We start from the raw sequence: 144,179 nt of genomic DNA, 5'->3' as shown, positions 1-144,179 counted from the left end.
TGCAACTTTCAATGAGTTTGTCAGTGATGCTCTCACTCAAGAGAACTATAACACTATGTACACTGCGACCAAGACTCGCAAGAGGGCTTTTGAGGCCGGGGTAGGGTCATCTCAGTCCAAGGCTCCAGTGGCAGCTAAGCCACCGTTCCGTGCTCCAACGCCTAACCAGCGGTACCGCCCTCCAATGAAGAAGAATCAGGCGAAGACGGGTTTTCGCAAAGGGTACTCTATTGCTCTTCCTAGGGGCAACACGGGTCCCAACTATGCCAAGACTCCGCCTGCCAACCGTCCGTGCTAGAACTGCAATCAGACCGGGCATGGGCAGAGCAACTGTCCTTACCCACCAAAGAAGGGCAACCAAGGGAACGTCCGTCAGGGGCGTGTTCACTACACAACCGTGGAGGCAATCCCTGCTGTTGAGGTAGTCACGGCAGGTAAGTTTCTGGTCAACCAATGTGACGCACTTGTGCTTTTTGATTCAGGAGCATCACATTCTTTTGTGAGTTCTGAATTTGTGTCTAAGCATAATATCAAGGCAATTACACTTGATAAGGCCAGTTATTGTATTAGTGCTGCGGGAAATGATATTTCCACCAATCAAGTGGTTTTGGGGGCAACTCTGGAAATAGGAGGCCGTCAGTTTCTTGCTGATTTGGTTGTTCTACCCGGTGTGGGCATAGATGTAATTCTTGGGATGAAGTGGATGAGTGGCAATGGAGTTCTTATCGACACCACCACTCGTGTAGTGATGTTGAAAGACCCAAATACCAAGGAGGCATTTCTAGTGCAACTCCCTCTGATATTCAAATCCGTAGCACTGTGAATGCAGTTACATCTAAGGCTATTCATGACATTCCGGTGGTGTGTGAGTTCCCGGATGTATTTCCTGATGATTTACCCGGGCTTCCTCCGGATCAGGATGTGGAGTTCAAAATTGAGTTGATTCTAGGTACCGCTCCTATCTCTAGAAGACCATATAGAATGCCACCCAATGAACTAGTGGAGCTTAAGACCCAACTAAATGAATTGTTGAAGAAGGGTGTTATCCGTCCCAGTTCTTCTCCTTGGGGTTGTTCGGCTATCTTTGTGAAGAAGAAGGATCAATCTTTGTGCATGTGTGTGGACTATCGTCCCTTAAATGCGGTAACCATCAAGAACAAATACCCTCTTCCTCGCATTGATATATTGTTTGATCAGTTGTCTAAAGCTAAGGTATTCTCCAAGATTGATTTGCGATCTGGGTATCATCAGATCAAGATCCGTCCTGAAGATGTACCTAAGACAGCTTTCTCGACGAGGTATGGGTTGTATAAGTATTTCGTCATGTCCTTTGGTCTTACAAATGCACCTACTCACTTCATGTATCGCATGAATTCGGTGTTCATGCCCGAATTGGACAAGTTTGTGGTGGTCTTCATTGATGATATCTTGGTATATTCCTGCAATGAAGAGGAGCATGCAGAGCATCTGCGTATAGTGTTGTCGCGTTTGCGCGAACATCAGCTTTATGCCAAGTTTAGCAAATGTGAGTTTTGGCTAAAGAAAGTACCTTTCTTGGGCCATGTATTATCTGAAGAAGGCATATCAGTGGACCCAGCCAAGGTGCAAGAAGTGCTGGATTGGAAAGTTCCAACTTCGGTACACGAGGTTCGGAGTTTTGTTGGTCTGGCTGGATATTATCGTCGATTCATTCCCGAATTCTCAAAAATATCCAAGCATATGACTCGGCTACTTCAGAAAGATGAGAAGTTTGTGTGGACCCCTGAATGTGAAGAGGCATTCCACAAGTTGAGGACATTGCTGACATCAGCTCCTGTCCTAGCTCAACATGATATCGAAAAGCCCTTCGATGTCTTTTGTGATGCGTCAGGCATCGGTCTAGGCTGCGTGTTGATGCAGGAAGGTCACGTTATCGTGTATGCCTCACGCCAACTTCGAAAGCATGAGGTCAATTACCCTACTCAGGACTTAGAATTGGCAGCAGTTGTTCATGCTTTGAAAATCTGGAGGCATTATTTGCTAGGTAATCTGTGTAATATCTACACCGATCATAAGAGCCTCAAGTATATCTTCACTCAACCTGAACTGAACATGCGGCAGCGAAGGTGGCTTGAGTTGATTAAAGATTATAATCTACAAGTGCACTATCATCCGGGCAAGGCGAACGTGGTGGCGGATCCCTTGAGTCGGAAAGCGCACTGTCACTCAATCTAAGTGGAAGATCCGTTGTTGTCACATCTTATGCATCCACTTGTGCTCAACTAGATTTCTCTGGAGAGTACTCTTCGCAATCAAGTCATCGAATTGCAGCAAACAGATGTACGCATCCACCATATAAAGAGGAAAATGAAGGAAGAAGAAACCAAGCATTTCCGGGTCGATGAGAACGGAATTCTTTGGTTCAAAGATCGACTAGTGGTCCCAAAAGACCGTGAGCTGTGAAATCAGATCTTGTCTGAAGCTCATTCATCTAAATTGTCTATTCATCCTGGTACTGGCAAGATGTATCAGGATCTGAAACCTTTGTTTTGGTGGACAAAGATGAAAAAGGAGATTGCTGCTTTTGTCGCTCGTTGTGACAATTGTTGTCGTGTAAAGGCTGTTCACATGAAAGCTGGTTTGCTTCAACCCTTGTCAATTCCTGGTTGGAAATGGGAAGAAGTCAGCATGGATTTCATCGTTGGACTCCCAACTTCTGTTAGGGGTTACGACTCCATCTGGGTGATTGTAGATCGTTTGACCAAGGTTGCTCGATTTATTCAAGTTCGAGCTGACTATCGTCCACATCAATATGCAGAATTGTATTTCGAGCACATTGTTTGTCAGTATGGTGTGCCTCAAACTATTGTATCAGATCGTGGACCACAGTTCACTGCTCGTTTTTGGGAATGTCTGCATGAGTGTTGATATTTGGGAACGCAATAAGGAATTGATCCGCAAGCGCACGGATATCGGTGAGCACTTCACCCGGGAAATTATCCAGAGTATCGTATTTATTTTTTTTACCACTAGGAGAAAGAGTGCATCTGACTAACCAGTCTATTACTACTAACCTTTAGGCACAAAGAATGTCTTTCGATGTGAGTGATAAATAGAGAAGACTGCAACCGTAGTCTCCTTCTAACCTTGGTAAGGATGATCTACTGTTCTAATGGGGAGGCTAACGGAATCTAGACACCACAAAGGATGTTCGACCCGCACCTATAAACCCTATCCTTCCTGCTAACGAGATGTGATCTACAAAGGTAGCTCGGAATTGTCACGTTCCTCGCTACGACCACGGTCCAGCTAGTCAGGGAATATCTATGAGTACCCCAGCCTAAACACCAGGTTTATGCCAGCAATGATTACTCTAAACTCTACGCGAAGAGATTAAAGTAAACTCATAAACCATAAGAACAATAAAACAAGAACTTACTAGAATTTAGAAGTCGAATTACTGAAGAATCCTAGGAGCAAGCTTCGGGTTAGGAGAACTTGATCCCGCAGGTACAAGCTTGGAGTAGACACCGACAGGCCGGGCTTCCTCCACTCTACACCTCCACTCTATCTCTCTCAATCTAGTAGAAACTAGAAGATCTATTTCTACCTTACATTGATTGCTAAGCCTAAAAAGAAATATTAATTAGAGAAGAGGTTTTCCTTCGAGGGCACCCCTCAGTCTCTACGATAATTTCTTCATGTCTTCTCTAGGGGCCAGGGGCCTTGCTTATATAGTCCTCCCCTTCTATGCGTTTTTGGGTCGATAGGCGAGGTGGTACTATGTTTTTCTTGATCCAATAGGTCGGTGGAATATCCCGAACGAAAGAGTCCTGATTTGGCTCCAGCAGGGGGCGGGCGCCCAGGCTTCCAGGGCGGGCGCCCTGGGCCTGGCCCAGTTTTGCCTCCGCTTCGGTCTCGTGGCTTCTGGAGTCTTCTAGATGATGTAAAATTGCGCGGTGCGTTGATATCTCTATGTAATCCTGACATGTGGGCCTTTCTTCCTTATTTCCTGATAACCCCCTGCAGAAACAGATAAACAACAAAACTCGTGGAATTCTGTCAGATCAAACCCTAATTCTAGGTGATGGTTGCATATTGGTCCTTTCTCATGTTTATTTGATAATTAAAATTGATACTTAAGAACCGTCAACAAATACCCCCATACTTAGGCTTTTACTCGTCCTCGAGAAAAGGATGGTTAAGAAAAATATCTGGGGTAAACATTTAAAACATTCTCTTTATATAATTGCAGGGTGTTAAAATTCCACTGTGTACCATAGTCAGGGATGTTTATGGTTAAGAGTAAAGATCCTTTCTTCTCAATCCTGTCACTTGGAGTTTTTGTTATATTTTTGAAAGAAAGTTAGCATACCTTTTTATCCTCATAGGTTCTCTCAGATCACTCATTATCTTTTATATATATATATCTCACTGAGGTTGTTTTATTTTGCAAAAATTCTCAAGCATACTTACTTTGCATTTATTGCCTGATCAAAACGGGATCCGATGAGGGGAATGTCATACTCTTAGATCAAAGGCCTTGGAAATTAAAATCTTTGTCAACTCTTGCTGGCATATTGCTTATTAGAGGGACCATGGGCTATTATTTTCATTTCATTTTTTTTAAGTGGATACCGAGGTACCCCTAATTCTACTGCCGGACACTTGTCCATTTTTTCTGCGAGGTTGTCGAGCACTTGCTCCTTTTTATTTCCTCGAAATATTTTTATTTTTGCATAGTCCATGCCTCTAATACAATAATACTTCGGAAGAGTGAATCTTTCCGAAATAATGTCTTGATCTTAGGAGCATGATAAATCTCTCAACAAGGGTCTAACTCATTTTGAACAAACTCAATACAGAGTAGATAGCTTTATAATTATCATTAATATTTTTATTTTTATCAGGCATATAAAACACTGAGGATGGTAGCTAGAATTTTGAATATTTTAAAATAAATTCTCCAAGCAACAATGATATCAAGAATAAGAAACTCATACTCTACCATCACATATTCCATATTGACTTAAGTAACACAGGGTTTTAAAATGATTTTATAATAATTGCAAGTTTTCAGGAAATATCACAGATTGAGATTAATTATGATTAGAAATATTTTAATCTTTTTATTTTATCATGTCGGAAACAGTAATCTGCATAATCCAAAATAAATGTATGTATGAAGTAAAGTGTGCAGAGTGTGTACCTGAATCGTGGAGTAGTGTAGTCGGAGTGTGTTTGGCATGTTGAGGGATCTCCCCCATACTTGTTTTCTGCTTTCTTGCACAAAAATAAAGTAGAGACACACAAGACATAATAATAGTAATACTCTTTATTGATCTTGAGGCATTTATTACAAAAGACTGATAGCAAACTGATAACAAACTGATGATAATAGCAAACTGATGATAATAGCAAACCTAAACCGAATTTAAAGATAGATAACTAAGATGCATTGCCTCAAGGTCTAATCTAGATAACTTAGCGGCGCTCTAATTCCTAGATCTTCTTGTTGGCACTGGCAAGATCCTACCTAAGGCCTAATATAACGGTGTTGTGGTTAGAGAGCTGCCTAGTGTGGGAATTAATCGAGGACTGGAGGTCTATGATAACTCTATCTAGCCTGCGAACTTCCTCATCAATATCCATTATAGTCTTGCGACGCTTGGGAGGTGTCTCAAAAGCATTGAGAGCGTGCTTCGGGGCTGCCTTTGGAGGGATGAAACGGACTTTGGATGCTCTAATCCCTTCAAAGTAAGGCCTTTCCTCCTCCGTAGTGTAGCGAACGCTGCTGATCTCGCCGCTCCGGTTGGTCTTGACTCCAACGACCCTCTCATTGGGTCTAGGTGGAAGGATCCTTGTGCTGATTGGTACCTTGATAGTGGTCTTCGTCTTGGATGATGGTCCTTTGAGGAGTAGGGGTTGTGGTGGTGCGGTGAGAACTGGTTGAGCATGGTAAGATTGGGCGGAGCTGCGTTGGCGTAATGGCATGGCTTCTAGCTGACGCTCTGTGTTGGCCGGGACGAGAGCACGGGCATCGGGGTCTTCCACTGGCTCCATGTTGAGGTTGAAGGGGATGACTTCCCAATCATCGTGGTACTTCTCGGCCATTGGAGCAACAAGGAACTAATAAAATTTTAATTGAAGTAGAGCTAATTAAGCTCTAATTGAAGGAGAGAAAGCTTGGTGGCTTGGTGTTTGAAAACTGAGGTCAGGGGTCTGTTTATATAGGGGTCAAAAGGGTGCCTCTATGGGTTGTTCGGGTTGCTCCCGTCGATGTGCGTGCGAAACTTTCCATCCGAGGGATTATTCGGATCACCCTAAGTGCATTTTCCATAACAGAGAAAGTTGGGACCGAGGGGGAACAGGGGCTAGGCGCCCACCCACTTGACCTGGGCGCCCGCCCTCTCTCTGGCCCCTATGTGGGCCCACTTTTCCGAGCGCGTTTCTAGATGCGAAATTATTTAGAAAAATATATATATATGACCCAAAACCATCAGACCAAAAGTGTCGGGCTCTAATTTTCTATGGGAAGGTAAAAATGGACTACGTCTATTTCTTCAAATTCCTCATTGGGCTCTAAAAATAATTTAAGACGTTGACCATTTACCTTGAATAACGTACCTTCGCTATTTTGAAGTGTGATAGCTCCGTGGGATGATGAATTGATTACCTTGAATGGTCCTTCCCATTTGCTCCGGAGTTTTCCATGCCCGAAAAGCTTTACCCTGGAATTAAAAAGTAATACCTTATCTCCGGGTGTGAACTCCTTCTTCTTGATTCTCTTGTCATGCCACCTCTTGACTCTTTCTTTGTAGATTTTTGAATTGTGATATGCTTTCTCTCGCCATTCTTCCAATTCTGATAGTTGCATTCTTCTATAATCTCCAGCAACATCTAGGTCCATATTCCATCTCTTTATGGCCCAGTGTGCTTTGAACTCTAGTTCAACAGGTAGATGGCAAGTCTTCCCGTACACCAATTGGTATGGAGACATTCCAATTGGGGTCTTGTATGCTGTCCGGTATGCCCAGAGTGCATCGGGTAACTTGTCTTTCCATGCCGTTCCCATTTCATTTACTGTCTTCTGAAGAATATTCTTGATTTGTTTGTTGGAAGTCTCTGCTTGGCCACTTGTCTGAGGATGATAGGGGGTAGCGACGTTGTGACGGATTCCATGTCTTGATAGATATTGCTTGAAGCGTTTGTCGATGAAGTGTGCTCCTCCATCACTTATCACTACTCTGGGGACTCCAAATCTTGGAAATATAATTTCTTCAAACATCCTCTTTGAACTGACGTTGTCGGCATGCTTGCAAGGTAATGCCTCTACCCACTTGGAGACATAGTCAACCGCCACCAAGATGTACTCGCACTTCTTTGATGGAGGAAATGGACCCATGTAGTCTATTCCCCAGACATCAAAGAGGTCAATCTGAAGGTTGTTGGTGAGTGGCATTGCATCCCTTGTATTTATGTTTCCGTGCCTTTGACATGGCCCACATCTCCTGATATATTGCTTCGTGTCTTCATACATTGTAGGCCAGTAGAATCCACACTGCCAGATCTTTGAATGTGTACGGAATGCTCCATAGTGACCTCCATATGGTGATGAATGACATCTGTCAATGATCTTCCATCCTTCCTCAGTGGTCACACATCTCCTGAGTAAGCCATCAGAGCATACTCGGAAGAGGTATGGCTCATCCCATATATGTGAACGACTTTCTTGAATAAGCTTCTTCTTGTTTGCTCCTGGTGGTACATACCCTGAAACCATAAAATTAACAATATCTGCATACCAGGGGTCAGACCTGTTAATCCCGTAGAGCATGTCGTCCCGGAGTGAATCATTGATTGGGGTTTCCTGTGGACTCTTAAAATACATTCTATACAGGTGATCTGCAACAGAATTTTCTACTCCCTTTTTATCTTTTATTTCTAAGTCAAATCCTTGGAGTAATAAAATCCATCTAATCAGGCGAGGTTTAGCGTCTTTTTTAGTGAGCAAATATTTTAGTGCAGCATGATCAGTGTAAACAATTATTTTAGCTCCAACTAAATAAGATCTAAATTTATCAATGGCAAAGACAACAGCCAGAAGCTCTTTTTCAGTGGTTGCATAATTGAGTTGAGCTCCTGTCAAAGTTTTACTGGCATAAGCAATTGCATGATGCTTCTTATCTTTAGTTTGTCCCAATACTGCCCCCACAGCATAATCACTAGCATCACACATAATTTCAAAAGGTAACGACCCACATGCATCATCAAATTCGAAAGGAGCATCCTTGGCTAGCAAAAGAGTAAGTGGTCTAGCAATGAATGAAAAATCTTTTATGAATCTATGATAAAAACCAGCATGGCCAAGAAAGCTTCGAATTCCTTTTATATTCACAGGTGGAGGTAGTTGTTCAATTACTTCAATTTTAGCTTTGTCTACCTCAATACCTCTTTCAGACACTAAGTGTCCCAGCACTATTCCTTCCCTAACCATAAAATGACATTTTTCCCAATTAAGGATTAAGTGCTTTTCTTCACATCTTTGCAAAACCTTATCTAAGTTTTCAAGACAACTATCAAAAGTTTTTCCATAAATAGAGAAATCATCCATGAAAACTTCCATAATCTCTTCAATCATATCAGAAAATATAGACATCATGCATCTTTGAAAAGAAGCTGGTGCATTACATAACCCAAAAGACATTCTACGGTAAGCATAAGTTCCATAAGGGCATGTAAAAGTGGTTTTGCTTTGATCATCAGGATGGATCGGGATTTGGTGATATCCTGAGTATCCATCTAAGAAACAGAAGAACGAATGGTTTGCTAATCGCTCTAACATCTCATCTATGAAAGGTAAAGGAAAGTGATCCTTTCTCGTGGCTTTGTTTAGTTTTCTATAGTCTATGCACATCCGCCATCCTGTGACGGTGCGTTGCGGAATTAGCTCGTTCTTTTCATTCATAATAATTGTCATGCCTCCCTTTTTGGGCACAACTAGGACTGGGCTCACCCACTCACTGTGCGGCACAGGATATATAATCCCTGCATGCAGCAACTTTATAACTTCCTTTTTAACTACCTCTCTCATAGTGTTGTTAAGTCTACGTTGGGGTTCTTGAGAGGGTGTAACAGAAGGATCTGTTGGAATACGATGGGTACAAATCATAGGACTGATTCCTGTAAGATCTTGAAGTGAGTAGCCAAAAACCGAGTGATGTTTCTCAAGAATGGTCATTAATCGCAGAGTTTGATCGTGAGTGAGTTTATCGCTAATGATCACAGGGAACTCTGGATTATTGTTTAGGAAAGCATAGGTAAGACCGGGTGGTAAAGTTTTAAGCTCTATGGGAGGTCTAGGTGTTTCTGCAAACTCATCTAAGGGTTCAGGCTCGGAAGGTTCGTCTTCTTCTTCTGTGAAGAGAGGAGTTTCGTCTTCTAAGTCTGGTTCATCTAAAAGCTCTAGAGATGCAGCCTTTACTTCCTCCATAGGATCAGGCAAAAGATATGACTCGGCCTTATTATTTAAGGACTGTGAAATTATCATTGGGAATTGAAAAGTTTTTCCAAAAGAAATGTGTTCCAGTATGACCTTCATAAAGGAGTCTTCTAAAAGGATGTCCTATCAATAGGTCAAAGTCCCATGTATCAAAGATATAAAAGTTCAAATGAACCATGGAGCCTTCTACCGTAAGAGGTAGGACATTAATAATTCCAAGACTGGGGACTAATCGTCCCGAAGATTCCTTTATGACCTTTGTTGTGGGGGTTAAGACAAGATTTGTAAATAGTTTAAGTGCAAAGGATTCAGACATGATGTTGATCCCCACAACAGGATTACAAAGAGCATTAAATCGATCAGAATTATAAGCACAGCGTATAGTTATAGAGGGTGTGTCCAAACGGATCACATCAGAGGAAAGCTCTGATTCCTCCAACCATTCACTACTCATTACTGAGATAAGCTCTCTCAATTGATATTCACTTGGTAAATAAATGCTAAATTGGCCGTTTTGGGGTTTGTCAATAGAATGGTAGTTTGAAATATTTCCAAAATCGGCAAAAAGATCAGATTCTATATCCAGCATGAAGTCCGGTAGTGGAATTTCTTCCTCTTGAGGCTCAGAACTTGGGATAGCTAAAGTAGATGAAGAATTTGGCAGAGTGTCTACTTCGGCTTTGTAGGTTTCATCATGAAGGGTATTATCCATCTCAGCTTCTAGGATTCTATCTAGGATCACTCTTGCTTCATTAGCAGGGATGCGAAAGAAAGAACCTCTAGACATTGTGTGTAGCATTTGTTTGTGATTTTTATGAAGACCTCGAAAAAAGTGAAATAAAAGAACAGGGTCTTCAAGATTAAGGTTTGGACCAGATTCTAAAAGATCAGAAAAATGTTTCCAGGATTTTCCCAAAGTTTCATTATCTTTTTGTTTAAAAGATAGGACTTCGAGTCTAAGGTCGGCTATACGGTCAAGGGAATAGAAATCTAGACAAAAGTTGGCTCGTAAAACTCCCCATTCACCTTGTTGTTGACTTACCTTCTGAGTGTACCATTGTCTAGCTTCTCCCCTTAGAGAAAAAGGAAAAAGCTTCCAACGTAAAGTTTTATCAGAAATGCCTTCAATGCGAAGACAATCACATGTTTGCTCAAAATCTCTAATATGAAGGTAAGGGTTTTCGTCTTCCTTTCCCGAAAAAGATAGGTTTTGAATCATAGCAATCAACCTAGAACTTAACTTATACTGGGGTGTTTGGATAGGCTGTGATGATTCCCATGGTAAAAGGTCAGTTGCTAAAGGGATTGCAGACTCATGGATCGATTTAGAATTTTGGTTTTCCATAAGGTAACAATAAAGAAAATAAATAAAGAATACAAAAGATAAGAAAAGATAAAAGTATAGATACAAGCTAATAGCAAGACACAGGTTATCTCAGCAACCGTCTTTCTCCCCGGCAACGGCGCCAGAAATGCTTGTTGATATTTGGGAACGCAATAAGGAATTGATCCGCAAGTGCACGGATATCGGTGAGCACTTCACCCGGGAAATTATCCAGAGTATCGTATTTATTTTTTTTACCACTAGGAGAAAGAGTGCATCTGACTAACCGGTCTATTACTACTAACCTTTAGGCACAAAGAATGTCTTTCGATGTGAGTGATAAATAGAGAAGACTGCAACCGTAGTCTCCTTCTAACCTTGGTAAGGATGATCTACTATTCTAATGGGGAGGCTAACGGAATCTAGACACCACAAAGGATGTTCGACCCGCACCTATAAACCCTATCCTTCCTGCTACCGAGATGTGATCTACAAAGGTAGCTCGGAATTGTCACGTTCCTCGCTACTACCACGGTCCAGCTAGTCAGGGAATATCTATGAGTACCCCAGCCTAAACACCACGTTTATGCCAGCAATGATTACTCTAAACTCTACGCGAAGAGATTAAAGTAAACTCATAAACCATAAGAACAATAAAACAAGAACTTACTAGAATTTAGAAGTCGAATTACTGAAGAATCCTAGGAGCAAGCTTCGGGTTAGGAGAACTTGATCCCGCAGGTACAAGCTTGGAGTAGACACCGACAGGCCGGGCTTCCTCCACTCTACACCTCCACTCTATCTCTCTCAATCTAGTAGAAACTAGAAGATCTATTTCTACCTTACATTGATTGCTAAGCCTAAAAATAAATATTAATTAGAGAAGAGGTTTTCCTTCGAGGGCACCCCTCAGTCTCTATGATAATTTCTTCATGTCTTCTCCAGGGGCCAGGGGCCTTTCTTATATAGTCCTCCCCTTCTATGCGTTTTTGGGTCGATAGGCGAGGTGGTACTATGTTTTTCTTGATCCAATAGGTCGGTGGAATATCCCGAACGAAAGAGTCCTGATTTGGCTCCAGCAGGGGGCGGGCGCCCAGGCTTCCAGGGCGGGCGCCCTGGGCCTGGCCCAGTTTTGCCTCTGCTTCGGTCTCGTGGCTTCTGGAGTCTTCTAGATGATGTAAAATTGCGCGGTGCGTTGATATCTCTATGTAATCCTGACATGTGGGCCTTTCTTCCTTATTTCCTGATAACCCCCTGCAGAAACAGATAAACAACAAAACTCGTGGAATTCTGTCAGATCAAACCCTAATTCTAGGTGATGGTTGCATATTGGTCCTTTCTCATGTTTATTTGATAATTAAAATTGATACTTAAGAACCGTCAACAATGAGCAGATTGGTACTCATTTAGTCCGTAGCTCTGCTTATCATCCCCAAACGGTAGGTCAAACTGAACGGGTTAACCAAATCCTAGAAGACATGTTGAGGGCATGTGCTCTCTCTTCAAAAGGTTCTTGGGTTAAGTGGTTGCCATTAGCTGAGTTCTCCTACAACAATAGTTATCAGGAGAGCATCAAGATGGCTCCATTTGAAGCCCTGTACGGTCGAAAGTGTCGAACTCCGTTGAATTGGGTAGAAGCTAGAGAGCGAAGGTATTATGGCATCGACTTCGTGAATGAAGCAGAGCAGAAGGTCCGTACCATCCAACAACATCTGGAAGATGCTCAAGCTCGTCAGAAAAGTTATGCCGATAAAAGAAGGAAGCCAATTGAGTTTTCAGTTGGTGACCATGTGTATATCAAGGTGTCTCCGATGAAGGGTGTACAAAGGTTCGGAGTCAAGCGAAAGCTTGCACCTCGTTATGTGGGACCTTATCAGATTCTCGAAAAGAAAGGGAATGTGGCGTACAAAGTTCAACTCCCAGTTGCGCTTCGAGCTATTTTCTCTGTCTTCCACGTATCATAATTAAAGAAGTGCCTTCGTGTACCGGAGGAACGAGTGGAATTTCGAGATATCAAGTTGAAGTCAGACTTGGTGTATGAAGAAAAACCCGTTGCGGTTCTTGATCGCAAGGAACGGGGGACTCATAATCGTGTGGTTAAGCTCTACAAGGTGTTGTGGAGTAACCACGGGGAGGAAGATGCCACTTGGGAAATGGAGGATTATTTAAAAGAAGTTTACAAAACATTCTTCAAAAATTAGTAAGCTTTCAAATCTCGGGACGAGATTTTTGTAAGGGGGGAGGGCTGTAACACCCCAGTGTTATGGTTGCATTAATCATGTGCATAGCATGAGCATCATCATCTACTCAAAGCATATCATGATCATCATCTATCTTGAGCCTTGTCATTCTATGTAAATATGTGATCTAAATTGCTTAAGTAGGCTTCCTATGCTGATGTTTGAGTGAACCATGCTTGTGTTTGTGCTTTATGCCTTGGTAATTAGTTTATCTATGTTTAACTTAACCTTGGGAACAATGTTCTTGTTGATCACTTCTCCAAAATAATCACTTAAGTCATACTTATACAAATAGGCCCTAGAAACCTCTTTTGCTTAGGCTTTTAAAAAGTGTTTCATAAAATGTTTGCATGTCAAAACTTTATACAGAAAATTTGTAGAAAATTTGATAAGGAACAAAAGTTGTTTTATGGCCATCTCATGAAAATGATCACAAATAGCTCAAAATTGACCGACAAGGCAGATTTGGGGCTGTTTCCAACACTTAGGAAATTTTCTAAGTCCGGGAGCGAAAACAGTTTGCTTGATCGGTTTTGCAAACTCTATATCTCTCAATCCAGGCCGATCTGGATTTTGCTCTAGTTGACAATGTTGTAGAACTCGATTGGAACTCCAACTTTGTCAACTGCATCATCTCCTAATTCGTTTTGGTTGGGGAGATAATCATCGTCAAAGTCGCTTTGTCAGACTGTCATCGTTTTCTCTGAATCAAAGCCGAGCTCGCCGGCGTGGATGTCCAGAGCGACACCTGTCCGCCAGATGGCGCCCGTACGCCGGCGATTGCCCCGCTCATCAGCTCCCAGCGTGCGCATGACCTCCACGGCGACGCCCCGGACGTAGTGGACGCGTCCACTCTCTCCTTCCACGCCCCCTCTCGCCTGTAACCCGCCCGCAGCGAGCTCACCGTCGCGAGCTCACTCCGGTGAGCTCGTGCGCGTCCCTTGCTGCGCCATTGCCCACCAAACTTCACCCAAAGCTTCGCCGCGAACCACTCTCCATTCTCCACCCATCATCTCGCCGTGAAATCCACCGGTGAGCCGCCATTTCTTTCTCTCCCCAAATCGGGTCGCCGTGACCTTCTTTTCCGGCGAACTCAATGCCGAGCCCTGTGAAGCCGTCCGTCTTCTTTGGTTAGGTCCTAGAGGTAGCTTAGGTCCTTAGCGAGCGTTTGCGCCACTTGGTGGACGCTCTACCGAACTCACCGTCGACGGACACGACGCGCAGCGCCGCCGTGTTTCCGCCAGAGAGGGGCGCTCTCGTGGCCAGCATGTTCCACGATGTTTCAAGCCAAGCCGCGTAACTAGGATGCTTCGCCGTAGTCCCCTGGTGCTGTAGGAAACCCTAGGTCACGCTCTACCGGCCTGAGGACTCCGGCGTAACGCCGAGCACCTCCGCCGAGCCGCCATGGTCGACGGCGAGTCCCTTCCGGTGGCTCTGCCGTGGGAAAAAGGGGATCAATCGAGTCGCTAGAGTCTGGGGATCACGTTGGTGCCCTTGGTTTGGCCGGAGACCTCGCCGTCGCGGAGAAATCGCCGGCGAGAGTCACCTCGGCCGTGAGGGAGAAGAACCTGACAGGCGGGGTCCACTGTGAGTGTCACCCCCTTCCCTCCTTTTCTTTTATTCAAAATCCTGATTTTTGGCTTTCTTGCAAAAATCATATCTCCTGTTTCTAAGATCCAAAAATTGGGAAACCAATTTTGTGGTGTTCCCTGAGATGGCTAGTTTTTAATAAAAATATAAAATGAACCATGTTTTCTGGGAAAATATTTATTAAGGATTTAATCATGTTATTCATGGATAAATTCATATCTCTGGTTATACTGTTTAGTTTGCCATGACAATTTTATGGTAGTCTCTGTGTGATACTAGAATGCTATGATAAATATTTCATGATTTTTGTAGTAATGCAGCTTTGTTATTTAATTTATGATTGAAATTCGGCTTGTTTCCTTGATTAAATCATATAAAATAATTGGTGCTTATGCTGGTGTTCTACTTTGGTGGTAAACTTGTTTATGACATTCATAATATGTAAATAATCTGAAATCTATTGTTTGACATCATATAAGTCATGTTCCTGAATTTATGAAATAAACACCTTGTCATATGTTAAATGCATATCTTTAATTTGGTATGTGCAATTGCTCTGAAATTTTTATGGTGATACTTTGATACCCTACTTGTGCTTCTGTTATTTTTGTAGATTTTTCTGAGCACTTTGACTAGTATCTTGTAATTATGCTCCTTTCTAGAATTAATTAATAAATGTCTTGTTAAGTAAATGTTTGAGGGTTATCATCTGATGTTCTGGTTGTCTTATGATATGCTTGTGCTCATAAGCCCTGTGGTTGGCATGGTTTATGTTTTGGTTATGTCATCAAATAATTAATTAAAGGGTTAAAGGCTGTCCTGGACAGCAAGGGAGTAATTTAACTTTTGCTTAATGATAACTTGGCTTTCTGGGAAACTTATCTAAATCAAAGTTGTTGTAAACTTATTGAACTAGGTTTGGTTTAAATTTGGGATCATTTGGTCCAGTAGTTTTGAAGTTATGATCTTTCCAAGTTGGGTTCCAGAAATAGGTGTTCTCTGTTTTTCTGGGACAGAACCTGGAACTTTGTTTAAATGACTTGTTTAATATATGAATCTTGCTGTGATGTTCAAAGATGATTTGTAGACCATTTCATAAGCTTTCCAGAATGTCCTCACTTAAGTTTGTTGGATCTTTGTGGCATTAGTTATTCTCTATTTACTGAGCTAATCCTGCTGTTTGATGCTTGCTGTTATAAGCTATCATGATAGGTTTTGGGCTAAGTTAACTTGTTAACTTGTGTGAACTTGTTATAACTATTGGTCCGTAAATGAGTGTCCAGTGGGTCACTTATGTTATCAATCATTTATTCTTTTTATGCACAACTTCTCATTCACCGAGCATGCAATAGGTGCATCGGACGTGGCAGCCTCCTTCGACCTGGAAGTAAACCCCGAAGGCCAGGACGGCAGCCAGGAGGTGGAGGTCCAGCAAGTCGGACTCGAGGAGCCCGAAGAAGAAGTTGAGTGCCCGAATCACGAGCCAGACTCGTTTGTGAAAGGTAAGCCCCGGAGCATTCTAAGCCTCCCTTTACTTTCAAAAGTTTATTTGATATGTTATATCTATTGATGCATTAAGTATAGGAGTTGTGATGAAACCTTTGCTGCATTTTACTCAATCCTTGTCCAGATATCTTACCACTACCTGGTTATAGTGGTTATAGAGTTAGGATCGAGTAGCAGCTTAGCCATGCTTTAAGCGGTAGAAGTCGGGTGATTTCCTGTCACCTACGCGATATAGGGTTGTGTCAGATCCCGATGGTCTATATGTGCTATCGTGGATGGAACCTGATTAATTTGACTTAAGCCGGGCGGAGTTTTGCAAGGTTGTAGTAACTCCGTATGTGGCAGCTAAGGACCGATCGTTGTACGTCCTCTTGTCATGTTAAACGCATGCCTAACACTTAGTTGGCCGGATAACTCGTTCCGACCACGAAGCCGAGTAGTATGACTCAGGCCGGAAGACCGGCAAGTATAAAGTGCGCACTACCGGAGGAAGTGCGGTGTGCGGGGGACCATTGGCGTAAGCCCAAAGGCAGGTGAGTTAAAATTCCTGACCTCCCTGGCAGAGTGGTAGCCCTGGGAGTGCGGCGCTGATCGGAGCCGCGATTCCTGAGTTGTACCAAAGGTGACCCGTTGGCTCTCCGACGGGGGATGCTTGGGTGAGTGCTAGGAATAACCCTCCAGCTGGATAGGAATTCGATTCGAATCGCCGTCTCTCCCGGTTATTGAGAACTTGACAGAGCAGCGGCAAACGTAGCATTCACTAATGAACTTAGTTCATGATAATGATGATAGCAAGGAAGAACATATGATGAACTTGATATGGTTATTATTGCTTGTAATAATCAAGTGAAGTGCTTTAGTTCAGGTGCTAATCTAGTGGTAGGCTGATGATAAATAAATATGATGCTCTTACAATGGGTTAGTCATAATAAAGGCTTTTGGCAAAATGTTGATTCATCCAGCTCTACTTTTATATATTAGCCTTGCATAATCCTTGGTGTCTTTTATGTTTTACTAGACGGGTAAGTCTACCTGAGTACATTCTCGTACTCACGGTTTATTCCCACCTGTTGCAGATGACATCTTTTATGACGGCTTCTGCAAGACCTGTCTCCATCCCGCTGGGGATGAGGACTAACCGTTGGGCACGGTTCTCTAACAAACTCGTACATGTTGCTTTTGGAAGGATGGTGTAGACTCTGGCAATAACAAAAACTTGTGAACTGAACTTTGAACAAGTGTGTGTAATTATTTTGCTTCCGGTACTTCGAACTTGGGTTGTAATAACTTAATACTCCGATGTGGTGCCGCTTCGACGACAATGAATGACTATGTAACATTCGCTGTGTTGTGCTGAATTATTACGATCTTGGTTTGTGCAAGTTGGTTTGAAGTCCTTCGTGATTTCAATTGACTACCGGGATTATATGGGCTCAAGTTTGGAAACTTGATTGCTTGTCGATCGTTTCTACACTTGAACTCTTATAATTTGGTCGGTTCTGTGACAAGGATGTTCGACCCGCACCTATAAACCCTATCGATCCTGCTAACGTGATATGGGCTACAAAGGTAACTCGGAAATTTTACGTTCCTCGCTACTAGCACGGTCCAGCTAGTCAGGGGATATCTATTAGTATCCTAGCCCAAACACCACGTTTACGCTAGAGATGATTACTCTAAGCTCTACACGAAGAGATCAAAGTAAACTCATAAACAAAAGAATAATAAAACAAGCAATTACTACAATTTAGAAGTCGAAATAGTGAAGAATCCTAGGAGCAAGCCTCGGGTTAGGAGAACTTGATCCCGCAGGTACAACCTCAGAGTAGACACCGACAAGCCGGGCTTCCTCCGATCTACACCTCCACTCTATCTCTCTCAATCTAGTATAACTAGTCTACTCTCACATTGGATGCTAAGCCCTAAGTCTATGTAGAGGAAAGGTCATCCTTCGAGGGCACCTCTCAACTCTATAATGATCTTGTTCTCCTCCAGGGGCCAGGGGGTCTGCTTATATAGTCCCCTCAGGTGAAAGTGGGCCGTCGGATCAAATCGACATTGATTGAATGGTTATCCTTGATCCTTTAGGTCGGTGGAGCATAATCCGCGAGATTGAACGTGATTGGGCACAACACCTGGTGGGCGCCCAAGGGGGGAGGGCGGGCGCACTGCCCCCGAGCCCGATCGCCTTCCCGTTCGTTCCCGTGGCTTCTGGAGTCTTCTAGATGATAGAAAATTGAGCGGCATGTTAATATCTCTATGTAAACCTGACATGTGGGCCTTTCTTCCGTATTTCCTGATAACCCCCTGCAGAAATAGACAAACACCAAAACTCGTGGAATTCTGTTAGATAAAACCCTAAGTCTAGGTGTTGGATGTATTTGGATCCTTTTCTTTATTTATTTGATGATTATATTTGGTACTTAAGGACCGTCAACAACTCCCCCAAGCTTACCTCTACCTCGTCCCTGAGCAAGGATGGACTCAAGAGTCTCTACAATGGTTTCATGCCTTAAAAGTATACATGCGTTCAAGCAAGATCTCATCTCTGAGTTAGATTAAACTGTTAAGACTTAAAACTTACTCATTTTACCTTTCACCATGGGGCTTGCAACCGTCACTTGTGTCTTGAGCAGTTAAAAGATAGAACGGTCAAGTCAAGCGCCATGTCTCTTGTTCTTTGATCAGCTATAGCTCTGGAGTTTTTGCAGATTTTCAAATAAAACTCAGAGATTCCTTGTATGACTCTCTCAAATCTCTCTTTTGTGGTATTTCTGGATCCTTACCAAGGCAGTAATGGTATATGCCTTCTCTCAAAGTATGTGGTATTTTTGGTATGAGGCATAGTGACATTGCCTTCTCTCTCATCCTACTATAATAAGGCATTAATATCTGGAGCTCATAGGTGGGAGATAAAGTATACATACTTACAAGACATTTATTGCATAGTCAAACCATGGATCCAGAGAAACAAGTCAATAAGTCAAATCAAGATGTGCATGTCTGGCAAATGAATGGTGTATGGTGATGATGGTGATATCAATGGTGAAAGTCTAATTCTACTTTAGCTCTTTTAAGGGGATACATACCTTTCTTGCACTTTGAAGCTTTTTTTACGAGAATGAGATGCTCTCTATTTTCTTTTTTTCTTTTCCCTCAGGTGGGTAACTTGTACCCCTAGTTTTACTGTCGGACACTTGTCCATTTTTACCTCTCGTCTCACTTTTTCTTTTTTCGAGGTTCCGGGTACTTGCCCCTTTTTATTTCCTCGTATTCACTTTTTCTTTTCTTTGAGGTTCCAGGCACTTGCCCCTTTTTATTTCCTCGTATTCTTTCTCTCTCTCTATTTTTTCTCTTTTTTTACTAGAGCACTCATCTCCTGAAATAATATAGCAAGTGGTACTAACCAAGATAACTCGAGCATTTATTTCATAGGGAAAAACAGAAATAGGAGAATGTTTTTGGCTATTCTCTCCCGGATAGGAGTAGAATAATTTTGGGTGAATCTATAGATGGAAATGAGTGGATGTATATGGATTCGTACTTCCGGAGTAGAAGCAGCATGTATGAGTGAACGTGCAAGTGAATCTTGATTTTAACCGCATGACAAGCTCCTAAGGGTCTACACCGCTTGACCACACTCAATGCTCATAAGCAGCAAAAAGTAAATGTATGGTCCATAGTCTAATAAGCATGTCTATATGGCTGTGGTAGGATTTTAAACTCTCATCGTACAGGAACTCATCATGTGTTATTTTAAAAATTTCAAAGATAAAATTCTCCAAAATTCTAGCATCTCTAGGAACAGATAAATAGCAGCTCAACCTTCCCATATCATATCCATTAACGACTTAGACTTTTGATCAAGTACTCTTCCCACAAGTTCAGGTTTAGAGCAAATCTTAATTCATAACAGTCATGCCTAAACTTGAGAGCGATTTCAATTTTGAGAACTAGTCATGGCAGAGCAACTATTCATCATTTCAATGTGAGAGCTTATCATGAGGGTTCATAGTAAACTTTATTTATTTATTTATTTATTTAGAAAACTAAGAAAAGATATATATAAAAGCACAAAATCTTTATTTGAGTTTTTATGATTCTGCATCTTTTTTATTATTTGAGCAAAGTATAAACGCGAGTAGAAACACTTAGCTGGATAAATGGGGGTGCTCTCCCCCAAGCTGGATTTTGACGTAATTTCTTCTGATGTAGCTAGCAGGTGGTGGAGGTGTATTTGAATGTCGGCAGCACCTTGACAGTGATTAGGATGTCCTCCGTCTGCTAGTCTTCTTTGATCCTTGAATTTCTGTGGAGCTCAAATAGACAACAAAGCTTTGTGGAACTGGTTAAGTGTTAGCATAAAATCTCTTAGCCTTTATCATATTGAGATTCGTCCTAATAAATGTTACTCTCTTTAGTAGGATCATAAATTTATTTTTATATTTTTATTTTTATAGGACAGGAATATATTTATTTTATTTTTACGCCACCACAGTGAATGTACTTATGGGTTTTACACCATGCGCATACTCACATGGGGCTTACTATTTTTAACATTTTTATTTTCTTTTCGAGATGATATGAACCTGATTAACTAAGCAAACTATTTTATGTAAACTCATAAACCAAAGAACAATAAAACAAGAACTTGATCCCGCAGGTACAACCTTGGAGTAGACACCGACAAGCCAGGCTTCCTCCGATCCACACCTCCACTCTATCTCTCTCAATCTAGTAGAACTAGTCTACTCTCACATTGGATGCTAAGCCCTAAGTCTATGTAGAGGAAAGGTTATCCTTCGAGGCCACCTCTCAACTCTATAATGAACTTGTTCTCCTCCAGGGGCCAGGGGGTCTGCTTATATAGTCCCCTCAGGTGAACGTTGGGTCGTCGGATCAAACAAACATTGATTGAACGGTTATCCTTGATCCTTTAGGTCGGTGGAGCATAATCCGCGAGATTGAACGTGATTGGGCACAACACCTAGGCGGGCACCCAAGGGGGGAGGGCGGGCGCCCTACCCCCGGGCCCGATCGCCTTCCTGTTCGTTCCTGTGGCTTCTGGAGTCTTCTAGATGATAGAAAATTGCACGGCACGTTAATATCTCTATGTAAACCTGACATGTAGGCCTTTCTTCCATATTTCCTGATAACCCCCTGCAGAAATAGACAAACACCAAAACTCATAGAATTCTGTCAGATAAAACCCTAAGTCTGGGTGTTGGTTGTATTTGGATCCTTTTCTTTATTTATTTGATGATTATATTTGGTACTTAAGGACCGTCAACAAGTACTTCGACAATAATGATGAAAGGAACTTAGATGCACCATTAAGTAATAGCAAAAGCCAGAGAGTGTTCAAAATAGTGAGCAACATCAAATTTGTGTTTGGAAAGAAGACAAAGGATGGAAAACCAAGAAAGGATGTCAATCCAACTCCAGTGGCAACATTCAAGAAGAAGTCCATTTTCTTTGTGTATTTGCTGTACTGAAAAGACTTCGATGTACGACACGCGATCGATGGTATGCATGTCTAGAAGAACGTGTTCGAAAGCCTAATTGGCACATTGCTAGACATCAGGATGAAGACAAAGGAAGGACTCAATTCAAGCTTCGACATGGTACAATTAGGTATAAAAAATTGCTTCATCCTGTTCTTCCGGCAGCAAGCTACAACCTCAACATAGATGAGAAACATGTGATGTGTGAGTGGTTGAAGAATTTGAAAGTCCCATCTGGATTATTCTCTAGTATATAGAGTATTATGTCAATGAAAGACCTTACACTCACCAACTACAACTCACATGATTGTCATGTAATGCTGACAACTTTCCTTCCTACTGCAATAAGGGCTATAAATCCAGTGTCCTTGAAGATGGCAGTCACACGATTGTGCTACTTTTTCAATAAGGTCACACAAAAGGTAATTGACCGTGATGAGTTAGAAACCCTTTAGGAATTTGCAATGGAGATAGTGTCACAGTTTGAGATGTGTTTCCCCCATCATTCTTTGATATCATGGTGCACCTTGTGGTGCACTTGGTTCCACAAATACAGGCATTGGGTCCTAGGTACCTGCATGAATTGTGGACGTACGAGCATTTCATGGCAATACTAAATGGCTATGTATCAACTCGTGCCTGTCCAGAGGCGTCCATGATAGAGGGGTACTGTACTGAAGAGGCGATTGAGTTTGGAGGACCATTCTGCAATAGTGTCCTAAAAGACCAGGTCACAATAGGTTTGCCTCCGTTAAGGCATGAGGGAAGGCTTCATGGAAGTGGGAGGATTGGACGGAAATTTGAGTGGTCCAAACCTTCTCAGATGAAAAGTTGACCATTACACCAAATGTGTATCTTGATAAGGTGGACAATCTTTGTATTCATGACTTTTATAGTTGAGACCTTCTCGAGTCCAGTCAAAGTGTCTTTTTAGAAAAATCCAAGATTTGACTTGGTCAAACTAGGTCAAACGAGGCAATAAAAGACCTCAAATGAAAAAAATTTGGAATACAAAGGAGTTAGGGCTCATCAAGGTCTACCTTTGATATATAGTCCATTTTTGCATTTGGAAAAAATTCGGTAAACTCTATTCACATGTTTTAAAAATCATGGCTTGACTTGGTCATACCTTGTCAAACAAGGCACTAAATGACCTCAAATAAAAAAACTTTTGAATACAAGGGTGTTAGAGCTCGTCAAGATACACATTCCATATATAGGACATTTTTGTGTTTGAGAAAGGGTTGGTAAACTGTGGTCAAAAAGTCTTGAATCTCACACAAACTCTATGAAACTATATGTAAGACGTGTGGATTTAGAACTACACTTTCATAACACTTTGTCAATTGCAAAAATGTCAAATGTATGAAATGTAGATCTTGATGAGTGCAACAAACTTTCTATGCATGACTTTTCGAGTTGGAAGCGTCTAGGGTCCCGAAAACGTGCTTGTAGCTGTGAAAATTTGAAATTTCAAAATTTGAGTGGTCCAAACCCTCTAAGATGAAAATTTGAGTGGTAAATATAGAAATAGTATATAAACAATATAATTATGTTAAAAATAAATAATATAGAAATAATTGTGTTACAAAAAATGTAGAAACAATATAATTATATTATAATATCAATACACAAATAATATATAAACAATATAATTATGTTACAAATAAAGAATATAGAAAAATTATGTAGAAACAATTTAATCATATTATATTAACAATATACAAATAAGATATAATATTAAAATAAAGAAAATATTTTGTAGAAGTGGTTGGCATTGACCACCGCATGTATAATTCTATTTATACACGCAGTGGTCAATGCTAACCGCCTGAACAAAAACATCTCTACAGGTGGTTGACATTGAGAACCGCCTGTAGAAATGATTTCTACACGTGGTTCTCAATGCTAACCGCCTGTAGATATGGAGCCCATATAAAGGCCGTGCCTAGCCCCTAGAAAATTTCTAATTCTGAGGCGTCACGAAGTTCAAATCGACGCCGTTAGGTTGCCAATTTTCTGCCACCGCTGCCACCAGTCTCGCCACCGCTCCGCCACCGGTATTCACCGCCGTTCCTCCGCGCTTGACTCCCACGCAACATGTCCTCCCCGCCACTACTCCGCCCGCCCCCACCTCCCCCTCCCCTCCTCTCCCCTCCCCCGTGCACCACCGAAGGCCCCCCACCCTCCCCTACGCACGGGCACAGAGCAATGTTGGCTAAGCTTGAGGTTGAAGAAAATGCTAACGTGTGGAGCCCACACGACAGTTAGTATACAGGGGCTAGTTGAAAATTTGTTATGCAATAATTGACACAATATATTTATATATATTTATATAAATAAATAAATAATAAATAATAGATATTTATTTTTAATTTAAGTGTCTATGTATATACATGATGCATATGTTAAGTAATTACTATTTCTTTTTTATAATGCAAGATTTACAATGCAATTATTTATATATATTTATTTAAATAAATAAATAATTAATAAATAATATTTACTTTTAATTTAAGTGTTTATGTATATACATGATGCATATGTTAAGTAGTTATTATTTCTTTTTTATAATGCAAGATTTATAATACAATTATTTATATATATTTATATAAATAAGAAATAATTAATATTTAGTTTTAATTTGAGTGTCTATGTGTATACATAGAGCATATGTTAAGTAATTATTATTTCTTTTTTATAATGCCATTATTTATATATATTTGTAAATAATAAATAATTAATACTTACTTTTAATTTAAGTGTCTATGTATATACATGATGCATATGTTAAGTAATTATTATTTATTTTTTATAATGCAAGATTTATAATGCAATTACTTATATATATTTATATAAATAATTAATATTTACTTTTAATTTAAGCGTCTACGTGTATACATGATGGATATGTTAAGTAATTATTATTTCTTTTTTATAATACAATTATTTACATATATTTATATTAATAATTAATAATTAATATTTACTTTTAGTTTAAGTGTTTATGTATAAACATGAAGCATATGCTAAGTAATTATTATTATTTTTATAATGCAATTATTTATATATATAAATAATAAATAATTAATTTTTACTTTTAATTTAAGTGTCTATGTATATACATGATGCATATGCTAAGTAATTATTATTTCTTCTTTATAATGTAATTATTTATAATACAATTATTTATATATCTCTATAACTAAAAATTATAGAGAGGACCTATTTACCACATCTATGGTGAAACCACAACTCCCCTTTTTACTATGTCATGATAGGTTACATCAACTTAGGCCCCACTCACCCATGCATGCAAAATTGTTTTAGCGAATTAAAAAAGTCATAACTCTTAAACCGAAGATATAAATTAAATTTCAATTTCACCATTAAATTTCTTATAACAAATCCTTTAAAATAAGATAACACATGGATATATTTAGATAAAATTTTATTAATGAATATTTATGTCTACAACTAAAAATTTTGAAGATGACCCATCCACAACTCTGGTTCCTTTGGTAGTCTTTTTTACTGCGCGATTACACGCTATCCCATCAACCTAGGCCCTACTCACCAATGCATGCAAAATTGTTTTAGCGAATTAAAAAAAGTCATAACTCATAAACTAAAGATATAAATTAAATTCCGATTGCACCATTAAATTTCTTATAACAAATCCTTGAAAACAAGATCACACATGGATATATTTAGATAAAATTTTATTAATGGATATTTATCTTATAAAGATAAAATATTTTCTTTTATTAAGTAGAGACAATATTCTAGGTTCAACAGCTGTGTTTGTAAAAAATGTTATCGATTTAGAAGAATAGTATTTTGGGTTTAGGTTTACGAAATTGATATTACAATATACATAAAAATACATAAATACATGACATAGATAATAATAATAATAATAATAATAATAATAATAATAATAATAATAATAATAATAATAATAATAATAAAATCTAGAGTAAAGAGCATAAGAAAAAAAATAAAAACACAAAATAGAGAAAATTTCAAATAATGTCAAAGGGTTACTTTTCAAATATTGTAAATATATTTATACAACATTAACATCACTAAATACATCATAGAACATCATTAAATATATTATAGAAGATCACATCTATTATAGATTACATGTATACTAAGTGAACATCATAAGAAATATCATAGAACATCACATGTATACTACGTAAACATGACATAATACAACATAGAACACTAAATATATACTACATAAACATCGCATATATATAGAAAATAAAAATAAAATTACTAAGAAAAAAATATAAAAACAAACATGCAAATGATAAAAAGTGGATAGAGAAAATAAAATAAATGAATAATTTATATAAGGATAAAAAGAAGATTAAAAGGAATTAAAATATAAAATAAGAATGAAGAAACATAGAAAATCTCTACAGCTAAAAATTATGGAGAGGACCCATTTATGACATCTATGGTGATGCTACAACTCCCATTTTTACTATATCATGATAGGCTATCCCGTCAACTTAGGCCCCACTCACCCATGCATGCAAAATTGTTTTAGTGAATTAAAAAAAGTCATAACTCTTAAATCGAAGATATAAATTAAATTTTGATTGCACCATTAAATTTCTTATAACAAATCCTTCAAAAAACGATCACACATGGATATATTTAGATAAAAATTTATTAATGAATATTTATCTCTACAACTTAAAATTATGAAGAGGACTCATCCACAACTTTCATTCCTGCGCGATGACACGCTATCCCATCAACCTAGGCTCCACTCACCAATGCATGCAAAATTGTTTTATCGTACTAAAAAAAGTCATAACTCATAAACCAAAAATATAAATTAAATTCCGATTACATCATTAAATTTCTTATAACAAATCCTTCAAAACAAGATCACACATGGATATATTTAGATAAAATTTTACTAATGAATATTTATCTTATAAAGATAAAATATTTTCTTTTATTAAGTAGAGACAATATTCTAGGTTCAACAGACAATGTTCTATCTTTGTAAAAAAAATATTATCGATTTAGAAGAATAGTATTTTAGGTTTAGGTTTATGAAATTGATATTACAATATACGTAAAAATACATAAATACATGACATAGATAATAATAATAATAATAATAATAATAATAATAATAATAATAATAATAATAATAATAATAATAAAATCTAGAGTAAAAAGCATAAGAAAGAAAATAAAAACACAAAATGGAGAAAAAATTCAAATGATGCCAAAGGGTTACTTTTCAAATATCGTAAATATATTTATAGAACATTAACATCACTAAATACATCTTAGAATATCATTAAGTATATTATAGAACATAATATCTATTATAGATTACATGTATACTAAGTGAAAACCATAAGAAACATCATAGAACATCACATGTATACTACGTAAACATGACATAACACAACATAGAACACTAAATATATACTACATAAACATTGCATATATATAGAAAATAAAAATAAAATTACTAACAAGAACAATATAAAAACAAACATGATTAACAAATGATAAAATGTGCATAGAGCAAATAAAATAAATGAATAATTTAAATAAGGTAATGATGAAGAAACATAGAGTATGTGGATTTTAAAACCCGTAACAACGTACGGGCATTAACCTAGTATAAATAATAAATATTTACTTTTAATTTAAGTGTCTATGTATATACATGATGCTTATGCAAGGTTTATGATGCAATTGTTTATAAGTCAACTATTTATAAGTCAACGGTTGACTTATTAGCTTTAGGGTTTATGCTTTAGGGTTTAGCATTTAAAGTTTTATCTTCATTGTTCATACTATACTATATAGCATTTCTGATAACATATATGCTTTAGAATCTCACAATGATGACTGCTCCAAGTGAAAACACAGAGCAGGCACAAGGGTCCGGCCCCACAGAGCAAGCACTAGGGTCCAGCCCCATGATGAAAGGAAAAGGGTCCGACCACACCGAGAAGGCAGCAGGGTCTGGCCCCACAGTGCAAGAAAAAGGGTCCGACCGCACGGAGCAAGAAAAAGGGCTCGAGCACATGGAGAAGGAACAAGGGTCCCACAACACGGAGCAGGCAGAAGGGTCACATGAGTAATCTCCTTCGTACGAGACCTCGGTAAGCGACATTTCTGATCCTTGTATAGAGAGGGACGCCTGTCGTGAGTACGCACGTGACCTCTATTACAACCCAGAGGGAGAAGAGGTGAATTACTTATCCATAATTATATGTTTCTATACTATTATGCCCCTTGGTATATGTGAAGAATAATACATGTGAATAATAGGAGGTGTTATCTCGATTGAAAGAAATGTGGACATCCTATCCCAAGAAGAAGTTGCACAGGAAGGTGCACCTGAGACGATGATGGAGATGACCAGCGAGATTGAGAACAAAATGAAACAAGGTGAAAGAGGATCGAATCAGTTTCAAAAAGTAACCTATAGAGTTACAGATGTTAGCGCGATAGGACAGCCCCTAGCTCTAGAGGAGACCTTACCTAATTGGCGTAACACACTTGGTTTCTTAGTTAGGGACCATCTTGACATCACAGTCAGGGAGTGGTAAAATGTGGACAAAGATGAGATCGCAAGAATGTGGAATAGGCTGCTTACGAGGTTTGTTTTACCCTAGGGTTCAGAAAACCTCGTAAAAGAGCACACATTGAAGCAATGGGTGATCATGTTTAGAAATTACAAGTTTGGGTTGAAATCGAAGTGGCCAAAGAAAGGATTGTACCCGACACAGAGGTATAAAATCCTGGCTAGTCAGTGGGCTGTGTTTCTAAAGTAGAGGAGTTCCGATGACTTCAATGCTTTGAGCGAAGCCAAATCCAAACTCGCAAAAAGGAACAAGTACCACCACCACCTAGGCTCAACTGGTTACCAACACAAGCTTGCCCAATGGGAGCAAGAGGATGAAGCGTAGAGGGCTAAGGGTTTGCCGATACTCCCTGACCAACTTGGTCGCAGGGGCTCATGGTGGCTTCGTGCTCAGCAAAGAAAGCCATGTCCGGCTTACCATTTCCTGACCCAATGGTCGAAGAGGCTGCGAGGAATATTTTTAAGGTGGTAGCTAAGCAGCAAGCAAGCGAATTTGAGCCACAAAGCGAGAAGGATGTTCTTACTGTTGCTCTAGGTAACCCAAAGCATCCTAGTCATGTACGAGGCATCTCATCCAAGGAAGGATGGAAAGAAGGATTCAGACCAGAGTGGGAAGGAATGTATAGGAAACACGATCGCTACAATAAAGAATTGTCTAATTTTTTTAACGAGTGGGCTGAGAAAGAAGTCAAACAGGTGATGAATAAAATGCTCTCTGATCATCCTCCTAAGTTGATGCAGTGATTGGTGTCTATGATATCTAGCCAATTGAGTGGTCAGCCTCATCAGATGCAGCTAGTCGTCGCCATGACAACATCACAACAAGCTCCGGTTGTCCCAAGCAGTGTTACGTCTAACGGAAACAAGGTTCGCTATCCAGTTTACAAGATCAAAAGTCCTGTTCCTTGCTCCCTAGTCATAAGGTACGTTCTTAACAATAATCGTACAAGGGAAGTAGCCACAGGACTTGCGATCCCGGGGTGCTAGTTTCATGGTAGTGAAATTCTAGAGGACTACTGCAGGGTGGAAGAACTAACAGTTGTCCAAGGATACGAGGATGACATGCTAGACATTCCCGGTCCTGAGGGTATTGAGAAGCTGGGACAAGCTATCAAGAATTTCATTCTTTGGCCTCGACGGGACGTCCTGTTGTCTGAGCTACCATAACTGCCGCCCTAAGAAGTACCACTGACTCAGGAGTCGTCCCTTGCAGATGTCGGTGGTACCACATCTCTTTAGAGTCCACCACCCTCTCCGATCTTCCCTCCACCATCCTCACCTTTAATGCCTCACCCACCATCCCCACCACCATCACCTAAACCACAACCTTCGCCAGCACCACCAGAATCTTCCACACCACCACAACCCAAAAATGCCGATACACCACCACAACCAACCAAAGATGACGAGCCAACACCACCGCCGCCAAAAAAGTTTAAATTTTTTGTGCCAAAATTGAGTTCCTCGTACGAGCCAAAGAAGAGGAAGTCTGCTTGTAAGGCCCTATTTTTGTCAGGAATTGCAAAGAGCCGCACAGCAAAACTAGTTGACTTGGCTAAGCATGAGAAGGAAGCAAAGAAGTGTGAACCACCTTCTGTAAATATCAGGCCACCCATTAAAGATGATTATAAATATGTCCCTAGGAAATATGAGTTGGGCAGGCCTCTACTCACTTGGGATAAACTTAGAAAGGTCCTAGCTAGTATAAAAAGGTTCCATGACTGCTATATAAGAGCATCTTTTGCTTCCATCGACACGATCATTGTAGATATACGAGCAGAGATATTTAATAATGATCGTACAATAGCAATTGTGACCTTGAAGGACATGTGGTTGATGATGAACCTCCAAAGACTCGACGTGCAGCTCATAACTGTGTTTGCATTAACAGATGCGGTACGGTCCAGATCCGAGTACTAATGCTAGTAAAGGGTCGCATATATGAGCCCCATGAGAAAATGTGAGGACGAGCACACATTCTGGATCAGAAAAAATCGCGACCCCTTAAAGGTTTGTATCCAAAATAGCATGTGGACGAAATACAAAAAAAGGAAAAGAACCAACTAGCTGGTTACGGCCTCTACCTAGCCATGACAATGCTACATTTTTGAGACAAGGAATTAATATTCGTACCATACTACTTTTGGTAAGTGTCATTCTACATGCATCATATTAATAATTAAAATGCACACTTTGATCACAAAGTTGATTCTCTCAGGGACCACTGGATCTGCTTAATGATTAATCCTAGGCTTGGACGTGTGCATGTCCTAGTCTCCGGAGACTATGATCCAACAACTTATGCACCATTCATTACTATCTTAGAATGGTAAGCCGAGTAAAATATGCATATAGAATTTTATAAGAGTTTGACAATAACTTGCAGAATGTTTTTGTTATCATATGGCCTATAGGTATTATAAGATTAAAGGGGGAAGGTGCGAGTCACGAATACAGGGGCAGCCTTTGAGATTCTTTTATAAGTGGCTGGTACGTATGAAAGTTTACCAAGTTATTCTCGTTATATACACAGAATACACATAGGACGATGTTACAACTAACAAATATGCACTTTCTCTTTATATAGTGCCACAAGCAACCACCCGGATCGGTCCACTATGGATTCTATGTCTGTGAGTTTATGAGAGTGAGCAGAAGATATGTCACTAACCCTTATAAGGTAATTAATGCTCTAAGTAATTAAGGTTGTGTGATTAAAGTTGTTAACTATGTATTATGAACTTTAAATATAATATGTTTTCTAACTTCCTATGTAGCAAAAAGACTTTGAAAAAAGAGCATGAGTGAAGCCACTTTATACAACATAGTTGAGGACCTCTGCTCATTCATCTTGAGAGAAGTCATTCCCAGCGAAGAGAAATATCATGATCGAACAAGCACCTTAGCAAAGCCTAAATACGGAGCACTAAGGGAGATTAGTAGGCTAAAGCTAACTCGATCCGGTTATTAGAGCAGAGGTTTTAGAGGTGAAACCTCTGATCTATGTAAATAGAAAAAACATGATGTGTGATCATGTTTGTAATTAATGTAACTTTATGTATAAAGTAATGGTATATATATAAATGAGTTGCATGTTGCAATGGTTGACATGACCTCTAGGCTTTAGTAGTTTCAATATTCTGTGTATATATATGTATGTTGTATGTATATATTAAAATATAAAATAAAAAATAGGGTCTGGTGGGAAAATTTGAAAATTGGTGGGATATTTAAAAATGTTAACACAGGCGGTTTTGTAATGACAACCGCCTGTAGAAAATACATTTCTACATGCGGCTGGCATAATTGAACCGCCTATAGAAATGAATTTTTACATGCGGTTTCATATAACCCCCCTGTGGAAATAATTATTTCCACAGACACCTAGTGCAGGCGGTTCTCCAATCCGCCTATGGAAAGGGTTTGGGAACCACCTGTGTAGTAGTTCTGTGTACTAGTGGTTGTAGCTGATGGACTGCTTGTAAGTCACCAAAATTAATTATATCCGATCTCTCATGCAAGGGTTTAGGCTCTCTTTGGTAGGCTTGGGCTCTCCAAAAAATGTTGAAGCTAGTAGTAGGCGAGTTTTGGTGATTACAACTTGTGGCCCAAACTATGGCTTCAGATTCACTGTTTTTACTTGGTTTTAACTTCAAAAGTTGTTCCCATGTGTAGTTGTTTAGAAGTGCTTTTGATTATGCTGGTGAAGAACCCCCTAACAAAAACCATACTAATGTGATCCGCTTCCTCCCATCACTAGCTCGGCATGCAGATGTGGTTAAGTAGGAAGGTCTCCTTTGCTATTAATTAGTGCACCAAAACAATGATATTGAACTACAATAGATAACCAGCATTACCTACGTATTGTAAATTACTTGTAGTACTAATATATGTTATGAGTTGTGTAGACTGACTGATTTTTGGGGGGATGGATGGAGTATGGCAGTTTGTTATTTCATTACCTAATAACTAGCTTAAAGGAAGCATATTTCTTCCAGTTGTTGATTACAGTTATTCCAGTCAAATTCTTCATCTAAATGTGCACAGATGACGCTAATGATCTTCATCTCATGATGTTTGCTATATTAAGTAGTTGCTTAAAAGAACAAAGCAATCAAAATTCATATGTTCATGTTTGGGAAGAGAAAATGTGACCAACATTCCCTATAACATATAGCCCTTACACACTGATGAGAAGTCCAACTTTTTCCCATTTCCTTTTATGAAGGAAATTGGGTTGTCCTTCAGATAGTCAAACGTATGGTAGCATTTATTTGTACTGCCTTTTCCCTGTGTTTTCTCAAATTATGGCGTATATCATACAAAGTATCATAGAGGATCATACATATCAGCCTCTACCTAGACATGTTAATATTTATTTCATATAACTTCTTTGCTTGTAAAAGTAAGTATATGATTTGGATCAGAGCTAGTGCTTCAAAATCATGTGCTTTTATTCAAAAAGGGACAAAGTCAATTTTACTCATCAAATTAAAGTAGTTTCGGTGGTTATCTATAGACAAAGCCAATAAATTAGTTTTCAGTTCACTTTGCATCTTTAATTAGAAAAAATATATACTCCAAGTCTTGACACCAGAGACATTTTTCTTCTATTTTTTGTATTTTTCTAGTGCAATACATTCATATTTGTACATATCATAGCCCATTCTTGGTATTTCATAGCACAATCACCAAGTATGGAGAATTCAAGTGCATCCCACACAACAGTGCTAGAAATGCATGTTGGGATTTCTTAGCTCTATTACCAAGTATAGAGGTTTCAAGTCCATCCTAGGTAATGCCGCAAAAATGTCTGTTGGTATTTCTTAACACCACCACTAAGATTGATTAAACCTTAGTGACGCCGTCCCAAAACACAAAGTACAATAGTTCTTAATTAACGATTACAGAAAATATCCACAATAGCACAGATTTATCGTTGTGGCATTTCATCAAAAAGTATTCAAGGTATCATTGTTTATATTTTTCTAAAGGAGGGCAAGGTATAAATAGTCTAGCATGGATATGAACAAGATTAGCATATCTGCATAGTGAACAAATAGTTCATGCAGGGGTAAAAATGGTATTTCAAGGATAGCGGACACACATCTAGGCCAACCTCAAGGATAAAAGGAAAACAAAGAATAAAATAAGGTGGAGGAGGCATGTTCTCACATAGTCGTGAAAAGAATGATCATCATACAAACTACATGGTTAGAGTTAAATTTAGGCATGGCTTGGGTACTAGTCTACCATGCAACAACCTCATGTGACAATTTGGACTACTACACCCTACCTAACATGGGCGATTATGAAGTATGGATAGGGCTCTCACCACCTACTGCCTACCCCTAACTAGAGAGACGAAAATGTATTCACCTGTCTCTCCATACACAAGGCTTGCGTACATAGAAACAACCAAAATTCCCCTAGGTCTCTGACCCTATGGATCGACAGGTAAAGGACTTGGGCACACCCAAAGGCACGATGAACTACCACATCAACTTAGCTCTAATTCTACTCATATAAGTTATTGAATGATTAAGCAAGAAGTTCTACATGTTAAGCTCATAGCATAGGAACTATATGCTAGTTCATGTCATGAAAATAACATGAAGACTATAGTCTAGTTCATAAGCACTACAATATTGAAAATATGAGAGCAAGACTTTTGAAGAACTCTTCATAGTATTCAAACCCAGATGTCACTCTTCTTCCGAGGAGCCAAGTTCTACTTGATAGCTTTGCTAGCTCACAAAATACTAGAACTAAAAAGAGTACAAGATGTGGAGTGAGGTGTTTGTTAAAAGTGAGCACTACCCTCCTACTTATACTAATCCATGGTATGTTTGGCATGGGTATTTTGGAAACCAATAAAAACTAATGAGCATGCTGCCATGCAACCACTAGAGCAAGGTGGGCTAGAGAGGTGGTGCTAGGGGTGTGGGTGCCCCCCATCGTGGCCACACTAGGGCTAGCCCTGGTGGCCACCGCCATGCTCTCGTGGGCTGTTGGCTAGGCCTAGGTGGCTCCCACATTGGTGCTCAGCCTAGTTTTGGCATGTAGGTAGCATTTTTTCTTGGTTCTATTGCACTTTTCTATTTTACGCTTTCGTGACCGCACCTTATACATTGTTTTCCAATTGTATTCAAATGTTTGTCTTGAGAATCAAGTTTCTTCTAATACAAGTGGAACTAGGTCAATAGTAAATGCATATGTGCTAGAAGTTTGTTTGTTTCTTCCATTTTGGATAGTAATTGCTGGTCGAATATTGTCGTTAAGGACCATAACACCCAAATTTTTATATCTTTTTAAAATAGACAAATTAATTTATACTTTTGCATCTTTGTGACATTCAAACTTAGGGAAATAAATATTTTTTCTTGAAATTAAAATCCAATGTATGGATAGATACATGTGATGCATTCATGGTGTTAAATATTTATTTTTGTGATGATTAGTTTTGTCCACATTTGAAAAGGAAGTCAAAATAACTTGAAAATTTGGAAAATTTAAATGAAAAAATAAAAAATAAAAAATCCATTCTCCCTCCTCCCTTCTTGGTTTTGGCCCATTCAACCTCATTCCTTTTCCCGCTCGACCGGCACCCTCACCCTTTATGTTTTGTCCCGCACGAGCCCATGTCACGTTTGCTTGGGCCGGCCTCGCAGTGCCACCACAATTATGCCTAGGTCAGAACCCGGTGCATGCACGTCTGTCTGCTCTTCCTACATTGTTGAATGCCTAGACCCACTTGTCGGTGCCATCCTCAACCACCTGACAAAATTGGGAGGAGCTCGATGTTATCCAGCCATTGTCGATCCTAGTTTGATGGAGCTTCTCCTGCGAACTAGCTTCTATAAATTGGAAACCCGGATTCCACCACCACTTTCCCTGACTTTTTCTAAAGTACCACTGCACCTTGTGCACCCACACTATAGCAACCTTAGCACCACGGTTGACGGTAGATAACTCCTAATTTTAACCATCAACTAATCATGAAAATGAACATATTTGCAAGCACTTAGTAGATGTAGGGTTATCACTAATAGAATTCCATGATTTTTGGTGAATATCTATTTCTGCAGGGAGTGAGCTGAAAATAACCAAAGATGGTCCACATGTCAGATTTATATAGAGAGAACACGTGAACTTCAACTCAGGAACATCTAGAAGACTCGAGGAGGCACTACCTAAAGCTTGGGGCCTATCTAACAGAGCCTAGGGGCAGGCGCCCCTGATAGGTGGGGCGGCCACCCGAGCCTCTCCACCAATCACCTTCCACGTCGTGGATCATGCATCCACCGCCTTTGAGGAGTAATCTTGAGCGCACATTTAAGTTGGTTTGATCCGAGGGCTGTGGTGCTTCCTATGTGGCTATAAATATGACCCTAACCCCTCTAGAGATCAATTCTGAAACCCTGATTCATATTTTCCAAATATAGTTAGACAGAGAGGGGTGCCTCGAATGGATCTGTCTCTACAGGATTATAGCAACAAGAGAGATTGAGAGAGTATAGGGTGAAGATAGAAGCTGTGGAAGCCTAGCCTGTGGGTGTCTTCTTCTTTGTATCATCGGGATCAAGTCTCCTAACCCGAGGTTTGGATCCAGAATCGTTTGGCAATTTGACTTGTAATACTAGTAAGTTATTGTTCTTATTGTTCGTTGGTTGATGAGTTTACTTTATTTGCTTCGCATAGGCAACAGAGTAATCATTCGTAGCATGAGCGTGGTGCTTGGTCTAGGAATACTCGTAGATACTCCCTGTTTAGCTGGATTTGTGGTAGCATTGGGGGAAGTGACAATCCTCTCATGTCTCTGTAATCCATGTCTTGTCAGGAGGTAAGGTAGGATATATGGTGCTAGGGTTAAGCACTCTCTAAGGTGTCTCTTTTCTCTAGGTTATCCCCTTAGAACAATATCTACACACTTACCATAGGTTAGAGGAACACAGATGAAAAAGTTCTCTCTATATCACTCATATCTCATTATCTTGTATTGCATCCCGTGGGTAGTAGGTAAGACAGGGTTTGTCTTTTGCACGCTTTCTCCTAGTGGTAAAAAATAAATACTATACTCTGGACTTATCTCCCAGGTGAAGTGCTCACCAATATCCATGCACTTGCAGATTATTTATCTCTGATCCTTTCGTGTGCGTAACTAATATCAACAAGAATTTCTGGTGCCGTTGCTGGGGAGAAAGATAGTCTGGTTAGATAACTTAGTCTTACTCTACCCTGTATTATACTTTTATCTTTTTCTGTTATCTCACGTTTTCTTATATCTTACCTTTTTCTTTATGAATACCTTAAATTCCATTGCTATCATTCAGTTCTCTACACCCATGGAGACCAGCCTAGTGCCACATGAGTCATCCCAACCTATCTAAACATGTAGCTATAGGCTAAGTCCGCGGTTGATTGTGTTAGTCCAAAGCCTATCCTTTTTAGGAGAACGAGATGAAAATCCTTACCTATACATTAGAGACTTTCAGCAAACATGTGACTGTCTTCGCACTGAAGGCATATATGAGGAAATTCTCCATTGGAAGCTATTTCCTTTTTCATTAAAGCGAAAAGCTAGATAATGTTACAATAGAGCCATAGGTAAGTGTTGATATTTGTTAACGCCATGAGGAAATGATCCGCAAACGCACGGATATCGGTGAGCACTTCGACCGGGAGGTTATCCAGAGTATCGTATTTATATTTTTACCACTAGGAGAAAGCATGCATCTGACTAACCAAATCTATTGCTACTACCCTTTAGGCTACAAACAATGTGATTCAATGTGAGTGATGTATAGAGAAGACTACAACCGCACTCTCGTTCTAACCTTGGTAAGGATGATCTACTTTTTTATTAGGGAGGCTTACGGAATCTAGACACCACAAAAGATGTTTGACACGCACCTTTAAACCCTATCGATCGTGCTAACTGGATTATGGGCTACAAAGGTAACTCAGAAATGTCACGTTCCTCGCTACTACCACGGTCTGGCTAGACAGGGGATATCTATGAGTATCCTAGCCCAAACACCACGTTTACGCTAGAGATGATTACTCTAAACTCTACGCGAAGAGATCAAAGTACACTCATAAACAAAAGAACAATAAAACAATGAACTTATTAGAATTTAGAAGTCGAAATACTAAAGAATCCTAGGAGCAAGCCTCGGGTTAGGAGACTTTATCCCGCAGGTACAACCTCGGAGTGGACACCGATAGGCCGGGCTTCCTCCGATCTACACCTCCACTCTATCTCTCTCAATCTAGTAGAACTAGTTCTACTCTCACATTAGATGCTAAGCCCTATGAGGTGGGAACCCTAAGGAACCTCTCTCTCTGAATACTCTCTGGAAAATATGCTAATGAATAATGAGGATTGCCTCCTCCAGGGGCCAGGGGGTCTGCTTATATAGCCGCTCCAAATAAACATGGGCCGTCGGATCAAACCGACCTTAATCGCACGGTTTTCCTTGATCCCTTAGGTCGTTGGAGCATAATCCGCGAGGTGGAGCCTGATTGGCTGAGGCACGTGGGTGGGCGCCTTGCCCCCGGGCCCGCTCGGCCTCCAGTTCGTTCCCGTGGCTTTTCTCCATATTTCTTGATAACCCCCTGTAAAAATAGACAAACACCAAAACTCGTGGAATTCTGTCAGATAAAACCCTAAATCTGGGTGTTGGTTGCATTTGGATCCTTTGCTTTATTTATTTGATGATTATATTTGGTACTTAAGGACCATCAACAACTCCCCCAAGCTTATCTCTTGCTCGTCCCTGAGCAAGGATGGACTCAAGAGTTTCTGCAGTGGTTTCATGCCTTAAAAGTACACATGCGTTCAAGCAAGATCTCATCTCTGAGTTAGAGCAAACTGTTAAGACTTAAAACTTACTCATTTTACCTTTCACCATGGGACTTGCAACTGTCACTTGTGTCTTGAGCATTTAAAAGATAGAACGGTCAAGTCAAGCACCATGTCTCTTGTTCTTTGATTGACTATAGCTCTGGAGTTTTTGCAGATTTTCAAGTACAACTCAGAGATTCCTTGTATGATTCTCTCAAATCTCTCTTTTGTGGTATTTCTGGATCCTTACCAATGCAGTAATGGTATATGCCTTCTCTCAAAGGATGTGGTTGTTGGTATTTCTTAGGGATGCAGCCAATTATCCGCAAGCGCACGGAAGTACCGTTGTAGCACTTCACCCGGTGGTATTCAGGGTATCGAGATTTCACAGGGAACGGAGGTGTTTTGAGACTTAAACTAAGTGTACCCTAGAGTAAAGTGAGAGGATGACTTAGGTAGTGAGGTTCTTCTAATGGTAGAAGTTTTGTGCAAGGCAACGTGCTTTTCTAATCTTACTTCGGGCACCGGAGCGTACCTGGTCTGCCAGGTAATACTGGCGTGTAGCTCTACCCCGTATCCGGACGTGGGGGAAACTAAGGACAAACAGGGCTATCACCACCTGCTGCCGACCCCTCAACCGTGGGATACGAGGCAAACGAGGGTAACCTCTAACCTAGACACCACGTCTACGTTATTAGCTACTACTCTAGCGTTGCGTAGGTCCTCCCGCCAGCCAGCAAGAGTCCCTCTACTAGAGTATCTACCGAGAGATAGACAACGAACCTGCAAGATTATAAGAACACGATAACAATTACTCAATAACTTCTTAGAACAAAAGAAGAATACAACCTTTTCTTACCCCAATATGGTATTCCAGGTTGTAGAGGTACAGCTCGGGAAGCGGGCAGCACTTTGGCTCTTCCGCCCAGTGCAACTAGGGGAACGGACCGGGTGCTTGCTACTTCTCTTACTCTACACTCTTACTCACTCTCCTATTCTATTCCTAACTAGAGGCTAAGGATATGAGTGGAAGCTCTGCCTCTCTACTACTACTCTTGTATCTCTCTTTATTCTTGTGGACTTGAAGCTTGAATGGATTGAATGATGATGAATGAGAGGCCCTCTCCCACTCTTTATATAGGTGTGGAAGGTCGGTTTGGGAGGGGGTAAACTGCAAAATGTAGCCGGGAACCGCGCTAAGGCTTCGCATGCACCGCCTCTGCAAAAGGCGGTGGTGAGCTGGGCCAGGCCGGGGTCGGCCGACCCTAGGGGGCAGCCGCCCCCTTGCTGGCTCCGTTGGCCTAGGCCCAAAGCCCAGACGATGCTCCTCGGCCTTCTGAGTTTGAATCCAATTGCATTTCGATGCACTTCTGTATTTGAATTAAATGTGCCTTCAATTCTTTGATTTTGGCGGCTCAAACCCTAGTGTCCTGCATACACATGTGTTCACCAAAACTGTGGAATTTGGTCAGCATAAAAAGCCCTATTTCTAATGTTTGGTGATATTTTATAGAGTTTTTATGCATGTTGGTGGTATGAAAAGTGTATTTTAAGAAACGCCAACAAACTCCCCCACACTTAGCCCTTTGCTCGTCCTCGAGTAAAGCTTATGTTTTTGGGCTGAGATGGTTCCACTTCTCCTGATAATGAACCTGCATACAAACTATTCGAAGCCTCACCTGAACTTATGAGCATTTAGAGTGTCTACCAAAACATCTTGAGTAATTGAAAAATGGAACAGTTAGGATTCAAATCTTCTTACTCAACTTTGCTCAAAACTTGGGTTTTTACCTTTTTGAATAAAAATAGTCTTGCTCTTCAGATGATACTCTCAAATCACTCGAGAATGTTTCTGGTTCCTTACCAAGGTAAAAGTACCTCTTGATTTGTCCTACCTCTATAAGCTGTATTTGGAGTTTTGGGTATGGACCAAGGAGAATGCATACTTACCTTGTATGTATTGTCGAGTCAAATCTCGGATCCAAGAAGAGAAGTGTCATACCCTTAGATCGAGATGTGCAAGTGTGTGGTATATGGTATAAACAACTCCGTTGGTTGATATGATCTCATCAAGTATTTCTAGACATGGCTATCATAACTCTTTTATTTTCATGTGAGCCTTCATGTGCTCATCTTTTTTTTTGTATACTTAGGACCTTCATGTGTCCAATATTTTTTTTTCAGGTGGGTATTTTTATACCCCTAATTCTACGGCGGGCACATGCCCATTTTTTTCTTCTCTTTTTTTTATATATATATTTTTGCATAGCCCATGTCTTTATCTAAGATGCACTAGAGAGATCATTCTTTAAAACATGGAGTGTTTGTATGGTGGACATGTAAGGCATGTTTTTGCGCACTCCCAGTGTAGAAGCGGCATATATATGTATCTGGAGTGTACGTGATCTTGATCTTGAGAGCATGATAAATCCCTTAACAAGGGTCAACAAGACATGACACAACTCAAAACAAATAAGCAGCTATTTGTAGAATTTTTATCAAGAGTAATATATTTGGCCTTGGTAGGTAATTATCTATCATTGAAGAGCAGACTTTTTGCAATTTTAATTTTATCAAATAAATCCCCAAGTTCATTGCATAAGTGAGCAAGTTTCAAATCGTCCTACTATATCGCAAATCTCAAATACTTAGAAGCAATGGGGTCCTTATAAAAAGTTGCTCATAAAAGGTAGGCTTTTGGCGAGGAATAAAGAGTATGCATGTTTAATTTCAAAGGCAGAAAGGAAATGGAGTATTCATTTATTTTATTTTTTTTATCTTGTTATTTTATTAGCAATATTTTTATCATATAAATCAGATTTAAATTGTCATAGGAGGAATAAAAATAATTCTGAAATTTTTTTCTATGTAAGATTACCTTGATGGCGATTCCTCCCTCACACTTGTTTTTGTACCTGTTCTTTGATTTTTCTCAAGTAGACAAAAATAATACAAAAACAAGTGGAGACAAAATAATTCGAACAAAGGACTTCTTTATTATTCTATATAAGCCGAGACATTGATTACAAAGTAAATGAAGGAAATCTGAATAAAAGGGAAAATAAATTACTCAGCTAAGCAAAATTTAACTAGATGCGGTTTGTGTCTAGAACATGCTCTACACCCGCAGCCCGAGCCACCTTGACAAGCCGGTTGGTTACACCGAATTGTACAGCGGCTAAGTCGTCCTTAAGCTCTATATATTTCAGGCGGGTGTTAGCTAGTTCGCCTTTAAGCTCTTCCACTACACCACGTAGTGACCGCACAGAAGTCCTAAGCGCGGCGATAGTGCGCACGCTTTCCCACTTCGACTCATTATCTGAATCGCTAAGAAATCCGTGTGGCTGCCCCCTAAGGATGGGATTTTCGCGCTTGCGTTTTCGGACGCGAGGGGCAGCAGAAGGCAGATTAGAGTCACTTGGCAGCCGGTTTGATCGCCCCCCTGTAGCGGGGTTTGCGCGTTCGATACGCAAGGGGGCGGACGAGGTGGTCGCAGCTGTCTTAGGCGCGGGCACAGGTGCGGGTGGCGCGAGCGGCAGCTTACGCATGAGGCCCTTCCCGCATCCTCCACTGGGTTTTCTAATTCCCACCACGGTGTAGGATGGGTCGGAGCGCGCAGTGGATCCCGAAGACAAGAACCTAGAGTCTAAACTGCCCGAAGGCGTTACAACATATGGATCTACAGGCGCCTTCTTCTTGTTCGCCGTCGTCGGCGGCGCATCGTCGCGCGCCGTCTTCCTCGGTGCCGCCGTCTTGTATGCCGCCACCTTCGTGCGAGCTGTGGAACACAGGCTCGTTCCTTCGCTCGTTATGCTTGACGGGGGCATGATGGCAAGAGGGTATGTCAGCATTTCTCCTTCTTCCACACCGAACGCCTCCCTCATGTTTGCCTCAGAGAATTCTCCTTCGGCGTCTTTATCTAAGGACGATTCGGGTGTTTCAAAAGGTGAAACGGCCATCACCTCCTTGGGCAAAGGTAGGTCGGGTCGAGAGTCAGTCACTGAGTTTTTAGCTCGAGTGATTGGAATGGAAAAAGTGTCTCTTCCCAATTTTACGTTCATTGCCCCTGTAGCTGGCAGTTCATGGGTTAAAAGCTCTATAGGGTGGCCTATAAGGATGTCAAAACTTTTAATGTCAAAGACATAAAAGTCAAGACTCGTTCTGATGTTATCAAGTCGTACATGGGTTTGGTGGAGAATCCCACAACTTTTAAATTCCGTACGTGGGGCTACCCTGAGAGTTTTCTCTGTCGGGGCCAGTGGTTCAGACCCTAGATGGGTGAGCATAAAATATTTCGACATTTAATTGGCCCTGACAAGTGGATTATACAATGCTTCTTGCCAGCTACGCCGAATTTTGCACTGAATGGACGAAGATGGAGTATTAATCTAAAGTGGATCAGAAGATAACTCCGTTTCTTTAGTCCATTCCTGACTCATGATAACTGAGAGTTCATTAATTGAATGTTTTATAAAATCCTCATCTAGCTGATCATTAGCAGTGGCAACTTGCGGCTTTCTTTGACATGAGTACTTCGAGGTGTTTCTGAAATCTTTAAAAAGATCATCGTCGAAGAACGGGAGATCTGAAGGTTGAAAATCTTCCTTCGGGGGTCCCGATATGGTAGGAGATGTCTCTATAGGTGTATTGTCACTGGAGGCTATTGAGACTTCCTCTATTTCAGGTTCGGGCTCTACGCGGAGGGGTTCTAGCAGAGGAGTGTTCTCTAGAATGAGATCTAGTAAGGCTTCTCCTTTTGCTGTGGTCTTGTGGTTAAACGACCCTCCGGCAGCTATGTCGAATTGTAGGGCAGACTCCTTGTGTAGCCCTAGCCAGAAATGTTGTAACAACACGTGGCTAGGGATTGACAAGTCTGGGCCAGAATGGGTAAGAATTAAAAATCTATCCCAGGCTGCACCTATGGTTTCCTTCTCTTGTTGTTGGAAGCTGAGAATCTTGTTGACACCGTTTTTGGACATGTACCCAGGATCGGTAGAGTATAGATCGGCAAGAAGGGGCAATAGTGACTGGTCTGCAGGAGAGTTGCCGATAAGGGTGGTTGCCGATGAGGAGACAGCTGAATGTGACTAAGTCCATGGGTGGTGATGTGTTTATGCCGATGACCAGTATTAATCGTTGCCGATGGGGAGTCTGCCGATGACGTAGAAGGAATACTTGGAGGTTGCCAATTGATCCGTGGTGGTGTCCCAGATTGTCACGGCAGGATAGTTTTATGTTTTTCTTAGTTGTTTAAATTGTTTTGTACACAGATTCTGTTAAATTTGGAATTCGATTTCTAGTCGTGTCTGGTTGTAGCTCTTTGAGTAGGGTATAAATGTAGACCCTAGAGCCTTGTAATTGATGAATCTATCAATCAATCAAACACAAGTTTTTACTCATATTCCAGCATCTACTTCTTCGACGACTTCGTCATATTTTCCATTTACTACGATTTCTTAGGAGTTCGTCGACTTAAGTTCGGCGTATTCTCAAGTTCCACGTGAATACCTCTTGGCCGTGACATCCGGGCGCATCACTGTTGTCGGGACCAAAGTATTCGAGTTATCACCTTTGCCGATAGTAAGGTCAAATCGGCTGGCACGCCATAACGTTTGAATCGGGTATTAGCCCTTTGTGTTTTCAGATCCGTTTTTGCATGAACACGTCTTTTGGCACGCTCGGTGGGACCTGATTCAAGATCAAGATCGACATGTCAACTACCGAATTCGATCAAGAGAACGTCATCCCTGTGACGGAAGCCAATCTCAAGGATGAGCAGAAGCAAACTATTGCAAAGGCTATGGAGGATTACAAGCAGCAATGTTTAAGGTCCTTCAGCATCAACAGGAGCGGCGAAGTAATCCAGAAGGAAGCACTGTCGATGCCTCGGCAGGTCACTTTCGACGCTAATCCTGGTAAACTTCAAGACATGGTTGATAATGCTATTAACCGTGCCTTGATCAATCAAGCTGGTGTGTTGTCCAATACGGTTTTCAATGCCGTGGCTAGAACTTTCAATGAAGGACAATTGCCACCAAATTATGTGGGCCCTGTCTATCATCAGCCAGGAGCACCAGTGGTTACGGCCCCATCGGCTGCTACGGCCGCTGCAGGCACAGAAACTACTGTTCCCCCGAGCACGCTAGGAGTATCTAATGCGCAATCCACGCCGATGCCGTCCAATCCATCGACATCAGATGAGTCGATCAAGCTTGCTACAGATCTATTGGCATCGGCAATGTCGGGATCGGTTCCTCCTAATTGGTGGGGTTATGGTATGCCTCCAGAGTTGACGTTGAAGACACCTGGTATATCTCAGACGACTGATGTGAGAGGCAAGGCTACTATGGCATCGGCACCCCCAAATTTGCCGAAGAATCAGAGTCCCCAGTATACTACAACCACTACTGCAAGGCCTTACACTGGGAATTCTCAAGCTCCAACGTTCCAGATGCCTAACGCGTCGTTAGATTCAATGCTGACGCAACAGAGGTTTACGACTCAGCCAGGGTATGTCAATTCAATGATGATACCCAAATATCAGTCATCGGCAGGGCCTATGCCGATGAACGCTAATAATGGATGGCTTGGGCAGCAAGTTTTCCACAAACGCCCCAACAGAGTCATCAGGTCTACCCTGGGTTCCAGAATCAGGGATTGCCCAGCCAGCCAATGAATATTGGGCAGCAGATCAGCGGACAGCAGATCGGCGGACAACAGATTGGCTGGCAATAGTTTGGCGGTCAGCAGATCAGTGGTCAGCAAGTTGGCAGCCAATTGACCAACCTGATGTTCCATGCAGATCGTGCACCGCACAGACACGTGGAAGCTTACCAGCAGGTGCCAGATCCACAGCCGCCTCATCGGCAAGATGCCGATGCTTATTGGGCCGATAAGATAGCTGAAGTAATGAGACACCAGTTTGGGATAAAACCCAAAGTCAACACTTACTCTTATCGGACGCCGTATCCTCCCGCGTATGATTTAATCCCTCTTCCAAATCGGTACAAAGTGCCAGATTTTACTAAGTTTTCAGGGCAAGATGATACGTCGACCATGGAACATGTCAACAGGTTCATCATCCAATGCGGAGAAGCTGCTAACAGGGATGAGTTAAGGGTTCGCTTGTTCTCGTCATCATTATCTGGATCAGCTTTCACCTGGTTCATATCATTACCTCCCAACTCAGTGATCACTTGGGCCGATCTAGAGAAACAATTCCACAAGTACTTCTTTTCTGGGGTCCATGAGAAGAAGATCACCGATTTGGTCAAATTGAAGCAACGCAATGATGAATCGGTTGAAAGTTTTGTGCAGAGGATACGGGAGGTCAAGAACAAGTGCTATAGCCTGGTTCTGGATGATCGGCAACTAGCCGATTTGGCTTTCCAGGGTTTGTTGCCACACATCAGGGACAAATATGCATCTCAGGAGTTCGAAAGCTTAAGTCATTTGGTGTAGAGAATTTCTGATCAAGATATCAAGCATTTTGAGCCCAAGAGAGCATGGAATAAAAAGGTGTCATTTGTGGATGAGGCAGCAAGCTCGGACTCTAATGAAGAACCAGTCATCGGCTTGGCAGAATGGGTGAAGAATAAGAAACCGATGTCTTGTCCTTTTGGGCATAAAGAGCCAGAGAAGTTTGCATTTGACATCACTAAGGCCTATAGGATATTTGACTTTCTACTTCAAGAGGGTCAGATCAAATTGTCACCTAATCATGTAATCCCATCGGCTGAAGAATTAAAGAGGATGAAGTACTGCAAATGGCACAATGCAACTTCTCACAGCACCAACGAGTGCAAAGTTTTTAGACAACAATTGCAATCGGCTATAGAATCTGGGAGGATTAAATTCGACAGCTCTAAAGCTTAGAAGCCGATGAAGATTGATCAACATCCTTTTCCGACAAACATGCTGGATGCTAAGGGAAAGGCCAAGGTCTTGACATCGAAGGCAGCTGAAAGGAGTGCATCGGTGGATCCTCAGCATCAGATCACCACTGCCGATGCCAAGGGAAAAGGTTTTATCCAGGAAGGGACTAATTCAGGAAGGCCTCTCCGATCTAGTATTGTGATAACTCATAGAAGGCCTCGGGAGACTTGGCAGCAACGTGAGGATAGATATCGGCGCCAGCAAGAGGACTATCATCGGGAAGAAGAAAGACGCCGACAGGAGTGGAATCGGCATAGGGATCACTGGGATTGCCCGTTCTTCATCCATTGTTGGGAGGAAAATATCAAACTTCCTACTGTCAGAGATTGTCCTGAGTGCAACGGTTATGATCGGTATGACAGATCTGATCGACGCTATCACAATGATGATCGGCGATTCAATGGACCGATTAAGGGGAGAGCGTCCGTCGATGATCGGCTTGGGGGCAGGCTTAGTGTGCACGACAAGCTCGGCGATCGTGTTGGATATTTTCCTAGGAACCAGGAAGAACTTGAGGAGATAGCTAATGTACGGGTCCCCGAGGAGTTTATATTCTGCAGGGATGCCAATACTTATCGGGTGGAGTCAAGGGAAAAACATCGCCCATTGGTAAGGCAGCAGCAACTCCCTCCATGGTGTCCAGAGGGGTTGACCAGGACATAAAAGAGAAGGCTGCAGCACGAGAGGCGAGAGGAGTTAAGCAAGGGCGAGAACTCTGGCCAACCTGGGGATCAGCAATCAGATCCTAAGGGGAAAGGGCCATCGGCAGACGTCAACATGGTATTTATGTTGCCGATGGAGTTCCTTGCGCCGTCCAGCGATGATGAGTTGGAGTTTTCCGACCAGATAACTCAGCTGGCTCTAGATCTGATGACGGCTATCTTTGAAAAGTCTACCGATGATGAAAGGCAACATTTTAAGGCTCTGTTTTTCAAAGGAAGAGTGGATGGTCAGCCAATGAATAAGATTTTGATTGATGGTGGAGCTGCTATCAATATCACGCCATACGCAGTGTATCGGAGGCTTGGGAAAGGAGATCAAGATTTAACCAAGACCGATATGATGCTCAAAGACTTTGAAGGGAATGTGTCTCTGGTTAAGGGGTCTATTTGTGTTGAGTTGACCATCGGCAACAAGACCTTGCCGACGACCTTCTTCGTGATCAGTGGAAAGGGTGCTTATAACTTACTGTTGGGAAGAGATTGGATTCATGCCAATTGTTGCATCCCGTCTACAATGCACCAATGCTTGGTCCAGTGGGTAGGTGACAAGATTGAGATTGTCCCGGGGGATTCTTCATATGTTATTGCATCGGCAGAGGCAGACACCTATGAGAGAACTAGGTGTATGTCAGGAGAAGTTTGGGAGAAAGATTTTCTCAAGGTTGCCGATTATGAAATTCCACCGATCCAAGCAGTCGGTTCTGATGAAGGTTTTTGATGGATAGGTTCGCCGATGATGGAAAGTTAGGCCAGGGATTCACATCGGCCGATGATTTGGTAGAAGTAGATATAGGTAGTGGTGATAAACCTAGGTCTACTTTTATTAGTGCTAAATTAAATTCTGAGTGTAAGCAGCAGTTGACTGATTTGTTAAAGGAATATAAAGATTGCTTTGCTTGGGATTATACTGAGATGCCTGGTTTGGACCGATCGATTGTCGAACATCGGTTGCCTATCAAGTCTGGATTTCGGCCACATCAACAGCCAGCTCGCCGATGTAATCCTAATATTCTTCCTGATATTAAGGCCGAAATAACCAAACTCATTGAAGCCAAATTTATTCGGCAGTGTCGGTATGCCGAGTGGATTTCCAATGTTGTTCCGGTTTACAAGAAGAATGGGAAGCTTCGGGTCTGCATTGATTTCAGGAATCTTAACAAAGCTACACCGATGGATGGCTACCCAATGCCAGTTGCCAATCTGCTAGTTGATGCTGTGGCTAGGCATCGGATTATCAGCTTTATGGATGACAATGTAGGATACAATCAAATATTCATGGCAGAAGAAGATATTCCGAAGACTGCATTTAGATGTCCTGGTCATGTTTGGTTGTTTGAATGGATAGTCATGACCTTTGGCTTGAAGAATGCTGGTGCTACTTATCAGAGAGCCATGAATTTTATATTTCATGAGTTCATCGGCAAGCTGGTGGAAATTTATATTGATGATGTGGTGGTTGAGTCTGAAGACTTCACAAAGCATCTTGCCGATTTGCGAAAGCTGTTAGAATGCACGAGGAAGCATGGTTTGAAAATGAATCCCAATAAGTGTGCATTTGGTGTATCGGCAGGGCAGTTTCTTGGTTTCATGGTGCATCAAAGGGGGATTGAAATTAGTCAAATATCCATTGATGCTATCAACAAAATAGTTGCCCCTACCAACAAGACTGAGCTCCAATCCTTGATCGGCAAGGTAAGCTTCATCAGAAGGTTTATATCTAATTTGTCTGGTAAAATTCGTGCTTTCAGTCCTTTGCTTAAGTTGAAAGCCGATCAAGAGTTTGTTTGGGGGAAAGAGCAATAGTTGGCCCTAGATGAAATCAAGAATTATTTGGTAAAACCTCCAGTTCTGATTCCACCGCAGCAAGGGAAACCCTTCAGATTGTATTTATCTACCGATGGGATGGTCATCGGTTCAGCTTTAATTCAAGAATTTGAAGGGAAGGAACGGGTGATTTACTATTTAAGCAGGAGGTTGATTGATGCTGAGACCAGGTATTCGGCTATTGAGAAACTGTGCTTGTGCTTGTACTTCTCCTGTACTAAGTCAAGGCATTATTTGCTATCGGCCGAATGCACGGTTATTTGCAAAGATGATGTGGTCCGATACATGCTGTCTATACCGATCATGAGTGGCAGGATCGGTAAGTGGATTTTGGCGCTGTCAGAATTCGATCTGCGTTACGAATCGGCTAAAGCAGTTAAGGGACAGGTTATGGCCGATTTTGTAACTCAACATTGTGGTGCAGTAGGGGCTTTGGAAATTGTACCTTGGACGCTCTTCTTTGATGCATCCACATGTGACCGGGGGGCAGGAATCGGCATAGTATTAATTTCCCCTCGGGGGAGGAAGTATGAGTTTTCCTTGCCGATTGTTGCCACGTCCACAAATAATCAAGCTGAGTATCGAGCTTTGATAAAGGGTCTGGAATTGCTGAGGGAAGTTCATGCTGATGCCGTGGAAATCTTCGGGGATTCTATGCTAGTTATAAATCAATTGGCTGGAAGCTATGAATGCCGAAGTGAGGTCTTGATAACTTATTGTGAGAGGAGTATGCAACTGTTGAAGGAATTCAAGGATTTCCGGTTAGAGCATGTTCCTCGATTGCATAATGAAGAGGCCAATCGGTTGGCTCAGCATGCCTCAGGATATCAGCCTATGATTAATACAATATCGGCAATTGGTGCCGATGATTGGAGAAAAGAAATCATTGATTATTTGATGGATCCATCCAAGAAGGTTGAGAGACGAATTCGGTTTCAGGCCACCAAGTATGTGCTCCGAAGATGAATTATAGTATCGAACTATTGATGTGGTTCTTCTCAGATGCTTAGGTGGTGATGAAGCTAAGGCTTTGATGAGAGAAATCCATGAAGGGGTATGTGGAGCACATCAGTCGGCTTTTAAGATGATGTGGATGATTAGGAGGATTGGGTATTATTGGCCAACCATACTTGAAGATTGCTTTAAATATTTCAAGGGATGTCAAGGATGTCAAAAATTTGGCAATGTTCAAAGAGCACCCACATCGGCCATGAATCCCATTATTAAACCTTGGTCGTTCCGAGGATGGGCTAATGATTTAATCGGTCAAATTTATCCACCATCCAGCAAGGGGCATAACTTCATCTTGGTTGCCACCGATTATTTTAGTAAGTGGGTTGAAGCCATTCCCTTGAAGAAAGTTACATTGGCCAATATGATTGATTTTGTGAAAGAGCACATCATTTACCGATTTGGAATTCCTCAGACAATTACTATCGATCAGGGCACTGTGTTCACATCAGGGGAGTTTGATGAATTTGCAATCGGTATGGGAATTAAAGTATTAAATTCTTCTCCTTACTATGCTCAAGCTAATGGGCAGGCCGAGGCGTCTAACAGAGGGATCATCAAGCTTATCAAACGAAAGATTGAGGAAAATCCTAGGAAGTGGCATACATTGTTGAACGAAGCTTTATGGTCGTACCGGATGGCTTGTCATGGATCGACTAAGGTTTCACCTTATCAATTGGTTTATGGGCACGATGCAGTGTTACCTTGGGAGATTAAGGCTGGATCTAGGCGACTATCTTTTCAAGATCAATTGGCTGGCAATGATTATGCTACTCTGATGACAGACGAGTTAGATGATTTAGACGGGCATCGGCTAAGGGCTTTGATGAGTATAGAGGAGAATAAAAGGAGGGTTGCCAGATGGTATGATAAGAAAGTAAAGGCTAAGGAGTTTGCCGATGGAGACTTAGTGTGGAAGTTAATCTTACCGATTGGGACTAAAAGTTCAAAATTTGGGAAGTGGTCTCCCAATTGGGAGGGTCCCTATCGGATAAGTCGATCGGCTCCTGGTAATGCCTATATTTTAGAAACTCTCGAAGAAGTTGAATTTCCCAGAGCATTAAATGTAAAATATCTGAAGAAGTACTACCCAAGCATATGGGTCGATGCATAAAAGTTTAAGTGCTGATAACATTCCTATCAGCTGGATCAAAATGTATCTAGGACCTGACTTAATGTTTTGAGAAAAGTGCCGATAACAGTCCTATCGGCTAGACCAACATGTTAAGAGTGTTCAAAAGAAAGAAGCAAGTATGTTGCCGATGAGTGGCTCACATGTTCAGCAGCGTCTAGATCGCTGATATAGCACGCAGGTGAATCAGGTTTGCTTCGTCTATCACCTTTGTGTCATCATCGGCAGATCCTTCCACCGGCTTCAATTTCTTCTTCAACTGCAGCGCTTTAGGCCATGGACGTTTCGCTATTGCTCAAGGAGTCTGATTGCCTCAGGCAGCTGGTTTTCCTCTTGTTGAGCCTGGGACAAGGCCTCTTCCACTTGCTTGAGCTCTGCCAACAGGGCTTCTCTTTTTGCTGACAGATCGGAGATCTTGTGCTTCAGTACATCTCCTGAGGACTTCAAGGTGCTGATGTTCTTATGCTTCTCTTCGGCAAGAAGCTTTACTTTCATCATCTCCTCAGCAAGCTGAGTCTGAGCAGCTCTGTCGGCAAGACGTGGAGCAGCCCTCTGGTACTGCAGCTGACGGCACTCTAGATGTGCGGCTTGAAAAAGAACTTCTTCAGCATCAGCGGGGATTTGACCTCTAAGGGTCTTGAAGAAAGCTTTGGCCAGATCAGATCGACTAGTTGGGCCGTATCTTGATGGAGGAGGGCCGACAATTCTTCCAATTTTGCCCTGATCTCTGCCGATGTAATGCCAACTGCCCTAGAGGAACTTGCTTCTTCACCTTCATCTTCGGAGATGTCGATGGTGAAAGAGAACAAGCTATCGGGAGAGTCCTGCTCCTGAGAAAGAGATAAAATGGGTTATTCTATGGTCAGGTATTGGTAAATAATATAGACAGGGATTGGATAACTTACTTGTTTCAGAGCGGTCTCTCGCCTCTGACTCGAAGATGCCGATGGAACTACAGGTTGATCGGCTGGGGCTGCCGATGGAACTATGTCGGCTGAAAGAATAACAGAAATAATTGTAAGACAGCAGAAATGAGTTCATTGGCAATGATTTCATAGGAAGTGTGTTACCTTGGGGAGGTACAGTGCTTGTTTGGATCGAGGAAACTACCGATGGTATGATTGATCCTGCTGGATCGGTAGTCTGCTCGCCCATATCAGCCGATGTGTCTTCTGGCTGAGGTACTTCTGGCTGGGGCTCTTCTGGTCGAGGTTCTTCCATTTGAGGTGCTTCTTGCGGCTGAGAGGGAGATCGTACTTGCTGTGTCTGTGTTTCTGGAGAAGAGGGAGAAGATTCTACCTGAATTGGAGATACCGGGGGAGGAGGAGGCGTTGCTACTTTCTGGCGCTTTGTTTGTGCTCTGGTACTCTTGGTACCTTTTCTCTTCGGCTGACTGTACTGGGGGGCATCGGCACTTGTGCTTCTGGTCTTTGCCGATGCGCCGGTGTGCTGATATAGAAAGGCAAATTCGTGAGTACAAGTGTGATATATGTAAAGTTGAGATCGGTATGAAAGAGCTCGAATAATTACCATGAAGGCCTCTGCTAAGGTGGAGGCAGCTACCGATGGAGATGTCTTCGTACGCTTGGTGGTGACTTTCTTCAGACGCACGCCTCGATGCATTGTGGCAGCCAAAGTTGGACCATTGTTGCCGATTGAAGAGATTGGACCTGGTGGGAAAAGGTCAATCGGCTTGCCACTCCTGCTGACCGATGGGGGAACGTTGTTGACCTGCAATATAATACAAAGAGTAAGTTACCGATGGAAATAAAACTGAAAGAATTGCTACATCAGTTTGGAAATACTTACAGTGTTGTCGGGAACTTTGTACTGAGGGTCGATCATGCCGCGGTACATAAGAGCCGATCTGCAGAACAAATGCTCCTTCCATTCCTCCCACCATTATTTGTACGCCTGAGTAATGAAAGCGGCTGGGATGCACTCTGATAAATCTGCATCTGTATCGGCACTCGATGGCAGTTGGGATACTCGAATCCACTCAAGGAGGTTAGTGATGGTTTCCCTGGGTTTTATCACATTGGCATAACAAAGTGCAATCGGCAGCTGGCCGAAAGCTAATTGACGGGCTAGTGCCGATGGGTTATAAAACTCATAGGTTTGGTTGGAGGTTTTCCCACTGCCGAAGAAGTTTACTGGTATAGCTCTGGGAGTGATCAGTGTCATCATCACTTCATGATCCTTGTTGAGAGCATCGTTGAACGGATGAAAGACCAGGGGAAACATAGTGTCTGGATCGTCGTAGGGCAACCATGCTCGCTGTTCTCTGGTCAAACCTTCATACAGGGTTTGGAAAAATCGGCTGACCTGGTCTGCGTTGCCCCCTGTACCGGGCAGAACTATGACAGCCTCGCTAAAGTTTAGAGGAGGGCGAGTTGCCGATGCTTCCTCATCCAATTCATAATCCTCGGTTATATCCCTGGGGAAGCGCTGTGCGAAGAGGTCAAACTCGAGACGCTTGTGCATGTGGAGGCTAAGCCACATGTTGATAAACCACCAGGGACCCCCCAAGTTGCCGATGAACTGGCCGAGCAGGAGTTTCCTAGTTACTTGGTGGAGGAGGTGGTAAGCTGCGCCAAGCAAGTATCGGCCAAGGGGAAATCGGCCACCATTAGCTAATATTTCTGCTGCTGCTAGATAGACAGAAGTTGGTCCTGCCGATCGACCACAAAATACAAACTTGTCCAACCACATGTTCAAGAAGCTGGTCTGTTCCTTTATGTTAACAGGACCTGTTCGTTTGTATTTCTGGATGTACCCTGACCAACCGCTGATGGAGCGAGTTTCTACCTTAGCACTGGGTTTGGTATCAAAAAAGTGAGTGCTATCGGCAGAAGATACATCTAGGCCGGTGAGCATAACCACATCGGCAAGTGTAGGAGAAGTAGGGTCGTGACCAAAGACAAAAGCATTAAGGGTGTCCGACCAGAAATAAGATGTAGCTATCAACAGTGATTCATTCCTATGCATATCGGCAATGGACAGCCTGATGCATTGATCCAGTTTTCTTTCACCCCATTGGACTTCGTTTGAGTTGCTAACTCTTAAGAACCAATCCTTCCATCCCACGGTAGGACTGGACCAAGAACGGAAGGTATCATTCCACAGATCCAAATAAAAATTCTCGGATCTAAAAGGGATTATGTTTGTTTCTGCATTAATAAGATCTGTGGGATCTGGATTCCCTAATGGACCAAGACATTGGAGGTGTGGCTGATCGGTAGGGATGACAATTTTGTTGGACAAATCCTAATGGTTTTGAAGAACAGAAAAAGAAAAAGAAAAATGTTCAGTAAAATAAATGTGGATGAAAAGGAATGCAGTAAAAGCACAAGAGGTGGAATGAAGAACTAACCTCAGGAACGGTGAAGTTGATGGCCATCTCCTCACAAAAAGAAGATCGAAGGCCTCGAGGTTGGTGAAGAAGGGACTTTATTGGAGTTCTTGGAGATCCTGAACAGCGCCGCCGCTAGGAAAGTGGAGTTGGGACTGTGGAATGATGCGATGGAGAAGGAGTACCCGAGAAGGAACTATTTATAGGACAAAATGGGCAAGGGTAAAACTGACTTATCACTTCGCCGTATCCGTGAAATCCAAGGGTACTCAGGAAGATATGGTAACTGTTCGCACGGTAATCAAAGTATTGGGCAGGTGATTTGACAGGAAGCGGTCGTGATCTGGAGATATTTTACTGTGCGATATTTTCGGATCGGTCCATCGGCAGCGCCTTGTAACGGTAATATTGCCAATGGGCGGATAAAGTGGGGATATCCGTTTGGGAGGATAAGATACTCTATGAAACAGGACGTCCAGGTCGGTACATCGGCAGGTCTCGGTAACGGTAACATTGCTGATTGGCGACTAAAGTGGAGGTGTCCGTTTGGGAAGTTGAGGGTTTCGAGGAATCTGCGGAAGAATCGAACCAAGGTTGTTTAGATTAAGGTTGTCGGTTACCAAATTGGGAGAATTAATTGTGGAAGGGCATCATTACTGCAGAGAATTTCGGAGCATTAATGATTTCATACTCTGAAATTGGGGGGCATGTGTTGACACCGTTTTTGGACACGTACCCAGGATCGGTAGAGTATAGATCGGCAAGAAGGGGGAATAGTGACTGGTTTGCAGGAGAGTTGCCGATAAGGGTGGTTGTCGATGAGGAGACAGCTGAATGTGACTAAGTCCATGGGTGGTGATGTGTTTATGCCGATGACCAGTATTAATCGTTGCCGATGGGGAGTCTGCCGATGACGTGGAAGGAAGACTTGGAGGTTGCCAATTGATCCGTGGTGGTGTCCCAGATTGTCACGGCAGGATAGTTTTATGTTTTCCTTAGTTGTTTAAATTGTTTTGTACACGAATTCTGTTAAATTTGGAATTCGAATTCTAGTCGTGTCTGGTTGTAGCTCTTTGAGCAGGGTATAAATGTAGACCCTAGGGCCTTGTAATCGATGAATCGATCAATCAATCAAATACAAGTTTTTACTCATATTCCAGCATCTACTTCTTTGACGACTTCGTCATATTTTCCTTTTACTACGAGTTCTTAGGAGTTCGTCGACTTAAGTTCGGCATATTCTCAAGTTCCGCGTGAATACCTCTTGGCCGTGACATCCGGGACATCGCTGTTGTCGGGACCAAAGTATTCGACTTATCACCTTTGCCGATAGTAAGGTCAAATCGGCTGGCACGCGTTAACGTTTGAATCGGGTATTTGCCCTTTGTGTTTTCAGATCCGTTTTTGCATCGACAACTCTCTTGTCGTAGGGCAGTGACACGAGATATAGGGAAGAACGTGAGACATAATCTGTTCCTCAATTCTTCCCAATCTCCTTTCACCTTTCCTACGTTATGGGTGTACCATTGTTTCGCCTTCTCTTCAAGAGAAAAGGGAAACAATTTCCACCTAAGGGTTTCTTGTGACATACCCGAAATTGTCAGGCATGCACAGAGTTGCTCAAACTCCCTTAAATGATGATATGGATTTTCATAATCTAGGCCTGAGAAGGTTTGTTCCCGAACCATGGTTATAAAGCCAGGACGGAGCTCATAACTTGAAGCTGTGATTGGCTTTGATGATTGTGGTGGTTCTACGAGCTCGCCCTTAGGAGCAGAGAGTTGGTAAAGTGTGTTTGGCTCCATAGTATTTTTTTATAATTTATATATATATATATATATATATATATATATATATATATATATATATATATATATAGATAAAAATGGGAGATGATACACGGGCAACTAGGTTCGACTCAAAAACGACAACCGTTCCCCGGCAACGGCGCCAGAAATGCTTGTTGGTATTTCTTAGCGATGCAGCCAATTATCCGCAAGCGCACGGAAGTACCGTTGTAGCACTTCACCCGGTGGTATTCAGGGTATCGAGATTTCACAGGGAACGGAGGTGTTTTGAGACTTAAACTAAGTGTACACTAGAGTAAAGTGAGAGGGATGACTTAGGTAGTGAGGTTCTCCTAATGGTAGAAGTTTTGTGCAAGGAAACGTGCTTTTCTAATCTTACTTCGGGCACCGGAGCGTACCTGGTCTGCCAGGTAATACCGGCGTGTAGCTCTACACCGTATCCGGACATGGGGGAAACTAAGGACAAACAGGGCTGTCACCACCTGCTGCCGACCCCTCAACCGTGGGATACGAGGCAAACGAGGGTAACCTCTAACCTAGACACCACGTCTATATTATTAGCTACTACTCTAGCGTTGCGCAGGTCCTCCCACCAGCCAGCAAGAGTCCCTCTACTAGAGTATCTACCGAGAGATAGACAACAAACCCGCAAGATTATAAGAACACGATAACGATTACTCAATAACTTCTTAGAACAAAAGAAGAATACAACCTTTTCTTACCCCAATATGGTATTCCAGGTTGTAGAGGTACAGCTCGGGAAGCGGGCAGCACTTCGGCTCTTCTGCCCAGTGCAACTAGGGGAACGGACCGGGTGCTTGCTACTTCTCTTACTCTACACTCTAACTCACTCTCCTATTCTATTCCTAACTATAGGCTAAGGATATGAGTGGAAGCTCCGCCTCTCTACTACTACACTTGTATCTCTCTTTATTCTTGTGGACTTGAAGCTTGAATGGATTGAATGATGATGAATGAGAGGCCCTCTCCCCCTCCTTATATAGGTGTGGAAGGTCGGTTTGGGAGGGGGTAAACTGCAAAATGCAGCCGGGAACCACGCTAGGGCTTCGCATGCACCGCCTCTGCAAAAGGCGGTGGGGAGCTGGGCCAGGCCGGGGTCGGCCGACCCTAGCGGGCGGCCGCCCCCTAGCTGGCTCCGTTGGCCCAGGCCCAAAGCCCAGACGATGCTCCTCAGCCTTCTGAGTTTGAATCCAATTGCATTTCGATGCACTTCTGTATTTGAATTAAATGTGCCTTCAATTCTCTGATTTTGGCGGCTCAAACCCTAGTGTCCTGCATACACATGTGTTCACTAAAACTGTGGAATTTGGTCAGCACAAAAAGCCCTATTTCTAATGTTTGGTGATATTTTATAGAGTTTGTATGCATGTTGGCGGTATGAAAAGTGTATTTTAAGAAACGCCAACAGTGGTATTTTTGGTATGGGGCATAGTGATATTGCCTTCTCTCTCACCCTACTCTAATAAGGTTTTGATATCTGGAGCTCATAGGTGGGAGATAAAGCATGCATACTTACAAGACATTTATTGCATAGTCAAACCATGGATCCATAGAAACAAGTAAATAAGTCAAATCAAGATGTGCATGTGTGGCGAATGAATGGTGTATGGTGATAACAATGGTGAAAGTCTAATTCTACTTTTGCTCTTTTTAGGTGATACATACCTCTCTTGCACTTTGAAGCTTTTTTGAGGAGAATGAGATGCTCTACATTTTCTTTTCCTTTCCTCTCAGGTCGGTATCTTGTACCCCTAATTCTACTGTCGGACATTTGTCCATTTTTACCTCTCGTCTCACTTGTTCTTTTCTTCGAGGTTCCGGGCACTCGCCCCTTTTTATTTCCTCATATTCACTTTTTTTCAGAGCACTCACCCTCCTAGAATAATGTAGCAAGTGGTAGTAACCAAAATATCTCGAGCATTTATTTCACGGGGAAAAACAGGGACAGGATAATGTTTTTGGCTATTCTCTCCTGGATAGGAGAAGAATAATTTTGGGTGAATCTAGAGATGGAAATGAGTGGATGTATGTGGATGCGTACTTCCAGAGTAGAAGCAGCATTTATGAGTGAACGTGCAAGTGAATCTTGATTTTAACCGTATGACAAGCTCTTAAGGGTCTACACAGCTTGACCACACTCAATGCTCATAAGCAGTAAAAAGTAAATGTATGGTTCATAGTCTAATAAGCATGTATATATGGCTGTGGTAGGATTTTAAACTCTCATCATACAGGAACCCATCATGCAACATTTTAAAGATTTTCAAAGATAAAATTCTCCAGAATTCTAGTATCTCTAGGAACAGATAAACAACAGCTCAACCTTCCCATATCATATCCGTTAAAGACTTAGACTTTTGATCAGGTACTCTTCCCACAAGTTCAGGTTTAGAGCAAATCTTAATTCATAACAGTCATGCCTAAACTTGAGAGAGATTTCAATTTTGAGAACTAGTCATGGCAGAGCAACTATTCATCATTTTCATGTGAGAGCTTATCATGAGGGTTCATAGCAAACTTTATTTATTTATTTATTTAGCAAACTAAGCAAAGATATATATAAAAGCACAAAATCTTTATTTAGGTTTTTATGATTATGCATCTTTTTTTTGTTATTTGAGTAAAGTATAAACGCGAGTAGAAACACTTAGCTAGATAAATGGGGGTGCTCTCCCCCAAGCTGGATTTTGACGTAATTTCTTCTGATGTAGCTAGGAGGTGACGAAGGTGTATTTGAATGTTGGTAGTACCCTAACAGCGATTAGGATGTCCTCTGTCTGCTAGTCTTCTTTGATCCTTGAATTTTGTGTAGCTCAAATAGACAACAAAGCTTTGTGGAACTGGTTAAGTGTTAGCATAAATATCTAGCCTTTATCATGTTGAGCCTCCTCAATAAATGTTACTCTCTTTGGTAGGATCATAGATTTATTTTTATATTTTCATTTTTATAGGACAGAAATATTTTATTTTTACGCCACCATAGTGAATGTACTTATGGGTTTTATGCCTCGAGCATACTCACATGGGGCTTACTGTTTTTAACATTTTTAAATTCTTTTCAAGATAGGATGATTAACAAACAAACTATTTAAGGAAAGTAAATAATTTAAGGAAAAATGCAGAAAGGATAAATGTGGATAACTACCGATTTTACCTTTCGGCAAGGGTTCAATGTTTTAAGTCTTCTCAACAAGAATTCTCACCTTGTTCATTCTTTAGGTGTGTCATTTGATTCAAGCATGGACCTTGACGTCTGCACCTCTTGATACAGTGTCACCCATGTTCTTTGTTTGCCTAGCAGTTCGAAGTGCGGCGTTGACAATATCCTGCTCAGTGTGTTTGTGCTCGTAGATCCAGGTCCTTCACTTGGTGGAGTCTAGAAGTTGTAAAACTCTTCCATGTTTTGCTCGAAGTGTACCTGCTCATAGAGACAAGGCAGAGATCAAGTGCATGGGCCCTGCTGGTGGAAAACACCAACAGAACCAAAAGTGTGTTTGTTCTTCCCTAAACTTAAGCATAGTGAGCAAGACAGAGTTGATGGATAATAAGATCATGAGTGTAGCATTTAAAACATTTGTCGGATCAGATCGCTCAACCTAATGGAAAGATAATCTATCTATATTTATGTTTTTGTTGTTATATATATATATATATCTTCCAAAGATGGAGTGTGCAACATTTTAGCTCATGTGATTAGGAGTGCGGGATCACAAAGGTGGAAGGACTAAACAAGTTGAATTGATTGGGTTGGTTAATCTAGAGTTGTAAATCATGCATGTTTGTCTCTTTTTTCATATGAACGCCAGAACCAAGAAGAAGCTTATAAAAGTGATAGTCAAGTACCTTAAGATGTTACCTTACTTGAAGAGTGATGGTACACTATCACCTTGTGGAAGCTTTTCTTTCTTAGCGGTTGTGTATCGTGTTTGTGGCACACTCCATGGATCATCTCTTATGAGCTATGTCTTCCTTGTGTAAATTGTTAAACTTCATTTGTCTCTCTCTTCATCTCTAGTCTGAGTTTATCTCAGGACTTCCCAGGTCGATATTGAAAGTTTTCCTGCAAGAGTTAGTCCAACAAAATATCCAATATCTACTATAGCATACTATCGGCTCAAAAATCAACCTAGACACCATGTCTAATTTGATTTAGGAGTTTATTTTAACCTAAGCACCATGCTTAATTTAAAGTCCCTTGGAAGTATGATCATCATTCCTAAACTAAGCACCATGCTTATTTAAGAGATAAATGAAACTACTCCAAACCTAGACTTATACTAAAGCAAATAAAGGTAGCATGAGAGCATTTATAGAGATCTACACAAGTGGAGATGAAGTAGTGTGATTAGTATTTGACAAATTAAGCATGTCTCAAAGGTAGGGACAACCAACATAGCAACATGGCAAATGATGTTTTTATGTAAAGTACTCCCCCAAACTTGAATTTTGCAAAATTCGAGTCTGGATGAATTTAATTCAAAGTTGTATGATGATTGGTTGGACATACCTTGTGCTTGTCATTCACCCGATCTTCTTGCTCCAATCCTGGAAAGGTTAGAGACAAGAATACCCGAAGGAATATTTTTACAATTATCCTTATATGCTCAATACACAAGGTAATGTTGCAAATAATTAAAAGCTCATGTTACGATCTGATCAGTGCTTATTTTAGGATACCAAGCTTGTCCTTGGGAAACCATCAATTTATGTCGGCGAAGTGGTTTCCCCTCCAACGCTGACCTATATCAACATCAACTCAATGAGATCTGCAATATTTATTATAGACATAGGCATCGACAACCGCCCTTTTAAAGTTTTTATAAATAGAACGGAAGAGGGGGTTGGAGATCTCAAATGTGGTGATGTTGGAGAGACCAATAGATATGGAAGATGTTGCATATGAGCATGGAGTAAATGAAGTGGCTATGAAATAAATTCCTTGCTCATTAATGTTATCTTCGTCTCCAATATGAATGTTTGGAGTTTCTCCTAGATTGGTCTCGCCTATGTCCTCTTCTGTAGTTGGATGAATCTTATCTTCAAGGAGAGTCAAGAACTCACCTTTTGAGATTGAGCTAAAGTCAGAATCCATTAAGGCTTCTTCCTTGTCCATCCACTCAATGGTGATAGCACATGGATTTTTAATGCCCTCTAGCCATTGATGTTGCTCTTCTCGATCCTCCTTGTGGTCTTGGTGACTCTTATGCATGGGATGTCTAGAGAGATTAATAGGATCATCAGGAGGTTCAAGAGAAATAGCATAGTAGAAATTATTAGGCTCAAGGATGGGTTTAAAGATAGGTTCCAATGAGTCATCAAAAGTGGGCGTAGAAGGGGAGAAGATGAGATTGTCTTCTAAATGGCTTCGCTCTCCTTCTATTGCATTACTTAAAACGCCATCCTTGAGTCTTTCTAGTTGTCCATCAGAGGGATTGGATTTGAGATGAGATGCTTTCTAAGAGATCCCTTCTTAGGAAGGTTCAGACTATATGCACTCAAAGGTCTCTTATGAAGCAGGAAGTTTAAGCTCATCCCAAAATGAATTTCCAAAGGTAGAATTTCTTCTTCCCTTAGATGATTTTGGAGCACTACTAGTTTGGGTTGGATAGCCGAATCTGTAACAGAACCGTCCAATTTATAAGAATTCAAGTGAATTAGCGACAACAAAAGCAGTCAAGCCAACGGACTTGAACCCATATAAACCCGGTAGTCCGACGAAATCTCAAAAGACCTCGATTCAACCAACATACAACCAAGATCGTACATGATCAAACATCACCATCACAGATTACGTCCATTCATCACAGAACATAATTTTACAACACATCAGAGTTTGAAACAAGGTTATTACAAACCAGATTAGTAGCGGAAACAAAGTAGTTTTAAAACATCACACACTCAGTTTAAATTACATGCCAGCTCCATGGTCAAACCCAACAAAAGCACAACTGAAGATAAAGAAGGTGATCACGCCCATGATCTACTCATCGTCCGCAGCCGGATGATGACAATTAGCACAGTAGCCGTGATAAACCACATCATCTGCAACAAGGGTAAATAAAACCCTAAGTACGAGAATGTACTCAGCTAGACTTACCCGTCATAAACCAAAAATAAGTGACACCAAGGAGTATGCAAGGCTGATCTTTGTGGACTGGTTTGACTCACTCTTTTGCATAAAGAGCTTTACTTGTAAGTGATTCCTTTATAAAAATTTCAGCAACAGGTTCATTAATTAACAACTATCCACTAGATTTGCACCTGTTCTAAACATACACTTGAGTATTTAAGCATCACAATAATAACTGTATCCAGATTATCACTTTGCTATCATCATTCTCATCATAACCACTAAGTTTATTTAGTGAGATCTACGTTGCCGCTGCCCAAGTCAAGTTCTCACTATCCGTGAGAGACGGCGATTCGAATCGATTCCTATCCAGCTGGAGGGGTATTCCTAGCACTCACCCGAGCATACTTCGTGAGGGCAGCTCAGATCACCTTTAGCACAACTCCGGACCAATTCGTGGGTCCGTCCAGCGCCGCACCCTCAGGGACCGCCAATCTGCCAGGGACAGGACTCTATCCTGACTCCTCAGACTTACGCCATTGACTCCCCGCACATACTTTTTACCAACCGGGGTGCGCACTCATACAGAATGGGGTATCCGGCCTGAGTTGCACTCGTAGGCTTCGCGGTCGGAACGACTTATCCGGCCAACTAAATGTTAGGCATGCGTTCAACATGACACGGGGACGTACAGCAATTCGGTCCTCAAACGACACAGACGGGGATAGATTCACACCCAAGACCTCCATGCCTTGTTGCTGCACTATCGTCATCCCACCGGGTCTCAGGTTCATTATTAACACATGGTTAATTCCACGATAGCAAATATAGCCAACCATGATCAGCATCCACCTATCTCTCGCAGGTGACAGGAAATCACCCGGCTTCTACCGAGCTAAGCATGGCTAAGCATTATTTTGACCCTGGACCTACTTAGGTAAGGTAGGAGGTGGACAAGGTAGTTAATTATGCAGCAAGGGTGTCATATCAACGCCTAACACTTAATGCAACAATACATAACCATAGTCAATTAATAGCTGGACATGATATCAAAATAGTAGGAGGCTTATAATGCTCCGGGGCTTGCCTTCAACGTAGGTGGACGGGCGATGGTTGGGGTACTCCAGCAAGTCCTCCTCCTCAGCTCCTCAAGGTGGCTCCTCTTGCTGTTCCTCCGGCTCCGGAAACTCGTATTCCAGTACCGTCACTCCCTTGGGTACACCTATGTATGCATGACAAGGTGATAAACATAGGGAATGCACATAAGATGCAATATGTCATGATGCTGAGCAAAGGAACATATGCCGGGTATAAACATGAGCATAAACTCCCAAAATTAAGTAAACCACAGAAACAAGTAAGTGCATACTTCTTCTCTGGTAGGGAGGTTAACTAGACAAGTTAAACAACCTTAGCTACTCCTACTCAGTCACTGGTTTCATAGACAGACCAACTTGTCCCAAGGTTCAACTATAACTTAAGCATCAGTTGGCCAAACTAAGTAAATAAATACTTTATGGAAAGCTTAGTAAATTGTCTACAATCCACTTTTAGACATCCCAGAATGATTCTCAACCGAAATATGCTAAAACATACAAAGCGTGCTGGCTGTTCTGGAAAATCCAGAGAGCAAGCACTTTGCAGCAGCTATTTGTAATATTCATAACTTTTAAACTACTCAACCAAATGTCATGAAATTTGGACACAGAGTATATAAGCAAGTTATATACAAGTTTGTTATAGGCAAGTTTTCCAGAAAACATCATCTTCAATTAGTTCTTAAGCAATTGCTATCAGCTACTCAGAATTGCTCTAGGAAAGGCATAAATAGCAAAAATAATATTTTGCACATAACAAGAATGTATCAAAGGGCCAATCCAAAAATACCAGTAGACATAACATGTCCAAGAAACACTAGAAAACATCATGGCAAGGTCTAATCTCATTTCTATCATTACCTTTTCCATTTATTTAATTATTAAGGTGATTTAATGAACATGCATCCCAAGTGCTCCAAGAATTCTAAGAAAATCACAGCACGCTACTTATGCTAACACAAGGTTACGGTAAAATTTTCAGGGCATTTGCACATACAGATGGTGAGATACAAAAATAACAAGCTAGCAAAGGCATACATGGCATAAATGTGAAACCTTACCAAAAGGTGTCAAACGACAGATTTAAGATTTTTCCTAGCTTTGTTTACATATGAGTACAACACTCAGCAAGTTTCACTACACAAGGAGTTATAACTTATTTATTAAAAATACCACAAAAAACTCCTATTTAAACAAGAAATATTTATAGCTTCACACTCAGACATCCAAAAATCATGATAAATTTATCAGAGCCTATATATGCCCTAAGCAACCATACCCTAAATTTGCATGGCCATCAGATCAACATATCTCAAGATATAATTACCTCATATATAATGAAGATTAAATCATATCTATTTATTTCTGCAAAAACATGTCATGTTTCATATTTTTAATAAAAACTAGATTAGTACCAGAACCTAGCAAAATTGGAACCACACCATTTGGATCTGTGAAACTCCAGATATGAATTTTACAAAATGAACACAGGATCTGCAAAACAGTAAACCAGAGGTGTGAGGGAGAGAGACTGACAAGGGGACCCACTGGTCAGCGGGACCCGCTTGCCAGCGACACAGAGACAGGGGAGACGCTCGTCGCCGGCGAAACTCGACGACAGCGAGGTCTCGCTCGGATCCAAGGGCATCTACGTGTTCCTCTCACCAAGACGGACTCGCCGAGGTGCGAAACCCTAACTCTACCGAGCTCTAGGGTGCTCGCCGGCGTGAATGGCGGCTTGGCGGCGCTGCGGGCGATACGCAAGCGTGCACAGCCGATGCCGTCCCGGTTGAGGTTCACGCCAAGCATCAGTGAGCCAAGGGAAAGCGATAGGAACAATAATGGGGAGAAATGGTGGAGTAGAGAGGCCTGGCCACGTCGCCGGTGAGCTCGGGCGGAACTCCGGCGAGGTAGAATGGCTCGGAGCTCGGCAATGCCGCCTTACCCATGCTCGACAGTGGCCAAGGAGGTGACGCCGAGGTAGAGAAAGCTCTGGCAAAGCTTTTGGCAGGCTGGCTTGGCCGGAGACGGCGAGGGAAGCTCGGGTGAAGCTGCCGTTCCGCGGCGGAGCTCGCCGAGGCGAAATGGTGAAGGGAGAGAGCGCTGGGGAGGTGAAATGAGGACGGCCGAGGCTCGGGGTGGCGTCGTGGCGTCCAAGTGAAGGCGTCAAGGCTGACAGGCGGGGTCGCCGTCGACGCACGGCCGCCACGGGTCGTCCACGCGTCGGTCGGCCGGTGACTGACGAAACTGAATCACGCGATTCAGTCGTCGCCGACAGTGACTGAAACCCGATGTTCACTGACGTTTTACTCTCCGAGTAGAGCTACACGAGATCTACAAGTTTGCTTACAGGATCAAAGTCTAAATCGGCCTGGATTTCAAACTACAAAGCTCCCAATCACCCTATGTCGAAACTGCCGATTCCCACATTTAGCCAAATTCGGCTAAGTATAGAAACAGCACTGATTTTTGGCTTGTGGGCAAGATTTGAATGTGTTCCAAGTTTTTTCATGAAAAGTCATCAACACAACTTTTGTAGCTTATGAAATTTACTACAAATTTGTTTTAGATGTCATTTACATGCAGGGTTTCTAACACCAGTTTCGTAAAACATCTTTGAAAAGAGGTCTAGGGGGTCAACTAGGTCAATCTAGGTTAACCATGGCTTAGGGGCATTTTTGGTCAAAACTTCCAACATGAACTTTGCTCAAAAAGTTATTCTAAACATGACTAAAGTATTTTGGAAGACCATGTACACTTTCATGCATTTGTCACCCATTACAATCAACCATAGCAAGTCATATAGCAATTCAATCACATAGTGTATGTAACAAATGGCATGTGATCATGGTATGATGCTCATGAGTGATCATGATGATGCTTATGTTGATGCAATGCTCATGGTTAACATGCAAGCTAACATAGAAGTGTTACAGAATCATGGGATTGAAATGTTTGGAAATTGGCTATTGAAACTTCCTTTCCTCGTCTAGGAGATGATTCCTTCTCTATCTCTATGATTTTTTTATGAAGACTAGTGCAAGAAGGATGTCCGCGAATGAAGACATACCTTGCTTTACTAACAGATAAAGAAAGAAAAACTCTACCAAAGGTTATTTGATTAAGACCAATGTGAAAATATCGAGGAAAAACATGGTCTGGTAGGGCTAGGTTTAAACCAGAATTTATAGATAGATTAAAAGATTCCCTAGGTGTAGCTAATAGTTCATTATCTTCTTGATTAAAAGCATGGACCTCAGCTGTAGAAAAGGGTTGGTTTTGACCGATTGCAATTAACTCCGGACACAGATCATAATTAGGGGCAAAGAAAGGACTTGTTGACTCCCACGGTCTATGGCTGGTCTCCGAAGGTGCAAAAAATTCAATAATAGGTGTGGAATTTGAGTTATCCAAAAAGATAGAAAAAATAAAAAGATAAAAGAATAAAAGTATAAAAGTATAATACAAGATAATAGCAAGACTCAAAGTTATCTCAGCAAACCGTCTTTCTCCTCGGCAACGGCGCCAGAAATGCTTTTTGATATTTGTTAACGCCATCAGGAAATGATCCGCAAGCGCACAGATATCGGTGAGCACTTCACCCGGGAGGTTATCCAGAGTATCTTATTTATATTTTTACCACTGGGAGAAAGCGTGCATCTAACTAACCAAATCTATTGCTACTACCCTTTAGGCTACAAACAATGTGATTCGATGTGAGCGATGTATAGAGAAGACTACAACCGCACTATCGTTCGAACCTTGGTAAGGATGATCTACTATTCTATTAGGGAGGCTTACGGAATCTAGATACCACAAAGGATGTTCGACTCGCACCTATAAACCCTATCGATCCTGCTAACGAGATTATGGGCTACAAAGGTAACTCGGAAATGTCACGTTCCTCGCTACTACCATGGTCCGGCTAGACAGGGGATATCTATGAGTATCCTAGCCCAAACACCACATTTATGCTAGAGATGATTACTCAAAACTCTACACGAAGAGATCAAAGTACACTCATAAACCAAAGAACAATAAAACAATGAACTTACTAGAATTTAGAAGTTGAAATACTGAAGAATCCTAGGAGCAAGCCTCGAGTTAAGAGACTTGATCCCGCAGGTACAACCTCAGAGTGGACACCGACAGGCCGGGCTTCCTCTAATCTACACCTCCACTCTATCTCTCTCAATCAAGTAGAACTAGTTCTACTCTCACATTGGATGCTAAGCCCTATGAGGTGCGAACCCTAAGGAACCTCTCTCTCTGAATCCTCTCTGGAAAATATGCTAATGAATAATGAGGATTGCCTCCTCCAGGGGCCAGGGGGCCTGCTTATATGGCCCCTCAAAATAAACGTGGGCCGTCGGATCAAACCGACCTTAATCGCACGATTTTCCTTGATCCCTTAGGTCGGTGGAGCATAATCCGCGAGGTGGAGCCTGATTGGCTAAGGCACCGGGGCAGGGCCCAAGGGGGGAGGGCGGGCGCCCTGCCCCCAGGCCCGCTCGGCCTCCCGTTCGTTCTCGTGGCTTCTGGAGTCTTCTAGATGATAGAAAATTGCGCGGCATGTTAATATCTGTATGTAAACCCGACGTATGGGCCTTTTCTCCATATTTCCTGATAACCCCCTGTAGAAATAGAGAAACACCAAACTCTTGGAATTCTGTCAGATAAAACCCTAAGTCTGGGTGTTGGTTGCATTTGGATCCTTTTCTTTATTTATTTGATGATTATATTTGGTACTTAAGGACCGTCAGTAAGAAACAAGGATATTAGGGATCTTTATGTTCCAACTTTTTCTTAGATTTCTATCCCATCTCCCAAATCATCAACCTTAGAGTCAAGGTTCTCACTATAAAGCAAGAATCTAAAGAATCATTGGCCTCAGCCTGGAATCAATTTACTACACTCTTGGCATCCAGTCTGGACCTTAGTCTACACGACCCTATTCTTTTATAACATTCTTACAAAGGTCTGAGTAGAGAAAGTAGGAAGTTGCTCGACACCCCTTCAAGAGGATCTTTCTTGCATGTCTCTTCTGAGAAAGCAAGATTAATCCTACATCAAATCCTATCCACTGAATTAGATTACCTCTTAGAAGTAGAGCATCAGCCCCAGTTAGTTGAAACCAATTCTTTGCCAGACAAACCATCTACTTGAGCTAACACATGTCTTGAGCAAGAAAAACAAGAAATTATGTTTCTAGATTTTATGCTAGATATTAAACCTGATCTCTTTTTTTGAATTTGGAAACATTTTGAATTATCACTATATGAAAAGGCACAGAGAAACTCTAGAGAGTCTTTTAATCCCCTCAAGGACATTCCCCCTGAAAGAACCTTAGGAGGAATAGTATCTTTCATAAGTAATGAATGTTTAGAAGAGTTAGAGCTCTCCACTGAAATAATCCCTTTAGATTCAACTTATACTCCGGTTCATTGCATATTCAATACAGATCAAATAAATGCTCTCTATAATCCAATTGTGGGGATAAATATCATGTCTATGTCTCTTGCAGAACATTAAATACAAGACATGACATTAATCCCAACAACAAAATTTATGAGAAGTCTCTGAGGACATATTATCGCCAGTTTAGGAATCCTACACATTCTACCCATTCAGGTAGAAGAAACCCCAGTGCATTTAAGCTTTTATATCTTTGACACATGGGACTTCGACCTATTGACAGGACAACCTTTTGGATGGCTTCTCTAGGAAGGACAATCTATGAAGCTAAACATTCACTTAGGCAAGAAACTTCAATTCACATTGTCCATCACGCACTCCTTGAACTCAAAGATGAAACCTTATCCACAATATGACCCATTGGAGGAATTTAGGGCTACATCCTTAGACTTTTTAGCCAAACTAGGATTATAAGATGAACCTAGATTCTTCATAGAAGAAGAAGCTGACCCTTCTCAGGAAGAACCTTTAGATGAGTTTGCAGTACCACCTAAACCATCTATGGAGCTTAAACCTTTACCATCCGGTCTTATATATGCTTTTGTAGGTGACGATCCAGAGTTTCCTGTCACTCTAAGTGATAAACTCACCCAAGAGCGGACTCTTCATCAAATGGTTGTCCTAGAAAAACAACACTCAGCCTTTGGCTACTCACTCCAGGACCTCAAGGGATTTAGTCTTGCTCTTTGCACCCATCACATTCCTACAGATCCTAATATTTCACCATCTAGAGAACCCCAACGTAGACTCAACAATGCGATGAGAGAGGTTGTAAGGAAAGAAGTTTTGAAACTATTGCATGCAGGCATCATTTATGTTGTGCTGCATAGTGAGTGGGTAAGCCCTGTTCAAGTTGTATCTAAAAAGGGAGGTATGACTGTTGTCCAAAATGAGAGGAATGAGTTAATCCCTCAACGAACCATCATAGGACGATGGATGTGCATAGACTATAGAAAGCTTAATAAGACAACTAAGAAAGACCACTTTCTATAGCCATTCATTAATGAGATGCTAGAGCGGTTAGCCAACCATTCCTTCTTTTGATTCTTGGATGGATATTCAGGGTATCACCAAATTCCTATCCATCCTGATGACCAAAGAAAACCCACCTATACAAGTCCCTATAGAACCTATGCCTATCATACAATGTCTTTTGGGTTATGTAATGCACCAGCTTCTTTTCAAAGATGTATGATATCTATATTTTCTGATATGATTGAAAAGATTATGGAACTTTTATGGATGATTTTTCTGTTCATGGAAAAACTTTTGATGAATTGTCAAGACAACTTAGATAAGGTTCTGCAAAGGTGTGAAGAAATACACTTAGTCCTTAATTGGGAAAAATGTCATTTCAAGGTTAGAGAAGGAATAGTGCTAGGGCACTTGGTGTCTTAAAGAGGCATTGAGGCAGATAAAGCTAAAATAGAAGTAATTGAACATTTACCTCCACCTATTAATGTAAAATGAATTAGATGTTTTCTTGGCCATGCTGGTTTTAATTGTAGGTTTATAAAAGATTTTTCATTCATTGCTAGACCTCTTACTCGCTTATTGGGTAAGGACATTCCTTTTGACTTTGATGATGCATGTTTACAAGGTTTTGAAATTCTTAAAAAAACACTCATCTCAGCACCAATCGTTCAACCCCCTGATTGGTCTGTACCTTTTGGAATTATGTGGGATCCTAGTGACTATGCTGTAGGGACACTATTAGGACAAACTAAACATAAAAAGCATCATGCAATAGCTTATGCTAGCAAAACTCTAATAGGACCTCAACTTAATTATGCTACTACTAAAAAAGAGCTCCTAGCTGTTATTTTTGCTATTGATAAGTTTAGATATTACTCAGTAGGAGCGAAAGTAATTATTTATTCTGATCATGCTACTCTCTAAAACATTTGTTCACTAAGAAAGATGCTAAACCCCATTTATGATGGATTTTATTACTCTAAGAATTTGTCTTAGAAATAAAGATGAAAAGGGAGTAGAAAATTCTATCGCCAATCGTTTGTGTAGAATGCAGTTTGAGAATCCACAAGAACTACCCATCGTCGACTCACACTGGGATGACATGCTCTACAGAATCAATAGATCTGAACCCTGGTATGCAGATATTGTTAATTTTATGGTTACATGTTATGTACCACCAGGAGGTAACAAAAGAAGGCCAATCCAGGAGAGTTGTTCCCACATATGGGATGAATGATACCTCTTCCAAGCATGCTCTTATAGTTTACTCACAAGATGTGTACCAGCTGAAGAAGGAATCAAAATAATTGGAAGATGTCATTCATCACCGTATGGAGGGCAGTATGGGTAATTCTGAACACATACAAAGATATGGTAGTGTGGATTCTTCTGGCGAACAATGTATGAAGACACAAGAGAATTTATTCAGAGATGTGGCCCATGTTCAAGGCATAGTAATATCAATTCAAGGGATGCCATGCCACTCATCAACAATCTCCAGATGGAGCTTTTTGATGTCTAGGGCATTGATTACATGGGGCCATTTCCACCATCAAAGAAACATGAGTATATCCTAGTGGCAGTGGATTATGTCTCTATTTGGGTTGAAGCCTTGCCATGCAGGAATGCTGACAGCATACATTCAAAGAAGATGTTCAAATAAATAATATTTCCAAGATTTGGAGTTCCAAAGACAGTGATATGTGATGGAGGTTCTCATTTCATCGACAAGCACTTCGAGTACTACTTGTCGAAGCATGGGATACATCACAATGTTGCTACAACTTACCATCCTCAAACAAGTGGTCAAGCAGAGACATCAAACAAGAAAATTAAGAATATTTTGTAGAAGATAGTAAATGAGATGGGGATAGCTTAGAAGGATAAGCTTCATGATGCACCCTGGGCATACCAGACAGCCTACAAGACACCCATTGGATGTCACTTACCAGTTGAGTTAGAATTCAAGGCTCACTGGGATATCAAAAGATGGAACATGGACCTAGAAGCAACTGGAGACAAGAGGAAGATGCAACTCTCCGCTAGAAGAATAGAGAGAAAAATCATATCACAATTTCAAGATTTATAAAGAGAGAGTAGAAAGATGGCATGACAAAAGGATCATGAAGAAGGAGTTCACCCCAGGTGATAGGGTATTACTTTTTAATTCCAGGATGAAGCTCTTTGAGTATGTAAAGCTTTGAAGCAAATGGAAAGGACCGTTCGAGGTGGTGAGCTCATCGTTGCATGGAGCCGTCACACTTCGCAGCAATGAAGGCACGTTAATCAAGGTAAATGGTCAATGCCTTAAATTATTCTTAGAGCCCAACAATGAATTAGAGGAAGTAGACATAATTACTTTCTTTCTCAAATAGAATAATTGGGCCCCACCATTTTATTTTTAAATTCTCGGGGAAAATCAAATTTTTCCAAATAAAAAAGTAATTAAATAAGTATACAAAAAAGTTGAGGCAGAGGGCGCTCGAAGGGCGGGCGGTTGCCCAAAACCCTAGGGGCGCCCACCCCTCCACCGAGGCCATTCGCTGTCGCCTTTCTCCATTTCCATCCTAAGACCATCCTTATTTATAAAAAGTATATCTTTGGAAAATTTTCCCACCTTTCGTCATTTTACCTTCCAAAAATACTTTTCCACACCCCTATATAAGCAACCCATGCATATGGTCTAATCCAATCCCATCATAAGCTTTTCACCTCCTACTTAGAAGCTACCTAGGCCTCACTCCTTAGCCATGACTAAAGAAAATTCATAGAGGAGAATGATTCCATTTGGGATTGATCTCAACACCATCTCCATAGAAGAATTTGAGTGCAAAGCTATCATTCCTATAGATGAACCTATCCCACTAGCAACCATTCCACCACAACCGTATTGCTATGGATGCTCTTATTATGCTCAACCCATTGGCACCAAGCCTTTCATCTAGGAAGGAGCTCCATCGAAGAGTCCTGTCATCGCTTTACCAGTAGGGACTAACATCCTGCAACCAAAGCACAATAAATAGCTTTTAGGAGTGAAGACCAACATGAAGGGGGAGGTTGTCTGTGCCAAATACAGCATCGGAGACCGTACCTACTTTGAGGGGGTTTGTGCTCATCCGACGAAGGTCAAATTTATCCTTCGAAGAAGCCTCGAAGTCCTCCATGGTTGCATCCGAGACTTTGTGAAAGCACCACAAGACGATGGTAGACTTGGAGAAGGAGCTGGTTGAACAACGTGCAATAATAGCTTCACTAGAAGCCTATCAGCATGTCCAAAGTAGATGCATCACCCAAAATGATAACTGGGTGCTGGCGTTGGAGCATAACTCCACCGCTATGTCTGAGAGAGTGAAAGCTTTAGAACACCTAAAGAAGTAGGGTCGATTCAACTTAGCATCCAATAAGGCAAGTGTGAGTTAGATAAAGTTGGTTTAATTTTAAGTTTGCAATTGTAATAATAAACCCTACATGAGGATGAAGAAAATGATTATTATTAGATATGTCTTGTCTCTTTTGACTCCACCATGTCGTGAATGAAGGATAACATGAAATTAGCATGGGGGAGACACCTGACAATAGAACGAATGAGTTCTCGTGAAATGATGAAGATATTAGAGAAGATGTGACACGAAGACTGCGCTTGGCAAAGCTGACCCTGAGGGGCCACTTGCTAGGGGCGCACGCCCATCACCCTTGGGCGCCCGTCCAAGGGGTGGAGCCCCCCGGTTCCCGCTTCGAACCACGGTGAGGTATGATTTCTTTATGTTATAATTTGTTGTAATTGCTATTGTTTCTATTCGGAATAAAATATCTCTAGTTGACCACCCTATACATAAATATTGAGAAGATATTTTATTCATGACCACAAGATAGAGTCACACCATGATAATTCCTAGAAATTCCTGTTGTTGTTGGGAACTTTAATATAGGGACCCCATGTCACTTAAATTGTTGTGGAAAGAGAGATAGTATAAATATGAGAACTTGATTTCTGATGTCTAGTCATTTGGAGAATTTTCTTTTCAAAACTCTTAAAATTATTAGCTATACTTCTCTTCTGTAGAAAGAATTAATGTCCTACTAAAGCCATGCATGATATATATGAACTAGCTCATAAGCTACTTGCTTAGTATTGAGTTTTGTCAAACCTTGTGAATCTATGTCGAGAGGATTATCATGTTCTCAAGGTCAAGATCATGTACACCCACATATATCTATCGTTCCTACACTAGGAATGCGCACAAACATGCCTTTCTATCAACAAAAATGTTTTACTCCTACACTGGGAGAAGACACAAAAAAACTTGGTAGGAATAATTACTCTAAGTTCTTTAAAAAGTCATTCTCAATATTTCCTGGTCATGGAAGGGAGGTATGTGGCTATGCAAAATAAAAGTAGTGAAAAAATGAGAAAGAGAAAAAGGACAAGTGGCCCAGAAAGAATGAGAAGAATAAAAGAAAAGATAGCCCATACCATCCTTTGCAAAGACCATCAGTGCTTCAGAGAAAGGAAAACATTTTAAAAAGAGCAATGTAGAATTAGGATTAGCCATTATATATATATATATATTCCACACACATGCACTTCTTGATCTAAGAGTACACTATTCCCTCCATGGATCTGAGTTTTGACTTAGCAATATATGCAAGGTAAATGTGCTATTTCTTTGAATTACCATCAACTGCATATAAGCCTGTATAGAGTAGGATTCATATGAGGCATGGATCATACATGCCTTGGTGAGTTCCACAAATACCACTTACAATGGGTGATTTGAGTATTCTACATGACGGAGCAGGGTAAGCTAAGTTTTTCTTTGCAGAAATATTATAAAACTCCAAGTGACAGGGCTAAAGGAAAAGAGAACTCTATTTTGTACTGTTCCACCTTCAACTTTTCAAAGTTTTATGGTAGACACTTTGAATCCCACAGTACAGGTATGACTTGGAATAAATCTATTGGTGATGTCTTGATTTGAGGTTATGTTTAAAGTAAACTATACTTTTTCCTCAAGGATGAGTAAAAGACAAGTGTGGGGGAGTTCGTTGACGGTAGATAACTCCTAATTTTAAGCGTCAACTAAGCTTAAAAATGGACCTATTTGCATGCACTTATTAGATATAGGGTTATCACTAACAGAATTTGATGAGTTTTGGTGAATATCTATTTCTATAGAGAGTCTTCTGAAAATAACCAAAGATGGTCCACATGTTAGATTTACATAGAGAGAACACGTGATCTTCACCTCTGGAACAATCTAGAAGACTCGAGGAGCCACCACCTAAAGCCTTGGGCCCACCTGATAGAGGCCAGGGGCCCCGAATTCATGTTTTTCGGAGAGAATTAGACAGAGAGTGTGCCTGAATGGATCTGTCTCTATAGGGTTATAGCAACAAGAGACATTGGGAGAGTATAGGGTGAACATAGAAGTTGAGGAATCCTTGCCTGTCGGTGTCTTCTGTCACAGAACCGACCAAATTATAAGAGTTCACGTGTAGAAATGATCGACAAGCAATCAAGTTTCCAAACTTGAGCCCATATAATCCCGGTAGTCAATTGAAATCACGAAGGACTTCAAACCAACTTGCAACAAACCAAGATCGTAATAATTCAGCACAACACAGCGAATGTTACATAGTCATTCATTGCCGTCGAAGCGGCACCACATCGGAGTATTAAGTTATTACAACACTTGTTTGAAGTAGCGGAAGCAAAATAGTTACACACACACTTTCCAAAGTTCAGTTCTGAAGTTCGAGTTACTGCCAGAGTCTACATCATCCTTCCAAAAGCACAGGTACGAGGTTGTTAGAGAACCGTGCCCAACGGTTAGTCCTCATCCCCAGCGGGATGGAGACAGGTCTTGCAGAAGCCGTCATAAAAGATGTCATCTGCAACAGGTGGGAATAAACCCTGAGTACGAGAATGTACTCAGCTAGACTTACCCGTCTAGTAAAACATAAAAGACACCAATGATCGTGCAAGGCAAATATCAAGTGGAGCTGGTTGACTCTTTGTTTGCCAAAAGCTTACATTCAAAACTAAATTACTTTGAGAGCATCATATTTATTCATCATCAGCCTACCACTAGATTAGCACCTGTACTACAACACATCACTTGATTATTACAAACAATAATAACCATATCAAATTCATCATATGTTCTTCTTTGCTATCATCATTATCATGAACCAAGTTCATTAGTGAATGCTACGTTTGCCGCTGCTTTGTCAAGTTCTCACTAACCGGGAGAGACGGCGATTCGAATCGAATTCCTATCCAGCTGGAGGGTTATTCCTAGCACTCACCCAAGCATCCCCCGTCGGAGAGCCAACGGGTCACCTTTGGTACAACTCAGGAATCGCGGCTCCGATCAGCGCCGCACTCCCAGGGCTACCACTCTGCCAGGGAGGTCAGGAATTTTAACTCACCTGCCTTTGGGCTTACGCCAATGGTCCCCCACACACCGCACTTCCTCCGGTAGTGCGCACTTTATACTTGCCGGTCTTCCAGCCTGAGTCATACTACTTGGCTTCGCAGTCGGAACGAGTTATCCGGCCAACTAAGTGTTAGGCATGCGTTCAACATGACAAGAGGACGTACAACGGTCGGTCCTTAGCTGCCACAGACGGAGTTACTACAACCTTGCAAAACTCCGCCTGGCTTAAGTCAATTTAATCAGGTTCCATCCACGATAGCACATATAGACCATCGTGATCCGACACAACTCTATATCGCGCAGGTGACAGGAAATCACCCGACTTCTACCGATTAAGCATGGCTAAGCTGCTACCCGATCCTAACTCTACAACCAAGGTAGGGTAAATTATCTGGACAAGGATGGAATAAAGTGCAGCAAAGATTTTCATCACAACTCCTATACTTAATGCATCAATAGATATAACATATTAAATAAATTTTTGAAAGTAAAGGGAGGCTTAGAATGCTCCGGGGCTTGCCTTTCACGAACGAGGCTGGCTCGTGACTCGGGCACTCAACTTCTTCTTCGGGCTCCTCGAGTCCGACTGGCTGGACCTCCACCTCCTGGCTGCCCTCCTGGCCTTCGGGGTTCACTTGCAGATCGAAGGAGGCTGCCACGTCCGATGCACCTATTGCATGCTCGGTGAATGAGAAGGTGTGCATACAAAAGAATGAATGGTTGATAACATAAGTGACCCACTGGACACTCATTTACGGAGCAATAGTTATAACAAGTTCACACAAGTTAACAAGTTAACTTAGCCCAAAACCTATCATGATAGCCTATAACAGCAAGCAACATATAACAGAATTAGCTCAGTAAACAGATCATAACTATTACCACAAAGATCCAACAAATTTAAGTGAGGACATTCTGGAAAGCTTATGAAATTATCTACAAATCATCTTTAAACATCACAGCAATATTCCTACATTAAACAAGTCATTTAAACAAAGTTTCAGGTTCTGTCCCAGAAAAACAAAGAACACCTATTTGTGGAACCTAACTTGGAAAGATCATAACCTCAAAACTACTGGACCAAATGATCCCAAATTTAAACCACAGCTAGTTCAATAAGTTTACAACAACTTTGATTTAGACAAGTTTCCCAGAAAACCAAGTTATCATTAAGCAAAAGTTAAATTACTCCCTTGCTGTCCAGAACAGCTTTTAACCCACCAATTAATTATTTAATGATATTGCCAAAGCATAAACAGTGTCAACCACATGTCTTATAAGCACAAACATAACATAAGGTTACCAGAACTTCACATGATAACCCTCAAACATTTACTTAACAAGGCATTTATTAATTAATTCTAGAAAGGAGCATAATTACAAGATAGTAGTCAAAGTGCTCAGAAAAATCTACAAAAATTACAGAAGCACAAGTAGGGCCTCAAGGCATCACCATAAAAATTTCAGAGCAATTGCACATACCAAATTAAAGATATGCATTTAACATGTGACAAGGTGTTTATTTCATAAATTCAGAAACATGACTTATATGGTGTCAAACAACAGATTTCAGATTATTTACATATTATGAATGCCATAAACAAGTTTACCACCTAAGTAGAACACCAGCATAAGCACAAATTATTTTATATGATTTACTCAAGGAAACAAGCCAAATCTCAAACATAAATTACATATCAAGCTGCAGTACTCCAAAAATCATGAAATATTTATCAAAGCACTCTAGTACCACACAGAGACTACCATAAAATTTTCATGGCAAACTAAACAGTATAACTAGAGATATGAATTTATCCATGAATAACAAGATTAAATCCTTAATAAATATTTTCCCAGAAAACAAGGTTCATTTTATATTTTTATTAAAAACTAGCTATCTCAAGGAATACCACAAAATTTGTTTCACAATTTTTGGATCTCAAAAACAGGAGATATGATTTTTACAAAAACAGCTCAAACCCTAAATTAAACAAAGGAGAAAGAGAGACTGACTGGGGGACCCGCGAGTCAACAGACCCCACATGCCAGCGACCCGAGAGCAGAGGCGCGACTTGACCGCCGGAGATCTCGTCGACGGCGAGGTCTCGGCGACAACCAAGGGCACCGTCGTGCTCACCACATCAGTCCGCATCGAGCGGTACCCAAAACCCTAACTCTACTGGACTCTAGGTACCTCGCCCTCGCGAATGGCGGCACGGCGGTGGTGCGCGGCCGACCGCCGGCGTCTCTGGCCGGAGACAGAGCGGAAGAGAGTGCGAACGAGCAACAGCAAGACCTAGCGGAGCTTTTGGGACAAGAATGAGGAAGAATGGTGGACTACAGAGCCCTGGCCACGACGCCGGTGGCCATGGCGGAGCTCCGGCGAGGTAAGCTCGCGACGAAGAAGGCAATGCGGGCTTACCGAGGCTCGGCAGCCGCAGCCAACTTGACGACAGTGAAGTGGAGAGGCTGGCAGAGCGCTGGGCGGAGTGGCTTGGCTGGAGACACGGAGACACGCGCGCGCGAGAGGGAGGGAACCGGGAGTGGAATGACGCTGTCCATGCGACCGGGGCGCCGTGGCGAGCTGTAGGACGCGCTGAGGACTGACAAGCGGGACCAATGGCGACATACGGACGCCACGGGTCCAGACACGCGGCGTCACCGGCGAGCTCCCCTTGTCTGACGGCGACCTCATTCAGTTCCCAAACCCGACTGAAACTCGATTTTGCACGATGATTAACTCCTAAACCACTCGATAATTTTGCTGGCTAATTGCTCTATGCTGGAGAGCTACATGAGTACTCCAACATTGCTTACAATATCATAGTTTGATTCGGCCTAGAGTTCAAACTGGAAGATGAACAATACCCCCTCGAGGAAACTGCAGTGATTCCAGACTTAGAAAATTTTCTAAGTGTTGGAAACAGCCCCAAATCTGCATTGTGGGTCAACTTTGAGCTAATTGTGATCATTTTCATGGGATGGCCATAAAACAAATTTTGTTCCTTATAAAATTTTCTACAACTTTGCTGTAGAAAGTTTTGACATGCAAACATTTTATGGAGCACTTTTTAAAAGCCTAATCAAAAGAGTTTTCTAGGGCCTATTTGTATAAGTATGACTTAAGTGATTATTTTGGAGAAGTGATCAACATGAACATTGTTGCCAAGGTTAAGTTAAGCATAGATAAACTAATTACCAAGGCATAGCGCACAAACACAAGCATGGTTCACTCAAACAATAGCATAGAAAGCCTATTTAAGCAATTTAGATCACATTTTTGCATAGAATGACATGGCTCAAGATAGATGATGATCAAATATGCTTTGAGTAGATGATGATGCTCATGCTATGCACATGATTAATGCAACCATAACACTGGGGTGTTACAGCCCTCCCCCCTTACAAAAATCTCATCCCGAGATTTGAAAGCTTACTGATTTTCGAAGAATGTTTTGTAAACTTCTTTTAAATAATCCTCCGTCTCCCAAGTGGCATCTTCTTCCCCGTGGTTACTCCACAACACTTTGTAGAACTTAACCACCCGATTACGAGTCTCCCGTTCCTTGCGATCAAGAACCGCTACGGGTTTTTCTTCATACACCAAGTCCGACTTCAACTTGATATCCCGAACCTCCACTCGTTCCTCCGGTACACGAAGGCACTTCTTCAATTGTGATACGTGGAAGACAGGGAAAATAGCTCGAAGCGCAACTGGGAGTTGAACTTTGTACGCCACATTCCCTTTCTTTTCGAGAATCCGATAAGGTCCCACATAACGAGGTGCAAGCTTTCGCTTGACTCGGAACCTTTGTACACCCTTCATCGGAGACACCTCGATATACACATGGTCGCCAACTGAAAACTCAATCGGCTTCCTTCTTTTGTCGGCATAACTTTTCTGACGAGCTTGAGCAGCTTCCAGATGTTGCTGGATGGTACGGACTTTCTGCTCTACTTCGTTCACAAAATCGATGCCATAATACATTCGCTCTCCGGCTTCTACCCAATTCAACGGGGTTCGACACTTCCGACCGTACAGGGCTTCAAATGGAGCCATCTTGATACTCTCCTGATAACTATTGTTGTAGGAGAACTCAGCTAATGGCAACCACTTAACCCAAAAACCTTTTGAAGAGAGAGCACATGCCCTCAACATGTCTTCTAGGATTTGGTTAACCCATTCAGTTTGACCAGCCGTTTGGGGATGATAAGCAGAGCTACGGACTAAATGAGTACCAATCTGCTCATGCAGACATTCCCAAAAACGAGCAGTGAACTGTGGTCCACGATCTGATACAATAGTTCGAGGCACACCATACTGACGAACAATGTGCTCGAAATACAATTCTGCATATTGATGTGGACGATAGTCAGTTCGAACTGGAATAAATCGAGCAGCCTTGGTCAAACGATCTACAATCACCCAGATGGAGTCGTAACCCTTAACAGAAGTTGGGAGTCTAACGATGAAATCCATGCTGACTTCTTCCCATTTCCAACTAGGAATTGACAAGGGTTGAAGCAAACCAGCTTTCATGTGAACAGCCTTCACACGACAACAATTGTCACAACGAGCTACAAAAGCAGCGATCTCCTTTTTCATCTTTGTCCACCAAAACAAAGGTTTCAGATCCTGATACATCTTGCTGCTACTAGGATGGATAGACAATTTGGATGAATGAGCTTCAGACAAGATCTGATTTCGTAGTTCACAGTCTTTTGGAACCACTAGCCGATCTTTGAACCAAAGAATTCCGTTCTCATCGACCCGGAAATGCTTGGTTTCTTCTTCCTTCATTTTCCTCTTTATATAGTGGATGCCTACATCTGTTTGCTGCAATTCGATGACTCGATTGTGAAGAGTACTCTCCAAAGAAATCTGGTTGAACACAAGTGGATGCATAAGATGTGACAACAACGGATCTTCTACATGGATTGAGTGACAGTGCGCTTTCCGACTCAAGGCATCCGCCACCACGTTCACCTTGCCCGGATGATAGTGCACTTGTAGATTATAATCTTTAATCAACTCAAGCCACCTTCACTGCCGCATGTTTAGTTCAGGTTGAGTGAAGATATACTTGAGGCTCTTATGATCGGTGTAGATATTACACAGATTACCCAGCAAATAATGCCTCCAGATTTTCAAAGCATGAACAACTGCTGCCAATTCTAAGTCATGAGTAGGGTAATTGACCTCATGCTTTCGAAGTTGGCGCGAGGCATACGCGATAATGCGACCTTCCTGCATCAACACGCAGCCTAGACCGATGCCTGACGCGTCACAAAAGACATCGAAGGGCTTTTCGATATCAGGTTGAGCTAGGACAGGAGCTGATGTCAGCAATGTCCTCAACTTGTGGAATGCCTCTTCACACTCAGGCGTCCACACAAACTTCTCATCTTTCTGAAGCAGACGGGTCATAGGCTTGGATATTTTTGAAAATTCCGGAATGAATCGACGATAATATCCAGCCGGACCAAGAAAACTCCGAACCTCGTGTACCGAAGTTGGAACTTTCCAATCCAGCACTTCTTGCACCTTGGCTGGGTCTACCGATATGCCTTCTTCAGATAAGACATGACCCAAGAAAGGTACTTTCTTCAGCCAAAACTCGCATTTGCTAAACTTGGCATAAAGCTGATGTTCGCGCAAACGCGACAACACTATACGCAGATGCTATGCATGCTCCTCTTCATTGCAGGAATATACCAAGATATCATCAATGAAGACCACCACAAACTTGTCCAATTCGGGCATGAACACCGAATTCATGAGATACATGAAGTGAGCAGGTGCATTTGTAAGACCGAAGGACATGACAAGATACTCATACAACCCATACCTCGTCGAGAAAGCTGTCTGAGGTACATCTTCAGGACGGATCTTGATCTGATGATACCCAGATCGCAAATCAATCTTGGAGAATACCTTAGCTTTAGACAACTAATCAAACATGATATCAAAGCGAGGAAGAGAGTATTTGTTCTTGATGGTCACCGCAATTAGGGGACGATAGTCCACACACATGCGCAAGGATTGATCCTTATTCTTCACAAAGATAGCCGGACAACCCCATGGAGAAGAACTAGGACGGATAAGACCCTTCTTCAACAACTCATTTAGTTGGGTCTTAAGCTCAGCTAATTCATTGGGTGGCATTCTATAAGGTCTTCTAGACATAGGAGCGGTACCTGGAATCAACTCAATTTTGAACTCCACATCCCGATCCGGAGGAAGCCTGGGTAAATCATCAGGAAATACATCCGGGAACTCACACACCACCGGAATGTCCTGAATAGCCTTAGATGTATCTGCATTCACAGTGCTACGGATTTGAATATCACGAGGGAGTTGCACTAGAAATGCCTCCTTGGTATTTGGGTCTTTCAACATCACTACACGAGTGGTGGTGTCGATAAGAACTCCATTGCCACTCATCCACTTCATCCCCAGAATTACATCTATGCCCACACCGGATAGAACAACCAAATCAGCAAGAAACTGACGGCCTCCTATTTCCAGAGTTGCCCCCAAAACCACTTGATTGGTGGAAATATCATTTCCCGCAGCACTAATACAATAACTGCCCTTATCATGTGTAATTGCCTTGATATTATGCTTAGACACAAATTCGGAACTCACAAAAGAATGCGATGCTCCTGAATCAAAAAGCACAAGTGCGTCACATTGGTTAACCAGAAACTTAACAGCCGTAACTACGTCACCAGCAGGGATTGCTTCCACAGTGGTGTAGTGAACACGCCCCTGACGGACGTTCCCTTGGTTGCCCTTCTTTGGCGGGTAAGGACAGTTGCTCTGCCAATGCCTGGTCTGATTGCAGTTCCAGCACGGACGGTTGGCAGGTGGAGTCTTGGCATAGTTGGGACCCGTGTTGCCCCTAGGAAGAGCAATAGAGTACCCTTTGCAGAAACCCATTTTCGCCTGATTCTTCTTCACCAGAGGGCGGTACCGCTGGTTAGGCGTTGGAGCACGGAAAGGTGGCTTAGCTGCCACTGGAGCCTTACACTGAGATGACCCTGCCCTGGCCTCAAAAGCCCTCTTGCGAGTCTTGGTCGCAGTGTACACAGTGTTATAGTTCTCTTGAGTTAGAGCATCACTGACAAACTCATTGAAGGTTGCACACTTAGTGCGGCCCATAGTCTTCAGCAACTTGGGGCCCAAACCCAGCTTGAAACTAGCAATCTTTTTCGCCTCAGTGTTCACAAACTCAGGAGCATACCTAGATAAATGATTGAAAGCATGCAAATACTCCTTCAAAGTTTTGTTACCCTAGGTTAACTGCATGAACTCAGTATGCTTCATCTCCATGACACCAGGAGGAATGAAATGCCCTTTAAAAGCATCACCGAAAAGATTCCAGTCAAGCACAGTGTTGGCTGGAAGAGCTTCCCGATACTGATTCCACCAGATGCCTGCCGGACCTTGCAGTTGATGAGCTGCATACTCTGCCTTCAAACCATCAGTCAACCGAAGCAAGCGGAACTTTTGTTCCACCGTGTTCAGCCATTCTTCAGCTTGAAGGGGTTCTTCAGCTTCTCTGAAAGATGGGGGCTTAGTATCCATGAAGTCCTTGAAACTGCTATACTGATTAGGAGCTGGCCCTTCATGTGCCTGACGACCACCCTGATTCGCCATCCGATTGATGGTCTCAGTGAGCATCCTCTGATTTTCCACCATCATTTGCATTAACTCAGCAGGATTTGGTGTTGGAGGAGGAGGGGGTGGATTCATGTTTGCACGCTGTTCCGCACCTCGGGTGCCACGAGACATCTGTAAAGACACAGTCAGTGAGCATGATGATGACAAGATTTGCCGCAGCAGAACTTATATTTATGCCTGAAAGTATTCAAGAGAATAGCTTTACAGAAAGGCACAATAATTCAATTCCACAAAACAACATCACCAATCCAACACATGACAGAGATATCCGCAATATGCACCACAACAGAAAACATCGTCATAACATAACGAACGTGTCAAGATACACATTGGGTCCACAAAGTTATTACACCATCACAGTACATGCCGTGAGTCAAGGTCAAAGTTCCAGATTACAACATGGGTACAAAAGTGTCACGGCTGACTGGCATACTACAAAAGATCCTCACATAACACTACCCACTAGTCCCTACACTCTAGGCTCGTCGTCCGAGTCAGCGTCGAAGATCGCCTCTCCATCCTCGTCGCTAACCGGCTCAAGCTCCTCGTCCTCCACGTCCTCGTGCAAAGGTGGTGCAGCCGCTGCTGGTCCATCGGCCTCCATACCATCATCATCGGCCACAATCACCTGATGTCCCACCTCTGGATACACGGGTATAGGGCGAGGAATAGGGTGTAGCAAGTTGTTGAGACGGTGACTCTCCACAAGACCAGCCTCAATCTGATCCTGCAGATAGTTCTCCCGCTCAAGCGACTGAACTCGGTGCATCTCCCATGCTCGGCGCCTGTTCTCCGACACGCGGGGTGCAGTGTCCCTCTCACGAGTGATCTGCACCAAGCGCTCCTGTATGGTCTCCCTCTCTCTAGCTAACTGACTCATCTGATCCTGCTTATGATCTCTCTCTCTAATGGCCTTCACGCACTGCTGCCTACGGTACTCTGCAATGTCTTCCCAGTCATTGCGGTCCTTCTGAGCTTGCTCCAGGAGTCTAGCTTGCTTGCGAAACTTGCGAGCACGCTTTTCAGCCTTCCGTTGCATCTCCTGAGCCTGGCGAACAGCCACCATCACCTGTGCAAAGGTGTCCTCTCGCTAACTAATCAGCTTGAGCACAGCCATCATAGTACTCATAGCAGGACTAGAACTCTCAGCTCTCTCTCCCCTGCCTCGAACCAAGGCACAACCATCAGCCTGTTTCCACTCCACTGCTGCTGGGTCAGCACGGGGAATGGAGGCCGCTGGTCCACCTGTCAGCTCATCACCACACCTCTGACAGATATCGAGCAGGATAGTCGGGCTGCAACCTGAGCTGCCTCCCAAGGAGTCTGCCCATTTGAGCTACAAGTCCAGCCTGTCCATGCAGGCTTGTCCCCATGTGGAGGGACAACTCCCTGCACAGCAAACCACTGTATCCCTCCTGTGCTCTCCAACTCCCACCAAGAATACTGAGGTGGCTCAGTATACCCGACAGTCTGTAACACTCTCCAGAGCAGGGTAGGAGTGCCAAACTCGCTCAAGAAAGTGTCACTAGGGCGGGGTGAAGCGGGTGTGTCCATCTGTGGAAAGGAATAGGAATACCATGGGTAAAAGAGGATTAGTTTAAGCAACATTTATTTAATTAAAAGGGACGACATTGTAAGGGAAGGAGTAGACAAAATGTATGTATGAATGCGACATGATGCATGCACGAACCGTACGTCCTCACAAACTTAGAAAATTAATATTCTAACGGATATACGGTGGCATACATTCGTCTCTCGATACGATAACTATCGATTTACACGTACGCTGTTAGAGTACCTGCAGAAAACTTCATTTCAGCCCAACAGTTCCCAATAGATCACTCAAGAAAGCAGTAAACTAAGTGCACATTGCTTGGACATGTCCAACATGCACAAACAATGACACCACAGCTACCCGAGAAATTAAATGCTCCCCAATTAAGTTTCTTTCGTGGTTCCATGGTTTTGACATGTAACCACTCCAGAAAACCACCGCGAACACTCCCCTAGACCGCCGTTTGGACGATCATGCTCTCACAGCTCACACTTACCAGAGCGTAGGTTCGACGTTGCATAATTTAAATCTAGCGACATATGTGGCTAATTCACATATGAAGGCTACCTCCACCATTAGACCACAGGGTAGCATAGTGCGGTCATCACACATCCATACCTGAGTACTGCCGGAGATGCATAAATAAAAACCCCCCAAGTCAATACTTAAATAGCCACCTATAGTCCATATGTGGGCAAGGAGGATTCGACCACTAGCATAACTTAAATATTGATTTACACCATTTTATTTGACAACTCTTTTGTTTTTAAATACACAAACGCTGCATTTATAATGCTGAACTTGCTCCGATGCCAGCTGTCACAGAACCGACCAAATTATAAGAGTTCAAGTGTAGAAACGATCGACAAGGAATCAAGTTTCCAAACTTGAGCCCATATAATCCCGGTAGTCAATTGAAATCACGAAGGACTTCAAACCAACTTGCAACAAACCAAGATCGTAATAATAAACCCTAAACACAGCGAATATTACATAGTCATTCATTGTCGTCGAAGCGGCACCACATCAGAGTATTAAGTTATTATAACACTTGTTTGAAGTAGCTGAAGCAAAATAGTTACACACACACTTTCCAAAGTTCAGTTCTTAAGTTCGAGTTACTGCCAGAGTCTACATCATCCTTCCAAAAGCACAGGTACGAGGTTGTTAGAGAACCGTGCCCAACAGTTAGTCCTCATCCCCAGCGAGATGGAGACAGGTCTTGCAGAAGCCGTCATAAAAGATGTCATGTGCAACAGGTGGGAATAAACCCTGAGTACGAGAATGTACTCAGCTAGACTTACCCATCTAGTAAAACATAAAAGACACCAAGGATCATGCAAGGCTAATATCAAGTGGAGCTGGTTGACTCTTTGTTTGCCAAAAGCTTACATTCAAAACTAAATTACTTTGAGAGCATCATATTTATTCATCATCAGCCTACCACTAGATTAGCACCTGTGCTACAACACATCACTTGATTATTACAAACAATAATAACCATATCAAATTCATCATATGTTCTTCTTTGCTATCATCATTATCATGAACCAAGTTCATTAGTGAATGCTACGTTTGCCGCTGCTCTGTCAAGTTCTCACTAACCGGGAGAGATGGCGATTCGAATTGAATTCCTATCCAGCTGGAGGGTTATTTCTAGCACTCACCCAAGCATCCCCCGCCGGAGAGCCAACGGGTCACCTTTGGTCCAACTCAGGAATCGCGGCTCCGATCAGCGCCGCACTCCCAGGGCCACCACTCTGCCAGGGAGGTCAAGAATTTTAACTCACCTGCCTTTGGGCTTACGCCAATGGTCCCCCGCACTTCCTCCGGTAGTGCGCACTTTATACTTGCCGGTCTTCCAGCCTGAGTCATACTACTCAGCTTCGCGGTCGGAACGAGTTATCCGGCCAACTAAGTGTTAGGCATGCGTTCAACATGACAAGAGGACGTACAACGGTCGGTCCTTAGCTGCCACAGACGGAGTTACTACAACCTTGCAAAACTCCGCCCGGCTTAAGTCAATTTAATCAGGTTCCATCCACGATAGCACATATAGACCATCGTGATCCGACACAACCCTATGTCGCGCAGGTGACAGGAAATCACACGACTTCTACCGATTAAGCATGGCTAAGCTGCTACCTGATCCTAACTCTACAACCAAGGTAGGGTAAATTATCTGGACAAGGATGGAATAAAGTGCAGCAAAGGTTTTCATCACAACTCCTATACTTAATGCATCAATAGATATAACATATTAAATAAATCTTCGAAAGTAAAGGGAGGCTTAGAATGCTCTGGGGCTTGCCTTTCACGAACGAGGCTGGCTCGTGACTCGGGCACTCAACTTCTTCTTCGGGCTCCTCGAGTCTGACTGGCTGGACCTCCACCTCCTGGCTGCCCTCCTGGCCTTCGGGGTTCACTTGCAGATCGAAGGAGGCTGTTGACGGTCCTTAAGTACCAAATATAATCATCAAATAAATAAAGAAAAGGATCCAAATGCAACCAACACCTAGACTTAGGGTTTTATCTGACAGAATTCCACGAGTTTTGGTGTTTGTCTATTTCTGCAGGGGGTTATCAGGAAATACGGAAGAAGGACCCACATGTCAGGATTACATAGAGATATCAGTGCACCGCATAATTTTCTACCATCTAGAAGACTCCAGAAGCCATGGGAAGAAAGCAGAGGCCGAAAGGGGCCAGGCCCAGGGCGCCCGCCCTGAGGACCTGGGCGCCCGCCCACCTCTAGACTCCGTTCGGGACTCTCTTCGCACACGATGTTCCACCGACCTATTGGATCAAGGATAATGTAGTACCACCTCGCTTACCGACCCAAAAACGCATAGAGGAGGAGGACTATATAAGGAGACCCCCCTGGCCCCTGGAGGTGACAAGAAGTTATCATAGAGTTGAGGGGTGCCCTCGAAGGAAAACCTCTTCTCTAAATAATATTTCTTTTTAGGCTTAGCAACCAATGTAAGTAGAAATGGATCTTCTAGTTTCTACTAGATTGAGAGAGATAGAGTGGAGGTGTAGATCGGAGGATGGCCGGCCTGTCGGTGTCTACTCTGAGTTGTACCTGCGGGATCAAGTCTTCTAACCCGAGGCTTGCTCCTAAGATTCTTCAGTAATTCGACTTCTAAATTCTAGTAAGTTCTTGTTTTATTGTTCTTTGGTTTATGAGTTTACTTTAATCCTCTTCCGGTTGAGTATTAGAGTAATCATTGCTAGTGTAAACGTGGTGTTTAGGCTAGGGTACTCATAGATATCCCCTGACTAGCTGGACCGTGGTAGTAGCGAGGAACGTGACATTTCCGAGTTACCTTTGCATCCCACATCTCGTTAGCAGGACAGGTAGGTTTATTGGTGCGGGTCGAACATCCTTTGTGGTGTCTAGATTCCGTAAGCTTCCCCAATAGAACAATAGATCATCCTTACCAAGGTTAGAACGAGACTACGGTTGCAGTCTTCTCTATACATCACTCACATCGAGAAAGATTCTTTGTAGCCTAAAGGGATAGTAGCAATAGATTTGGTTAGTCAGATGCACCCTTTCTCCCAGTGGTAAAAATATAAATACGATACTCTGGAAAACCTCCCGGGTGAAATGCTCACTGATATCCGTGCGCTTGCGGATCATTTCCTTTTTGCGTTACCAAATATCAACAAGCATTTCTGGCGCCGTTGCCGGGGAGAAAGACGGTTTGCTGAGATAACTTTGAGTCTTGCTATTATCTTGTATTATACTTTTATACTTTTATTCTTTTATCTTTTTATCTTTATGGATAACTTAAATTCCATACCTATTATTGAATTCTTTGCACCTTCGGAGACCAGCCATAGACCATGGGAGTCAACAAGTTCTGCCCCTAATTATGATCTGTGTCCGGAGTTGATTGCAATAGGTCAAAACCAACCCTTTTCTATAGCTGAGGTCCTATCTTTTAATCAAAAAGATAATGCACTTTTAGCTACACCTAGGGAATCTGTTAATCTTTCTATAAATTCTGGTTTAGACCTAGCCCTACAAGACCATGTTTTTTCTCGATATTTTCACATTGGTCTTAATCATATAACCTTTGGTAGAGTCTTTCTTTCTTTATCTATAAGTAAAGGAAGGTATGTCTTCATTTGTGGACATCCTTCTTGTACTAGTCTTCATAGAAAAATCTTAGAAATAGAGAAGGAATCATCTCCCAGACGAGGAAAGGAAGTTTCAATAGCTGTTGACGGTCCTTAATGCTCACAATTAACTATCAATTAATCATAAAAAAGGATCCAAATGTAACCAACATCTAGACTTAGGGTTTTATCTGACAGAATTCCACAAGTTTTGGTGTTTGTCTATTTCTGCAGGGGGTTATCAGGAATTATGGAAGAAAGGCCCACACGTCGGGTTTACATAGAGATATTAACGTACCGCACAATTATCTACCATCTAGAAGACTCCAGAAGCCACGGGACCGAAGCGGAGGCCGAGAGGGCTCAGGCACTGGGCGCCTGCCCTAGTCCTGAGGGCGCCCGCCCACCTCTTTCCACCAATCAGGGTGAAGTTCGGGGATCATGCTCCACCGACCTAATACTTCAAGGAAAACCACACGATCAATGTCGGTTTGATCCGACGGCCCAGATTCACTTGAAGGGACTATAAAACCAGACCCCCCTGGCCCCTGGAGATCATACCTCTTCTACAAAATCAAAGCTAGGGTTTCAATTCTTCATTCAAGTAGAGAGGATCCCTCTAGTTCTTCTAGTTCTACCTCTAGTTCATCTAGATCTAGTTCTAGTTCATCTAGTTCTAGTTATAGTTCCTCTAGTTCTAGTTCTAGTTAGTTCTAGTTGTAATCTAGAAAATAGGGAGAGAGAAGAGGAGAGCGGAGGAGGAGCCGGATCTGTCGGATCTTCCTCAACATTATACTTTTGCAGCATCTGGTTCGTTCTTCATCGTTCTCCAGGTTCTTCAATTCATAACTCCTGAGTTCTTTAATTACTTTTATTTACATTCAAGTTATTTATTGGATTCCCGCTTGCATCAAGTGCTCTAGTCTTTATAACGCTAGAGTAGTAATTAATAGATTAGACATGGTGTTTAGTCTTGCAATTACCTGGAATTGCACCCAATCCTGCAGATTGTTGTGGTAGCCTTAGGGTAGTGACAACCCTAACGGTCGATGTATTCCACCTCGTTCGGATCGGTGTTTGTAGGACCGTAGTCAGAGCTTCCTAGCCCCCTTCTCATCTCTTTCTGTGGTTAGTGTTCTGATGTCCCGAAATAGATAATCTTGAAGTAATTCTTGATTCTTAGATCAACTGGAGAACTCTCAGGAAACTTCCTCTCTTCCCACCAAAAATATTCATATAATTATCCTTGGGCGATCTTGGATCTTAATTAGTACACTCACGTTCTCTGTGGAAAATCGATACTCTGGAATACTCCCGGGTGAAGGCTACATCGGTATCCGTGCGCTTGCGGATTTTTCTGTTTGCGTTTAAAATACCCAACAAGCTTTCTGGCGCCGTTGCCGGGGAACGGTAGCTGTGCTAGTTTCGAACCAAGTCGTCCGTGTATCCTTTTTCTTTTCTTTTTTACCACACTCACCTTATCATTTTCACCATACCACATGGATTTCACTCTAAGCATTAATGAGCATGGAATTTATTTCATAGCCACTGTATTTACTCCATGCTCATATGCAACATCTTCACAATCCATTGGTCTATCCAACATCACCACATTCGAGATCTCCAACCCCCTCATCCTTTCTATTTATAAAAACTTTAAAAGGGCGGTTGTCGATGCATATGTCTATAATAAATTTTGCAGATCTCGTTGAGTTGATCTTGATATAGGTCAGCATTGGAGGGGAAACCACTTCACTGACATAAATTGTGGTTTCCCAAGGACAAGCTTAGTGTCCTAAAACAAGCACTGATCAGATTGTAACATGAGCTTTTAATTATTTGCAACATTAACTTGTGTGTTGAGCATATAAGGATAATTGTAAAAATATTCCTTTGGGTATTCTTGTCACTAACCTTTCTAGGATTGGAGCAAGAAGATCGGATGAATGACAAGCACAAGGTATGTCCAACCAATCATCATACAACATTGAATTAAATTCATCCAAACTTGAATTTTGCAAAATTCAAGCTTGGGGGAGTACTTTACATAAAAACATCCTTTGCCATGTTGCTATGTTGGTTGTCCCTACCTTTGAGACATGCTCAATTTGTTAAATACTAATCACACTACTTCATCTCCACTTGAGTAGATCTCTATAAATGCTCTCATGCTACCTTTATTTGCTTTAGTATATGTCTAGGTTGGAGTAGTTTCATTTATCTCTTAATTAAGCATGGTGCTTAGTTTAGGAATGATGATCTTACTACCAAGGGGTTTTAAATTAAGCATGATGCTTAGGTTAAAATGTCCTCCTAAATCAAATTAGACATGGTGTCTAGGTTGATTTTTGAGCCGATAGTATGCTATAGTAGATATTGGATATTTTGTTGGACTAACCCCTGTAGGAAAACTTTCAATATCGACCTGGGAAGTCCTGAGATAAACTCACATTGGAGACAAAGAGAGACACACATGAAGTTTAACAATTTACACAAGGAAGGCATAGCTCACAAGAGATGATCCATGGAGGGTGCAAAAAACACGATGCACAACCGCTAAGAGAGGAAAGCTTCCACAAGGTGATACTGTACCATCACTCTTCAAGTAAGGTAACATGTTAAAGTACTTGACTATCACTTCTATAAGCTTCTCCTTGGTTCTGGCATTCACATGAATAAAAGAGACAAACATGTATGATTTACAAATCTAGATTAACCAACCCAGTCGATTCAATATGTTTAGTCATTCCACCTTTGTGATCCCACACTCCTAATCATATGAGCTAAAATGTTGCACACTCAATCTTTGGAAGATATATTTAAAAAAAAACAACATAAATATAGAAAGATTATCTTTCCATTAGGTTGAGCAATCTAATCTGACAAATGTTAAATACTACACTCATGATTTTATTATCCTTCAACTTTGTCTTGCTCACTATGCTTAAGGTTAGAGAAGAACAAATACACTTTTGGTTCTGTTGGTGTTTTCCACCAATAGGGCCCATGCACTTGATCTCTGCCTTGTCTTTTTGAGCAGGTACACTTCGAACAAAATATAAAGGAGTTTCACAACTCCCAGACTCCACCAAGTGAAGAACCTAGATCTACGAGCACAAACACACTGGAGATACTGGACACTCAGGCAATCACTGCCCTGAGATGCTTGAGGACGTAACTAGTGGAGTAACCCTGTTGTGGAAGTAATTACTGACCTTCTGCCGGTCAAGAGAGGCAATCCAGGATGCACCGTCATCCCGATCTCCATCGGCATGGTGGACTTCCGAAAAGCACTCTGCGACTTTGGCTCCAGTGTCAACATTATGCCCAGGGTACTCTATGAAAAATTCTTTACACATCCTTTATTAGAAACAACCATGTGTTTGCAGCCTGCAGATCAGACACTAAGTTTCCCAAAGGGAATATTGAAGAACCTCTACGTCCGAGTTGGTATCTTGTACGCCCCAGCAGACTTCGTGGTGATAGAGACTGGTACTGATGAGAGGGCACCCATCATCCTAGGGAGGCCATTCATGAACACCTCAGGAGCTGTCATCTACACTAGTGCTGCCAAGATCAATTTCTACATCAAGGGGAGGAAGGAGACGTTTTCCTTCAAGAACAAGACTACACAAATCCTAGAGCGATCCCAACATGAACCAAGGAAGAGGACCAACAAGAGGAACAGGAAAAAGCAAATGTGGACTGAGTCAGCCAAGATGGTCACTATAGCTCAAGGAGGTCAAGATCGTCAACTCTAGTCACCTTTCTTGATCAAGAAGGACGACCCTGGTGTCCCAAGCATCGAGTGCACAATCAATGGATATTCTTTTCAGAAGACACTCTACGACACCGGATCTAACGTCAACATAATGGCCGCAGTCACTTATCAGCTCCTGTATGGAACCATATCCCTACAACCAACATACATTCAGCTCCACATGATTTTAAGGTTATTGACATGGGAGAAGACGAGTACAATCCACCCATCACCATTGGAAGACCGTTCCTCAGCACCATTAAAGCAATCATCTACATTGGAACCGGCGGAGTCCACATGCATTTCCCCTCTGAGAAGGTACGCTGCTATTTCACTGACCCTAACCATATAGTTGAAGACTCTAAGCAGGTCAGGACAAGAAGAAGACGACGCAACCGCAACCAGAGAGGCAAATCATCAAGGACGGATGGGTAGACTATGAAGGAGAAGTTGTAAGGTCTGAAGACATACAACTTGAACAGAACTGCCCTGAGGAGACCGTAGCACCGAGTCAGGTGTGGAGAAAGAAGATAGTTATACATGAAGATGCAGGCTCCACCGGAACCACCGACTATGCCATCCAGCGAATCCTAGGATGATTGAGAAAACGGATAGTCCCGTTCGGAGGACTTAAAAACACCGAACGCCTTGCCAAGAGGTAAACTTGGTAGTTATCCTTTTCTTTTCAATTATCTTAAAATAGTTTGCTTAGTTAATCTGGTTCATATCATCTTGAAAAGAAAATAAGAATGTTAAAAATAGTGAGCCCCATGTGATTATGCTCATGGCATAAAACCCATAAGTACATTCACTGTGGTGGCGTAAAAATGAAATAAATATATTCTTGTCCTATAAAAATAAAATTATAAAAATAAATTTATGATCCTACTAAAGAGTGTAACATTTATTGAGGAGGCTCAACATGATAAAGGCTAGATATTTATGCTAACACTTAACTAGTTCCACAAAGCTTTGTTGTCTATTTGAGCTCCGCAGAATTTAAGGATCAAAGAAGACTAGCAGACGGAGGACATCCTAATCGCTGCCAGGGTGCTGCTGACATTCAAATACACCTCCGCCACCTGCTAGCTACATCAGAAGAAATTACATCAAAATCCAGCTTGGGGGAGAGCACCCCCATTTATCCAGCTAAGTGTTCTACTCATGTTTATACTTTACTCAAATAATAAAAAGATGCATAATCATAAAAAACCAAATAAAGATTTTGTGCTTATATATATCTTTGCTTAGTTTGATAAATAAATAAATAAGGTTTGTTATGAACCCTCATGATAAGATCTCACATGGAAATAATGAATAGTTGCTCTACCATGACTAGTTCTAAAAATTGAAATCTCTCTCAAGTCTAGGCATGACGGTTATTAATTAAGATTTGCTCTAAATCTGAACTTGTGGGGAGAGTACTTGACCTAAAGTCTAAGTCGTTAACGGATATGATATGGGAAGGTTGAGCTGCTGTTTATCTGTTCCTAGAGATGCTAGAATTCTAGAGAAATTTATCTTTGAAGAATCTTTAAAATGTTGCATGATGAGTTCCTGTATGATGAGAGTGTAAATTCCTACCACAGCCATATATACATGCTTGCTAGACTATGAACCACACATTTACTTTACTGCTTATGAGCATTGAGTGTGGTCAAGCTGTGTAGACCCTTAGGAGCTTGTCATGTGGTTAAATCAAGATTCACTTGCACGTTCACTCACACATGCTACTCTACTCCAGAAGTACCATCCACATATATCCATCCATTTCCATCTCCAGAACCACCCAAAAATATTCTACTCCTAATCCGGGAGAGAATACCCAAAAATATTTCTGTTTTTCCCCTGTGAAATAAATGCTCAAGTTATCTTGGTTACTACCACTTGCTATATTATTTCAGGAGATGAGTGCTCTAAAAAAAAGAGAAAAAAAAGAAGTGAAAAAAAGAAGAAGATACGAGGAAATAAAAAGGGCCAAGTGCCCGGAACCTCGAAAGAAAAAAAAAAGTGAGACGAGAGGTAAAAATGGACAAGTGTCCGACAGTAGAATTAGGGGTACAAGATACCCACGTGAGAGAAAAGAAAAAGAAAATATAGAGCATCTCATTCTCCTCAAAAAGTTTCAAAGAGCAAGGAAGGTATGTATCCCCTCAAAAGAGTAAAAGTAGAATTAGACTTTCACCATTGTTATCACCATCATAACCATACACCAGTCATTCACCACACATGTACATCTTGATTTGACTTATTGACTTGTTCTTCTGGATCCCTGGTTTGACTATACAATAAATGTCTTGTAAGTATGTATTAGCTGTCTCCCACCTATGAGCTCCAGATATCAAAAGCCTTATTAGAGTAGGGTGAGAGAGAAGGCAATGTCACTATGCCTTATACCACAAATACCACATACTTTGAGAGAAGGCATACACCATTAATGCCTTGGTAAGGATCCAGAAATACCACAAAAGAGAGACTAGAGAGAGTCATACAAGGAATCTCTGAGTTTTATTTGAAAATCTGCAAAAACTCCAGAGCTATAGTTAATCGAAGAACATGAGACATGGTGCATGACTAGACTGTTCTATCTTTTAACTACTCAAGACAGAAGTGACGGTTACAAGTCCCATGGTGAAAGGTAAATGAGTAAGTTTTAAGTCTTAACAGTTTACTCTAACCAGAAATGAGATCTTGTTTAAACGCATGTGTATCTTTAAGTTATGAAACCACTGCAGAAACTCTTGAGTTCATCTTTGCTCAGGGACGAGGAAAGGTTAAGCTTGGGGGAGGTTGTTGACGGTCCTTAATTCTCACAATTAACTATCAATTAATCATAGAAAAGGATCCAAATGCAACCAACATCTAGACTTAGGGTTTTATCTGACAGAATTCCACAAGTTTTGGTGTTTGTCTATTTCTGCAGGGGGTTATCAGGAATTATGGAAGAAAGGCCCACACGTCGGGTTTACATATAGATATTAACGTACCGCACAATTATCTACCATCTAGAAGACTCCAGAAGCCACGGGACCGAAGCGGAGGCCGAGAGGGCTCAGGCACTGGGCGCCCGCCCACCTCTTTCCACCAATCAGGGTGAAGTTCGGGGATCATGCTCCACCGACCTAATACTTCAAGGAAAACCACACGATCAATGTCGGTTTGATCCGACGGCCCAGATTAACTTGAAGGGACTATAAAACCAGACCCCCTAGCCCCTGGAGATCATACCTCTTGTACAGAATCAAAGCTAGGGTTTCAATTCTTCATTCAAGTAGAGAGGATCCCTCTAGTTCTTCTAGTTCTACCTCTAGTTCATCTAGATCTAGTTCTAGTTCATCTAGTTCTAGTTATAGTTCCTCTAGTTCTAGTTCTAGTTAGTTCTAGTTGTAATCTAGAAAATAGGGAGAGAGAAGAGGAGAGCGGAGGAGGAGCCGGATCTGTCGGATCTTCCTCAACATTATACTTTTGCAGCATCTGGTTCGTTCTTCATCGTTCTCCAGGTTCTTCAATTCATAACTCCTGAGTTCTTTAATTACTTTTATTTATATTCAAGTTATTTATTGGATTCCCGCTTGCATCAAGTGCTCTAGTCTTTATAACGCTAGAGTAGTAATTAATAGATTAGACGTGGTGTTTAGTCTTGCAATTACCTCGAATTGCACCTAATCCTGCGGATTGTTGTGGTAGCCTTAGGGTAGTGACAACCCTAACGGTCGATGTATTCCACCTCGTTCGGATCGGTGTTTGTAGGACCGTAGTCGGAGCTTCCTAGCCCCCTTCTCATCTCTTTCTGTGGTTAGTGTTCTGATGTCCCGAAATAGATAATCTTGAAGTAATTCTTGATTCTTAGATCAACTGGAGAACTCTCAGGAAACTTCCTCTCTTCCCACCAAAAATATTCATATAGTTATCCTTGGGCGATCTTGGATCTTAATTAGTACACTCACGTTCTCTGTGGAAAATCGATACTCTGGAATACTCCCGGGTGAAGGCTACATCGGTATCCGTGCGCTTGCGGATTTTTCTGTTTGCGTTTAAAATACCCAACAATAGCCGATTTCCAAACATTTCAATCCCATAATTCGGCTATCCAACCCATCCTTGAGCTTAATAATTTCTACTATGCTCTTTCTCTTGAACCTCCCGATAATCCTATGAATCTTTCTAGACATCCCATGCATAAGAAGGAGGATCGAGAAGAGCAACATCGATGGCTAGAGGGCATTAAAAATCCATGTGCTGTCACCATTGAATGGATAGATAAAACAAACTTGAAAGACAATCCTAGAGGAATTTTAAGCATTCATGAAGAATCATCCTTGGAGTTTGAGAATGAGAGAAACAACATTGAGCATGGAAGTTATTTCATAAATACCTTACCAAGTCCTTGCACATATAAAACATCTCCCCAATCAATTGGTCTCTCCATCCTTACTGTTGACGGTCCTTAATGCTCACATTTAACCATCAACTAATCATGGAAAAGGATCTAAATGCAACCAACACCTAGACTTAAGGTTTTATTTGACAGAATTCCATGAGTTTTGGTGTTTATCTATTTCTGTAGGGTGTTATCAGGAAATAGGAAGAAAGGCCCACACGTCGGGTTTACATAAAGATATTAACGTGTCGCGCAATTTTCTATCATCTAGAAGACTCCAGAAGCCATGGAAACGAACGGGAAGGAAATCGGGCTCGGAGGCAGGGTGCCCGCCCAACTCTCCTGGGCGCCCGCCCAGCTACAGTGCCCAATCAGGACACGTTTCGCGGATTATGCTCCACCGACCTAAAGGATCAAGGAAAACCGTGCGATCAATGTCGGTATGATCCGACGGCCCAGATTCACTTGAAGGGACTATAAAACCAGACCCCCTGGCCCCTGGAGATCATACCTCTTCTACAGAATCAAAGTTAGGGTTTCAATTCTTCATCCAAGTAGAGAGGATCCCTCTAGTTCTTCTAGTTCTACCTCTAGTTCATCTAGATCTAGTTCTAGTTCATCTAGTTCTAGTTCTTGTTCTAGTTAGTTCTAGTTGTAATCTAGAAAATAGGGAGAGAGAAGAGGAGAGCGGAGGAGGAGGAGCCGGATCTGTCGGATCTTCCTCAACATTGTACTTTTGCAGCAACTGGTTCGTTCTTCATCGTTCTCCAGGTTCTTCAATTCATAATCCTGAGTTCTTTAATTACTTTTATTTACATTCAAGTTATTTATTGGATTCCCGATTGCATCAAGTGCTCTAATCTTTGCAACATTAGAGTAGTAATTAATAGATTAGACGTGGTGTTTAGTCTTGCAATTACCTGGAATTGCACCCAATCCTGCGGATTGTTGTGGTAGCCCTAGGGTAGTGACAGCCCTAATGGTCGACGTATTCCAACTCGTTCGGATCGGTGTTTGTAGGACCGTAGTCAGAGCTTCCTAGCCCCCTTCTCATCTCTTTCTGTGGTTAGTGTTCTGATGTCCCAAAATAGATAATCTTGAAATAATTCTTGATTCTTAGATCAACTAGAGAACTCTCAGGAAACTTCCTCTCTTCCCACCAAAAATAATTATATAGTTATCCTTAGGCGATCTTGGATCTTAATTAGTACACTCACGTTCCCTGTGGAAAATCAAAACTCTGGAATACTCCCGGGTGAAAGCTACATCGGTATCTGTGCGCTTGCGGATTTTTCTGTTTGCGTTTAAAATACCCAACAAGCTTTCTGGCACCATTGCCGGGGAACGGTAGCTGTGCTAGTTTCGAACCAAGTCGTCCGTGTATCCTTTTTCTTTTCCCTTTTACCACACTCACCTTACCATTTTCACCATACCATATGGATTTCACTCCTATCTATAAATTCTTTGCTCCAAAGGGCGAGTTATTAGAGCCACCACCATCATCACATCCAATTCTTACAGATGGCTATGACCTCGGCCCTGATCTAATAGCCATGATTCAGGAGCAACCCTTCTCCGGGCAAGTAGATGAAGATCCATACACCCACCTTAGAGAATTCGAGCAGTTGTGTTCTTGCCAATCTATTTCCGGTATGACACAAGAAACCCTTAAATGGAAATTATTTCCGTTCTCCCTTTTGGGAAGAGCAAAAAAGTGGTATGCTCATTCTGTAGGAGGCGTTAATGGAAATTGGGATGAACTTCGGGACAAGTTTTGTCTCGCTTTCTTCCCTCTTTTTCGAATTGCTGACCTTAGAATTGAAATTCTTACATTCAAAGAAAGAGAGAAGGAAACTTTAGGAGCAGCTTGGGCTAGGTTCACAAGCCTTACCAATTCCGGTCCAAACCTTTCCCTGCCTGACCATGTACTGTACTACCACTTTTATCATGGTCTAAACAAGGAAGCTACTCTTCACCTCGACATTGCTTCAGGAGGCTCATTCACACACAAACTCACAGATGAGGGGGGAGCTATCCTAGAGAGAATCCTTGAAAATACCCCTTACACAGGCATTTATGATGAGTTTCCTAAAGAAGAAAAAGAAGTCGAGCATGATCCCAAACCAAAAGATGAGGAACTTGCAACCGAGTTAGAAATTCCACCTGACCCACCTATTAATTTGGTTGTAGAGAAACCTCCTAATAAAGGAATGCAAAACCAACTAAGGGATGATGAACTACCACCTTTAGAGCATCCCTTTGAATTCGAGGAAGATCTTTTTGAAGATTATGGAAACACCTCAAATTTTCCTATCCAAACACGACCTCTAGCAAGGACCACTCAATCCGTTCTAAGAGTAGAATCTGTTGACATAGAACACATCAAAAACCTTTCGGCTATTCTGAGTTATGAATGGCTAACAGAAGCTGAGCTGTCTCCTGAGGTAGCTCGAATCATCACTCCTTCAACCATTCTTCTGTGCCAAATTAGAGGGTCCCCTAGGAAGGTACACTACAATCCATATGTTGGGATAAATCTTATTTCCAAGGAGTTAGCTGACACTCTTTATCCCAACGAGTCCATAACCCCATCCCAAAAACTTTTACAAAGTCCATCTGGATTAATTCTAGAAAGCCATGGGGTATTAAGGGCAATTCCTATTAGAATCAAGGACTCTGGAATATTCCTAGATTTTCACATTTTTGACATACCGGAGATTCCTCTCTTGATTGGTAGACCAATCATGAAACTTCTACAAGAACAACCACAACGAGGTCATTTAGACTTCAAGGTTGGGAATTCTACTATTATTGTTCCTCTTACTAGATCAATTAACACGATAGTGGAACCCAAACTTGTACCAGATCCTATTGGGGAGATCTTAATGTTGACTCAAGAGGAGGTGGCCCAACCATTCTTTAATCATGAACACTTTGTTCAAGAAGAAGAAGAGTTGGTAGAACCCGTTGAGCTAGACAAAAATGAACAACCTTCACCTCCTTCGATAGAGTTAAAACCTCTTCCTTCTGGCCTTAGATATGTCTTTTTGCACAATAACCCCAAAACTCCAGTAATTATCAGTGACAAGCTTTCCGATTATGAAACACAACAACCTGTCACTATTCTTGAAAGGCATAGATCAGCATTTGGCTACTCTCTTGAAGATCAAACGGGCACTAGCCCTATTCTCTGCACTCATCGTATCCCTATTGATCTCAATTTTACACCTTCAAGGGAACCACAACGGAGACTTAACAATGCTATGCGAGAGGTTGTTAAGAAAGAGGTCCTCAAACTCTATCATGCTGGCATTATTTATCCTGTGCCACATAGTGAGTGGGTTAGCCCTGTCCAAGTAGTGCCAAAGAAAGGAGGAATGACGATCGTTAGGAATGAGAAGAATGAACTCATCCCTCAACGAATTTTCACTGGGTGGCGTATGTGTATTGACTATTGAAAACTCAACAAGGCTACAAAGAAAGATCACTTTCCGTTACCCTTCATTGATGAAATGTTGGAACGGCTTGCAAACCACTCTTTCTTTTGTTTCCTTGATGGTTATTCTGGATATCACCAAATCCCAATCCATCCAGATGACTAAGAAAAGACTACCTTTACATGCCCGTATGGAAGTTATGCATACCGACGAATGTCGTTCGGATTGTGCAATGCTCCAGCTTCTTTCCAACGGTGCATGATGTCTATTTTCTCGAACATGATTGAGAAGATCATGGAGGTTTTCATGGATGATTTTACCGTCTATGGCAAAACCTTTGATCATTGTTTGGAGAATTTAGATAGAGTCTTGCAGTGATGTGAAGAAAAGCACTTAATCCTGAACTGGGAGAAATGCCATTTTATGGTTCAGGAAGGAATAGTGCTAGGACATAAAGTGTCCAAACGTGGTATAGAGGTGGACAAAGCAAAGATTGAAGTTATTGAAAAACTTCCACCTCCCACGAATGTGAAAGGAATCCGTAGCTTTTTGGGACATGCAGGGTTTTATAGACGCTTTATCAAGAATTTCTCTCAAATTGCTAGACCCCTAACTAATCTCCTAGCTAACGACGCACCTTTCATCTTTAGTAATGAGTGTCATGAATCTTTTCAAACTCTTAAGAAATCACTCATCTCAGCCCCGATTATCCAACCACCTAATTGGAATCTTCCTTTTGAGATCATGTGTGATGCTAGCGATTTTGCGGTTGGTGCCGTTTTAGGACAAACCAAGGATAAAAAGCATTATGCCATATCCTACGCTAGCAAAACCTTGTCTGGACCACAGCTCAATTACACTACAACTGAAAAAGAGCTTTGGCTGTTGTCTTTGCTATAGACAAGTTTAGATCTTACTTAGTGGGCGCAAAGATAATCATCTATTCAGACCATGCTGCTCTTAAGTACCTCCTCACTAAGAAAGATGCTAAGCCTCGTCTAATTCGATGGATTCTTCTACTCCAAGACTTTGACATAGAAATCCGAGATAGGAAGGGAGTTGAGAATTCCGTAGCCGACCACTTGTCTAGGCTTCAATATAAGGAAACACATGATGAGCTTCCCATAAATGACTACCTAAGGGATGACACCCTGCTTAAGATAACACATGCAGATCCATGGTACGCAGACATCGTAAACTTTATAGTAAAAGGCTATGTCCCACCTGGTGCAAACAAAAGGAAGTTGCTTCACGATAGTCGTTTCCACCTTTGGGATGAGCCATATCTTTTCCGAGTCTGCGCTAATGGACTCTTGAGAAGGTGTGTTCCTATGGCTGAGGCTACTCAAATTATGGAAAGATGCCATGCCTCGCCATATGGAGGACACTATGGAGCATTCCGGACACATGCTAAAATTTGGCAAAGTGGTTTTTTCTGGCCAACGATGTATGAAGATACAAAGGACTTTGTCAGGAGATGCCACCGATGTCAAAAACATGGGAATATCAACTCACGAAATGAAATGCCTCTCACAAATAATCTTCAAGTAGAACTTTTCGATGTATGGGGCATTGATTTCATGGGGCCATTCCCTATGTCCGGGAATTGCGAGTATATCTTAGTAGCTGTGGACTATGTGTCCAAATGGGTAGAAGCCCTACCTTGTCGATCAGCTGATTCAAAACATGCCAAGAGAATGTTCCATGAAGTAATCTTTCCTCGCTTTGGTATACCCCGGATAGTTATAAGCGATGGAAGTTCCCACTTCATCGACAAAATCTTCCGGAAGTACCTAGCCGATCAAGGAGTTCGACACAACGTCGCAACACCATACCATCCTCAGACTAGCGGTCAAGCCAAAACATCTAACAAACAAATCAAAAATATTTTACAAAAGACCGTAGATGAGATGGGTAAGGGCTGGAAGGGCAAACTTCCTGATGCACTTTGGGCATATAGAACTGCATTCAAAACACCAATAGGCATGTCACCTTATCAACTTGTATATGGAAAAACGTGTCACTTGCCTGTGGAAGTAGAGTTTAAGGCTCATTGGGCACTCAAGAAATGGAACATGGATCACCACCTTGCTAGCGAGAATCATCTGATGCAACTATCTGAGCTAGAAGAATGGAGCGAGAAAGCCTACCACAATTCAAGGATCTATAAAGAAAGAACAAAACGATGGCATGATAAGAGAATCAAGCACAAGGAGTTTAAGCCTGGAGATAAGGTTCTACTATTCAATTCAAGAGTTAAGCTCTTTGGGCATGGTAAGCTACGAAGTAAGTGGGATGGACCATACAAGGTTATTGACAATTCAACTCATGGAGCCATTACCATCCAAGATGACATAGGTATCACTTTTAAGGTAAATGGTCAATGCTTGAAAATCTATCTTGAGCCACAAAACAACCTGGTAGAGGAACTTGATGTGATTGAGTTCATAGAATTCTCACATTAAGCTCTCATAAGCTCTAGGCAATTACCTAACCCTTAACATGTTCCACAAGTTTTGTTGTCTATTTGGGTTGTGCAGGATTTTGAGGCTTAAGAAGAGTGAGATCGAACATGCAGGCCACCAGAGTGAACGACTATGTCAACATCCAGCTTGGGGGAGGCACCCCACGTGTATCTAGATAAGTATTACTTTTCTTTCTTGGTTTTATTTACTAGTATTCGGAAACAAACAAATAAATAAATAAATAAATAAATAAATAAATAAATAAATAAATAAATAAATAAATAAATGCATAACCATGAAACCAAACAAAGTTTTTCTTTTGAGTAATATACAATAGTTTTGTGTAATCCTAAGTTTTAAATAAAATAAAAAGAAAGTTTGATCCAAATATAGGTAATTGATAAACATGATATGAGAAGGTCCGAGCTACTATTTAACTTGTTCCAAGTTTTGCTAGAGTTCTGGAGATTTTATCTTTTGAAAATCTAAAAATGAATGAGATCCTGTTTGACATAATACCTAGAGTCTTATAAGATATAAATATTAAAACTGTGGGCGCTTGCTTTGTTCAAGCCATTGTTAATTCTTGTAGTTTTGGTTGAGAGAATTATCATGCTCTAAAGATCAAGATCTTTTTGTTTTAAAAATATAAAAGATTCACTCTTCCGAAGTATTATTGCGTTAGAGGCATGGGACTATGTAAAAATTTGATTCGAAAAAAAAGGAGAAGTGAGACGAGAGGTAAAAATGGACAAGTGTCCGAAGTAGAATTAGGGGTACAAAGATACCCACCTGAGTGGAAAAAATGGACACGTGTCCGATAGTAGAATTAGGGGTACTTGGTGCCCACATGAAAAAAAAAAGAAGAAAAAAAAGAAGAAAAAAATGATAGCCCATGGTCCCTCTAATAAGAAATATGCCAGTAAGAGATGACAAACTTCTCAAAAAGGTCAAAGGTCTTGATCTAGGAGTATGACATTCCTCTCCCTTGCTCCGAGTTTTGACATAGCAAAATGCAAAGTAAGTATGCTAAAACTTTTAAAGCTCTACTTATATATCTTTCGAGAAGAAGGCAATGCCTCAGTTTCATTTTGCAGACTTATAAAAAACTCCAGAACAAAGGTAAGACAGAAGAACTTGAGACATAGTGCTTGACTTGATCATTCTGGTTTTCAATCACTTAAGACCTTAGTGATAACTTAAAAACCCTGTAGTAAGAGGCATAAAAGTAACCCGTGTTTTCTTGATGATTCTAGCTTTTCTCAGGGACGAGCAAAGGTTAAGCTTGGGGGAGCTTGTTGACGGTCCTTAATGCTCACATTTAACCATCAACTAATCATGGAAAAGGATCTAAATGCAACCAACACCTAGACTTAGGGTTTTATCTGACAGAATTCCACGAGTTTTGGTGTTTATCTATTTCTGCAGGGGGTTATCAGGAAATATGGAAGAAAGGCCCACACGTCGGGTTTACATAGATATATTAACGTGTCGCGCAATTTTCTATCATCTAGAAGACTCCAGAAGCCACGGGAACGAACGGGAAGGAAATTGGGCTCGGAGGCAGGGCACCCGCCCAACTCTCCTGGGCGCCCGCCCAGCTACAGTGCCCAATCAGGACACGTTTCGCGGATTATGCTCCACCGACCTAAAGGATCAAGGAAAACTGTGCGATCAATGTCGGTTTGATCCGACGGCTCAGATTCACTTGAAGGGACTATAAAACCAGACCCCCTGGCCCCTGGAGATCATACCTCTTCTACAGAATCAAAGTTAGGGTTTCAATTCTTCATCCAAGTAGAGAGGATCCCTCTAGTTCTTCTAGTTCTACCTCTAGTTCATCTAGATCTAGTTCTAGTTCATCTAGTTCTAGTTCTAGTTCCTCTAGTTCTAGTTCTAGTTAGTTCTAGTTGTAATCTAGAAAATAGGGAGAGAGAAGAGGAGAGCGGAGGAGGAGGAGCCGGATCTGTCGGATCTTCCTCAACATTGTACTTTTGCAGCAACTGGTTCGTTCTTCATCGTTCTCTAGGTTCTTCAATTCATAATCCTGAGTTCTTTAATTACTTTTATTTACATTCAACTTATTTATTGGATTCCCGCTTGCATCAAGTGTTCTAATCTTTGCAACATTAGAGTAGTAATTAATAGATTAGACGTGGTGTTTAGTCTTGCAATTACCTGGAATTGCACCCAATCCTGCGGATTGTTGTGGTAGCCCTAGGGTAGTGACAGCCCTAACGGTCGACGTATTCCACCTCGTTCGGATCGGTGTTTGTAGGACCGTAGTCAGAGCTTCCTAGCCCCCTTCTCATCTCTTTCTGTGGTTAGTGTTCTGATGTCCCAAAATAGATAATCTTGAAGTAATTCTTGATTCTTAGATCAACTAGAGAACTCTCAGGAAACTTCCTCTCTTCCCACCAAAAATAATTATATAGTTATCCTTGGGCGATCTTGGATCTTAATTAGTACACTCACGTTCCCTGTGGAAAATCGATACTCTGAAATACTCCCGGGTGAAAGCTACATCGGTATCTGTGCGCTTGTGGATTTTTCTGTTTGCGTTTAAAATACCCAACACTTACCACATTTGAGATCTCCAACCCCCTCTTCCTTTCTATTTATAAAAACTTTAAAAGGGCGGTTGTCGATGCATATGTCTATAATAAATATTACAGATCTCGTTGAGTTGATCTTGATATAGGTTGGTGTTGGAGGGGAAACCACTTCACCAACATAACTTGATGGTTTCCCAAGGATAAGCTTAGCATCCTTATACAAGCACTTATCAGATCGTAACATGAACTTCTATTTATTTGCAACATTGCCTTGTGTATTGAGCATATTGAGATAATTGTAGAAATATTCCTTCGGGTATTCTTGTCACTAACCTTTCCAGGACTGGAGCAAGAAGATCGGATGAATGACAAGCACAAGGTATGTCCAACCAATCATCATGCAACATTTAATTAAATTCATCCAATCTTGAATTTTGCAAAATTCAAGCTTGGGGGAGTACTTTACATAAAAACATCATTTGCCATGTTGCTATGTTGGTTGTCCTTACCTTTGAGACATGCTCAATTTGTTAAATACTAATCACACTACTTCATCTCCACTTGAGTAGATCTCTATAAATGCCATCATGCTACCTTTGTTTATCCCAGTAAGTATTGGTTTGGAAGTACTCGACATACTTCCATTGGCATTTAAATTAAGCATGGTGCTTAGGTTAAATAGCCTTCCCTAATCTGATTAGACATGGAGTCTAGTTTGGTTACTGAACTAAAAACTGCTTGAGTAGATATTGGTATATTTTGTCAGACTAACCCCTGCAGGAAAACTTTCAATATCAACCTGGGAAGTCCTGAGATAGAAACTCACATTGGATATGAAGAAAGTGACACATGAAATTTAACGATTTACACAAGGAAGACATAGCTCATCATCATAGAGAGATGATCCATGGAACAAGACAAAGAGTGCCACAAACACGATGCACAACCGCTAAGAAAGGAAAGCTTCCACAAGGTGATACTGTACCATCACTCTTCAAGTAAGGTAACATCTTAAGGTACTTGACTAACACTTTTATAAGCTTCTCCTTGGTTCTAGCATTCACATAAATAAAGAGACAAACATGTATGATTTATAACTCCAGATTAACCAACTTGATTAATTCAACATGTTTAGTCCTTTAATCTTTGTTCTTAGTACTACCTTCGTAATCCCACACTCCTAATCATATAAGCTAAAGTATTGCACATTCAATCTTTAGAAGATATAAAGAAAACATAAATATAGATAGATTATCTTTCCATTAGGTTGAGCCATCTGATCTAACAAATGTTTTAAATGCTACACTCATGATCCATCAACTTTGTCTTGCTCACTATGCTTAAGGTTAGAGAAGAACAAATACACTTTTGGTTCTGTTGGTGTTTTCCACCAACAGAACCCATGCACTTGATCTCTGCCTTGTTTCTATGAGCAGGACACATTTTGAGAAACGTGAAGGAATTTTACAACTCCCAGACTCTAAGAAGTGAAGGACCTAGATTTACGAGCACAAACACACTGAGCAGGATATTGCCAACACCGCACTTTGAACTGCTGGGCAAACGAAGAACATAGGTGACACAATATCAAGAAGTGCAGACGTCAAGGTCCACACCTAATCAAATGATGCACCTAAAGGACGAACACGGTGAGAATGTCTTGTCCACAAGACTTAGAACGTTGGATCCTTGTTAGAGGAGGTCAAGATCGTCGACTCAAGTCGCCTTTCCTAATCAAGAAGGACGACCCTGGTGTTCCAAGCATCGAATGCACAATCAATGGATACTCTTTTCAGAAGACACTCTACGACACCGGATCTGACGACAACATAATGGCCGCAGTCACTTATCAGCTCCTGTATGGAACCATGCCCCTACAACCAATATACATTCAGCTCCAGATGATTTTTAGGTCATTTACATGGGAGAAGACGTGTACAATCCATCCATCATCCTTGGAAGACCGTTCCTCAACACTATCAAAGCCATCATCTATATTGGAACTGGAAAAGTCCACATACACTTCTCCTCTGAGAAGGTATGCCGCTGTTTTACTGACCCTAACTATATAGTTGAAAACTCTAAGGAGGTCAGGACAACAAGAAGACAACGCAACCGCAACCAGAGGAGGCAAATCATCACGGATGGGCAGACTACGAAGGAGAAGTGATAAGGTCTGAAGACATACAGCTTGAACAGAACTGTCCTGAGGAGACCATAGGACCGAGTCAGGTGTGGAGAGAGAAGATAGTTATACACGAAGAAGAGGCGCCGTCGGAATCACCGACTACGCCACCTAGCGAATCCCAGGACGACTGAGAAAACAGAGAGTCCCGTTCGGAGGACTTAAAAATACCGAACGCCTTGCCAAGAGGTAAACTTGGTAGTTATCCTTTTCCATTCAATAGTTTGCTTAGTTAATCAGGTTCATATAATCTCGAAAAGAAAATAAAAATGTTAAAAAATAGTAAGCCCCATGTGAGTATGCTCATGGCATAAAACCCATAGGTACATTCACTGTGGTGGCATAAAATAAATATGTTTTCATCTTACAATGTTAAAAATAATAAGTACATGATCCTGCTAAATAAATAATATTTATCGAGGAGGCTCAACATGATAAAGGCTAGATATTTATGTTAACACCTAATCAGTTCCACAAAGCTTTGTTGTCTATTTGAGCTCCACAGAATTCAAGGATCAAAGAAGACTAGCAGATGGAGGACATCCTAATCGCTGTTAGGGTGCTGCCGACTTTCAAATAGACCTCCACCACCTGCTAGCTACATTAGAAGAAATTACGTTAAAATCCAGCTTGGGGGAGAGCACCCCCATTTATCCAGCTAAGTGTTTCTACTCGCGTCTATACTTTACTCAAATAATAAAAGATGCGTAATCATGAAAACACAAACAAAGACTTTATGCTTTTATATATATATATCTTTGCTTAGTTTTCTTAATAAATAAATAAATAAAGTTTGCTATGAACCCTCATGATAAACTCTCACATGGAAATGATGAATAGTTGCTCTGCCATGACTAGTTCTTAAAATTGAAATCTCTCTCAAGTTTAGGCATAATTGTTATAATTTGAACCTACTCTAAACCTAAACTTGTGGGAAGAGTACTTGATCTAAAGTCTAAGTTGTTAACAGATATGATATGGGAAGGTAGAGCTGTTGTTTATCTGTTCCTAGAGATGCTAGAATTCTGGAGAATTTTATCTTTGAAAAATCTTTAAAATAACACATGATGAGTTCCTGTATGATTTGAGTTTAAAATCCTACCACAGCCATATATACATGCTTATTAGACTTTGAGCCACACATTTACTTTTTACTGCTTATGAGCATTGAGTGTGGTCAAGCTGTGTAGACCCTTAGGAGCTTGTCATGTGGTTAAAATCAAGATTCACTTGCATGTTCACTCGTATATGCTGCTTCTACTCCGGAAGTACGCATCCACATACATCCACTCATTTCCATCTCCAGTTTCACCCAAAATTATTCTACACCTATCCGGGAGAGAATAGAAAAAAACATTTCTGTTTTTTCCCTATGAACTAAATGCTCGAGTTATCTTGGTTACTACCACTTGCTATATTATTTCAGGAGATGGGTGCTCTAAAAAAAGAGAAAAAAAAGAAAAGAAAAAAAAGAGAGAAAGAATACGAGGAAATAAAAAGGGGCAAGTGCCCGGAACCTCGAAGAAAAGAAAAAAAAGTGAGACGAGAGGTAAAAATGGACAAGTGTCCGACAGTAGAATTAGGGGTACAAGATACCCACCTGAGTGGAAAGAAAAAGAAAATATAGAGCATCTCATTCTCCTCAAAAAGCTTCAAAGTGCAAGAAAGGTATGTATCCCCTCAAAAGAGAAAAAGTAGAATTAGACTTTCACCATTGTTATCACCATCATCACCATACACCATTCATTCGCCACACATGTACATCTTGATTTGACTTATTGACTTGTTTCTCTGGATCCATGGTTTGACTATGCAATAAATGTCTTGTAAGTATGTACACTTTATCTCCCACCTATGAGCTCTAGATATTAAAGCCTTATTAGAGTAGGGTGAGAGAGAAGACAATGTCACTATGCCTTATACCACAAATACCACATATTTTGAGAGAAGGCATATACCATTACTGCCTTGGAAAGGATCAAGAAATACCACAAAAGAGAGATCTGACAGAGTCATACAAGGAATCTCTGAGTTTTATTTGAAAATCTGCAAAAACTCCAGAGCTATAGCTGATCAAGAATAAGTAACATGGCGCTTGACTTGACCGTTCTATCTTTTAACTGCTCAAGACACATGTGACGGTTATAAGCCCCATGGTGAAAGGTAAAATGAGTAAGTTTTAAGTCTGAACAGTTTATTCTAACTCAGAGATGAGATCTTGCTTGAATGCGTGTGTACTTTTAAGGCATGAAACCACTGCAGAAACTCTTGAGTCCATCCTTGCTCAGGGATGAGCAAGAGGTAAGATTGGGGGAGTTGTTGACGGTCCTTAAGTACCAAATATAATCATCAAATAAATAAAGAAAAGGATTCAAATGCAACCAACACCTAGACTTAGGGTTTTATCTGACAGAATTCCATGAGTTTTGGTGTTTGTCTATTTCTGCAGGGGGTTATCAGGAAATACGGAAGAAAGGCCCACATGTCGGGATTACATAGAGATATCAGCGAACCGCGTAATTTTCTACCATCTAGAAGACTCCAGAAGCCACGGGAAGAAAGCAGAGGCCAAAAGGGGCCAGGCCCAGGGCGCCCGCCCTGAGGACCTGGGCGCCCGCCCACCTCTGGACTCCGTTCGGGACTCTCTTCGCACACGATGTTCCACCGACCTATTGGATCAAGGATAATGTAGTACCACCTCGCCTACCGACCCAAAAACGCATAGAAGAGGAGGACTATATAAGGAGACCCCCCTGGCCCCTGGAGGAGACAAGAAGTTATCATAGATTTGAGGGGTGCCCTCGAAGGAAAACCTCTTCTCTAAATAATATTTCTTTTTAGGCTTAGCAACCAATGTAAGTAGAAATAGATCTTCTAGTTTCTACTAGATTGAGAGAGATAGAGTGGAGGTGTAGATCGGAGGAAGGCCGACCTGTCGGTGTCTACTCCGAGTTGTACCTGCGGGGTCAAGTCTTCTAACCCGAGGCTTGCTCCTAAGATTCTTTAGTAATTCGACTTCTAAATTCTAGTAAGTTCTTGTTTTATTGTTCTTTGGTTTATGAGTTTACTTTAATCCCCTTCCGGTTGAGTATTAGAGTAATCATTGCTAGCGTAAACGTGGTGTTTAGGCTAGGGTACTCATAGATATCCCCTGACTAGCTGGACCGTGGTAGTAGCGAGGAACGTGACATTTCCGAGTTACCTTTGCATCCCACATCTCGTTAGCAGGACGGGTAGGTTTATAGGTGCGGGTCGAACATCCTTTGTGGTGTCTAGATTCCGTAAGCTTCCCCAATAGAACAATAGATCATCCTTACCAAGGTTAGAACGAGACTACGGTTGCAGTCTTCTCTATACATCACTCACATCGAGAAACATTCTTTGTAGCCTAAAGGGATAGTAGCAATAGATTTGGTTAGTCAGATGCACCCTTACTCCCAGTGGTAAAAATATAAATACGATACTCTGGAAAACCTCCCGGGTGAAATGCTCACCGATATCCGTGCGCTTGCGGATTATTTCCTTTTTGCGTTACCAAATATCAACAGAGGCTGCCACGTCCGATGCACCTATTGCATGCTCGGTGAATGAGAAGGTGTGCATACAAAAGAATGAATGCTTGATAACATAAGTGACCCACTGTTCACTCATTTACGGAGCAATAGTTATAACAAGTTCACACAAGTTAACAAGTTAACTTAGCCCAAAACCTATCATGATAGCCTATAACAGCAAGCAACATATAACAGAATTAGCTCAGTAAACAGATCATAACTATTACCACAAAGATCCAACAAATTTAAGTGAGGACATTCTGGAAATATTATGAAATTGTCTACAAATCATCTTTAAACATCACAGCAAGATTCCTACATTAAACAAGTCATTTAAACAAAGTTCCAGGTTCTGTCCCAGAAAAACACAGAACACCTATTTCTGGAACCTAACTTGGAAAGATCATAACTTCAAAACTACTGGACCAAATGATCCCAAATTTAAACCACAGCTAGTTCAATAAGTTTACAACAACTTTGATTTAGACAAGTTTCCCAGAAAACCAAGTTATCATTAAGCAAAAGTTAAATTACTCCCTTGCTGTCCAGAACAGCTTTTAACCCACCAATTAATTATTTAATGATATTGCCAAAGCATAAATAGTGTCAACCACATGACTTATAAGCACAAACATAACATAAGGTTACCAGAACTTCACATGATAACCCTCAAACATTTACTTAACAAGGCATTTATTAATTAATTCTAGAAACGAGCATAATTACAAGATACTAGTCAAATTGCTCAGAAAAATCTACAAAAATTACAGAAGCACAAGTAGGGCCTCAAGGCATCACCATAAAAATTTCAGGGCAATTGCACATACCAAATTAAAGATATCCATTTAACATGTGACAAGGTGTTTATTTCATAAATTCAGAAACATGACTTATATGGTGTCAAACAACAGATTTCAGATTATTTACATATTATGAATGCCATAAACAAGTTTACCACCTAAGTAGAACACCAGCATAAGCACCAATTATTTTATATGATTTACTCAAGGAAACAAGCCAAATCTTAAACATAAATTACATATCAAGCTGCAGTACTCCAAAAATCATGAAATATTTATCAAAGTACTCTAGTACCACACAGAGACTACCATAAAATTTTCATGGCAAACTAAACAGTATAACCAGAGATATGAATTTATCCATGAATAATAAGATTAAATCCTTAATAAATAGTTTCCCAGAAAACATGGTTCATTTTATATTTTTATTAAGAACTAGCCATCTCAAGGAATACCACAAAATTTGTTTCACAATTTTTGGATCTCAGAAACAGGAGATATGATTTTTTACAAAAAATAGCTCAAACCCTAAATTAAACAAAGGAGAAAGAGAGACTGACAGGGGGACCCGCGAGTCAACGGACCCCACATGCCAGCGACCCGAGAGCAGAGGCGCGACTTGACCGCCGGAGATCTCATCGACGGCGAGGTCTCGGCGACAACCAAGGGCACCATCGTGCTCCCCACATCAGTCCGCATCGAGCGGTACCCAAAACCCTAACTCTAGTGGACTCTAGGTACCTCGCCCTCGCGAATGGCGGCACGGCGGTGGTGCGCGGCCGACCGCCGGCGTCTCTGGCCGGAGACAGAGCGGAAGAGAGTGCGGATGAGCAACAGCAAGACCTAGCGGAGCTTTTGGGACAAGAATGAGGAAGAATGGTGGACTACAGAGCCCTGGCCACGACGCCGGTGGCCATGGCGGAGCTCCGGCGAGGTAAGCTCGCGACGGAGAAGGCAATGCGGGCTTACCGAGGCTCGGTAGCCGCAGCCAACTTGACGACGGTGAAGTGGAGAGGCTGGCAGAGCGCTGGGCGGAGTGGCTTGGCCGTAGACATGGAGAGACGCGTGCGAGCTCGCCGAAGCAACGGCGGCGACGCGGAGACGACGACGCACGCGAGAGGGAGGGAACCGGGAGTGGAATGACGCTGTCCACGCGACCGGGGCGCCGTGGCGAGCTGTAGGACGCGCTGAGGACTGACGAGCGGGACCAACGGCGATGTACGGATGCCACGGGTCCAGACACGCGGCGTCACCGGCGAGCTCCCCCTGTCTGATGGCGACCTCATTCAGTTCCCAAACCCGACTGAAACTCGATTTTGCACGATGATTAACTCCTAAACCACTCGATGATTTTGTTGGCTAATTGCTCTATGCTGGAGAGCTACATGAGTACTCCAACATTGCTTACAAGATCATAGTTTGATTCGGCCTAGAATTCAAACTGGAAGATGAACAATACCCCCTCGAGCAAACTGCAGTGATTCCAGACTTAGAAAATTTTCTAAGTGTTGGAAACAGCCCCAAATCTGCCTTGTGGGTCAGTTTTGAGCTATTTGTCATCATTTTCATGAGATGGCCATAAAACAACTTTTGTTCCTTATAAAATTTGATACAACTTTGCTGTAGAAAGTTTTGACATGCAAACATTTTATGAAGCACTTTTTAAAAGCCTAAGCAAAATAGGTTTCTAGGGCCTATTTGTCTAAGTATGACTTAAGTGATTATTTTGGAGAAGTGATCAACATGAACATTGTTCCCAAGGTTAAGTTAAGCATAGATAAACTAATTACCAAGGCGTAGAGCACAAACACAAGCATGGTTCACTCAAACAATAGCATAGAAAGCCTATTTAAGCAATTTAGATAACATTTTTGCATAGAATGACATGGCTCAAGATAGATGATGATCAAATATGCTTTGAGTAGATGATGATGCTCATGCTATGCACATGATTAATGTAACCATAACACTGGGGTGTTACATCTTCATCTTTGTATCTTCAGGATTAAGTCTCCTAACCCGAGGCTTGGATCTAGAATTATTCGGTAATTTGACTTCTAATACTAGTAAGTTATTGTTCTTATTGTTCTTTGGTTTATGAGTTTACTTTATTTGCTTCGTGTATGGAATAGAGTAATCGTTTGTAGCGCAAGCATGGTGCTTGGGCTAGGAATACTTGTAGATACTCCATGTTTGGCCGGATTTGTGGTAGCATTGGGGGGAAGTGACAATCCTCTCATGTCTCTATAATCCACATCCCATCAGGAGGTAAGGTAGGATATATGGAGCCAGGCTTAAGCATTTTCTGAGGTGTCTTTTTTCTCTAGGAACTCCCCTTAGAATAATATCTACACACTTACCATAGGATAGCGAAACACTGAAAAAAGAGTTCTCTCTATATCGCTCATATCTCACTATCTTGTCTTTTAGCCCGTGGGTAGTAGGTAAGACAGGGTTAGTCTTTTGCACTTTCTCCTAGTGGTAAAAAAATAAATACAATACTCTCGACTTATCTCCTAGATGAAGTGCTCACCGATATCTGTGTGCTTGTGTATTATTTCTCTTTGATTCTTTCATGTTTGTAACTAATATCAACAACCACCGAGCTTAACCCACCATTCTTCACTACACATCCTCCAAGTCATCTTTGTCTTTGTTTTCACCCATGGTGAGCAAATGAAGTTCCCCTCTCCCTCACATGGTATTCCCTATGCCAAACCAAGGCCTCTAGTGTGATCCTTCACGAGCATAAGTGAACTCTCCTCAATGCTGGCCATGCCACCGCTGCACGAGCTTTTTGCTAGCACACCATGCTTGGGCAACTACAACACATGCCCCCGTGAAACTAGGAGAGTCAGTTTTGATACCATTTTGTAACATCCCACCTCATCGAGGCTGGGCTTGCTTACATCTAGCATCTTTTCTAAGACATAGACTGCACTTATAGACTAACACCAGTATTTTCAGTACATTTTGTCCTTACTCATGCACACCCAGGAAGAACATTCCAATGGGTCATCCATCTTGAAATTTCTCTAGGCTAAGTACACTTGACCTCAGAGTTCTTTGAAGATAGGCTCCTTTAAAACATGTTGCAACTTGATAGTATGAGTATCCTATTAATCCTATGAAGCCCAGGGCCAGGATGTTATAGCAGGCATTTCGCATTTGTGGAACCCCAATAATACCGCCATGAAAACTAGCACCCCTAACACCCCCAACAGGTGCTTCCCATATGGCAAGGAGGGTCACATGTCTTATAACTACCTTAAGAAGCAGAACCAGTAAGGACCCTAGGGGAAGAAGAGTAACTAGAAAGGGAGGTATAGCCATCACCAAATACTGGAAAGTGAACCATGTGTCACCTGATACTTCTTAGGAGGCCTTTGAGGCTATTGGTTACGTCCAGCTACTGTTCATTTTGATCCAGGTGCTTCACATTCTTTTATTTCACAAGCATTTGTTAGAAACCATACTTTGTCTTTATGTGCCACGAAAAACCCCATTCAATTAAATTCAGCCAGAGTTACCATTCTATTTTCTTATTCTTGTCCCTCAACTATTATTAATCTAAGGGGGTAGCCTTTAGTCCTAGTCTTAAAGTGTTGAGAACAATCGACATTTATGTTATACTGGGCATGGACTGGATGATGGAGCACTGTGCAATAATTCAGTGTTCGAAAAGGGTAGTAGTTCTAACGTTGACAAAGGGGGACCGAATCAGTGTTGATGTGGCAGTGAAAGCTCCATCAACGGCCATAGTGAACCAGCTTAGCACTAACAAGGAGGACCCACATGTGGATGAGTTCCAAGATGTGTTCCCTGATGTTGATATTTGTTAGTGCAAAAAGAAATTTGAAAGATTCTGTAAGCGCACAAAACATCATCATAGGATTTCATCAGGAGTATTCCAGGTATCGTTTTACCATAGGGAAGATAGGGTTAAGAATCTAATAATTCACTATCCTACGTCTACTAACTTAGAGTATCAACTAAACTAAACTAGGTGTAAATGAAATACTATAAGATAAATCAATTAAGCACATATAAGATAATTCAATGATAAATGTATAGATAATCATAGCGGGAGGACAACGAGAAAGATCAATGTTCCTTTGTACTTCTCTATTACTTAGGTTCTAATGTATCAGAAGATGAAAAGATACAGCAGTCTTAAAATGGCACTTTTGAGCAACAGTACCTTTCTGACTCTCAAAAGAGACTGGGAAGAAAGTAGTTGGGGGAAGGCTGCCAAAAGCTCTATGAAACATCAACCTGAACATGGTGGAATACAAAGGCGTGACAGGGCTGTCACCCCTAGGCTACCACAACTAACTGTGGGATTAAGCCAACCTCAGGTAAACTATAGCCTAGACACCATGTCTACACTAGCATTTACTACTCTAATTACCATTGATAAATAGAGCACTCAATATGAGCTAAGTTTCTATGCCAAAACTTTGAAGAAGTCTCCTCCAAAACACATAAATATATAAGGCATAAAGTAAATGTTGAAGATGATATATTAAAGCATAATTCTATCAAAGAATAAATATAAAGACATACCAAAACCCTGAAGAAGACTCTTCCAGGACTGGAGCATAGCTTTGCTCTCTCTAACTTCCTACTATAACTAATCTACTACATTGGAATGTCTAGCCCTGATTCTCTAAACAAGAGAGATCATCCATTCGAGGGATGCCTCTACAACTCATAAAGATTGTTCTCTCCCATAGGGGGTTAGCCTTTTATTTATAGCCCTATAGGAGGCACCATAGCCCTTGGATCAAACTGACCTCGATAGATGGCCAAGATTACTCCTCAAAAGCAGTGGAGCACAGATCCGTGAGGTTGAACATGATTGGTGGAGTTGACCGGGCGGCCGCCCCTACATTATGGGTGCCTGCCTGTGGCCACCTGCCAGGTAGGCCCCACTTTTCAAGGTTGATAGATCTTTTTGTTAGCTTTCCAAAAAGTCCTAGATCACTAAAAACGGAGTCCAGATGAGGGAGATATGCTCAATTTACTTTGTACTACTCTAGAAGCCCATTTGCAATATTCGAGAAGGCATAACATTGTCATGTGGACTCTGATTTCGGTGAATCAAAGCTCTATTTCATATGTCTCGAAAAGCTCTTCATAATGGTGTACTCTAATTCATCACTTGAGATACTTTTATTTGGTGATTCTGGTACTTTTCTAGTTTAACCCCTATAAAATGTAGATTCACAATAACTCGTGGAACTTGTTAGTTTCAAACCCTATAGCTATGCCTTGTGGTTCATATCATGACATATCAATCAATAGTTGATGGATAAAAATAAGCATTAGTGATCATCAACAAGTTCCCCCAAGCTTACTCTTTGCTAGTCCCTAAGCAAAGCTAACCTCAACAATAGATCCGGAGTTGCTTCAATGCTTTCATGCCTCAAAAGTACACATACGTTCAAACTATAGGGCTTATAGCCTTCTATTAGGTCTTGATCAGTTGTAATATAGAACGGTTAAGTCGTGCACTATGTTTCTCGCTCTTTGATCAACTATTATTCCAGAGTTTTTGCGAGATTTTCAATTAAAACACAGAGTTTCCTTGTATGACCCTTTCAAGTCTCTCATTTGTGGTATTTCTAGATCCTTACCAAGGCATGAATGATGTATGCCTTCCCTTGAAATCCCAAGTTTGGTTTTGGTAATTAATGACACCAAGTTGCTAATGCCTTATGTTTAAGTGATTTGAGTTAGGCATAGCAATACATGTGATGAAGGTGCATGGTGGCATGGAAAGGTGACCAAATGATCACAAAGTAATAAAGCTTGAAGTGAAGATCATAGTGATAGACAAGGAGCAAAGTTTTCAAGGCAAAGGTATAAACATAGGGTTTTACTTTTGCCGGTCTAAGATGAGTAGAGAAGTGATTCACCAGGTTTAGGATAGAATAGCCGACTATCAAGAGGGGAAATCACGGTCATCTCTCGAATCAAGTGCTACTAGGTCCATATCTTGAGCATATGCATTAGGATCTAGTAAAGTGCCAACCTAACTCCTTTGGTAAAATTTTTGTGAAAGGCTAACACACATGCACCTTGGTGTTGGAAACTTGTTGGTGTTAGCACATTTGCAAAGGAGGTGGAGTTCATAGGGTTGAGAGGGGTTTGGGATCCTCTCTCCCTCCCGCCGAGCTTCGAAGGCGGGATTCGGCGCTTTTGAGAAAATTATGTGTATATTTTCTATTGCTCCGATGGGAAATTTTGGAGAAGTCGCGGGAGTGTTTCACCGGACGTAGTGCGCAGAGGCACCGAACGCTGTCCTGAGCGTCTGGTGTGCTGTCAGTTCTTGGCCTTGTTAGGGTTGAGCACCGGACGCACTGCACCGGACACAGGGTGTTCCCTGTTCATGTGTCCGGTGTGACCTAACTCAGCCAGAGGGTGTCTGACTGAGAGCACCTGACGCTCTAAGTGCATCCAGTGGTGTGCGTCCGGTGTGTGGGGGTTTAGCAACCCTGTCTACGCATAAGTTCGGTGAGCACCGGACTGTCCGGTGCCCCGAGTCCGGTGAGGTCGTGAGTTTGACAAACTCTCTGCGCACAAGATCGGTGAGTACCGGACGCGTCCGGTGCTCACTTGGTCGCGTCCGGTGATCCGTAGGTGACCGTTAGAGTTTGACGCACAAGATTCAAAGGAGGACACGTGGCCAACCCCAGAACACCGGACGCAAGGGGGTCGAGCGTCCGGTGCTCACTTGGTAGCGTCCGGTGCCCCCGATTTCTGCCTAGTGAAAGTGGCCAATGGGTCTTTTGTTGAGGGCGCTTATAAATAGAAGGGGCCAGCTTTGGGAGGTTAACTCTTGCAAATTTGATTACTTGAGGCATACATTGAGCTAGGGAACACTCCTTCCACTCATCTCCTTGCTTGATTGCTAATCCTAGTGAGATTGAGTGAGATTCAAGTGCATTGCTTTGAGAGTTGCATTTAGTGGCACTTGATTCTTGCGTTTGCTGCGGATTTCTTGTTACTCTTGGGTGTTTCCCGATGCCCTAAACGGCTTGGAGCAGCGGTAGGGTTGAGCTCATGATTGGAGATTGTTTCGAGCCTCATCAAGTGATTTTTTAGGGGTTCTTGAGCCTTCCCCGCAGGAGATCGCAATTGGCTACTCTAGTGGATTCCGCATGGCTTGGAGGATCCCCATCTTGTGAGTGGTTGTGTGGCACCTGCTGAGAGTTGGCTTTGGATTGCCAATTAGCTCGTGATCCATCAAGTGGGTGTATTGCCACAACGAGGAGTAGCTTACCGAGAAGCAAGTGAACCTCAGTAAAAAATCTTGTGTCATCTCTTGCCGAGGTCTCTCTTGTGATTGTGTACGCGATTGATTGGATATATCTGATCTCTACAGCGTCGGTATAACAATCACTCTCCTCTCTTTACATACTTGCCTACCTTGTTAGTTTAGCTTGTGTAGCTTAGTTCTTGTTAGTACAGAGTTGTTGTGTATCCTTCTCTAGTTGTTGTGTTTTAGTGTTTAGCCTTCTTGCTAGACTTGTATAGGTGGCTTGCATAGCTTAGTTGTGCTATATCTAGAATAGCTTTGCCACTTATTTTACTAACTCACTTGTTTAGTAAAGTTTGTAGAATTTTAAATAGGTCATTCACCCCCCGCTCTAGTCATTTGGACCTTACATCCCTCTACTCTCAGAATATGTGGTATTTGTGGAATTAAGGCATACTAGCATTATGCCTTCTCTCTCTCACCCTACATCTAATAGGCTTATGTGGAGCTTATAGGTGGGGAGACAGCTCAAACATACTTGCATACATATGTTGTATAGTTAAACCATGGATCTAGAGGAACTAGTCTTACAATTAAATCATATGTGCATGTGAATGAGGGGTATGAAATAAGTGATATGAATGATGATAAGGAAATTGTTATGAGGGGCGATAATGATAATGGTGGAGATCTAATTCTATATTTGCTCCTTGGGGATAACATACCTCCCTAATCTATAAATAAGGACTTAGCTACTTTTTTTTCTTTTGTGTCTTTTGTCCTCTATATTTTCATTTTTCTTTCTTCCTTTTTCTCTTTTTTTAGCATAACCAACCCTTTTATTGCACTAATAGTAGTAGGGAGTATCAACTAAAATAACTAGAGAAAAGGATACGAGGGAAATGAATATTTTTGGGTGTCCTCTCCTAGTGTAGGAGTAGAACATTTTCTGAGTGGACAAGGAATATGTATATGTGCATGGATGAATGTGTACTCCAAGGGCAGGAGCAATAGAGGTGCATGTCTCCAGGATAGGAACAGCACAAGATGCATCGAGTGTATATATATGGGTGGTACTTCTAGGAACAGAAGTAGCATAGGGAGAATGTGTAGTAGATGTAAGTGGTTGCATACTTCTAAGGACAGAAGTATCTAACATCAATGGATGGAGAGCACATAATATGAAATTTAATTGCATGATTAATTCCTAAAGGTCAACATAGCTTAACTACACTCAGTGCCTACAAGCAGTATATTGAAGTAGATGGCTTTCCTAATCTAGTAAGCATGTATATTTGCATTGGGTGTGGTAGGAATTTTGAACTCTCGTCATACAGAACTCACAATGCAACAGTTTAAGATTTTTAAAGATAAATTCTCTAGAAGTCTAGTACTCTAAGAACAAGATGGAAAGCATCTCAAAACCTTCCCATAGCATATCCACCAACTACCTAGACTTAGATCAAGCATTCACTACCTACAAGTTTCAGGTTCAGAGCAAATCTCAAATCAAAACACTCATGTCCAAAACTCAGGAGAGTTCGAGGTCGAAAACTAGTTACTTGAAAGGAATTATGGTAGATTAACTATTCATCATCTCCATATAAGAGTTTACTCTATGTAATTAATTTTAGCAGGCAAACTCTTCACATACTCTCCTATATTTTATTTAGCAAATTTAATATCAAACATAAAGATAGATATAGATATAAATAAATAGGGAAATCTTTATTTGGGGTTTCTATGGTTATGAATCTTTTTTGTTTCAGATTAACATAGCATACTTTATAAATAAATAAATAAATAAATAAGCTAGTGATACTTAGCTAGATATATGGTGGTGCTCTCCCCCATGCTGGATGTTGACATAGTCTGTTGGTGTTGCTGACTGGCAGTGAAGGCATACTGGTTCTCCTGGAGTGTTAGGGATGATGACTATTGAAACAGCACTTTGACTGTTGAAGACAGCACTTTGACAAGGAATAGGACGTCCTTCTGTCTGTTAGCTCTTCTTGATCCTTTAAATTATGTGAAGCTCAAACAGACAACAAAGCTTGTGAAACTGATTAAGTGTTAGTGGTAAAACCCCTAAGCCATGGTTGTCTAGAAACTTCTTAATTTATTTATCTTTTAGAAATATTATATATTTTTATACTTTTATATTTATGATATGCAAATAGTGAAATAAATATGCTGAAATTTATTTTTATGCTACCACAGGAGACGAGTGTGTGGGCTGTTGCATCACACATCAAATACATGGGGCTTAGAATTTTCTAGATGCAACGCATGACATAATTTTATTTTCTTTTTGTAATGCAAAAATGGTAAATTATATGTGAAACTAATTATGCATTTAACAAAAAGTAAATATGTTGAGGAAAAATTATGCAGTGCTAAAAAGGAAAATGTTGATGACTACCAAGTTATCTCTTAGCACGATGTTTGGTGTTTTAGGTCCTCTGAATAGGATGTCTTACCATGTTAATTCCGTAGGTGCTTTAGCTGGTCCCAAAGATGAAGACCATGATAGTTGCACCCCTCTGAGGTAGGATCCGTGAGGTTGAACGTGATTGGTGGAGATGATCAGGCAGCCGCCCTACCTTATGGGTGCCCACTCCTGGCTAGATGCCAGGTGGACCCACTTTGCAGGGTTGATAGATCTTTTCGTTATCTTTCCAAAAAGTCATGGATCACTAAAACGGAGTCCGAATGAGGGAGATATGTGCAATTTACTTCGGACTCTTCTGGAAGTCCATTTGCAATCTTTCGGAATGCGTAACTCCAATTTGGGTGAATCAAAACTTTATTTCACATGTCTAGACAAGCTCTTCACAATGGTGTACTCCAATTCATCACTTGAGATGCTCCTATTTGGTGATTTTGGTACTTTTCCTGTTTAACCCTTGTAAAACATAGATTCATCAAAACTCATGGAACTTGTTAGTTTCAAACCCTACAACTATGCTTTGTTGTTCATATCATGTCATATTAAGCAATAACTGTTGAATAAAAATGAGCATTAGTGACCGTCAACACCTGATGACTTGCTAGGTATGCCACCGGATCGCGATAATGAAATCATTATTGAGCTTTTATCTGGAACTACACATATAGCTAAGATGTCATATATAATGGAGGTAAATGAATTAGAAGAACTTAAGAAACAACTAAAAGAGTTACAAGAAAAGGATCCATTCACCCTAGTTCTTTACCTTGGGGGCATTAGATATTTTTGTTGACAAGAAGGATGGCACTAAAAGGATGTGTGCCAATTGTTGATGGTAGTTAAAGTATATAATGAACCATCAACCTTTCTCATATAAATAATGAATATGATAGAATAGGAGGTTGTTACTGGTAGTTTTCATGAGTTTTGGTGAAATTATATTTTTCACAAGATTATTTCAAAAACACACAAAGGAGAAACAAAATGTCAAAAATGATTAAACTTAATGTTGATGCAAAAATAGATCTGCAAACACAAAGGGCTAATACCAGATTAAAATGTTGAGGCGTGCCAGCCGATTTGACCTAACAATCGACAAATGTGATAACTTGAATACTTTGGTCCCGACAACAGTGATGCGCTCGGATGGCACATCCAAGAGGTATTCACGCGGAACTCGTGAATTCGTCGAGTATTGCTCGTTGAATACTTGAGGACTCGTAAACAAAAGAATATATGCGAGTTGACGAAGTCATCGAAATTTAGATGTAAAAGTAGATGTAGAACTTGTGTATGATATTGATTGATTGTCCTCTTACATTGCCACTAGGCCAATATTTATACTCTGTCCTAAAGAGTTACAACCGTATACGACTAGGATTTAATTCTAAACCAAACATGACTCTTACATAAGGCAAACTCTAACAAATATGGAAAATAACCACCTATCTATCCTGGTGATCGGCATATCACCGTTGCCTTTCTAGCAACTCTCTTCATTAGCATCAGTATATTCCTTGTATTCTGGTCGGCCGCTTCTACACCTCTTATCATCGGCATCGGTAATCATCAGTATCGGCAAATTGGTAATGATCAACAACTACCGTCAGGTCGGCAACTTTCTTCACCCATCACCCTGCCATCGGCACCATCGATCATCGGTAACCTTCTTATTGACTCAACAGCGCACCTTCCTATCTACCGATTAGTTTACTTCGACTTATGTCAAAAAACGGTGTCAACACATGCCCCCCAATTTTGGAGTATAAAATCATTAATGCTCCGAAATTCTTTCCGGATAATGACACCCTTTTCACAATTACTTCCTTTCCAGTAAGAATTTATTACCAAATCCAAACGGCTTTAATTCCGACTCCCATATCTCAGTGAACATCTCACATCCCTTAACCATCCAAACCAAATCTCATAGAAATAAGTTCATCGGCAACTATTTCTGTTAGGGTCGACTGCCGATGGAGCGACCAAAAGATAGAGTACAGTGGAATATCTCCTAAAACCAGGATTACTTGCTGTCAAATCACCTATATAATCCCTTGATTATCGTGCGAACAATCACCATATCCATCTGAACAACCTCGAATTTCACGGATACGACAAAGAGATAAATCAAAAATACCCCTGCTGATCAACCTATAAATACTTCCTTCCCTAGTACTCATTCTCTACCTTGCCATTCTCCACTCCCAAATTCATCTTCCTAGCGGCGACACTGATGAAGAGTTCAAGAACTCCAGCAGCAAAAACTCTTCCTCTCGGATCTTCAAGTCTCCGACCCTACCTTCTTCCTAGAGGGAAATTGCTTTCAACTTCATCGTGCCTAAGGTTAGTCCATCCCTATCTCTTCGTTCATTTTACTGCAGTTCTTCATATTCTTGTAGATCCATATGCTCAATATTTTTATTGTTCTTTCAATCTTTTGGATCTTCAAACTTTAGGATCTGAGTGATAAAATTGTTATCCCAACTGAGCAACCTCACCTTCAATGCCTGGGTCCAATGGGCAATCTAGATCCCACTGATTTAATCAACGCAGAAACCAACTGAATCCCTTTTAGAGCCAAGAACTTTTCCTTAGATTTGTGGAAGGATACTTTCTGATCCTAGCCAAAACCCACTAAAGGATGGAAAGACTAGTTTCTGAGGGTCAGTAAAACAAATGAAGTATACTAGGGTGAACGCAAACTAGACCAATGCATTAGGCGTTCCATTGCTGATATGGAAAAGAATGAATCAATGATGATAGCAGCCTCATACTTCTGGTCAGATACCTTTAATGCCTTCATTTTTGGTCACGGCCCAGCTTCCCCCATACTTGCCGATATTGTTATGCTTCCTGCCTTGGATATTACAACTGCCGATGACGGTGGTATTTTCAACCACAAATCTGAATATAAAGTAGAAACCTGTAACATCAGCGACTGGTCAGGATATGTCCAGAAATATCGGCAGACTGGAACAGTGGGTCAGAGAGAGCACGCCATTTTTCTGAATATGTGGTTAGACAAATTCATCTTTTGTGGCCGATCGGTAGGGCCAACCTCTATCTACCTATCGGCAGCAGAGCGACTAGCCAATGGTAACCGATTCCCCCTTGGCCGATACCTCCTGGGTTCTATCTATCACCTTCTAGTAGGGTATTAATTCTTACTACAGGAGAGAAGTGTAGCTAATAATTTTAAGATTTTGGAAAAGAAATTCTCCAAATGACTAGACATTAGAAATCAAGTTCTTAGAATTCACACTATCTCTCTTTCCACAACAACTTATGTGATGGGGTCCCTAAAGTAAAAGTTCCCAACAGCAACAGGAATTCCCAAGAATTATCATGGTGTGAGTCTATCTTATGGTCATGATTAAAATATCTTCTAATTATATATATGAGGTGATTTAATTCATGATATTTCATTCTGAATCAAAACAATGTGATAATAAAAATTTGTAACATAAAGAAATCATACCTGACCGTGGTTTGAAACAGGAACTAGGTGGACCCACCCCTTGGGCGAGCGCCCAAGAGTGCTAGGTGGCCGCCCTGGTAGGTGGCCTCTCGGGGTAACCTTCACCAAGCACGGTCATCGTGTTATTTCTTCTCCAATATTTTTATTATTGCGCAAAAATTCATTCGTTTCGGTCGTCGTGTGTCTCACCCACACTTCTTTCCAGTTATTCTTCATTCACAACATGGTGGAGACAAAAGATACAAGACATTTGTAATAATATTAATTTTATTTCATCCTCATGTAGGGCTATTATAACAAATGCAAACTTTAAATTAAGCAAACTTTAATCTAACTCACTCTCTCGCCATATCAGTTGCTAAGATAAATTGCCCCTACTTTTTAGGGTGCTCTAAGGCTTTCACCCTCTCAATTATAGCGTTGGAGATATGCTCCAGCTTTAACACCCTTTTATCAGTGTCGCTAATGCATCTACGTTGGACATGCTGATAGGCTTCCAATGAGACAATCATTGTGCGTTGCTCAGCAAGGTCCTTCTCCAGATCTGCTAGAGTCTTGCGGTGTCTTCATGGAGTATCAGATGCAAACATGATGGACTTCAGAGTTTCCTTCGGGGTGGGGTGAACTTGACCATGGTCGGTTGAGCACGGACCCCCTTGAGGTAAGTACGTTCTCCACTGTTGTGCTTGGTGTAGACGATCTCTTCCTTCTTGTTGGTCTTTACTCACATAAGCACCTCGTTGTACTTTGGTGCTATGATCTTAATCCCTACTGGCAAAGCGACGATAGGGCCCTTCAGCAGAGCTCCTTCCAAGAGGAGAGGCTTAGTTGGTGTGGTGAGAATAGGCTGAGCATAGTAAGAGCTTCCATAGCTGAGTGGCTGTTGGGTATTTTAAACGCAAACAGAAAAATCCGCAAGCGCACGGATACCGATGTAGCTTTCACCCTGGAGTATTCTAGAGTATCGATTTTCCACAGGGAACGTGAGTGTACTAATTAAGATTCAAGATCACGCAAGGATAACTATATAATTATTTTTGGTGGGAAGAGAGCAAGTCTCCTGAGAGTTCTCTAGTTGATCTAAGAATCAAGAATTACTTCAAAGATTATTTATTTCGAGACATCAAAACACTAACCACAGAAAGAGATTAGAAGGGGGCTAGGAAGCTCTGACTTCGGTCCTACAAACACCGATCCGAACGAGGTGGAATACGTCGACCGTTAGGGCTGTCACTACCCTAGGGCTACCACAACAATCCGCAGAATTGGGTGTAATTCTATGTAATTGCAAGACTAAACACCACATCTAATCTATTAATTACTACTCTAGCATTTCAAAGACTAGAGCACTTGATGCAAGCGGGAATCCAATAAATAACTTGAATGTAAATAAAAGTAATAAAGAACTCAGGAATTATGAACTAAAGAACTTGGAGAACGATGACGAATGAACCAGTTGCTGCAAAAGTACAATGTTGAGGAAGATCCAACAGATCCGGCTCTTCCTCCGCTCTCCTCTTCTCTCTCCCTATTTTCTAGATTACAACTAAAACTAACTAGAACTAGAACTAGATGAACTAGAACTAGAACTAGATTAACTAGAGGGATCCTCTCGACTTGGATGAATAATTAAAACCCTAGCTTTGATTCTGTAGAAGAGGTATGTTCTCCAGGGGCCAGAGGGCCTGCTTATATAGCCCTTCCAAAAGAATGTGGGCCGTCGGATCAAACCGACCTTAATCGCACGGTTTTCCATGATCCTCAAAGGCGGTGGAGCAAGATCCGCGAGACCTGCCCAGATTGGTCACCAGGGCAGGGCGGGCGCCCAAGGGGGGAGGGCGGGCACCCTTCCCTCGGGCACGCTCGGCCTCCCGTTCGTTCCCGTGGCTTCTGGAGTCTTCTAGATGATAGAAAATTGGCGCACATGTTAATATCTCTATGTAAACCCGACGTGCGGGCCTTTCCTCCATATTTCTTGATAACCCCTGCAGAAATAGACAAACACAAAAACTTGTGGAATTCTGTCAGATGAAACCCTAATTTTGGATGTTGGTTGCATATAGGTCCTTTTCCATGATTAGTTGACGGTTAAATGTGAGCATTAAGGACCGTCAACAAGCTCCCCCAAGCTTACCTCTTGCTCGTCCATGAGCAAGGATGGACTCAAGAGTTTCTACAGTGGTTTCATGCCTTAAAGGTACACATGCGTTCAAACAAGATCTCATCTCTGGGTTAGGGTAAACTGTTAAGATTTAAACTTACTCATTTTTCCTTCCACCATGGGGCTTGCAACCGTCACTTGTGTCTTGAGCAGTTAAGAGATAGAACGGTCTAGTCAAGCACCATGTCTCTTGTTCTTCGATTAACTATAGCTCTGGAGTTTTTGCATATTTTCAAGTAAAACTCAGAGATTCCTTGTATGACTCTCTCTAGTCTCTCTTTTATGGTATTTCTGGATCCTTACCAAGGCAGTAATGGTGTATACCTTCTCTCAAAGTATGTGGTATTTTTGGTATGAGGCATAGTGACATTGCCTTCTCTCTCACCCTACTCTAATAAGTTTTTGATATCTGGAGCTCATAGGTGGGAGACAGCTAATACATACTTACAAGACATTTATTGCATAGTCAAACCATGGATCCAGAGGAACAAGTGAATAAGTCAAATCAAGATGTGCATGTGTGGCGAATGAATGGTGATAATGGTGAAAATAATGGTGAAAGTCTAATTCTACTTTTGCTCTTTTGAGGGGGTACATACCTTCCTTGCACTTGAGGCTTTTGAGGGGAATGAGATGCTCTATATTTTATTTTTCTTTTCTCTCAGGTGGGTATCTTGTACCCCTAATTCTATTGTCAGACACTTGTCCATTTTTACCTCTCGTCTCATTTTTTTTGAGGTTTCGGGAACTTGCCCCTTTTTATTTCCTCATATTCACTTTTTTTCAGAGCACTCACCCTCGTGGAATAATGTAGCAAGTGGTAGTAACCAAAATTTCTCGAGCATTTATTTCATGGGGAATAACAGGGATAGGATGTTTTTGGCTATTCTCTCCTAGACAGGAGTAGAATAATTTTGGGTAAATCTGGATATGGAAATGAGTGGATGTATGTGGATGCGTACTTCCGGAGTAGAAGCAGCATGTATGAGTGAATGTGTAAGTGAATCTTGATTTTAACCACATGGCAATCTCCTAAGGGTCTACACACCTTGACCACACTCAATGCTCATAAGCAGTAAAAAGTAAATATATGGTTCATAGTCTAATAAGCATGTATATGTGGCTGTGGTAGGATTTTAAACTCTCATCATACAGGAACTCATCATGCAACATTTTAAAGATTTTCAAAGATAAAATTCTCCAGAATTCTGGCACCTCTAAGAACAGATAAACAGTAGCTCAACCTTCCCATATCGTATCCGTTAACGACTTACACTTTAGATAAGTACGCTTCTCACAAGTTCAGGTTTAGAGCAAAGCTTAATTAATAACAGTCATGCCTAAACTTGAGAGAGATTTCAATTTTGAGTACTAGTCATGGCAGAGCAACGATTCATCATTTCCATGTGAGAGCTTATCATTAGGGTTTGTAACACCCAAAATTTGGCTCTTTTAAAAATAGATGAATTTGGCTCTTCCGTTGAAAAGGAAAAAGCTTTCTCTCTCCCCCTCCTTCTTTTCGGCCATTCTGGCCCAAAACCGTGCCCCGCGCCCCCTTTCTGGGCCACAGCCCGGCCGCCTCCCCCTCCATTCCCCGTCTCTCTCTCTGGCGGCTGACGGGTGGGGCCCACCCGTCAGGTTCATCCATTCCCCCAAAGCGCCACCCGCTTCCTCTCCCTCGGTTGGAAACCGCCCAGGCTGAAGCCCCCGCTCCCACGTTCTCCCCTCCCCGCGCCTCGGCTTCAAGTTGGATAGCCCCCCACGCCCGAGCTTTCTCCCCCCTCCCCATTTTCTTCTCTCCCTGCCTCTGCTCCTCTCGGTTTGCGCAGAAAACCGCCACAGGCGACCTCCGCGCGAAGCCGCCGTTCCGAGCCGTCCTCGCCGTTTTCGTCGCGCCAGTGAGCTTCCTCTCCCTCCCCGCATTCTCCTCGACCGAATCCATTGCATTCTCCTCCTAGCCCCCTGGCCGCGTGCTCCGGCGAGCTCTATGGCCGCCGGCCATGGAGCGGGCCGCGCGTGCTCTCCCCGGCCGCACAAAGGATGGAACCGAGTTTGCCGCAACCTCCTCTCTCTCAATGTAGTTGGTTCGCGAAATCGGGCTCCGAAGCGCCTGCGCAGGCTGCTCCGGCGAGCTTGCTCGCCACGGCCATGGTCGCCGCCGCGCCCTTCCTCCCCTCCGGCCGGCGCGCCGCTCCCCCCCTCTCTCTCACCTCTGCGTCTTAATCTCGGCCGTCCGTTCGCGATCTGATGGCCCAGAGAGCCCCATACCCCTACGGGGGCAACTTTGTTAAAGAGCCTCTCAAAAATCTTGATTTTGTGCGCGCAGTCCTCGGCCAGAGGGATTTTCCAGGATTTAATTCATTTATTTAAATTCGTTTAGACTCTATTTTATTTACAGAATTGCCACCGTATTGTTTTAGCTATAAAATTGTCGTTTGAACTCCGAATCGATCCGTTCAAGTTGCGTTAGTTTCGTAATTTCATAAGCTTCGCATTGGTACCACTGTTGTTTAGGTTTACCACTATTAGATTTCCTAGTTAATTACAAGTCCATAGATTACTGTTGAAATCACGTTAAAAGCGTAACTTTCGCGTCGTAAGTCCGTTTTTCGTGAATTTCACGTTGAAGTGATCGTAGCAGCACGCAGATGATTTTGGAAAGCTTTTATTTAATTTATTTACTGCTGGTGTACTGTTCTAACTTTAGGAATTGTTCTCTTGCATGTCTGTCTTGGTATGCGTGATGATTGTGATGTGTCGATCGAGCCCAGACGGTGAGGAGTATTTCGGGAGTCCGGAGCTCTTTGGGGACCAGCAGGACCAGCAAGACCAGCAGGAGTACGTGAACCAAGGCAAGTATAGCATGGCCCTAACTTGTTGACCTACTCATTTTAAGCATTTCACCCTTCATCTGTATAATATTACAAACTATAAGGACATCCTAGCTGTTGATGATAATTACCTTATTCCCGAGGGTTTTTATTGCATATGGGTAGAAGTGCTACTGCTCTAACTCCAATTATATATGATCTAAAATCAGTGATGGAACCATGGTTAATTGATTAAACATGAGTATGATAAATGGAACATAGGGCTATGGTACAAATGACCGTTGGTCACGTTGTCCTAGACCCTCCGTAAGGACTTATCTGTCGGCAAAAGCTGGGACTTACAGTGCAACCAGGAGAGTCACATGGCTCTGACTTTAGCTCAGTAATAGGATCTTTTCTAACTCGTTAGAGGTTACCCGAAAGGGCGCAAGAGGGGCTTGCCACTTTGGGTGTAGTGCTGCCCCTGTTTCTATGAGTATAGCCGCGATGGAAATGTGCCATGAAAAAGGGGGGTTTTCTACATCTGTCTGCCGAGAAAACCTCGCGGCCCTAACTGGTTAGAATAGGCCTATGGAAGGCTTCATAGTGTACCCTGCCATATGGGCAACACGACTCACGGTGAAAGTGCACAACCTCTGCAGAGTGTTATGGTACATGATGATGTATAACAGCCGTGCTCACGGTCACGAGCGGCCTGGAAAAATCACAGAATAACTGGTTACTGATGGCTTTTATGGTACATGATGATGTATAATTATGCTTTAATGTGACCTAATGACTTACTATGGTTCTAATAACTGATCATATGGGATATTTGGGAGCTTGAGCATAAAACCTACTAAAAAGTTGATGCAGTAAATCTAGTCTAGCCTGTTTGAGCCTCATAAATCCTCATGCTATGCTTGTGGAGTACGAGATGTACTCACTCTTGTATATTTCTTTTCTTTGAATAAAAATCTCGGATGGGTAACAGATGGTGGTAGCTATGAGGACTACCCGGAGGACTATTAGGCTTGTGCTTCACCAGTCGACCTTCCCTGTGTGAGGGCCATGAGATAGTTATCTTAGATTATCTTATTTGTATTTCCACTGTTGTACCAGACTTTGTGATGTAATAACTACGTTTGTTGTAAACACTGCGATGATGGTATTTAATTTGTGACTTATGTGTGTGATCGATCTCTGGGCGCACATAAGTTTATGCATTCAATTTCTTCCTTGAAATTGGGTGTGACAAATTGGTATCAGAGCCGTGTTGACTGTAGGACGCAAGCCTAGGTAGCAATGGTCGATATAGTATCTTTGTTTTATTTATTTCATGCTTTCTACCTTACTTTTGTTATTTTATAAAATTTATTATGCTTATATCACTTATTCTATTGCCAAAATGTTGATCTAATCTTAAAATAAAATTTATAGATGCCGCCTGTCACGAGTTCTCGCCGCGCCAGCACCAGGAGCTACATCTCTCAGTTCATGCCCTAGTCGTCCCAGCCAGTGGTGGACATCTTCGACGACGAGACTGTCCCTATGGATGAAGAGGACCCAGCGATGATGACAGAGGTGGATGATGATGATGAAAACTGGATGGACTCTCCTGTAGCAGCTGCACCTGTTCCACCCACTGCACCCACGCCACCAGCTGTTCCAGTGGCACCTATTGCACCTACACCACCAGCTTCACCAGTTGCTCCTGCTGCCCCTGCTGTACCAGAGATAGTGTCTCTAGATGGTCCTGAGGAAGAAGACCTAGGATGGACTACCACCATCCACTACAAGTATCCTTCACAGACAGCCTACTTCCACAACTTGCTTAGGGAGATGTTGGATACTTACTATGCTGATAAGGAGATTGCCATCAGGTATTGTTGTGCAGAGTACACACACCCCTATGAGGCCACACACTGGAGGTCGGATCTTACCATCACAGTGGGGAATGAGACACATGACAACTATATGGTAGAGAGCATTCATGGTCACATTGCTAGGCGAGCTGAGGCACAGGACAGCATGGAGGACGCCTCCCAGATGGCTTACACTCACTACCATGGCCTTCGCTATGAGGCCATGAGAGCAGATCAATACAAGTACCTCCCTCGCCATGATTCTACTATTGGTACTTGGTCCATCGAGAACCCACAGGATGTTGACACGCCCTTGGATGCAACTGTTAGGCATATGCATGTCCTGCAGATGGCCAATGATGATCTACAGGAGGAGCTACGTGACCAGCAGGATTCCCTAGATCGCTTCCAGGAGATGGTTGACAGCCTTAGAGAGCAGCTTGAGTTGCCCCCGCTCTACAAGAAGACCGCACCTCCTAGTATCTCCGGCGACGCACCATAGGCCTAGGATGCCATAGTTGTTTTATTTCGTAGTCCCGTTGTGTCAGTTGAGTTTGGGGTGTTTGTGAACAATTGATGTGTCCGTTGAATTGGTTTATGTCTTTGCATGATTTGAATCTTTGTAATGACTGCTGGAAGGTTGTGGATTTATCTACAAACTTCTGTTATCTTAAGTTTAATTATCGAATGCCTAGTTGGGTTGGTATATTCTGCTGTTGCTGTGCTGTTTTTCTGGAGCAGCCTGTGATGTTTAACTTTTATCTCTGAAGTGGTACGTCCAAAAATTCTGAAAGTTTTGTGGAGGAAACTAGACTGCGGTATCTCTCATTTGCAACTGGAACCATGTCAAAACCTGCTCGGGTCTGGGAGATATCCTTGTTACAATCTGGGACTACAGCGCAGACTAGAACCCAGAACAGATTCTCTTTACCCCTGTTCTTGATCAAGATAATTTCCGAATCTGTAAAAGTGGTCTGAACAAAAATTGTAGAAAATTTCTTAAGCTTTCCAAACATGTATGGCATGCCTCTGTTGGATCTCAGAAGCTCGAGTTCTGAGTTAAATACTGCACTGCTTATTTTGCATCTTGTCCAGAAAAATTTCAGCAAAGCTTATTTGATATTACAATCAGTTTATAATTATGGAAAGACCTCTAAAAGCTTATTCCTTTGTTGGAAAAAGATGGCTGATGAAGGAGGAAGAGGCCGTGGTCGAGGTCGTGGCCGTGGCCGTGGACGTGGCTGTGGCGCACCGGTGGATCCACCGCCACCACCACAGCCTGTGACAGTGGAGCAGCTCATGTTGATTCAAGCTCAATTGATGCAAACTATGATGGATCGTGTGGATCACCAGCCCGCCGTCGTACCACCACCGGTCTAGGTTCGCGATAAGAGAGAAGAGTTCATGAAGGGACGTCCTCCTATTTTTACACATGCTAGTGACCCTTTAGAAGCTGATGATTTGTTAAGAGCTGTGGAGAAGCAGCTGAACATTGCTCAGTGCAATGAGATGGAGAAGGTGTTGTATGCCTCCGGACAACTACAAGGGGGTAGAGTTCAAAGTAAACCCCATTGTGCTAAGAACTTCTGGTATTGACCTTATCCTTGGGATGGATTGGATGAAACAACATCGGGCAGTGATTCAGTGCCAGGAAAAGTCTGTGATAGTAACATCACCTAAAGGGGATAGAATTTGTGTAGAAGTGGCAGTGCAAGCACCTGCAACTGCTACCGTGAACCAGTTGATTGATGAAGTCAATGAGGAGAACCAAGTGGTGGATGACTTCCTTGATGTGTTCCCTGATGAATTGCCAGGTATGCCACCTGACCGAGACATTGAATTCCTTATTGAACTTTTACCTGGAACTGCACCTATAGCTAAAAGACCTTATAGAATGGGAGTGAATGAACTAGAGGAACTTAAGAAACAAATTAAGGAGTTGCTAGAGAAGGGTTTTATTCGTCCTAGTTCATCACCTTGGGGAGCCCCCGTTATCTTTGTCGATAAGAAAGATGGTACCAGGAGGATGTGTGTGGATTACCGGTCGCTAAATGAAGTAACCATCAAAAACAAGTACCCTTTGCCCAGAATTGATGACCTGTTTGATCAGTTAAAAGGTGCTTGTGTGTTCTAAAAAATAGACCTTCGATCCGGTTATCACCAACTGAAAATTCGTGCATCGGATGTACCTAGGATAGCCTTTACTACTAGGTATGTTTCATGGAGTTCTTGGATAAGTTTGTAGTGGAGTTCATTGATGACATACTCATCTTTTCCAAAACTAAAGAGGAACATGCGGAGCATCTGGGGCTAGTCTTGCAAAAGCTTAGAGAACATAAGCTATATGCCAAAAGAAGCAAGTGTGAGTTTTGGCTAAAGGAGGTCTCCTTTCTGGGACACGTAGTCTCTAATGGAGGGATAGCCATGGACCCTAGCAAAGGTGCAAGATGTGTTGAATTGGAAACCCCCGACCAATGTGAGTGAAATTCGTAGCTTTTAGGGATTGGCCGGATATTTTAGGATATTCATTGAAGGATTCTCTAAACTTGCTAAGCCCATGACGGCCTTATTAGAGAAGAGTGCTCAGTTTGTTTGGTCAGACAAATGTCAGGCTAACTTTGAGGAGTTAAAGAAGAGGTTGACCACAGCTCCAGTGTTGACCTTACCTGACTTAAGCAAGAGCTTCTCCATCTATTGTGATGCTTCTCGCTTAGGTTTAGGTTGTGTGCTCATGCAAGAAGGAAGAGTAGTGGCCTATGCATCTAGGCAGTTGAGGAAACATGAGTTGAATTACCCTACTCATGATCTGGAGCTAGCCGCAGTGGTCCATGCCTTAAAAATCTGGAGGCATTACTTGATTGGTCACAAGTGTGATATTTACACAGACCATAAGAGCCTAAAGTATATCTTCACCCAGTCAGACCTGAATCGGAGGCAACGTCGTTCGTTAGAGCTGATCAAGGATTACGACCTGGAAGTGCATTATCACCCTGGGAAAGCAAATGTAGTTGCAGATGCACTTAGTAGGAAAAGCTATGTCAACAGACTTCAGCTAACATTTATTCCAGCTGAGTTGCGAGCCAAAATAGAATACCTCAACATAGGCTTTTGTGAATCATACCATGGGTCTAGAGATAGAGCCAACATTGGAACAAGAGATATGTAAGAGTCAGTTGGAGGATGAGAAATTAAAAGAGATAGCAGATAATGTAGTGCTTGGAAAGGCACCAGGCTTCAGGATAGATGAGAATGGTACCCTATGGTTTGGGAAAAGGATATGTGTGCCTGAAGTGAAGGCTATCCGAGACATAATTCTGCGTGAGGCGCATGACTCTGCTTATTCAATACACCCTGGGAGTACCAAGATGTATTTGGACCTAAAGGAGAGATATTGGTGGTATGGATTGAAAAGGGATGTAGCAGAGCATGTTGCTTTGTGTGACACATGTCAGAGGGTGAAAGATGAGCACCAACGACCTGCAGGGTTGTTGCAACCAATGCAGATACCCGAATGGAAATGGGAAGAAGTCGGTATGGACTTTATTACCGGGTTGCCACATACTCAACATGGGTATGACTCGATTTGGGTAATAGTAGACCGACTCACTAAGGTTGCACATTTCTTACCAGTCAAAACCAACTACAAGGGGGCAAGGTTAGCCGATCTGTACATGGAAAGGATTGTGTGCTTACACGGAGTTCCAAAGAAGATCGTGTCCGACCGAGGAACTCAGTTTACATCGCACTTTTGGTATAAAGTACATAGATCCTTGGGAACTAAGCTGAACTTTAGTTCTGCTTATCATCCCCAAACTGATGGGCAGACAAAAAGAGTTAATCAGATCTTGGAGGATATGCTTAGAGCTTGTGCTCTGTAGTATGGTACCAGTTGGGACAAAAGTCTGCCGTATGCTGAGTTTTCCTATAACAACAGCTACCAGAAGAGTCTCAAGATGGCACAATTTGAAGCTTTGTATGGACGCAAGTGTAGGACACCTTTGTTCTAGAATCAAACCGGTGAGACACAGGTGTTTGGACCAGACATCCTAACAAGTGCTGAAGAACAAGTGAGGATGATCAGGAACAATCTAAGAGTGGCTCAGTCCAGACAGAAAAGTTATGCCGACACCCGAAGAAGGGATTTGAGCTTCAAAGAGGGTGATTTTGTATATCTGAAGGTATCTCCAATGAGGAGTGTGAAGAGATTCAATGTGAAGGGTAAGCTAGCACCAAGATATGTCGGACCTTTCAGGATTCTTGCGAGACGTGGAGAAGTAGCCTATCAGTTAGAACTTCCTGAGAGCTTGTCAGGTGTACATGATGTATTCCATGTTTCTCAGTTGAAGAAGTGTTTGCGGGTACCTGAAGAGCAGATTCTAATAGAAGAGTTGACCGTTAAAGAAGATCTCACATATGAAGAGTACCCGATAAAGATCTTGGAAACTGCAGACAGAGTTACAAGAAGCAGAACCATAAAGATGTGTAAAGTACAGTGGAACCGCTATACCGAAGATGAAGCCACCTGGGAAAGAGAAGAGGATTTCAGAAAGTCGTATCCACAACTGTTTGAGTAAGCATCACCCAATCTCGAGGACGAGATTATTTTTTTAGGGGGGTAGAATTGTAACACCCAAAATTTGGCTCTTTTAAAAATAGATGAATTTGACTTTATTAAATAAATTTGTGAGCATTTTCAATATAGGAAAATAAAAAAATTAGGGGAAATTAAAACTTAATATAAGTTTAGACTAATATTTTTGTTGCATGCATGCTGGTGCACTTCTTTTATGTGATGACTGGTTTTGAACAAAGGAATTTGAATTCAAAAATTCATTTGGAAAAGAGTTTGAAAAATTTGTTTGGAAAATAAAAAGGAAAAAGCTTTCTCTCCCCCCTCCTTCTTTTCGGCCATTCTGGCCCAAAACCGCGCCCCGCGCCCCCTTCCTGGGCCGCGTGCCAGCCGCCTCCCCCTCCCTTCCCTCTCTCTCTCTAGCATGCTGACGGGTGGGGCCCACCCGTCAGGTTCATCCCTTCCCCCAAACCGCCGTTCGCTTCATCTCTCTCGGTTGGAAACTGCCCAGGCCGAAGCCCCCGCTCCCACGTTCTCCCCTCCCCTCGCCTCGGCTTCAAGTTGGATAGCCCCCACACGCCCGAGCTTTCTCCCCCCTCCCCATTTTCTTCTCTCCTTGCCTCTGCTCCTCTCGGTTTGCGCAAAAAAACGCCGCCGGCGACCACCGCGTGAAGCCGCCGTTCCGAGCCGTCCTCGCCGTTTTCGTCGTGCCAGTGAGCTTCCTCTCTCTCCCCGCATTCTCCTCGACCGAATCCATTGCATTTTCGTGACTCCTAGCCCCCTGGCCGCGTGCTCCGGCGAGCTCTCCTCGGCCGCGCAAAGGATGGAACCGAGTTCGCCGCGACCTCCTCTCTCTCTCTCAGTGTAGTTGGTTCGCAAAATCGGGCTCCGTAGTGCCTGCGCGGGCTGCTCCGGCGAGCTTGCTCACCGCAGCCATGGCTGCCGCCGCGCCCTTCCTCCCCTCCGGCCGGCGCACCGCTCCCCCCCCTCTCTCTCATCTCTGCGTCTTAATCTCGGCCGTCCGTTCGCGATCTGATAGCCCAGAGAGCCCCATACCCCTTCGGGGGCAACTTTGTTAAAGAGCCTCTCTAAAATCTTGATTTTGCATGCGCAGTCCTCGGCCAGAGGGATTTTCTAGGATTTAATTCATTTATTTAAATTCGTTTAGACTCTACTTTATTTACAGAATTTCCACCCCATTGTTTTAGCTATAAAATTGTCGTTTGAACTCTGAATCGATCCGTTCAAGTTGCGTTAGTTTCGTAATTTCGTAAGCTTCACATTGGTACCACTGTTGCTTAGGTCTACCACTGTTAGATTTCCTAGTTAATGACAAGTCCATAGATTGCTGTTGAAATCCCGTTAAAAGCGTAACTTTCGCGTCGTAAGTCCGTTTTTCGTGAATTTCACGTTGAAGTGATCGTAGCAGCACTTAGATGATTTTTGAAAACTTTTATTTAATTTATTTACTGCTGGTGTACTGTTCTAACTTTAGGAATTGTTCTCTTGCATGTCTGTCTTGGTATGTGTGATGATTGTGATGTGTCGATCGAGCCCAGACGGTGAGGAGTATTTAGGGAGTCCAGAGCTCTTTGGGGACCAGCAGGACCAGCAAGACCAGCAGGAGTACGTGAACCAAGGCAAGTATAGCATGGGCCTACCTTGTTGACCTACTCATTTTTAAGCATTTCACCCTGCTTGTGTATAATATTGCTAACTATAAGGACATCCTAGCTGTTGATGACAATTACCTTGTTCCCAAGGGTTTTTATTACATATGGGTAGAAGTGCTAGTCTTCTAACTCCAATTATATATGATCTGAAATCAGTGATGGAACCATGGTTAATTGATTAAACATGATAATGGAACATAGGGCTATGGTACAAATGACCGTTGGTCATGTTGTCCTAGACCCTCCGTAAGGACTTATCTGTCGGCAAAAGCTGGGACTTACAGTGCAACCGGGAGAGTCACATGGCTCTAACTTTAGCTCAGTAATAGGATCTTTTTCTAACTCGTTAGAGGTTACCCGAAAGGGCGCAAGAGGGGCTTGCCACTTTGGGTGTAGTGCTGCCCCTGTTTCTATGAGTATAGCCGCGATGGAAATGTGTCATAGAAAAGGGAGGTTTTCTACATCTGCCTGCCGAGAAAACCTCACGGCCCTAACTGGGCCTATGGAAGGCTTCATAGTGTACCCTGCCCGCACACCTTGGTAGTGTTTGGGGGTCGACGAAGCTCGGGCATATGGACAACACGACTCACGGTGAAAGTGCGCAACCTCTGCAGAGTGTATAACTGTTATAACAGCCGTGCTCACGGTCATGAGCGGCCCAGAAAACTCACAGAATAACTGGTTACTGATGGCTTTATGGTACATGATGATGTATAATTATGCTTTAATGTGACCTAATGACTTACTATGGTTCTAATAATTGATCATATGGGATATTTGGGAGCTTAAGCATAAACTAATAATAGTTAATGATAAAATACTGACCTACTAAAAAGCTGATGCAGTAAACCTAGTCTAGCCTGTTTGAGCCTCATAAATCCTCATGCTATGCTTGTGGAGTACGAGATGTACTCACGCTTAAATATTTCTTTTCTTTGGATAAAAATCCCGGATGGGTAACAGATGGTGGTAGCTATGAGGACTACCCGGAGGACTATTAGACTTGTGCTTCACCAGTAGACCTTCCCTGTGTAAGGGACATGAGATAGTTATCTTAGATTATCTTATTTATATTTCTGCTGTTGTACCAGACTTTGTGATGTAATAACTACGTTTGTTGTAAACACTGCGATGATGGTATTTAATTTGTGACTTATGTGTGTGATTGATCTCTGGGCGCACATAAGTTTATGCATTCAAATTCTTCCTTGAAAGTGGGTGTGACAGGGTTTATAGCAAACTTTATTTATTTATTTATTTAGCAAACTAAGCAAAGATATATATATATATATATATATATATATATATATATAAGCACAAAATCTTTATTTAGGTTTTATGATTATGCATCTTTTTATTATTTGAGTAATGTATAAACGTGAGTATAACACTTAGCTGAATAAATGGGGTGCTCTCCCCCAAGCTGGATTTTGACGTAATTTTTTCTGATGTAGCTAGCAGGCGGCGGAGGTGTATTTGAATGTCGGCAGCACCCTAACAGCGATTAGGATGTCCTCCATCTGCTAGTCTTCTTTGATCCTTGAATTCTGTAGAGCTCAAATAGACAACAAAGCTTTGTGGAACTAGTTATGTGTTAGCATAAATATCTAGCCTTTATCATATTAAGCCTCCTCAATAAATGTTACTCTCTTTAGTAGCATCATAAATTAATTTTTATATTTTTATTTTTATAGGACAGGAATATATTTATTTTATTTTTACGCCACCACATTGAATGTACTTATGGGTTTTATGCCATGATCATACTCACATGGGGCTTACTATTCTTAACATTTTTATTTTCTTTTCAAGATGATATGAACCTGATTAACTAAGCAAACTATTTTAAATAATTGAAAGAAAAAGGATAACTACCAAGTTTACCTCTTGGCAAGGCGTTCGGTTTTTTTAAGTCCTCCAAACGCAACTCTCCGTTTTCTCGGCCGTCCTAGGATTCGCTGGATGGCGTAGTCGGCGGTTCCGGCGGCACCTCCTCTTCGTGTATAACTATCTTCTCTCCCCACACCTGACTCGGTGCTACGGTCTCCTCTGGACAGTTCTGTTCAAGCTGTATGTCTTCAGACCTTACCACTTTTCTTTTGTAGTCTGCTCATCCGTCCTTGATGATTTGCCTCCTCTGGTTGCGGTTCCGTTGTCTTCTTCTTGTCCTGACCTATTTAGAGTCTTCAACTATATAGTTAGGGTTAGTAAAATAACGGCGTACCTTCTCAGAGGGGAAGTGCATGTGGACTTCTCCGGTTCCAATGTAGATGATTGCTTTAACGGTGCTGAGGAACGGTCTCCCAAGGATGATGGGTGGATTGTACTCGTCTTCTACCATGTCAATAACTTGAAAATCTATATGGACAAAATGATCGTCTATTTTGACAGGGACATCAGTTACTATAGCTTCAACCTTTCGGAATGTCTGATCTGCCATCTGGAGCTGAATGTATGTCGGTTTTAGGGGCATGGTTCCGAACAGGAGCTGATAGGTAACTGCGGCCATTATGTTGACGCCTGTCCCGGTGTCACAAAGCGTCTTCTAGAAGTTGTATCCATTAATGGAGCACTGGATGCTTGGCATACCTGGGTCGTCCTTTTTGGTCAAAAACGGTGACTTAAGTCGACGATCTTGACCTGCTTGAACTGCAGTGACCATTGTTGATATTTGTTAACGCCATCAGGAATTGATCTGCAAGCGCACGGATATCAGTGAGCATTTCACCCAGGAGGTTATCTAGAGTATCGTATTTATATTTTTACCACTGGGAGAAAGCGTGCATCTGACTAACCAAATCTATTGCTACTACCCTTTAGGCTACAAACAATGTGATTCGATGTGAGCGATGAATAGAGAAGACTACAACCGCACTCTCGTTCTAACCTTGGTAAGGATGATCTACTGTTCTATTGGGGAGGCTCACGGAATCTAGACACCGCAAAGGATGTTCGACCCACACCTATAAACCCTATCGATCCTGCTAAGATGATGTGGGTTACAAAGGTAACTCGGAAATGTCACGTTCCTCGCTACTACCACGGTCTAGCTAGTCAGGGGATATCTATGAGTACCCTAGCCCAAACACCACATTTACGATAGCAATGATTACTCTAAACTCAACCAGAAGAGATTAAAGTAAACTCATAAATCAAAGAACAATAAGAACAAAGAACTTACTAGAATTTAGAAGTCGAAATACTGAAGAATCCTAGGAGCAAGCCTCGGGTTAGGAGACTTGATCCCGTAGGTACAACCTCGAAGTAGACACCGACAGGCCGGCCTTCCTCCGATCTACACCTCCACTCGATCTCTCTCAATCTAGTAGAACTAGTTCTACTCTCACATTGGATGCTAAGCCCTAATTCTCTATAGAGGAAAGGTTATCCTTTGAGGGCACCTCTCAACTCTATAATGATGTGTTCTCCTCCAGGGGCCAGGGGCCTTGCTTATATAGCCTCCTCCTTTTGTGCCTTTTTGGTTCAGCACGCGATGTGGTACTAAACTTTCCACCATATCTCATTAAAATGCACATAGGTCTTAATGGACCAATATCTCTTGATTCCGAACTCCAAATATAGCAAATAATATATGTATTTCGATCAGCTCGACGAGGACTTTGTAATGGTGTACTACATTCTGTAATTGGTGCTTGTACCAAGGAGGGCGCCCAAGCGGGGAGGGCGGGCGCCCTGTCCCCGGGCCCGTTCGGCCTCTCGTTCGTTCCCGTGGCTTCTGGAGTCTTCTGGATGATAGAAAATTACGCGGCACATTAATATCTCTATGTAAACCCGACGTGTGGGCCTTTCCTTCATATTTCCTGATAACCCCCTACAGAAATAGACAAACACCAAAACTCGTGGAATTCTGTCAGATAAAACCCTAAGTCTGGGTGTTGGTTGCATTTGGATCCTTTTCTTTATTTATTTGATGATTATATTTGGTACTTAAGGACCGTCAACGAACTCCCCTAAGCTTACCTCTTGCTCGTCCCTGAGCAAGGATGGACTCAAGAGTTTCTACAATGGTTTCATGCCTTAAAAGTACGCATGCGTTCAAGCGAGATCTCATCTCTGAGTTAGAGTAAACTCTTAAGACTTAAAACTTACTCATTTTACCTTCCACCATGGGGCTTGCAACCGTCACTTGTGTCTTGAGAGTTAAAAGATAGAACAGTCTAGTCAAGCGTCATGTCTCTTGTTCTTTGATTAACTATAGCTCTGGAGTATTTGTATATTTTCAAATAAAACTCAGAGATTCCTTGTATGACTCTCTCTCAAATCTCTCTTTTGTGGTATTTCTGGATCCTTTCCAAGGCAATAATGGTATATGCCTTCTCTCAATGTATGTGGTATTTTTGGTATGAGGCATAGTGATATTGCCTTCTCTCTCACCCTACTCTCATAAGGTTTTGAAATCTGGAGCTCATAGGTGGGAGATAGATAATACATACTTACAAGACATTTATTGCATAGTCAAACCATGGATCTAGAAGAACAAGTCAATAAGTCAAATAAAGATGTGCATGTGTGGCGAGTGAATGGTGTATGGTGATGATGGTGATGACAACGGTGAAAGTCTAATTCTACTTTTGCTCTTTTAAAGGGTTACATACCTTTCTTGCACTTTGAAGCTTTTTGGGGAGAATGAGATGCTCTATATTTTCTTTTTCTTTTCTCTCAGGCGGGTATCTTGTACCTCTAATTCTACTGTCGGACACATGTCCATTTTTACCTCTCGTCTCAATCTTTTTTTTCTTCGAGGTTCCGGGCACTTGCCCCTTTTCATTTTCTCGTATCCTTTCTCCCTTTTTTTAGAGCACTCATCTCCTTAAATAATATAGCAAGTGGTAATAACCAAGATAACTCGAGCATTAATTTCACAGGAAAAAACAGAAATAAGGAAATGTTTTTGGCTATTCTCTCCCAGATTAGGAGTAGAATAATGTTTGGTGAATCTGGAGATGGAAATGAGTGGATGTATGTGGATGCATACTTCCGGAGTAGAAGTAGCATGTATGAGTGAACGTGCAAGTGAATCTTGATTTTAACCGCATGACAAGCTCCTAAGGGCCTACACAACTTGACCACACTCAATGCTCATAAGCAGTAAAAAGTAAATATGGTTCATAGTCTAATAAGCATGTATATATGGTTGTGGTAGGATTTTAAACTCTCATCATACACGAACTCATCATGCAATATTTTAAAGATTTTTAAAGATAAAATTCTCCAGAATTCTAGCATCTCTAGGAACAGATAAACAGTAGCTCAACCTTTCTATATCATATCCGTTAACGACTTAGACTTTAGATCAAGTACTCTTCCCACAGGTTCAGGTTTAGAGCAGGTTTAAATTATAACAGTTATGTCTAAACTTGAGAGAGAGCTCAAACTTAAAAACTAGG

Source organism: Sorghum bicolor, chromosome 8 (genome assembly GCF_000003195.3).
Source record: "Sorghum bicolor cultivar BTx623 chromosome 8, Sorghum_bicolor_NCBIv3, whole genome shotgun sequence".
In the NCBI taxonomy this organism is placed as follows: Eukaryota; Viridiplantae; Streptophyta; class Magnoliopsida; order Poales; family Poaceae; genus Sorghum; species Sorghum bicolor.
Note: the sequence above shows the minus strand (reverse complement) of the source record.